The sequence below is a fragment of the Dipodomys merriami genome, unplaced genomic scaffold (genome assembly GCF_024711535.1).
Source record: "Dipodomys merriami isolate MVZ:Mamm:240054 unplaced genomic scaffold, mDipMer1.0.p SCAF_3, whole genome shotgun sequence".
Taxonomy (NCBI): Eukaryota; Metazoa; Chordata; class Mammalia; order Rodentia; family Heteromyidae; genus Dipodomys; species Dipodomys merriami.
In genome coordinates, this window is record NW_027204492.1 from 38,111,574 (window position 1) to 38,241,533 (window position 129,960).

Sequence of the window (129,960 nt, forward strand, 5' to 3'; positions counted from 1 at the left end):
AGGAAGATTACTTTGATCCTTCAGTTCTGGAAATTCACAGTGAGATGTCAATTCTCTTAGCTGTCACACAAAGCAAGCTCCTAATATGCATGTTAAGAAATCTTCTTAGTCTCTGTTACTCCTCACATTTGTGCCTGAGACCCACCTCCCCTCTATCTATAGGCTCAGCTTCACTGGGACTCCAAGGTCAATACTATTCCTAGGTGGGGGAGTGTGAATACTGTTTTCTGTGCTCTGGCACCTTGCCTGGAGCTTTCCAAATATCACACTACACACTCAAAAACATATTGAAACCTTAGCTGCAAACAATAGCCTCATTTTGACATTTGTCCACGTTACCAATAGTACCACCAAATTTCTCATAGGCCAAATTCTTTTTCCTTTTTATTTTAATCCTCTAGCCTTTGAGCTAGATGGTCTTGGTCTAATCACTTGTTTCAAGTCACTTCTCTAATGGCTACTCCTAAGTACCTTGATTCACTTCATGTTGCATAACCCTGTCTGAGGGCAACAACTCTAAGATATCTAAATGCCAGCCTTCACAGATGGGGATCTTGTAACTCTTCCAGGCTCCTACTATAGATCAGGTGTTTAATAGCAAATCAGTTCACTTGCTTTGGGTCCTGCTTGGACATGCTCTAATGGATATTAGCACTGGGGGATTATTTGTCTTCCTTAATTCCTACTTTGTAGTCTAGTCCTTGAAACTGGCTCTGTAGTTGGGACCAGTATATATTCATTTCTTCTTTTTTTTTTTTTTTCTGTCAGTCGTGGGGCTTGAACTCTGGGCTTGGGCGCTGTCCCTGCGCTCTTCAACTCAAAGTAAACATTGTACCGCTTGAGCCACAGCACCACTTCCGGTTTTCTGAGTGGTTTATTGGAGATAAGAGTCTCATGGACTTTCTTGCCCAGGCTGGCTTTGAACCACCATCCTCAGATCTCAGCCTCCTGAGTAGCTAGGATTACATGCGTGAGCCACTGGTGCCCGGCTATATTCATTTCTTTAAAAATTTATTATATCCTACTCCTTAAGCCTTCATAACTGGATCCTGAGTTAACCATCTCATATATCTTTGTTGCCCAAATTCTTACCCCATTATATAATTAATATTTCCAATTCCAGTAATTCCAGTCTTCCCCCAATCAAATTCCAATGAGAGACAATCAAGATCTCATGAATACATATATATTTATTTAATTCATAATATAGCATTTTGGATAGGCTGGGATATTTAAAGAGGGATGAGACTGTTTAATCCACAGGTGCTCATATTTCTGTCACCAAGAGGGACACTATTGGTCCAGAGCGCCCAGTACCAACAAGCCTGGGGTAAAAGCATTTAATAAAAAATAGTTCAACAATAGTCTAATAAATATTCTAGCCAATAACAATAACACAGCATATGTCTGAAGCTGGCAGACCACACCATGAAAGACAATTTTGTCTAACCTAATGGCAGTAAGTCTGGCCAACTTGAAATACACAGCCAAACACAGCTCATTGGCTCTGAGGCTGCAATTGGCTTCAGGAGCTAGAAATACACATGGGAGTGGTTTGTATCTACCTGCCTCATTTTCCATTCCTTGGAAGAAAAGGGTTCAAATATCTGTTCGAATTTATTCAAAAGACCATCTATGGATTGCTCCATCCAGGTAGTCATATATAAATATGTAAACCAAGGAAGCTAAGAAAACTCCCCTAAAATATTTTAGCTGAATATTTTAGTGATTTTGCCGCTATCTGAATTTCACAATGGGATTACATAATTAAAAACACAGCCAGATGCAGTTTTCTTACTTACAAGTAGCCAGAACCTCACTCAACATAACATTACAGATTTTTTTCCATATTCTCAAAACAGGCTTACATTTTTGTGCTTTCTTCAATAAAACATATAAAAAGTGGAAACAAGCATAAATTGTAGACAGAAAATAATTTTCTAGCAGAAAGAGTTGTGGAAAAGAGTACAACAACATCAAAGGTTATGAAGGCCCCTTCCTTGAAGAGGTTAATTATAGGTCCCATTCCCTGTGTGCAGCTGAGTTCCACCAGAGGTAGTCAGTGACTCCTTTCCAGGTCCTTGGCATTGCCAGGACTGTATGAAAGTCTTCAGTTTATTGAAGTAAATCTCTGGGACTCACCACACCCCTACTAAGTACTTTGTCACTACATTCTAACTTGGAAGTCACTTCTTTAGAGTCAAATGTCATCACTTACCTCAAACCTTGTTTAACTTCCCAGTTTATTCAGGAGGCTTAACTCTGAGTTGTTTTTTCCCTATAATCAAAAATTAAATCTACCTTCAAAAACCAAGTTTGGAAAAAAAAATGAAATGTTATTGAAAAGAATCGTGTCACTAGTTTTGATGATAATCTCCAAGGTAATTGCCAAAAAGTTTTTGAGGAGAACAATGCTCATTTACATGTATGAGCTCTGGTTCATGTGCAAAATGGTATCAATACAGACCAAATGGAGAAGTAACCAATATTTTCTGTCCAATAAGAAATATCACTATGGACATGAGAATACAAGAAAGATTGATTACTCATTTGTTCATTCATACATTCATCCAACAAACATTAGCCAGGCAACTACTCTGTTCCAGACAATATGCTAGGTATTAAAAATACAACAACAATAACAAAAGACAGTCCTTGCCCTCAACATATTCCCTGTGTAATAGGGAAGGTAATTAACATACATCAAACTTCTTTGTGCATCAGAGTAACCTGAGGAGCTTGTCAAAATTATGAAAATTTCCTCCTATGCTCCCAGATGTCCAAATTAAATAGATCTAGATTGGAGTCCAATAATCAATTGTTTTAGCAAATGAATCACCAAAGGTGATTCTAACTGGTGTTCTGAGGATGGAATTTGGAAATCACTGCTATGCAGTGTGATTATTACTGAGAAAAAGCCATGCCTGGAGCACAAGGGGAGCTCCAAAGAGGGACACCTAACTCAGGCTAGAAGCCAGGAGTTGATCCGGTAGAAAAAGGCAAAGGAAGATAGAAGGTAGGACAGGTAACATGCAAAGTTAAGGTGGAGAAATTAACCTAAAAGTTAAACTAAAATAATTCTGTTGACCCCTATTGACTATAGGAAGAGATGAATATTCACAGTAAACTAAATGCCATATTCTGTGCTAGGCAGTTTATCCATGCATCATTTTTTGTATGTATATGTGCTTAGCTTGGGGTTTGAACTTAAGGCCTGAGCACTGTCCCTTAATTTTTCACTCTACTACTTTAGCCACAGCTCCACTTCTGGCTTTTTGGTAGTTAATTGGAAATGAGAGGCTCATTGACTTTCCTGCCTGGGCTGACTTCAAAACACCATTCTCAGATCTTAGCTTTTTGAGTAGCTAGGATTACTAGCTGGTGCTTGGCTGGATGATTTTAATTTCAAGGCTATGACCTTTCTATTACATCAAACTATTTACCAGCACTATAGAATCTTATCTGTGTCTCTCATTTCTTTTATTCTTTTTGCTTTTTTTTTTTGTGCCAGGCCTTGGGGCTTGAACGCAGGGCCTGGGTACTGTCCCTGAGCTTTTTTTTCTTTTTAACTCAAGGCTAGCACTCTACCACTTGAGCCACGGCTCCACTTCCAGCTTTTTTTGAAAGTCAAGTGTAGATAAGAGTGCTCAAGATACTGTATTAATAAACTGCTTTGTTAAATGGTAACACCTCTGTACAACTACTTTAAAAAAAGATTTTTAAAAAAAGAGTCTTCAAGGCTGGCTTTGAACCTCAATCTTCAGATTTCAAGCCTCCTGAGTAGGTAGGATTACAGACATGAGCTACCACAGCCCCTGCTCTCATCTCTTGATTCTTTGTTAAATACACAGTTTTTAAACCCAAAACAACTGACTGCACTACTATGTATGTTTATCTGAGCCTTTCTTTACATCTTTCTTGGGGATAGGGAGGTAGCACAATGGTTAACAACCATATCTAGTGTGCATGAGTCCATGGGTTTGAACGTCAGCACCTGCAACATTTTTTTTCTCCTTTGTATGTCCATCAATGTTACTTTTCATGTTAGGTGAACAAACAATACATAACAGCTATGGGGTAGGATTTATATACTTTTTTCTGCAAAATAGCAAGTTATTTGATAGCAAAAATTGTGCTTTATTAATATGTGCACTCACTGCAGTAGATTGCCTAGCATCTAACAGTTTATTAAACAAATTAATGGAGGAGCATTCACCAAGCTGGTGTAAAGGAAAGTGGGAGAGACTTGACATTGTAACAACCCTTCCCTGGGGGAGGGCTTGCCACACAAGTAATACTTTCACAACTTCCAAGGAGTAGATTCCTTGTAGCAGACTTACCCCCTGGTCGGGAGGAAGCTCTGGCTCTCTGAAATCTCAAATCTCTGCGATGGAACTGATAAAAGCATAGACCAGGAAGGTCAATGCCTTCTACAACCCTGATAAGGGTTAGGATGCAATTTATGTCTGCATTTTCCATGAAGGAGCAAATCAGTTTCACAAACAACATTGTAAAAGAAAAGAATATTTAAGCAAAATACTTAGGAAAACAGATTATATTCAGCATTCTTCAGCACTTCAGAATTGTGTTATCTGAAAGCACAAGTACATTTATATGCAAATAATTGCACCTGAAACAATCCATTATTAAAGATCAAATCAAGCAAGTTTCTAAAGAAACACCATTATGCAATTCTTTGTAGCATAATTCTAGTAACTGATGTACTTGAGATTAATAATATTATATTTCTTCAAAACATCCTGTGACAGAATTATTTGTCTCAGTACTGCGGTTTAAATTCAAGACCTGAGCACTGTCACTCTCCCTTTTCATGCACTCTACCACTTAAGCCACAGCTTTTTGGTGGTTAATTGGAGATAAGAGTCTCATGGAGGGGCTGGGAAGGTGGCTCAGTGGTAGAGCACTTGCCTTGCATGCATGAGGCCCTGGGTTCGATTCCTCAGTACCACATAAGCAAAAAGAAAAAAGCCGGAAGTGGCACTGTGGTTCAAGTGGTAGAGCACTAGCCTTGAGCTGAAGAGCTGAGGGACAGCGCCCAGGCCCAGAGTTCAGGCCCCACCACTGAAGCCCCCCCAAAAAATTAAAAAGGGGGAGCGGGGGGAGGATGGGATGGGATGGGAAGGGGAAACAAAGGAGGAGGCTACAATGCTTGATAAGAAATGTACTCATTATGTTGCCCATGTAATTGTAATCCCTCTGTACTGTATTTTCACAATAAAAATTTAAATTAAAAAAAAAAGAGTCTCATGGATTTTTTTCCTAACTGGTTTGGCTTCAAACTGTGATCTTCAGATCTCAGCCTCCTGAGTAGCTAGGATTAAAGGGGTGAGCCACCAGCAACCAGCTATGCCAGAATTTTTCTTAAATTTTAATTTAAAAATTTTATTATCTTTAAATAGTTGTATAAGAGGGTTTCTATTTAACATGTGCATTTGTGTGTATAATGAATCTTAATCAGATGCATTCATTCCATCATTCTCCCTCTACCATCTATCTCATCCCCATCCTTCTTCTCAAGTTTCTTAGTTCCATTTTCACATATGTACATTGGGTATTACACTGTATTTGCACACTAGTCCTCTTTCCATTCAGCTGCCCCCTTCTTATAGCTCCCAGACTCCCTCAGTAAAGACATGTTTTAGTTTCTTGGTATTGATTTTGCTAAACTGTTCATTGGTCAAATGTTACACCATAGAATCTCACTCCTGCATATACCATATTTTAGTCAGTTTGACCCTATATATGCATGCATATGACTCTGTCTTTACATATACGTTTATATTTTAGGTCTACCATCCACATATGAGAGAAAACATGTTCTCTTTGTCTTTCTGAGCCTGACTTATTTCACTCAACATTTCTTTTTCCAGGACAATACATGTTCCTGCAATGATGTAATTTCATTCTTCCTGATGGATGACTAGCATTCTATTGTGTGTGTATTTGTGTGTATCTATATGAATAGATACTTATATATAAATATACATTTATCATATTTTCTTGGTCCATTCATTAGTTGTAGTGAATCTGGGCTAGTTCCCTAACTTGGCTATTGTGAATAGTGCAGCAAAGAGCAAGGGTGTGAAGGTGTGTGACAGAATTTTAAACAGATTGATGCACTCCTTGCCCTTAAATAGCATTAAGCAGCCTCAGTGAAATTGCTACACTTCTACTTGGAGCAAATTTCTATCTACCAATAGTATTCCATATGCAACTTCTTCCCAATTCTCTCTTAATCTAACCAAGAGCTCTTCCCACTGTTCATGTCCTGTTTATGTCTTGACAAGAGATAGAAAAGAAGGGATGGATGGAGGGGGGGGATATTTGTTTTGATATTTCTTTTAGGAGATCAAAATGAATGGTGTAATTTCTACCCAAATGAACAAATCAAGAAATTTATTGTGCATATATAATATATAAATGACAGATTTACATATTATATATGCACAAGAATTATTTCCTTACAATAACTCCTTGCTTGTAAGTTTTTTCCTTAAAAGTACAATACAATATGCAAAATAATTTGATAAAATTTAAAATTCTATGTGGCCTCATAGGCCAGTACTAGAAAGGCTGACCACCATCCCCACTTTTGGCTAGCTAGCTCCTTGTTCAGAGTATCTTTCTATATTATTTACCTAGAGTTATTCTAATTCCTTCTAATATTTTTTGCACTCTGAAATCATTGGGAATTTCTAATTCTCCAGTGACAATGGAGGCATTGTCTAAGTTTCTTCTCCAGTGCCTGAAACCCAGACTACTCAGATAAATTTGCTCTGAGAAACTCCATATATTAATTCAAATACAAGCTTTTGCGCACAAAAATTAAATCTACAATAACTAGCTCTTTTGGATGCTTCAAATAAACTTTACTTTTTGTCTCATATTATTGAGCACTAACCGAAGTTTAAGAGGGAAAGGACTGCTGAACTGGAGAGCCAGTGAATTCTCTGCTCTCTTGAAACTTAGTGACAAGCTTTCATCCCAGACACATAGGGAGATTCTTGAGGCCTGCAGTTGCACTCCTGACGCTCTGGAAAATCAATAAAATCGGGGGCAGGCAAGCCAGAAAGGATCATTAAGGATTTGTTCCAGATTGTGAATGTTGGACAAACTGGAAGGATAAAGGTCACATCAAAGGTATGAAGATGAAGAGAGTTAGCTGGGTCATAGAAAGACAGCATGTTGTTGTCATAATCCAGGAGGACACCGAGGCGCTTAAGCTGTGGGGGCACATCCACCAGCATTTCCTTATTGTTGTGTCTCACCACGAAGTTACTATTACATCGAGAAAAGACCCAGGAGGATGCATTCTTGCCAATCCATTCATTCTTTGGAGCTGACTTATAGGCAATACCAATTGCATACCTGTGAGAAGTGGGAAGGACAGAGACATAAACATTTATTAATAATCTGTATTGTGCTAAACATCATAGAGGATATATGAGAAATGTAACACATGCTTCTTCCTAAAGTAGTTCACACATATCTTTTTTTTTTTTTTGTCAGTCATGGGGCTTGAACTCTGGGCCTGGGCACTGTCCCTCAGGTCTTCAGTTCAAGATTAGCACTCTACCACTTGAGCCACAGCGCCACTTCCAGCTTTTTTCTGTTTATGTGGTGCTGAGGAATCGAACCCAGGGCTTCATGCATGTGAGGCAAGCACTCTACCACTGTGCCACCTTCCCAGCTCCATTTCACACATATCTTATATTGCTATAACTCTTCTCTCCTTCTATCCTTTCCTTTTTTTTTTTTTTTTGGCAGTACTGGAGTTGAAACTCAGGGCCTCACACTTACTACCCAGGGAGGTGTGATACCAGTCTCTCTCTCTCTCTCTCTCTCTCTCTCTCTCTCTCTCTCTCTCTCTCTCTCTCTCTCTCTCTCTCTCTCTCTGTCTCTCTCTCTCTCTCTCTCTCTCTCTCTCTCTCTCTCTCTCTCTCTCTCTCTCTCTCTCTCTCACTTTCTCTCTCTCTCTTTCTCTCTCACACACACTACTACTACTACTACTACTACGTCCAGTTTCCTTCCATGGAAATAGAATCTCACAGATACGTGCCCTGTCCTGGAATTGTGATCTTCCCAGTCTCAGTCTCCCACACAGTTTAGAATTATAGAGGCATATTACTGTTCCCAGCTTTGGGTTAAGAAGGCATCTTGCCAACTTTTACTATCCAGGAGTGTCTTGAACTGCAATGTTCCCATGCTCAGCATCACAAATAGCTAGTATTACAGGTGTGAGCCATGGGAATCCAGCCTATCTTTATTTTATTAAAAAGCTGGCAAGCTGGGTGGCTCATGCTTATAATCCTAGCTACTCAGGAGGCTGACATCTTAGGATTCAGGTTCAAATCCAGCCCCTTCCAGGAAAGTCCATGACATTCTTATCTCCAATTAACCACCAGAAAACCAGAAGTGGCACTATGGCTCAAGTGATAGCACTCACCTTGAACTGAAGAGCTCAGAGACAGTGCTCAGGCCCAGGTTCAAGCCCCATGACCGACAAAAAAAAAAAAACTGACAAATTCTTTCCCTTCTTCTTTTTGGTGGAGTAGGACTGGGACTTGAACTAAAGGCCTTGCTCTTGCTAGGCAGATGTTATACCACTTGAGCTACACCTTCAGCCCTTTTTTGCTTTAGTTACTTTTCACATAAGGGTCTTATTTTAGCCTGAGCTGACCTCAGTTTCAATTGTCCTGGGCCAGCTTCAGACCACGATCCTCCTAGAGTCTCTCCCATAACTAGAATTACAAGTGTGAACTGCTGTAACTGCCTTGTTATTGATATAAAGTCTCACTAACATTTTTCCCAGGTTGCCTTCAAACTATGATCCTCCTAATCCCTGTCTTCCTAGTAGCTAATGTTATAGGCATGAACCACAATGCCTAGCAGGCAAACTTTTCTAGACTGTTTTTCATCATACACATTTTAACTTTGACTTATGTTGGTGCTAGGGTTGTGCTATAGAATCCAATCTCTGGGAAAACTAACAACAGAGAAGATAAGAGAAAAGAAAACTGAAATCCACTTACCATGTTGAGGAACCCATGACCACCTCCCAGTAGTGGCAGCCACTGTCAATGAATATATTTCCTGCTGCCCCATAGCACCCTGTGCCACTAAACCTCTCTGGGGTATGGCTTTTCTTCAGAGAGCTTTCATCCTTCTCCATCTGCAGTCCATCATTGGAGATCTTCAACTTCTTGTGAGTCATTTTGGGATCCAATTTAAAGGGCTGGCCTGAGGAAGGTAGAAAAAGGAGGAAATTTGATGATGCACTGAAGAAATGGAATTTTATCCTCCAGAAACAGCAGTAGCGGGGATCCTCAAGAGGAAAAATCACTTTGGAATCAGAGAAAGCTGGCTTCTGTTTAGATTATATAAAAGAAAAAGGCCAGGAGACATAGTGTGTAAGAAAGTAAGGACAGAACTCATTCACCAATAACATAACTTCCATGGAATATTTCTTTTTTCACTATGGGAAAAAGGTGGGTTGCATACAAGAGTTGCCCTCTACAATATTTTATTAAACTAAATGAGATATATCATGTTCTCAAATATGATTTGTATTTTATTCCATTAGGTGCGTTTTGATATTGAGTAGATTTTGGGGTGCTTTTTATTAGAATCAATTAGTTGTATGAGAGAGGGTTTCATTTTGACATCTATATATGCATATAATGTACCTTGATTATACTTGCCTCCTTCATCATTCTCCCTCATCCCTGCTCCTTTGAGTAGATTCTAAGGAGTGTTAGAATGCTTGAAGTGGGAGAAAGTGAGAGTCACTGTTGAAGTTATCACTACTTGGTGGTAGAGCAAAAAAACTTGAGGAATCAAGTAACAGACTTTTTTGCCTTCTTAAAATTGGAATACAAAGCCTGGCGCCAGTGGCTCATGCCTGTAATCCTAGCTACTCAGGAGGCTGAGATCTGAGGATCACGGTTCAAAGCCAGCCCAGGCAGGAAAGTCCGTGAAACTCTTATCTCCAATAAACCACCAGAAAACTGGAAGTGGCGCTGTAGCTCAAGTGGTAGAGCACTATCCTTGAGCTGAAGAGCTGAGGGACAGCGCTCAGGCCCAGGGTTCAAGCCCCATGACTGACAAAAAAAAAAATTGGAATACAAACAATATATAATTAGGCAAGCTTATAGCAGTGACTATTGTATCATCAATGTAGGTTCATTCACAATAAAGAGACTTATACAATCAAGTATTGTTCCCTGATAGGCACCGGGGGCTCAAACCTATAGAAGAGGTTCATAGTTCAAAGCCAACCAAAGCAGTAAAGTCTGTGAAACTTCTATCTCAAATTAATCAGCAAAGAGCAAGAAAAGAAGCTGTGGTTCAAATGATGGAGCACCAGTCTTGCATTCACAAAAAAGCTCAGGCCCAATGCCTAGGCCCTAATTTCAAGCCCCAGTACCGGCATGCAAAAAAGTATTCCCTTAGGTCAGATGTTGGAGAAGGCAAGATTTGCATATTAAGGTAAATGCTTCTGTGACAAGCATTATTGGCTAACCTAATGTCTTTCTATAATTTATCTCTCTCATTCAATTTCTTACCCTCTCTTCCTTATAGGGTAAGCTAATAAAATAAACCAGAAATCAGAGTAGCAGAAATTTATGGAAAGTTTCTGTTTTTCTGATAAAAGGAATACCAACTGTGTCTTCCTTCATATCTTAAAAAGCAACGTGACATGTGGAGGTTATAGTGGCTATCTTGTGGCCATGTGGCAACAAGCAATGCACAAAGGGAGATGGAAATTGTCTCTTTTCTGCCATCACAAAGCTGCTTCACCAGTCCTCACTGCCTGCCTTCAAACTTCCTTCTACATGAGACCAAGAAGAAAAGCCACTATTCCTTTAAGTGACTAGTAAGTATCATTTGTGAAGTTATGTTAGTGACACTTTCTGTGGTTGACTGTTGCTAGATTATCACAAATAATGTTCTTTCATTCAATTGTCTGCTAAACTTGGTGGTAAAAATCAGAGAAAGCCTCATCACTAATATCCTCCCATGCTATTCTGGGTTTTAGTATTGTACATACAACCCCCACCCCCCACCCATGGACACCAACAAACCCCCCAGCTAAAGTACAAACCACAGCAGCAATTCTCCTCTGCCCAGTGCCACTGCCATCATGCACTGATGGGGTGCCATCTCAGGCTAAGGATCTCCCTGGTGTGGAGCTGAAAATGGGTCTTTCTTGCTGGAATCACCACCACCTACTGTTTGTTTTTAGTCGGGTGGGTTCACTGTTCCGGCTGCCTGCTTGGTTTATGGCTTTAACAATGAAGATGTAGCGTGTCCCACTCTGGAGTCCATGTACTGTATAATGGTTCTGTTTAATGTTGGGCACAATCATCCAGCTATCCACTGAATTATACAGGCCTGTAAAGTAGGCAAAGACAAGGATATCAATCAACAAAAAGAAACTGAAGAAAAACACACTAAAAATGCAATCACAGGCTTCCCTCCCAAAGCACATTTATTTTGCTTTGTTTTGAGTCTGAGAAGTTATAATGAAATGAACCAGAGATTGTGAATCCATTATTTATTTTGTCCTACAGAGCTAGGCTTTTGTCTGTCTTCTTGCTTCTAGCAAGTGAATGCAAATACTAGCAAAAGTTACATCATATCATCTTTGTGTCATATAATAAAGAAATAGCCACTACATCAAATCATAGAATCATCACTCTTATGGAGTCTTTGCATCATTACTCCAATGTCCACTCCTCTGTGAGCCAAATCTGGCCTTGTATGAGTGGAACAGTCCTGTACAGAGCATGGAAAAATGGAAATTCAGAGCAGAAAGGATACCTACATATCAAATATCCCTCATCTTACAAGAGAGAACACTGGTATCTTTTAATCCTAGGCCAGTATTCTCTGCATGGCATCACAATTCATGGGGTGACTAGAAATGTTCCTTTGTCGCTCTATAAAGTAATAAGGACTTAAAATTCTACTCCTCTACCTCAATGTCATCCTGAATTCACAAATGTTCTGGAATCTAAGTGAAGTAAAAGAGATGGCATAATGTTGTACATTTTTACCCCTTCCTAGCTCTGATTCCCATTCCCCTCTGGAGTCAGGTGGTTCAGTAACACATTGTCAACTTCAACAATTTTCCCTCTCAAGCAGGGAAAGGGATCAGATGTCTAGGCTTCTGTTTTAGACTGCAAACATTGGCTTAAAACAGGAGAAGATATACATAACCAAAAACATATATTTGGGCAGTTTTCAGTAAAAGAGAAATCAACATATTATACTGGATTATCTAGACAAATCTCTTGTTATTTGGAGTTTTTTCCCCCATACTTCTACTGGAGGGTGGAAAGGGAAAGGCAAAAAAAAAATGAGCAGTGGATTTTGTCACTTCCATGCATCTCTAATAGAAGACTAAGTGAAGGTGAAAATTAAAAATAATGATGAGTGTTTTTCAAGAGATCTAATCTGAAGGGTTTAGTGATTAATTTGAAGGAGGTGGGATAAAAACCTAAATGAAAACTAGAAAAAAAGACCATAATGGGTGGGGTATTATAGAAAGAATAAGAAACAGTGGATATCTCAATTATTTTTTTTTGAAAAAGTAAGGATAAGGGCTAGGAACAGTGTTTGAGATACTACCTATCTATGTATCTATATACAGTATAAATCACAAATTACACATGAAATTTTAATACAAAGGGGGAAGTGCATGGTCTTCAAAATGTCCTTCAAACAATACAAAGACAAATAAATACAAATGAAGTTCACAATGAAGTAACTATGCAATATGAGAAAAGAGGAGAACAATCTCTATGAGCTAATATGGAATGATTTCCAAGAGAAAATAGTTGAAAAAAAGCTAATTGCATGACAGCATATATCAAATGCTATTATTTTGAGAGAAAGAAAATGCAAAGTAAACTGTATTTGCTTAGATTAACAAAACAAAGAAAAGATAACCCAGAAAAGAAGGAGGTTTGTTACCTACAAGGGATTAGAATGGACATAAAGGATTAAAAGCATTTGGGAGATGTCTGGGAATATGGGTTAGTGGTAGAGTGCTTGCCTAGCATGCATAAAGCCCTGTGTTCAATTCCTCAGTATCACATACACAGAAAAAGCTGGAAGGGGTGCTGTGGCTCAAGTGGTAGAGTGCTAGCCTTGAGCAAAAAGAAGTTCAGGGACAGTGCCCAGGCTCTAAGTTCAAGCCTCAGAATGGCCAAAAAAAAAAAAAAACATTTGGGAGGACTGGGGCACAGCTCGGGGGCAGAGCACTTGTCTTACTACCTACACTTCAAAAACAAAACAAAAGAACAAAAAGATATGGGAGGGAAGGATGCTTTCTTTAGTATACTTTTTGCAAACTTTTCCCTTTAGGAACCATGCTATATCCTAAAAAATTAAACTTAAGCCAGGCATGTCACACACACACACACACACACACACACACACACACACACACATATGTAATCCTGACCACACAGGAAGCAGAGGCAAGAGGATCTTGAGTTCTAGGTCAGCCTAGATAAAATCATTGAGACCTTATCCTAGAAACAAAACATAAAAATGCTGGGTATAGCTCAAGAGCTAAAGTGCTTACCTAGCATAAAAAATTAACTAAAAAAAGAAACGAAATCAACATATTCAAAATTCAAATTTAAAAAAAATAAAATGAAATAAACAAAGATCTGAAGGTTTGAGTCTCTAATATTCTCCTACTAAAGAAAATGTCAGGGGTTGGGAAGGTGGCTCAGTGGTAGAGCGCTTGCCTTGCATGCCTGAGGCCCTGGGTTCAATTCCTCAGTACCACATAAGTAAAAAGAAAAAAGCAGGAAGTGGCGCTGTGGCTCAAGTGGTAGAGTGCTAGCCTTGAGCTGAAGAGCTGAGGGACAGAGCCCAGGCCCAGAGTTCAGGCCCTGCGACCGGACCCCCCCCCAAAAAAAAGAAAAGAAAAAAAGAAAATGTCAGAGCCAGGCGAGGGTAGCTCACGCCTATAATCCTAGCTACTCAGGAGGCTGAGATCTGAGGATCTCAGTTCAAAGCCAGCCTGGGCAAGAAAGTCCGTGAAACTCTTATCTCCAATAAAAACCACCAGAAAACTGGAAGTGGAGCTGTAGCTCAAGTGGTAGAAGTGCTAGTCTTGAGCTGAATTGCTGAGGGACAGTGCTAAGGCCCAGAGTTCAAGCCCCACAACCGACAAAAAAAAAGAAAAGAAAAGAAATGAAAAATGTCAGATTCCAGGTTAGGACAGGATAAGGTCAAAATGAGCCTAGTACATTTTGTTATGCTAGAAAGTGAGTGCTCATGATGATGAGAGCTATTTTGAAAGACTCCCACCGACTAAATCGGGATGGTTTATGCACAAAAATGAATAAAGGCAGTAAAGAATTATAAACCATTGATAAAAGGGAATTGGAGAATTCATACTGATAAACAAATAGAAAACATGGAGCAGGTTCTTCCTTACAGTAGAATGTTTACTGTCAACATATAAATGTGAAAGGGAGTACTCAGGTAGACAACCACTTTATAATCAGAGTAAAGACTGGTAGGATAAGAACATCAGTAATGCTAAAACAGAGGTAGGGATGGGGTGAGATAGGTTTAATGAAGAAGCAGGATATTTTCATGACCTTAAAGGATCACCAAACATATTGTTTATTAGTAGCAAAAGAAAAATAGGAAATACACTATGAAGAAATCAGACAATATTTTGACAAGGTGATCAAAATTAGCACTAACAATGAAGGACAAGTGGACATCATGTAACTACAGATATGACACACTAAGGACAAATTGATCTGAGTCTTCAAAAATATTTATCGCCAGTAAAAGTATGCTTCAGGTCTCTGTTTTTTGTGTGCATGCATGTGTATATGTATGCGTGCGTGCGTGCATGCGTGCGTGCGTGCGTGTGTGTGCGCGCGCGTGTGTGTGTGTGTGTGTGTGTGTGTGTGTGTGTGTGTGTGTGTGTGTGTGTGTTTGTACTGGGGCTGGAGTTCAGGACCAGGTTGCTGTTTCTTAGTTTTTTTCACTTTAGGCTATGCTCTACCACTAGAGCCACAGTTCTGCTCCCAACTTTCTGGTAGTTAATTGGAGATAAAGGTCTCATTGTCCCTTCTGTCCAGGCTGACTTCAAATGAGTATTCTAAGATTCCCAGCCTGCTGAGTAGTTAGGATTACAGGCATGGGCCACCAGTGCTCAGCTCAGGGCTCTGTTTTTGTTCCCGTCCTATTGGACTTTCCTAACAATGACTGGAAGACAACATAGAAGTCAGGCTGGAAGGGAAAACAAATGTTCTGGAAGGTAAAATCTGGATCCCAAAGACTCATGGCATGCTAGAAAAAGGGGTCCAGAGCTAATCCAGTAAAATGTAGTGAGTATAAATTCAAGGTGCAGTTCAAATTTACTCAATTTTATAGAAAGTGCAGCTGGAATACATGGGATGTCAGCTGACTTTATGTTAAGTAAACAGTAGTCAGTATGGCTGGCCCAGTAAAAAGATGTAGGGCAAAGCCGGGCGCCGGTGGCTCACGCCTGTAATCCTAGCTACTCAGGAGGCTGAGATCTGAGGATCTCGGTTCAAAGCCAGCTGGGGCAGGAAAGTCTGTGAAACTCTTATCTCCAATAAACCACTAGAAAACCTGAAGTGGTGCTGTGGCTCAAGTGGTAGAGCGCTCGCCTTGAGCTGAAGAGCTGAGGGACAGTGCTCAGGTCCAGAGTTCAAGCCCCACAACCAAAAAAAAAAAAAAAAAAGGCAGCAACTTGTGTACAAAAGAAATAATCCATCTACCTCTGTAGCACCCAGACCACTTTTGGGTGTTTTCACTGTTTTGTTTTCTTTTGTTTTGATTTTTGGTCGGTCATGGGGCTTGAACTCAGGGTCTGGGTGTTGACTGAGCTTGGATAGCACTCTCCCACCCTGAGCCAAAGTTTCACTTGCATTTTTTTTGTTGCTAGTCGTGGGGCTTTAACTCTGGACCTGGGCACTGTCCCTGAGCTCTTCAGCTCAAGACAAGTGCTCTATCACTGGAGCCACAGAGCCACTTCCGGTTTTCTGGTGGTTAACTGGAGATAAGAGTATCACAGACTTTCCTGCCTGGGCTGGCTTTAAACCATGATCCTCAGATCTCAGCCTCCTGAGTAGCTAGGATTACAGGTGTGAGCCACCAACACCCAGCTTTATTCACTTTTTTTTAAAATTACACTTTAGGAAGCATTTTGGCAAATAGAAATGTGTCCATAAAAAGGATATCAGATGGTTAAAAAAAAAAAAACACCTATCTGAAAACTGTATTTTATGAAGACCAGTTAAAATAATGAGATGTCTGGCAAGCAAAAAGAAAATTTAGAAGGAACAGAGGAATTATCTAAACTATCTAGAATACTATCATGTGAAAGGTGGATTAATGAAGCAAAGAAAGCCAGACCTAGAAATAACTAGTAGCTGGTGCATTAAGCTTGAAGTCTGATGGGCTAGGGATTCTAATCTCCATCATTTTGTAGCTCTGTGACCCTGGGCAACTCACTAAACTTGAAATTCAGTGTCTTCATTTATAAGATAGAATAAATATCATCTATGTCATAAATCTCAGCAAGTATTTGTGAGGTCTAAATGAAATAATGTGTTTATAAATGGTGATACATTACCATATTTGAATTATTGGTAGTATTTACTAAGAGAAAGAAGCCTCTTATAATGAAGCACTGGCAATTATTAGTAGTATATAATCACCAATGGGCTGCTTTATTAATTAATTAATTTTTTTGTCAGTCATGATGCTGGAACTCTGTGCCTGGGCGCTGTCCCTCAGCTCTTTGCTCAAGAGCTAGTGCTCTACCACTTGAGCCACAGTGCCACTTCTGGCTTTTTCTGTTAATGTAGTGCTGAGGAAGTGAACCCAAGGCCTCATGCATGTGAGGCAAGCACTCTACCACTAAGCCACCTTCCCAGCCCCTGGGCTGCTTTATTAAAACTGAGCATCACATCACTGGCAATGTTCAAGCAGAGACAAGACCATCATTTACTGAATGTCTGGCAGAAGAGATTACACTAGATGATTCCTATGGTCCAGTCCAACTCTAAGATGCTAAGATTTTTTATCACTATTAGTCACACTTTGGGATTTTCTTTTTTTTTTTCTTTTTTTCTTTTTTTTTGGTCAGTCATGGGGCTTGAACTCTGGGCCTGGGCGCTGTCCCTCAGCTCTTCAGCTCAAGGCTAGCGGTCTATCACTTGAGCCACAGCGCCACTTCCGGCTTTTTTTTTCTTTTTGCTTATGTGGTACTGAGGAATCGAACCCAGGGCCTCATGCATGCAAGGCAAGCGCTCTACCACTGAGCCACCTTCCCAGCCCTTTGGGATTTTCTTTACATTATGACTATATAACTTTGAAAACTGAAGTGACAACCTTTTGATCTTTGTCACTTCTCGGACTTGTTCTAAGTTGCTAAGACACAACTGTCTTCCTAACAACAGGAAGAAGCACAGATGCTGGCTCTAGGACTTGCCAGAACTTACACTGAAAAGTATGTGAATGAGGCTATCGAGGTTGTGACTTTTTGCTTGGAAAAAAAAAAAAACACTCAGGAACATTGCTACATAGGCCAAGTGGCTTAGGTTGGAGCTGCAAGAGGCAAGTGTTTTTTTAATGCTTGACTTTTCAACATCTTCTCATCTCCCCTCCCTATTATTGTCACAAACCAGAATTCTTCCCTTGTTATCATAAAAAAGGAAAGTTTATAAGGAGGATTTAGTTGGGAAACTGTTTTTCATGTTAGCCTGTGAAGTCGGACATAAATGCAAAGTGCAAAGGTAAAACAGTATTAATTTGCACCTATGCAGATATAACTATAAGGTAGGAATCAGTCTCAATCTTGAACTCAGCTTGTGTCCTGAGGCATGAACTTAGGGCCTGGGTGCTGTCCTTGAGCTTTTTTTGCTCAAGGATAGTGTTCTGATACTGGAGCCATACCTCTACTTTCAGGTTTTTGGTGGTTAATTGGAGATAAGAGTCTCATGGACTGTCCTGCCTGGGCTGGCTTTAAACTGTGATCCCCAAGATGTCAGCCTTCTGAGTAGCTAGGATTATAGGTATCAGCCAGTTGCACATGGTTATTGAATTTAGCCTTAATTATGATTGCATCCCCACTGCTTTGAAGGAAACTTTCACTGCTTTTCAACTGGTGATCAACAAGTTAAATTTCTACATTGCCTTTTCCTGCTCCATTTCACAGGAAGTTAAAGTCTTCTTAACACGTGAGCTAAACAACTGCTTTTCTAAACATCTTTAATTTGGTGGCTTGTCAATATTTTTTGAATTTGGTGTTTTTATTGTTATGTTGTTTTTTTGAGACAAGGTCTTGCTATGTAGCCCAGACTGGCCTTGAACTTGTGATTCACCTGGCTCAGCCTTCCAAGTGCTGGGATTTTAGGTATGCACCACTAGGCCTGGCTCTAACACATTTTTTTCATTTACTATAGTTCTTTGTGGAAAGAGGGAAAGGAGTAAAGAGAAGAGTGACAGAGGCAGAAGGCTTGTCACCATATTCATTGATGCAAATAGGAATGGTAAAGGAAGAAATACTCTTGGAACGTAATATATTGTATCATGATAATGAAGTGAAGGAAGAGTCAGGGAGCAAGATGTTCACACACATGGGGCGAGAAATGATGGTGGCTTAGCTATCTAGGAACAAATACTGAGCAGTGCTCTCCTTGGGACAGTGGAGTGACAAACAAATGGGAATGACCTCAGGGAATGACCTGTCCAGCAGGGAAATGCACAAGTTGCTTGTCACCCAGCAGGAAGAGCTTCACAATGCCCCGGGGAGCTTACACTGTCTATGAAAGACTATACTAAACAACCTAACATGTCTTACAAACACTTGCCTCGTGGCGCCCCGGCCAATCTTGAGCAGCTTACTGCTTCCTTACATTTCCTTATCTCTGGCCACAGGCCCCAACTACACCATGACTTACTGATGAAGTTAGCCTGGCCAGTGAATATGGTGTACTGAAGCTCATAGGAGCTGATGCTGAACTCATCATCCGAGATCCAGTGGACTGTAATGGTGTCATGGGAGGCTGTACAGAGTTCCTCTCGGATAGATGGTGGGTTTGGGGCTGTAAGAAAAAGTAGGGGGAAAAGAAAGGTAAGAAACATTCACTGTTTGGAATTTTACAATCCTTATTCTTCCTGTCTAACTCAACATCTCTAGGAAAGGAAGAGTCATTTGTTTGTTTCTTTATTTTACTCAATACTGAGGTTTAAACCCAGACTATCACACATACTTGACAAGCATTCTATTAAGATATATTTCCAGTTCTGGAAAAGTCTTAGGGGAGAAATTTTAGATTGCAAGACACATGCAACCTGAAACACAACCACTTGTTTCAACAATGAAGATATTTTAGGCTTAGCTATTGTGATGAGTTCTCCCATTGTCCAATTGGCCCTACATAAACACATATGTATACTTTATAGCTAAATAGCTACATATTTTACTTATATAACATGGACTTCAGTCTACTTCATTCTATTTCTTTGTCAGTTATAGGGCTTGAAATCAGGGCCTGGGTGCTGCCCCTGACTCTTTTGTTCAAGGCCAATGCTCTATCAATTTGACCCAGAGCTCCACTTCCCATTTTCTGGTGGTCATTTGGATATAGGCATCTCAAGGACTTTGGTGCCTGGTCTGGCTTTGAACTGTGATCCTCAGATCTCAACCTCTTGAGTAGATATTATTATAAACATGAGCCACCACCAGAACCTAGCTACTTTATTCTATTTCAAAATAACTTTTATTATATATATTTGACAATAAAGTTCAAATTAATACTAGTTCTCCCATCTGTAAAATGGGAATGATAATTACTGTATTAATTTGCTCTGAGGATTAATGATATAAAATTCATGTAAAGTATCTGGCATAAATAAACGATAGTTATGCTAAGATATTAACAAAATAGCTACAAGCATAAAGTTATATTTATACATGTACTTTTCTCATAAAATAATCATTCAATAATCTTTAAGGTTGCTAGCAATTATTTTATTTTATTTTTATTTTTATTTTTTTGTCAGTTGTGGGGTTTGAACTCTGGGCCTGAGTGCTGTCCCTCAGTTCTTCAGCTCAAGGTGAACACTCTACCACTTGAGCTACAGCACCACTTACGGTTTTCTGGTGGTTTTTATTGGAGATAAAAGTTTCACAGACTTTCCTGCCCCAGCTGGCTTTGAACCATGATCCTCAGATCTCAGCCTCCTGAGTAGTTAGGATTACAGGCGTGAGCCACAGGCACCTGGCTAGTAGTCAACAATTTTAACAGTCTGGTTGCATCTTGTATTTTATTTTTTTTGGTAGAAATTTATTTATTTATTTTTATTTTTGTCAGTCCCAGGGCTTGAACACTTGGCTTGGGCACTATCCTTGAGCTCCTCTTTACTCAAGGCTAGTACTCCACCGTTTGGGCTACAGTGCCACTTCTGTTTTTTTTCTATGATTAATTGGAGGTAAGAGTCTCACAGGCTTTCTTGGGCTGGCTTCAAACTATGATCTTCAGATCTGAGCGTGAGCCACTGGCATACAGACTTTTGTAGAAATTTATTAGGCTTTATTTTAGACATTTTAACAATTGTACACTCACTCTTGATTTTGTTGTTGTTGGTGGTGGTGGTGGTGGTGGTTGTGAAGCTTGTACTCTGGGCATGGGCACTGTCCCTCAGCTCTTCAGCTCAAGGTTAGCACTCTACCACTTGAGCCACAGTACCACTTCCAGTTTTCTGGTGGTTAATTGGAGATGTGTCTCATGGGCATTCCTGCCTGGGCTGGCTTTGAACTGTGATCCTCAGATCTCAGCCTCCAGAGAAGTTAGGATTACAGGCGTGAGCCACCAGCACCAAGCTTGATAGCTGTTTGTAAGCACCTTCTCAAATATTTTTAGGTTACATATTATTACTGATAAGTCTTTGTTGAGAGCATCCTTTGGAAAGGTGTTTTGGCTCAAAAGAAAATCACCTGCAGCCAGGCTCTGGTGCTGGTGGCTCACACCTGTAATCCCAGCTACTCAGGAGGCTGAGATCTGAGGATCATGGTTTGAAGCCAGCCCAGGCAAGAAAGTATGTGAGACTCATCTCCATTTATTCACCCTAAAACCCAAAGTGGAGCTGTGGCTCAAAGTGGTAGAGTGCTAACCTTAAGCACAAAAGCTTAGGGACAGTGCTCAGGCCTTGAGTTTAAGCCCCACCACCGACAAAACAAACAAAAAAACAAAATAACTGCCATAATGGTCACTTCCAATGCAGGCCCATGGGGAGTAGTACTTCAGTTAAACAGAAGGTTGAATTTTTTTCTCCCTTTTTTTCATGCTAATCAACAAACCAACAAATTGGGCTAATGTCTTCCTCCTTAATATTGTGCATAATTTGACTATACCATGATTAGCACAAACATGAGGAAACTGTTGTGATTGGTGAATATACCCTTATCCTCTCTGGCATCTGTTTCTTACAAGCAGTCTGTCTTGAAAACTAATGCTGAGTGCTAATATCTCTGACACTTCATATGAAACTTTAGAAGCATTAAATATTTGATGGAATCATCTTTCTTTTCTATTACAATGGGGGTGAACTAAAAGACATTTTACCTAAAGATACATCTATCACATCTAAGTTTAGAAAAAATCATTTTAAATAATGTCCCTTTCAGATTACATTCAACTGAAAATTCACCCAAATAAAAAAAATTAAACAAGCAGGAAAAGTGCAATATTTTCACACCTGTTAAGTAGTCTAGCCCCTCCAACAGTTTCTTTTCTCTAGAAAAATCTAAAGCAAAGTTTTCAAAGGCATCATTAAAATTGATGTCTGGAATCAGAACTTGAGAAGATGCAGTTGCCATAGCGACCCTGAAAAAAAAAAGTACATCAATATACATCAAAATAAGCTTGCAATCTCATCCAGTGTTTGATTTCTGGCTTAACAACAGGAAAACAAATGACTTGCAAGGGAAAAATCGTATCCGTTCTTTTCCAATGAAAATCATTTCAATTTTAATTGTCAGGAACCAATTAAGTGTTATACCATATTTGCTCACATATGTTCACCCCTCAAACACACTCTCCCATCCTGTCTTAATTTTGAGAAGTAAATACAGGATTTTTTCCTCTCTGCATCATTTTCCATCTGGTAGGCAGCCTCAAAACTAGACCTCTGAAGGCTTGGTAAGAGCAATTTAAGAATTTATCCCCTTTTTTTTTTCCATGCTAATCAACAAACCCACAAGCTGGGTTAACATTTTCTTATTACTGCCCATTATTATTAATTTTTGGACCCAGTCCTAGGACTTGAACTCAGGGCTTGTCCCTGAGTTTTTTTGCTCCAGGCTAGCACTCTATCACTTGAGCCACAGCTCCACTTCTGGCTTCTTGGTGGTTAGTTGGAGATAAAAGTCTCACAAATCTTCCTGCCTGGTCTGGCTTTGAACTGCAATCCTCAGATCTCAGTGAGTAGCTAGGATTACAGGCATGAGCCATCAGGCACTCAGGTAGATCTGGTCTTTTATAATATTTACATTTCATTTTTTATTCTCTAATTGAATAATCCTATGATAATTTTAACTCCTTAATTACTTTTAAAGGACTCAAGAATGAGGTTCAGCCGGGGGCCAGTGGCCCCCTGTAATCCAAGCTACTCAGGAGGCTGAGATCTGAGAATCTCAGTTTAAAGCCAGCCCAGTCAGGAAGTCCATGAAACTCTTATCTCCAATAAACCACTAGAAAACCAGAAGTGGCACTGTGGCTCAAGCAGTAGAGTGCTCACCTTGAGCTGAAGAGCTGAGGGACAGTGCCCAAGCCAAGAGTTCAAGCCCCACGACCGACAAAAAAAAAAAAAAAGAATGAGGTTCATGTTTTGTACCTCTTGTATTTTGTGTGGTTCCTAAAACAATGAAAGACATATAATAAATAATAGCAATTGTTAACATTTGTTGAGTGATTAGTTGATACAAGGCATTGTGCATGCAACTTATGCAAATTATCTAATTTATTCATAATCATAACTTTGTTAGATGTTATTTCCATTTTGTAAGTAAAAACGTAAAGAAGTAAATTTCCCAAGATCATACAACTAGTAAAAAGCAAGATATAATTGAATCCATGAACATCTAATTGTAATCTGTACCTATATCCATTTATAGTTTCTTCTCTCTTTTATTTATTTTTTATTTTATTTTTATTTTTTTTTGGGTCCGGTCGTGGGGCCTGAAACTCTGGGCCTGGGCGCTGTCCCTCAGCTCTTCAGCTCAAGGCTAGCGCTCTACCACTTGAGCCACAGCGCCACTTCCGGCTTTTTTTCTTTTTGCTTATGTGGTGCTGAGGAATCGAACCCAGGGCCTCAGGCATGCAAGGCAAGCGCTCTACCACTGAGCCACCTTCCCAGCCCTCTTCTCTCTTTTAATTAAAAAATATACTTTTTATATATTTCAGCAATTCTTTTTCCCCCCTCTTCCTGGGGCTTGATCTCTGTGCCTGGGCACTGCCCCTGGGCTTCTTTTATTCAATGAGTGCACTCTACCACTTACGCCACAGCTCCATTTCTAGGGTATTTTTAAAGTAGTTTATTCAAGATAAGAGTCTGAGGAAATTTCCTGCCTGGGATGACTGTGAACCATGATCCTCAGATCTCAGCTTGAGTATCTAGGATTACAGGTGTGAGCCCCTGGTGATAGGCATATTTCAGCAACATTTAACCATGGTTACACATTAGAATAATTATCTGGGGGAACTTTTATCAAAATATTCTCTTTTTTGTGGGTCATGGGGCTTGAAATCTGGGCATGGGCATTGTCCCTGAGCTCTTCAGCTCAAGGTGAATGTTCTACCACTTGAGCCACAGCACCACTTCTGATTTTCTGGTGGCTAAATTGCTGATAAGGGTCTCATGGTTTTTCCTGCCTGGCCTGGCTTTGAAACACAATCTTCAGATCTCAGCCTCCTGAGTAGCTAGGATTACAGGCATGAGCCACCAGCACTCAGCAAAATATTCATGTTTGAGTCCTGTATCAGACCTTCTGAATCAGAACCAATTAAGGTCTTGCATATGAAAATGCCAAGAAGGAAAGAAACATGAGCTTGGCAACAACATGCAGATTAGAATGGCAAAGGGGGCATGAAGTAGAAGAAGATCAGAAAGGAAACTTTTTATGGTAAAGCAGTTGTAAGGGAATGAAAAACTGAATAAATGCATACACATGAATGTACTCCTTGTTGCACATCTACAAACAGCTCTTGGCAAAATGTGGTATATATATACACAATGGAATTCTATGCCTCCATCAGAAAGAATGACATTGCCCCATTTGTTAGGAAATGGAAAGACTTGGAAAAAACTATATTAAGTGAAGTAAGCCAGGCCCAAAGAAACATAGGTCCCATGGTTTCCCTCATTTGCAATAACTAGTATATGTCTGAGACAAGAAGAAACAGTCTGATAAGTTGATGTTAAGCGAAATGAACCCCAAGATAAGGACTCAAATGGTTTTTCTTTCTTGCTATTGTTTCTAACATATTTATAAGATGATTTTTTTGTTGCTTTGTATGTCCCTCCCCCACGATATAAGCCCTGTTTTCATTGTATTTGATGTTGGTATAATTTGTGGAGGGGAAGAGAAAAAATAAATTGTTTAAATAGGGATACAGGTGGACCCATTGCAATAATGAGATGTATAAGACAGTATGTCGAAAAATGAACTTTACAACTTTGGTGCAGTGGAAGGGAGGATGGCGGGGGTGAGATGGGAAGGGATGGAAAGGGGAAACAAAGAAGGAGGCAACAATGCTTGATAAGAAATGTACTCATTACCTTGCTCATGTAATTGTAACCCCTCTGTACGGTATTTTCACAATAAAAAAAACAGCTCTTGGCTGTATATAAAAATAGAGCTGTTGCAAGAATAAACTGCAGGCTAGTATAAACAAATGCAAGATTTGTCTAAGGGTCTTACATTGAACTATAAGTCTTCTAGGATTAGATGCATAAGCAGACGATAACTTCTTTAGGGTAAAAGTCAAGCTAGATATGGCTTATGAAATTTCTTCCTAGACTCCTCAGTCTTCATTCATTTTTTTCCATCTACCCATCTACCCATCCATTAAGAAAAACTAATTTATTAGTTGCTGGTGGTTCATGCCTATATTCCTAGCTACGTGCAAGGTTGAGATCTACAGATAATGATTTGAGGACAATCTGGGTAGAAAAGTTCATGAAACCACCTTCTCAACCAATAGCTGGGGATGATGCTGTTTACCAATCATCATAGCTGTGTGGAAGGTTGAAATCAAGAGGATCACAGTTCCAGGTTAACTTGGTCAGAAAAGTCTGCAAGATTTTGTTTTGATGAAAGAAGTTGGGTGTGATGGCATATGCCTGATATCATAGCAATAGTATGCAGTGAAAAATAGGAAGATCATCAGGAAGCAAGAGTCTAAAAAATAACTAGTGTAAAAAAGGAGCTGGGGGCTTAGCTCAAGTGGTAGGACACCTACAAGAGTGAGGCCTTGAGTTCAAACCCTAGTATCGCAAAAAACAAAGGAATGAAGTTAGATTGAATTAGGGAGGGAAGAGAGATGACAAAAGAAGAAAAGAAGAGAGGAGAGGAAGGGAGAAAAGGATAAGGGAGGGTAGGGAGAGGGGAGGGGAAGGGAGAGGAGCAAAGGAAAGAAAAACTAATACACTAGGTCCTGTGCTAGATGTTGGAGACACATAGGGAAAATATATCCTTGTAATGATCCTGGCCCTTGCAGTGCTCATAGATCATGAAAAATAGAGACATTAGTTGTTCAATATAAAGAGCATCGAGTATAAACAAGAGACTTGGGAAGTGATGATAAACTCCCTAGCAGAAGTCATTTTGTTGTTACTATAAAGGTGATGTACAGACAGGTTACTATTTCAAAGTCAGTTAATGAGTACATTTCTTTTAGGACAATGTCACCCCTTCATTCTCTACAGTTCAAGCAACAGTCTATATGATGAATAGAAATTAGCTAAATTAGGGCTATATGAATGTGTGTCCTCTTACATCTTATGGCTGCAGTCATTCAGGGTCTCATAAGCTATCCTACAAACCCATGACCCTATCCTAAGAACAATGAGGGCCACTAGAGCATTTTAGACAAAGAAATGTAGTGTTTTAAGAAGATGAGAAGGGGTCAAAATTGGAAGTAGGAGGAAAAGGTTTTCAAGATGTTTAGGAATAAGAAGCAAGTAAAGTAGTAATGGGAATGTAGGCAAAACAGAAAGAACTGATTCAAAAAACATGAAAACAAACCAACAAATATATTTAAAAATCCAATTACATGAGAAATCAAAGGGATATAAATTAAAATGAAATGGCATTTAGATTATAAATAATGTAATATAGGAACTTTCTATGCCTACTTAAATGATGCCTACATGTTTTATTAGGACTGAAATCAACAGACATTTTGAAGGCAATTTAACATTAAGTATCAAAATAGTTTAAAATTATTCTTTGACATCACAGTTCTACTTCATAAAATTCTTCCTAGGGAAATAACAGATGTATGCAAATATAATCACAAGGGCACTCCACATCCCATATGTAAACTAATTGTTTAGCAATAAGACCAAGTTAAGTTTGTATTATACATCAAAAGATGAAACATCATATGACCATTGGAAATTAGATTTTACAAGGCTATGGGGAAATATGTGTGCTAAATTATGTTTCAAATGTAAGATAGAGTAGAGAATAATCTTACTAACCTTATGTTTGTGAAATATGTATGTATGTATGTTTATATGTATACACACATATATACTTAGGAATACATACACATACATACATTTATATGTATATATAATTGTGTATGTATATATTAGAATATAAAAAGATTCTGTGCTCCCAAATGCTAATGTGGCTGGAAGATTAAGAATGAATTAAAAGTGACATTGTAAGGCATATATACACAGCCTCCCTGCATCTGTCTGTATTTGTGTTTATGAAAAACACAAAATTAGTATCTTGTTACAGTCTTTGCTAGGCATGATATGATGAATGTCATTTGTAATGAGAATGAGATATTTTAGTTAAAATTTCATTTTTTCTGAAATCATGGTGCCTTAACACAATACAATGAATAATGGTGGGGAGGAATTCTCAATTCTGGGTGAGACTAGTGAGAAAGATATTTAGGTTAGGTATGTGATTCTCAAGTCACACCTCATAGATAGCCATCCAGTTCATCTCCTTGAATACATGAAAAAAAGATTTTTGTACGGATTTGGAAATTATCACAAGGAAATTGATGGTAATTTGATGGTAAATAATTCCCTAGGAGCTACTAAGTTTGCAAGGAAATTGTGCATAGAGAGGAAACTATCCAAAAGCATTAGCAGTAAGAAAAATAACCTTAAAGAAATAGAGCAATGAAGACTTCATCACAAAAGCAAAAACAATTAGATGGGTAAGAAAGAAACCATGGGGAAGGGGAAAAAAAGGAAGAGGCAACAATGTACTCATTATCTTGCCCATGTAATTGTAACCCCTCTGTATGGTACTTTCACAATAAAAAATAAAATAAAGTAAAAAACAAAGAAACCATGAGTGATCACGGAAGACAAGAGAAGAGAGATTGCCAAGTGAAAATGGTCAATTAGTGCCAGGCACCAGTAGTTCATGCCTGGAATCTTAGCTACTCAGGAGCTTGATATCTGAGTCCAAAGCCAACCCAGGGAAGGAAAGTCTGTGAGATACTTATCTCCTATTAAATACCAAAAAGCTGAAGTGGACCTGTGGCTCAAGTGGTATAGCCCTAGACCTGAGCAAAAATGCTCAGGGATAGGGTGCAGGCCCAGAGATCAAGCCTTATGACTGGCAAACAAAAATGGCGAATCAGGAAAAATACTACTGAGAAGGATGAAGTTAGATGAAAGGGAAAGATGAAACAAAGGAATTTGTTTTGTTTAGAAACAAGGTCTTTATTTGGTGACCTTCAAAAGAACTTTCAAAGAGGTGGGAAAATATTTGAGGATTGAAGATTGAGTGGTAACAATTACAATGGTTTAATTGTATGTTTTAGCTCTGTTTTCATGAAATCCCTCTGAAATGACAAAGAATAAAACGTCATAAACCCCACAAAGGCAAAGAAAATGGAAAAAAGGAGATGCCAGCAATTAAGAGATTGTCAACAAATGTTTGGATGAATGTGTGGTAACCAACAACAGAACAGAGAAAGCTGGACCAGAAAGCCAGCAACATCAAGCTGATTTAATGGCATAAAGTTGAAAGTGTGCATGAAAAATAACTAGACCCCCAGATCCACTAAAAAAAAAATTGTTGTTTTCCACTTTCTGGCAGCAGATGTAAGGATGTGAGATCTACTTTTTGTGAGTTTTGACATTATACTAAAAGCTATCTTAAAATCCTCAGCTCCCTTTTCCTGCTTGACTCCCAGAATGCTGGAAAGCAGGCCTGTAACTCCACCTCTAACCAAGAACTGAAAAAAAAAAAATTAGTGTTCCCCCAGGCGCTAATGGCTCATGCTTGTAATCCTAGCTACTTAGGGGGCTGAGATCTGAAGACTAAAGTTCAAAGCCAGCCCAGGCAGGAAAATCTATGAGACTCTTATCTCCAGTTAACCACTAAAAAAGTAGAAGTGAAGCTGTGGCTCAAATGGTAAAGTACCAGCTTTGAGCAGAAAAAGCTAAAAGACACTGTTCAGAACTGAGTTCAGATCACACACACACACACACACACACACACACACACACACACACACACACACACACACAGAGTGTTCCAACTGTATAATTCTGTACCCATTTTAGTGAGAGCTTTTAGTGATTACAATTTAAAAGGTAGGCTAAAACTAAAACTTACTAGATATAGGGAATGGAAGGACAGAAACTAAAACTTACAGAGGAAACTTAGAGGTAACCAAGACAATGCAGAGTTTTGAAAAAAACTTTTTAAAATAAAAATATTCTCTGGAAAACAAGCAAATAGTTTGTGGCCATGAAACAACAATAAAATGTTAAAAATAAGCAAAGAGCAAAAAAACATATGAGGAAGTGCTCAACATCCCTGGCCATAAAGGAAATGCAAATCAAAACAACTCAGAGATTCCATCTCAACCCAGTCAAGATTGGCCAACATTGTGAATTCAAGCAGCAACAAATGCTAGTTGGGATGTGGGGGAAAGGAACCCTATTGCATTGCTGGTGGGAATGCAAACTAGTACAACCACTCTGGACAGCAGGAGGTTCCTCAAAAAACTAAACATAAACCAACCATATCACTTTTGGGCTTCTACGCAGAACATCACAAGCCAGAATACCATAAAATACTTACACATCCATGTTTAGTACTGCATATACACAAACCAAGTTATGGGAACAGCCCAGATGCCCTACAATAGATGAGTGGATCAAAACAAATGTAGTACCTATACACAATGGAATTTTTAAAAGTTAATTTATTTTATTGTTTTTATAGAGGTGATGTACAGAGGGATTACAATTATGAGACAGGTAAAGTAAGCCAAGTCAGAGAGACAAATGACACATGTTTTCTCTCATACGCAGAAGCTAGATCTAAAATACCCCAAGGCATATTAAATTATGCAGGACTCTAGGCATTCACACACAGTGAGACCAAACGAGGATACTCTTAGGGGAGGAACTCAAAGAAACAATGCTTCTGTGCCTCTGATCATATAAAATAATATTTATCAAAAGAATTCCAGGAAATGAAAACAAGAGGCTTTTTTCCCTTTTTGCCTTATTTGCTCATTTATGTGTATTTGGGGAGGGCAGGTAAGGGGACACAGAAATAGAGGGACTAAAGATGAACAAATGCAGCAGTGGGATTCAGTAGGTACTATGTTGAAAATGAACTATATACAACCTGCGTGTGGGGATGGGTGAGAAAAACTACAAGAGAATGAAGGAAGGGGTGATACTGTCCAAAAAGAAATGTACTCATTAACTGACTTATGAAATGGTAACTCCTTTAAAATAGTAATTGTATTTTATTTAACTAATTGTTTTGGCCAGTTGTGGGACTTGAACTCAGGGCCTGGGTACTGTCCTTGAGCTTTTGTGCCACAGCTTTTTGGTGGTTAATTGGAGATAAGAGTCTCATGGATTTTTTTTCCTGACTGGGTTGGTTTCAAACTATGATCCTCAGATCTCAGCCTCCTGAGTAGCTAGGATTACAGACAACAGCGCCCGGCTATAATAACAATTTTTTAAAAATGAAAAATAACCCAAAGATCCATAAAAGACTTGTAAATAAAAATATAAATGATGAAATTGAGATTCTGCTAGAAAGAGTGGATGAAAAACTTAAAGTATCTTAGATACTTTCTTAAAACAAGAAGACCAAGTTACAGGAAACAAAAGATTTTTAATATTAGAGGAGAAACCTAGGATATTCCATATCTGACTAGAGTTCCAGAGAGGAAGAAGAAAGAATAAAGGAAGAAATATTAATAAATAGTATTAGAAAAAAAATCCAAAACTAGGCTACTAGTCTTCACATTGGAAATGCTTAGACCATCCTACCAAGAGGGATGCAGTAACAATGATGCACAACCCAGGCAAATCTTGGTAAAAATTTATAAAAACTAAGTTTAAGGTAAGATCTTAAAAAGTTATTGATTTTGAAGGATACTATTTAAAAAGATGAAAGATAAGAAATGTTGACAAGGATACAGAGAAATGGAACCCCTTTCCATTATTGGTGAGAATGTAAATTAGTATAACTACTGTAGCAAACTACACAGATTACTCCAAAAAAAGGAAAATATAACTAGCATATGATTTAACAATCTCACTTCCCAGAACATATCTAAAGGACTTGAAATCAATGTCAAAGAGATATGTAAACTCTGATCATCATTACATTATTATTCATAATAGTTAAGACGCATAATCAATCTATATTTCTGTCAATAGATGAATGGATAAATAAAATACAGTGTCCATACAAAATGGAATATTTCAACTTTAAAAAGAAACAAATCCTGTCATTTATGACAGCATGGATGAACCTGGAGGAGGACATCATGCTAAATGAAATATGCCGGGCACAGAAAAACAAATACTATACAACCTCATGTTTAAGAAATGTTAAAAGTCAAGCTCATAGAAGTAGAGAGTAGAACAGTGGTTAGCAGAAGCTTCTGGAAATGGAGATGTGGCTCAAGTGGTACACTGCCGTCCTAGAAGTGAAAGCTTGGGACTCTGAGTTCAAGCCTGAGAATGAACACACACATATAGAAAGATATTCAGTCTTCCTCTAGCTTTTTGAATTTATGGTTAAAATTATAATTGTAGTGATGGGGTTTTTTTTTGGGGTCCGGTCGTGGGGCCTGAACTCTGGGCCTGGGCGCTGTCCCTCAGCTCTAGGTTAGCGCTCTACCACTTGAGCCACAGCGCCACTTCCCGCTTTTTTCTTTATGTGGTGCTGAGGAATCAAACCAAGGGCCTCAGGCATGCAAGGCATGCGCTCTACCACTAAGCCACCTTCCCAGCCCTGTAGTGATGTTTTTGCCTACTAATTCAAATGCTTTTACTACTCATGGGTTGTATTTTCTGGATTCTTTGCACATCTGCTAATTTTTTATTGGATGCTAGGCTCTGTAAATTTTCTTTCATTTTTTGCTATATTTTGAGTTGGAATCTTATCACTGATAAAAGGGCAATGGGCAAAGGAATTGAACAGATTGAAAGGAGAGTTGCTGAAGTGAGAAATTACATACCCCAAATAAGCTAAAAATAAAAAGTGAAGATAGGAGGTAGCAGGTAGGTAGGCAGGACTTACAGGTCTCAATAAAGTTAAAGATGGATGCATTTGAATAAAAATATTTACAAGCATGGAGATTGTTCAAAAGAAGGATGCCTTAGTTTGTGATTTCACTGCAATTCCGAATGATGATACGGGTCTGGATGTAGTTCATTGGAAGTGGGTGGATGAAGTGATGCACAGGTAAGAGTCTCTGGAGGAAAGGATGTCTAGGAGGTTAGATGGCTAGAGCATTATATAAGCCAGCCACGCAGGTGCTGTTGTAGAAGCAATAAGAAAAAGATCTGAGCCTGGATTCCCAAGTCTTCAATGAATGAGAGCGAGCTATAAAAGAGGTCAAATATGGCCTAGTGATCTGGTTTAGTACCCAGAGGCCTTGGTAATTGTAGTGAACAATGCACTTTTAGACCATGAATTCTTTGCCAATGGCTTATGGATGGGCTCCTAAGAATACACAAGTCCTCTGAAGCTTCTGTACAAAATTATCTATTTTCTACCTAACAAATAAGGCTTTTGACTTTCATCAGATTTTCAAAGTAATGAGTGACAAAATAAAAGTCAAAGAATTGCTGTTGTAAAGGATTTATGTAAAGAACTAAATGAGAGAAACAATAACTGCACAAAGGCTTAGGAAAGGCACAATCTATCAATGTCACCATAAGTGTTTTTTCCTACACCATAACCATTTAAAGAGCTCAAGCCCTAAGTAAGCAGCAGGAGTAAAGACCTCATGTTGGGCTATGCACTAAAATAACTGGTAGGCTGAAAAGATGAAGAGAATGGTCCAGAAACCCACAGAGTAATATACCACTTGGGCTCTATAATCACCTAGCTGGTAAAATCATCAGGTGGCAGCTTCTACACACATGCTTGAACAGAATTCTTTCACTTGAAGTCAACCCCTTTCATAAGATCAGGCACTTCCAAAGAATATAGGAAACCTACCTCTCAGCAATATTTTTTGCAGACTGTAGAAACCGTGCCTGGTCATTTTCTTTCAGAATATGTTCGGCTTGGTTGATGAGGACTGTTGACCTCTCAAGACACTGACGACAATTAGCCACCTGCTGTGCCAACTTTCTCAGTTTCATAACCTTAAAGGAATTAGTAAAGGAAAAAAAAAGATAAAAAATACAGTGCTTAATTAAAAACAATAAAACACCATGAAGGAGATCTGCTGCAATGATTCTAAAAAATAAGGCTTCTTAGTATCCCACAGTCCCTGTATTAACCTTTTAACTTCTTTTTTTTTTTTTTTTTTGTCGGTTGTGGGGCTTGAATTCTGGGCTTGGGCACTGTCCCTGCACTCTTCAGCTCAAGGCAAGCACTCTACCACTTGAGCCACAGCACCACTTACGGTTTTCTAGTTGTTTATTGGAGATAAGAGTCTCATGGACTTTCCTGCCCGGGCTGGCTTTGAACCGTGATCTTCAGATCTCAGCCTCTGAGTAGCTAGGATTACAGGCGTGAGCTACCAGCGCCCGGCCCTTTTAACTTCTTGATGTACCCGCTAAGTCTCTCCTGCCAACTTTTCCTTCTCCAACTTATAACTCACTCACTTACATTACATAGTCATATATGCTCAGTTATCTTTGTACTAATAATATTAATTTTGTTATGAAAGCAATATATGTTCACTATTTAGAGCGCTTGCCTTGCATGCCTGAGGCCCTGGGTTAGATTTCTTAGCACCACATAAGTAAAAAGAAAAAAAGCCAGAAGTGGCACTGTGGCTCAAGTGGTAGAGCGCTAGCCTTGAGCTGAAGAGCTGAGGGACAGAGTTCAGGCCCCACGACCGGACCCCCCCCAAAAAAAAGAAAAATTGAAAATAAACAAAATTCTACCCACCAGAGATCACTATTGCTTACATCTTACTGTCCATACATTTAACAAAAAGTACCTTATTTTTCTTTGTGAGTATCTATACCTCCATGTATATATGTTTGTAAGTCTCTTTATTCATAATGCTGTGTTTCCAAATCTGTTTCCTTGGAAATTTCAATTTCTGTGTTAGCTGGAAGTACCCAGCATGGTATAGAGTGCTGTTCATCAAACCAGGTTCTCATAAAGTTTCACACTGTACCCACAGCATGAACTTATAATCACTAACTTTGACCAGCAGGCCAACAAACCTAAAACATTATAGCTGCATGGAGGCTCATATCTGACCTTTTGGATCACAATTCTTCAGCTTTCCAGTTATTAACCTCTATAACCCTGGCCCATATTTAATATCTACCATCATTTTTTTCTTTTTCCTCTTTCTTTCTTTCATTCTTTTGTTCTTTCTTTCTTTTTTTTGTCAGTAGCGGGGCTTAAACTATGGGCCTGGGCACACTTGAGCCACAGTACCACTTCTGGCTTTTTTTCTGTTTATGTGGTGCTGAGGAATTGAACCCAGGGCCTCATGCATGCAAGGCAAGCACTCTACCAATGAGCCACCTTCCCAGCCCTCCCCCCTTTTTTAATGATGGCTAATACAACAGCAAAACATCCAAATTCTAAGTGTACAAATAAAGGAATACTTCCATATTCATCTGTCCATGTAACCAACAACCAGGTCAAAATTTAGAATGTTTCCATTGAATTATCATCATTTTTATTGGGTTCATAACTCTAGGCCAAACTCTGCTTCTTCCCTCCTCCCTACAACTCAATTCTTCTGATTTCATGATCCAAGTTCAAACTGTAATCATCAGGATCAAACTCTGCCATCTGTGAAAAGTTAGCTCTTCCTTGGCCTCACTGAAATGTCATGCTTTACCTTTGTCTCTTTGATTTTCACAGCAATCATTTGCTTCCTTTGCTGGATGATCTCTACCAACTCATCACATTCTTCCATAAGTTTTGCCTCGTGCATAGCAGTATTCACCTGCCAAGAAAGTCCAGAGTATTACACAGTGATTGTTGCCTTTGTCCCCTGCTGACTCTTAAAAGGTTTGGACTGACAGCTAAACATGCACAACTTCTTCCATACCTCCCTCGATAAGATCCACTCCTAGAAGAAGAGTAGAGATGATGATATTAATGATGCAAGGGCATTGAAGCACCACAGATAGGAAGCTCTCCGGACCTCTGGTAGATCATGATGGTTAATGGAAGGCTGGGCAGAAGGACAGATGAGATGGGGGCATGTTATTCCCACTGTGCAATTCCCTTTACTCCAGCACCCTGTCCTGCTGTTCATTTGAAAAGAGGGTAAGGAGATTTACGTATATCAGGAAGAGAGCACCCTCCTCCACAAACACAATAATAATATTGTGACAACATATTTCTAACTGTCCTAACAAAAATGTACTCCATTTTCCTTGTTATTTCCTAATTTTAAATACATGAATGTGCAGATATATTTTCCCACGAGTTATATAAATGTGTAGGTATTTTTTCATGTAGTTGTTTTATTTTACTGGTATTTCCTCACCTGGTATGTCTTTATTGGTATCTTTGTTCAGTGTCTGACTATCTTTCCTATTTTGTAATACTACCTATATAAAATATCTCTACTGCAAAGTCAAAGTAAAAGATTCTATTCATCATTGCTGGTCCATGGACTGATTTCTCCCATATCTCCCTTAGTTATTGATAGTCCATGGTATAGAGGCCCCAGAAAGGGGCTAAAATGAAAGAAACAAATCTTTAGGCTTCCTAAATATAAAGGGGAAAGAAGGCAAGGGCTTAGCATACCAGGCATTTTATAGATACAATTAAATTATCTTTATAGCTTTATGATACAGCAGTCATGTTTTGTTTTGTTGGCACTAGGGTTTAAACTCAGGGCCTTGTACTTTTGCTAGGCTTGCTTGCTCACAGCAGGCAATCTACCACTTGAATCACACTTCCAGTCAGTTTTTCCTGGTTATTCGGAGATAGAGTCTCATAGGTATTTCTGCCCTTTCTGGCCTTGAATTGCAATCCTCCAGGTTTCAGCCTCCTGAGTAGATAGGATTAGTCATGAGCCACTGGCACCTTTATTCTCATTTCAAGGACAGGGAAATTGAGGTTCTGAGAATTTCAGTGCCTTGCTTCAAGTCATATAGCTGGATAAATGGTAAAACTATAATTCAAACTGAGTTGTGTTAGGTGAAACCCCTAGGCTGGCTGAGGAGGCAGATAAGGTTTCAGTTTTATTTCAGCAGCACATAGAGCAGTCACATAGAGAAGCTCGATAATTCCAAGAGTCTATTCAAGGACCACTTGAGCAGAGCTCTAGAAGGCTGAGAAACAGAGAATGGATTGCTTGAACTCATTCAAACTCAAGGGGCTGAATGCGTCATTAGTAGGAGAGGGCTGCATTTTCAGCCACTATCTCTCTTCACAGATGTCCTGTATATATTTTAACTCCAGCAAAACCTCCATCTCTAGACCAAGATAGACGTATTATCATCTCAAGGAATTCTCACTCATCTGAGAATAAAAGAAGTATCTAGTTCTCCCTGGGCCATTGCTTAGAGTACTTGTAAACACAGTTTCTTTTTCAGGTTGCTACTTGTATGTACTACACATGGTATACTACCTTGTTCCCTGTAATTTACTCCTTAGACTAACCTTTACACAGCACTTATTGTATGGTAGTCATTACTCTCATCAATTTATATATTCTAGTTCTCCCAATCCTCAAAACAATCCCTTGAAGAAGGAATCCTTTCTCCCATTTGATAGATAACTTAGACACAGAGATGAAGTAACTTGTTCCAGGCTACACAGCTAGTAGTGATAGAGATGAGATTTGGATCCAGGGAGTCTAACAGGAGGGTCCACATTTTACCAATTACATATACTGCCTCTCTAGAAAATGTACCTGTCTTCCATTTCATCATCTCTTTATTCTGACATCCCTTTACCTTTAGTCAATTCAGTCTGTTGTTTTCCCATAGAACTACATGTCCCATATGTTTGCCTGAGATTATCCTTTTACTCAGTAAGGCATTTGCTCATTTGTTGAACAATCTTTTCCTTACCTTTCAAGGACCTACTCACTAATCATCATGTCTTTAACTTCTCAATCTTCTGTTCCCTTTTTTGTATCTCCAAAGCATCTCCTTTGGAAATAGTGTTTACTATCTTACATCACAATAATATGTTAATCTGTCTTCCTCACTTAAACATAAGTTCTAGAGAACTCTTCCTCTCTCTCTCGCTCTGGAGAAACTGTGTCTTATTTGACTTTGCCTATCCCTTGCATAGTGACTGGAACACAGTATATGTTAAGTAAATATTTTTTGCATACTATTGAATGGTGAAAACATCTTTTACTGCTTCCTAGATATGTCCACTGGGTTAAAGTTCCTATAAATCATTGTACACCATATCTAAAAACAAACTTTATTCTCTTCATATCTGCTCTTCACCTCTGGTTTATTATTTTTTTCAATGCTACTACTATTATTACTACAGTTCCTCAGGTTCAGTATCACTTTGATTGCTTCTCCCTCAGTAGCCAAATAAATTCATGGTAATTCCAAAGTTCTTCCCTTTTCTTTTTTGATCTTAGTAAAGCTCTTCTGGTAATAAAATGAAGATCTAAGCCAGGAAACAACATACTGATGTTCTTACCATACTTTGGACTTATATTATAAAAAGCTTTCCTTTATTCCTCTCCCAAGTTCTAGAATTTTAACTTTGTCATGCATCTGTACAATTCTTCCTTGGCCCAGAAGCCCAGAAAAATGATCATCATCTTCATCAGAATATGTATTAAGCATCTTTGTGTGTGATGCATTATGCTGAGGCCCTGACCTCATCAATTCGCAATCTAGATGGCGAGGAGCTATATACATATGAAACAAGCCAGGCAAGGTAGCATAAATTAAATAGTAATTGAGTCATGTAGACTATAATCACAAAAATTGAAATGAAAGATATTATGGGCAAGCAGAAAATAGATACATGGATGAAATCAGCACTTGTATTGAACTTTAAAGATGTAATACGAGTTAGATTTCAAAGGTAGAAGTGAGAGAAATTTCAAGCCAAGCAATAAAGTTTGAAAAAGATGTCACATGGTCCAACTGTGTATTTGATAGGCATTATGATATCTTTGAAAAACATTTTAGTCTACGGCCATACCACCCTGAACGCGCCCGATCTCGTCTGAAAAACATTTTTTAAAGTTTAGCATATACTGACTGTCTAAAGGTGTTTCAGTGATATTTCCATGCATATATGCCATATATGCAATGTATTTGTGTGTGGGGTGTGTGTGTGTGTGTGTGTGTGTGTGTGTGTGTGTGTGTGTGTGTGTGTGTGTGTGCTGGTAGAAGGGCTTGAACTCAGGACCTGGACACAGTCTCTTAATTTCTTTTCTCAAGTCCGGTGCTCTACCACTTAAGCCATAGCCCCACTTCAGGCTTTTTGCTGGTTAATTGGAGATAAGAGTCTCAAGGAATTTTCTGCCGGAGCTGGCAGATCTCAGCCTCCTGAGTAGCTAAGACTACAGGTATGAGTCACTGGTGTCCAGCTTGCATGTAATGTATTTTAATTTAAAATATTGTTGGGTGGAAAGAAGGTAAGGACAGGGGAAGTTTACCACACAACCTTTTTTAAAGAAGAGGAACTAGGATTGATCTGATATTAGTAAGCTTGAGGACAATTTAGGAGGCTATTGTAATGTGATTCAGAACCTAGACAAAGAAAATAAGAAGAACAAAAAGAAACAGTTAAATAAAGGGAGTCCTCCCTTACTCAAAAATCAACTACACATCAAGCTCCACAAAGAGAAGTGTTCCTCCCACTGAACTGGAAAAGTGCCTTCTACAAAAAGCACTTGTGAAACATTTGCTGATTGACTTGGCACCATAAAATATCAAAATAAGAATGGTAAGCCTAAAAAAAAAAAAGAATGGTAAGCCTTAGAAACTATGCTGTAGTGATGTATTTTATTACTATATTTTTATTATTTGTAAGTACATGTAAAAAGGGGGTTTTATATGCTTCTTGGACAGTACCCGGCCAAGCAATGAAACAAGGACCCACGACTACTTCGCCCCTTTACAGGAGGAAGTAGCTCCAAAAGAAACAACCTCTGCCCATACCCCCGGCCTGGTACTCCCTATTTTTATAAACAACAGAGTGGGGAATGTTAGTATTATGCTCACCTTTGGTCCTCAGCTCCACCCAGACCTGAGACCCTCTCATCCCTGGAGTTCCTGGCATACAGCTGGCCTCTCTCTGCCCAGACCCACCTAAAATCCTATTTACCTCACTTCCTTCCCTCAGACCCTCCTGCTACCTGGATGGTGAAGGATGCCATGTGCTCCCTCTTGGGGGAAATGTGGCTCCTCTAATAAACCTTATAATAATCTTTTTAAAAAAAGGGGGGGTTATGACTACAACACATTTGGATCAATGTCACCTCTTTAATCATTCTCCCCCATTCCTCTCCAACCTACCCAACCCCTCTGTAGTGATGTAGAGAAAATACAGGTTGAAATGTGGGAGCCAGAGTGGGAAGGGGGTTGCAGACAGTCATATCTGGGGAGATAAAACAACCAGGTAGAACAAGTAGAGCGGAAAGTTGGCTGAAGAGGTAAAAATCCCTAGCTAAAGGTAAAACAGTGACATTAAAATCTTTCCATGTCAAGAAGCATCCTGAAAGAATAGAGTCTTGAAGTGTTTTGTGAATAAGAAATACTTCAGGGGAAAACTGTCTTCATGATGTAAGTAAAACAACTCAAATTGCTTGGAAGGTACTTGAAGGCCCTGGTGTTTTGTTTGCAGTTTTGTTTGAAAATGCGGTAAGATATTTTACATGTATTTTAACCCTTACCTGGAAACAACTGGAGTTATCATGTTAGTTGGTTTGTGAAAGACCCTTGCTCCTTATTTAACCTCTGCTCTTGATTTGAATTAATGGATTTAACTAAATCTCTAATAAGTGACTTAATGTTTATAGAAAAATAGATCCTCTTTTCAAAAATCATTAGGTCAATCTTGTCAATTTATTTGTGTAAACCTATCCACCTCAAAAGGACCTTGGGAAAGGCAGGTTTTAATGTTTTAAGATTAAGTAACCCAGGCCCAGGCAAAGTGACACATGTCTGAAATCCCAGCTATTTGACAGGCTAGGCCAGGCAAAAGTTAAATTCTATCTAAAAATAAGAGAGGTGCCATGCACCACACTTTGAATCAGGTAGTTAGGAGTTGGAGGTAGAAGGACGGCTGTCCAAGCCCTGCCCTGGAAAAAGTACAAAAGTCTCTCTGCAAAATAAACTAATGGTAAAACTACTGAGAACATGGCTGAATTGGTAGAGAGCTTTCCTAGCAACTGCAAGATTCTGAGTTCAATTGCTAGTATTGCCAAAAACAAATACAAAGATCCCAGGTCCAAATCCTCCAAGGCCTAGGTATTCAGGACTTCCCAACAAGTCCTAAGACCTTTTTCCTATTCTTTTCTGTTACTTTTTTTCTAAAAAATAGCAAAAAACTGACATCTTCCACATTTTTTTTTTGGTCAGTCGTGGGGCATAAACTCTGGGCTTGGGTGCTGTCCCTGTGCTCTTCAGCTCAAGGCGAGCACTCTACTGCTTGAGCCACAGTGCCACTTCTGGTTTTCTAGTGGTTTAATGGAGATTAGAGTCTCACGGACTTTCCTGCCCGGGCTGGCTTTGAACCATGATCCTCAGATCTCAGCCTCCTGAGTAGCTATGATTACAGGTATGAGCCACTGGCACCCAGCTCCACATTTCTTTTCAACTACTCATCTTATCTTATTTCCCAAAGTTCTTTTCTATCTCTTGGCCCAAAGATTGATGGCAAAAGTAAAATGTAGTCTTCCCAAATTTTCCCTAATACAAAAACACAAGCAGAAGGACTTTACTGTTGGTCACTACAGAAATAAATACGTGGGTTTGCAAAAGCCACATTTTTTTGCCAGGTACTGGAAAGTAAACATACATTAAAGGAGTCTTCAGGAGCCAAGTGCTGGTTACATGCTTGCAATCCTAGCTACACAGAAGGCTGAGATTTGAGAATTGTGGTTTGAAGTCAGCCAAGCAGGAAAATCCATGATTATCTCTAATTAACCATAAAAAAAAAAAGCCAGAAGTGAAGCTATGGCTCAAGTGATAGAGAATGAACTTTAACCAAAGAAGTTCAGGGACACAAACACACACACACACACACACACACACACACAATTTTTTAAGTTCAAAGATGTATTACAGATATGTATACTGTCATTTTGAGTCTCTAGGGTTCACAGATATCATGGGCAGAAGTTCAGGATGCACTGGGGAAAATATCAAGATCACGGCACTGTATTAACACGTGAAGCATTGTTAAGAACAAGGTGGAAAGAGAAAGCAGGCACAGTACTCAAAGACATAGAGGAGCCACACCAATTTCTCACTTCCTGTTATAACACTAGAAGAAAGGCTGAGTGGGACTTTATTCAACATGAAGTTATTTCTGCGCAAGAGAGATGAGAAAGAAAAGTGAGAGGTAAATTGGATATCTGATGAATTATTGAGAAGTTGTTATGAACAGCTTTATCATCTTACAAAGCTGCAAAAAGTTCATTACTTTTTTACAATGATGCCTTAAAATGCAATGCTTATGAAGCAGACATAGCAGTCACCATGGCTGCATCAAAGCTAAAGTGTTAACCTAGATTGCACAGGGATGTGTGCATGAATGCACACAGGCCAGCAGCAGGAGGAAGGCTCAAATGAATTAAAAGAAATGAAAAACAAAGATTTTTTTTTCAATACACCACAGCATTTCAAAGACAGAACTGCCAACTTTAAATAAAATAACAAAAGGGAGCAAGAATTTCTTTAAATGGTCTGATCCATTCTTTTAGATTTGGGAGAGATAGCCCTTTAATGGACTAAGGAATTTGTGAGACTATTAATAGAATTTTCAGATTCATGTAACTAACTCCTGGATAACTATAGCCTAGAAGGCAATACCAGCAAGAAAAACAACCAAGGAATAGTTAAGCAAACTTTGGTGTTAATATCTAAACTACAATGGGAGATAAGGAAGAAAGAAGTAGGTGATGAATGGGCTATGGAAGTTAAAACACTCAGTGAGGAAGAAGTGGCAACTAAGCCAGTCTTAAGCCATATCCAGCAGAGTAAGAATGGCCTCAGGCTGTGGAAGGTCTCCAGACACTAAGAAAGTTTCTAATCAGCTTACAGCACAAATGGCTAACACTTTTCTTGTGTGTACCATGTACTAGACACTGTTCTCATTGCTTTGTATTTTTTGTATGTACTGGAACTGAGGCCTGAATTCAGAGCCTTGTGCTCTCACTTGGCATTTTTACTCAAGACTGGCACTCTACCACTTGGGCCAAACCTCCACTTCCTCTGCACTATTCTTATCCATTCTTGTTCTATGGAAGAACCCAAAAATCACAGAGGTCAAACCACACTGTTCAACTAGGCAGTCTGGTTCATGTCTATGATTTTTGTGTGTGTCTGTGCCAGTCCTGGGGATTGAACTCAGGGCCTCAGCGCTGTCCCTGAGTTTTTGTGCTAAAAGCGAACAATCTACCATTTTGAGCCAAAGTTCTATTTCCAGGTTTTTGGCAGTTAATTGCAGATAAGAGTCTCATGGACTTTCCTGCCCAGGCTGGCTTTGAATCATGATCCTCAGATCTCAACCTACTGAGCAGCTAGGATTATAGGCACCATCCACTAGCACCCAGAAGATGTCTATGATTTTAAATTCTTCTTTCTCTATGTGTTTGAGAGAGAAAAAATTAGACAAAATCTATATTCATATATGTTTCTCTCTTTTTTTGGCCAATCCTGGAGCTTGAACTCAGGGCCTGGGCACTGTCCCTGAGCTTCTTTTTGCTCAAGGTTAGCACTCTACCACTTGAGCCACAATACCAATTCTGACTTTTTCTGTTTATGTGATACTGAGGAATAGAACCCAGGGCTTCATGAATGCCAGGCAAGCACTGTACCACTAAGCCACATTCCCAGCCCATGTTTCTCTTTCTTTTAGATTTATATCTCAATGTGAATACATTCCCTAGAATTAGCCATTGCAAATGTTTTCTATATTTTCTTCCTGACTTAACATATACTAAAATACATAGAACATATTTAGAAAGCGTAAAAATGTGCATACATGTATGCATAAACATGTATTCCATATTTGCCTTACACTAGTCACACTAGTGAAAATACTGGAGATATAGTGCAAAGTTATTTGTTGCACATACCTGCCTTAGGAATATTTTTTGCCAAATGGAAATTCTATGTTGATTTTGGAGTACTTTCTCTCCAGAGATTAAAGCAAACCTTCATAGCCTTAGTTAGGGTTAGTTGCTCTCTTCCCCATATTCTATTGCATGAAAGAAAAAGTGGGAAAATATGATCTAGATTTTATATCTGGTATTTTATATACATAGATATAAATTCCTTATAAAATAAAGCAGAGATAACTTTTATATCTCTTTGGAATCATATGCTGGCTAGCTCTACAAAAGACTGAACAAAATCATAGAATTCCATATTGACTTTACAACTAGAAATACAAGGTCTGGACAGGGAAGAGTTTAACCAACTCATATTATTGATAAGTCTATAGTCAGATCTTTTTTTGTCAGTCATAGGGCTTGAACATTGGGTCTGGGCACTGTTCCTCATCTCTTCAGTTCAAGGCTAGCACTCTATTACTTAAGCCACAGTGCCACTTCTGGCTTTTTCTGCTTATGTGGTGCTGAGGAATCAAACCCATGGCCTCATGCATGCAAGGTAAGCACTCTACCACTGAGCCACCTTCCCAGCCCTTGATCTTTTGACTCCCCAATCTAGTGTTTTTTTTCCACTCTACTGCTCACCTTGTGAAGCACAACACTTGTTTATAATCATTTGTAAGATATAAAAGTCTCAGTCTCTCACCTCCATGCATTTACATTAAAAATATGACCATTGGGTCTGGGAAGTTGGCTCAGTAGTAGAGTGTTTGCTTTACACCCATGAAGCCCTGGGTTCGATTCCTCAGCACCACATAAGCAGACAAAAGGTGGAAGTGGCACTGTGGCTCAAGTGGTAGAGCGCTAGCCTTGAGCTGAAGAGCTGAGGGGCAGGGCCAAGGCCCAGAGTTCAGCCACCATGACCAACAACAACAACAAAAAAGAAATATGACCATTTATATCCATATACAAAAACTTATACAGTGATTATAGCTGTTATTTGTTATTAGGCCCAAATTGGAAAATATTGACATGCTCTTTACTGGGGCAAGGATAAACACGCGTTCATATAATGAAATACTAGTCAGCAATTAAAAAAATCATAAACTGGCTTTGAAGGTGACTCAATGGCAGAGTGCTTGCCTTGCATGCATGAAGCCCTGGGTTCGATTCCTCAGCACCACATAAGTAGAAAAAGCTGGAAGTGGTGCTATGGCTCAAGTGGTAGAGCCTTAGCCTTGAGTTCAAGAGCTGAGGGACAGCATCTAGGCTCAGAGTTCAGGCCCTATGACTCACGAAAACAATCATAAACAATGTTGTTATACAAGAGTTGAATGGCTCTCAGAGGAATTATGTTGAGTAGCATAGAAAATCACAGCATGTATGGAAATTCTACAATGAAGCACCTCATATTATAAATGCATGTTGACTCAAAAATAAAATTTTAGTGAGAATGTTGATCAAGATATATTGTATTGTATTCATAAACTGCTTTTTAAATGGCAACTCCTTAAAGGCAATAATTATATATATATATATATATATATATATATATATATATTTTTTTTTTTTTTTTTTGTCGGTCGTGGGGCTTGAACTCTGGGCCTGGGTGCTGTCCTTCAGCTCTTCAGCTCAAGGCAAGCGCTCTACCACTTGAGCTACAGCGCCACTTCCGGTTTTCTGGTGGTTTATTGGAGATAGGAGTCTCACAGTCTCTCCTGCCCGGGCTGGCTTTGAACCGCGATCCTCAGATCTCAGTCTCCTGAGTAGCTAGGATTACAGGTGTGAGCCACCAGCGCCCGGCTATATATTATTTTAAATCATAACATGACTCCATTTACATGACATTATTTTTGAGGTTTTCATCTTTTCTTACAGTACTGGAATCTCACACTTGGTAGGCTAACCCCCAGACCTCATTTACATGACATGCTAGAAAAAAAAAATTATAATGATGAGATACAGTTTATCAGTTTCAAGGAAGGCAGTTTTGAATACAAAGAGGTAACACAAATGAGAGTATTTAGGGAGGGAGAAAGAAATTATGGTGTCTGAAATATGATGTTGAGTAAATAAATATATATGATAACATTAAAATACATATACGAAGTGATGTGAAGGGTAAACAAAGGAGGAGGCTGCAGTGCTTGGTAAGAAATGTACGCATTATCCTGCCCATGCAATTGTAACCCCTCTGTACAGTATGTTCACAAATAAAATAAAATTAAATTAAAAAAAATAAAAAAATAAAATACATATATGCCCTAAAACGTTGAATGCATGTGAAAGTGGTGATACAGTATTCGGCCAATGAGGTTCTTGGTTCTGATAATTATATGGTTATGCAAGACAGTGCCAGGGGAACTTAGGTAAATGGTATGTGGGAATTCTATATTATTTTAGTAACTTCCCTGTGACATAACCCTTCAGAATAAAAATCTTTTTTGTTTTTTTTGTTGGTCATGGGGCTTGAACTCTGGGTCTGGGTGCTGTCTCTCATCTCTTCAGCTCAAGGCCATTACCCTATCACTTGAGCCACAGCGCCACTTCCAGTTTTCTGAGTAGTATATTGGGAATAAGTCTCACGGACTTTTCTGCCCGGGCTGGCTTTGAACCATGGTCCTCAGATCTCAGCCTCCTGAGTAGCTAGGATTACAGTTGTGACACACTGACACCTGGCCAGAAAAATATCTTAAAGAAGAAAAAAAAATTCAGTGAGCCAAAGGCCCAACCAATAAAGATTCTTATATTCATAAACTACTTCGTTGAATGGTAACCCATTTGTACAACTACTTCTACATAATAATAAAAAAGAAGTCCAGGATTGATGGTTCATGCATGTAATCCTAGCTACTGAAGAGGCTGAAATCTGAAGATCACAGTTCAAAGCCATCCAGGGCAGGAAAGTCCAGAGACTCTTATCATCAATAGTGATGTGTGGCTCAAAGTAGTAGAGAGTGCTAGCTTTGAGTGCAAAATGCTCAGGGACAGTGCCCAGGGCCTTGAGTTCAAGCCTTATGACCGACAAAGTGTAGAGTGGTAGAGTATCAGCTTTGAGGCCTTTAGGATAATAGCTAAGCAAAACACCCCAAGTTGAAGCCCAAGTCTGGATACAAAGAAAAATTTTATATATCTGATAAAGGTCTCTGTCTCTCCTCTCTTACTTTCACATACATACACCCTAGTCTATTTTTAGCCCACTTATAATCCTTAATAAGAATACATATTTGTTATCTATTCTGTCTCCCCACTCCACAACTAAGCACTTTAAGATTAAAGATATTGTTCTTTTCTATTGCATCTTCGACACAGAATAGTACCTGGCAGACTGTAGGTGCTCTATAAACTTTTGCTAGCTGGATGGCTGGCTAGCTGGATGGACAGATGGATATGCATATCTTAGTCTTGAAATAAAAGCATAATGAAAAGTTTAGCCAGGCGCTGGTGGCTCATGCCTGTAATCCTAGCTACTCAGGAGGCTTAGTTCTGAGGATTACGGTTCTAAGCAAGCCGGGGCTGGAAAGGCCGTGAGACACTTATCTCCAATAAACCATTCAGAAAACTGGAAGTGGCTCTGTGGATCAAGTGGTAGAGTGCTAGCCTTAAGCTGAAGAGCTGAGGGACAGACAGCAACCAGGCCCAGAGGTCAAGCCCCAAGACTGACAAAAAAAGAAAGAAAAGAAAAGTTTATACAGTTAGTCCTCCATATCCATGAATTCCATATTTAGATTTAGGCAAACTCAGAAAAATATATGGAAAATAGTTCACCTGTACTAAACAGGTAAATAATTTTGTCATTATTCAATAAAATGTAATATGGCAACTATTTATATAGTGCATATATTGCATTATGCCTTATAAACAATTAAGAGATAAAGTATACAGGAAGACATAGGTAGGTTATATGCAAATACTGCACCATTTTGTATCAGGGACTTGTGGGTTTTAGTGTCTAGAAAGAATTCTGGAGCCAAATTCCCCACAGAAACTGTAATGATTATACCACGTTAGATTTCTTCACTAATATGACCATTTTCCCTTCCACTTGCTTCTTACACAATTATTCAAAATGGTTTCTCTCATCTGTTGTGTCATCTCATAATTGTTTGATGAAGTGTGAAGAATTTGGAGAGATGTTGTAACAACCTAGGTGCAAGAAGACCACATATTTTTTGGGGGGTGGGGTCCAGTCATGGGCCTGAACTCTGGGCCTAAGCGCTATCCCTCAGCTCTTCAGCTCAAGGCTAGCACTCTACCACTTGAACCACAGTGCCACTTCCGGCTTTTTTTTCTGCTTATGTGGTGCTGAGGAATCAAACCCAGGGCCTCATGCATGCAAGGCAAGTGCTCTACCACTGAGCCACCTTCCCAGCCCCGACCACATATTTTAAAATGTTTCCTTTCTTAATGTCAAAAGAAAATTCCCTTTGGATGTATAAAATATTGTACTTACAAAAACCAGTCACCAGAGGGTACTGTTTATGCAATTATCATTTCTCAGTATAAACTGTGTATCAAGCCATGTGCTGGGTATAAAAACAAAATGTAGAGGACATAGCATCTACGCTCAGAGTTTACTCTGGTAGAGAGAAAAATCAGTGCATAGAAGTTCTATGAAGATGCATTATACTCATAAACTGACATGTTTAATTGGAAAAAAGAAAAATGCTATGATACAGAGACAACAAATACCAGAGACTAGGAAGTAGATACATCAGGAATGGAGAAACATGGAGCATGATTTCCTGCAGGAGGCAACACCTGAATTGATCCTTATAGGGCAGTAGTTGTCAGCCAGAAGAAAAGAGTTTGTGAATTTTATGAGGACAAGTTTGTTTTTCCAGTGTCTGATCCAAGTCAGAAATATGATTTGTACCTATTTACAAAGCTAATAAAGAAGTTATAAAGTACAGGAGGTAAAAGAACATGCTGGAAATCAAAACAACATTGAGATTCCACCTCACCCCAGTACAATGGCTATAATCAAGAAATCTAGTAACAATAGATGCTGGAGGGGGCTGTGGCCAAAAGGGAACCCTGTTGCATTGTTGGTGGGAGTATAAACTTGTTCAACCACTTTGGAAAGCAGTATGGAGGTTCCTCAAAAGACTCTGCATAGAGTTCCCCTATAATCCAGCAAACCCACTTTTGGGCATTTACCCAAAGGATCACAAACAAGGTCATACTGAAGCTACCAGCACAACTGTGTTTATCGCAGCATTATTTACCATAGCTAAGATATGGAAACAACCCAGATGCCCCCTCAGTAGATGAATGGATCAAGAAAATGTGATATATATATATATATACATACATATATATGTATGTATATATATATATATATATATATATACACACACACACACACACACACACACACACACACACACAATGGAATTCTATGCCTCCATCAGAAAGAATGACATTGCCCCATTTGTTAGAATATGGAAAGACTTGGAAAAAATTATATTAAGTGAAGTAAGCCAGGCCCAAAGAAACATAGGTCGCATGGTTTCCCTTTATTGCAATGACTAGTACATGTCTAGGACAAGCAGAGGTCAAAGGCTATGTATATATGACCACATAAGATGATGTTAAGCAAAATGTACCCCAAGGCAGGGACACAAGTAGTTTTTTCTTTCTTGCTATTACTTTTAATATACTTATAATGCACTATGTGATTCTTTTGTTTCTTTTGTATGTTTTTTCCCCACAGTATAAACCGTTTTCACTGTATTTGATTCTGGAGTTCTGCATATTGTATATACATTTTTGTAATTTGGGGAGGGGAAGGGAAATAGCAGAATGCTTAAATGGGGGTGCAGGTTGACCCATTGTGATGATGAGATGTATAGGACACTATATTGAAACCAACTTTACAATGTGGGGGGGGGAGGAGTTGGAGAGGTGGAGAGGGATGGAATGATAGGGGAAAAACAAAGGAGAAGGTAACAATGCTCTATAGCAAATGTACTCATTACCCTACTCATGTAACTGTAACCCTTCTGTACAGTATTTTTACAATAAAATATATATATTTAAAAAAGAACATGCTGGAGTGCTAAGCAATATCATTATGAGTCTTACAAAAATTTATTTCTAAGACGATGGAGAAGCATTGAAGGGTTTGAGGAAGAGGAATGACATGATCATGAGTCTTGTAATTTTCAAAATTCAGTCCCACAGCTTGTAGAAAATGGATGATGGAGGTGACAGAATGGGTCAGAAAGAACATTTAGGAACTATGGCTTCCAAAAAGAATGTGGCATGTCTATGGCTACTGCCTTCAAGGAAGTTATAGTCCAAAGAAAAAATGAACATGCAATCAAGAATTTTCAATGCAACAGAGTAACACAAATGTGCACAGGTTGCTCTGCCTCAATTCAGGCACTTAGTAGGTAGCAAAGGTAGCAGAACCCAGGCTCCTAATTCCTAGCTCAGAGTGCTTTCCATAACTGCCCTTTTCATTGCCCTCCATAACCACAGAATAATGAGAATTATAGAACAAGAGGAGAAGTAAGGCAAGAGGTCACAGCTTATGTTTTCCTTAGTCTCTAATGGGACTGCAGAAAAAAATATAGCTTCTTTTCATATCCAAGTTTGACATAAGCATAGTCCTCAAGATATTTGTTTCTAGGAGATGGATTTGGCATCCTGTTACAATCCATACAAATAACGTACTCTCTCAAGGAGAGCATTATTCTGAGAAAGAAAACATTGTCTTTGAAGCAGGATTTTAGATAACTGAAGAAAAAATTACCTGAGCTACATTAGTGAAGTATTAAGGGGAAGGTGGCAGGGAGAGAAGTACCAAGAAATAACCCATGGACAAAGAATTGAGGCATTCTGTTTGAGAGCATCAATAGGAAGGAAAGCCTCAGAATAATCTCCAGATCTGTGATTAGGTAACAAGAAAACTTGAGGATATATTTCCACAGGTCTCAACTACCTCATATGTTAGGAAAAAGATTAAGGAGAGCTAAGGAATTTTTGTGAGGAAAAAGTTCCACATATGAGGGGATCCCAATGATCTTGGGTAGAGTATCTTGGTTGAGCATGGATTAGGAAAGAGGAGAGGGAAGAGAAGAAAGTGGAGAGGACAGAGCAGGGACTATAAGTGTAAATTCCCTGAGGAAAGTGTCAAGGCCAAAAGGCCCAGGGAGTACTGAGGTGAGGATGTATCTTTACCAAACAAAAAATCAAAATTAAATTAAAGTTGGAAATAGTTGAAAGAACAGGATCTGAAGCCAAACATTTGTCTTGCGTTAGCCTTTTGGTACCATTACTTACTAACTGCTTACCCAAGTTTGGGGTAAGTGGTCTCTGGTTCCCCTCTTCCATAAAGAGGATAATGCAAATAGCTATTTCATACACATTGACTAAATTAGATGACACAAGTTTCATACATACTGATTAAATTAGATAACACAAGTAAAGTATTTTTTGGATGCATGATAGGTGTCAAATAACTGTCATTTGATTTGATTTTTCTTTACTACTTCCACTACCATGACAATGATGATAACTATGACTTCTATCAATATAGTCACTGGGATTTTTTTTTTATTCCTGGAGACTGAACTCAGGGCCTGGACACTGTCCCTGAGCTTCTGTTTTGCTCAAGGCTATCCCTCTACTACTTGAGCCACAGGGCCACTTCCAGGCTTTTCTGTGTATATGGTGCTGAGGAATCGAACCCAGGAACTCATGCATGCAAGACAAGCACTCTACCACTGAGCCACCTTCCCAGCCTTACTGGGATTATTTTTTTTGGGGGGGGGGTTCTGGTCGTGGGGCCTGAACTCTGGGCCTGGGCGCTGTCCCTCAGCTCTTCAGCTCAAGGCTAGTGCTCTACCACTTGAGCCACAGCACCACTTCTGGCTTTTTTTCTTTTTGCTTATGTGGTGCTGGGGAATCAAACCCAGGGCCTCATGCATGCAAGGCAAGCGCTCTATCACTGAGCCACCTTCCCAGTCCCCTCACTGGGGTTTTTGAAAGAACCAATAAGCAAGTATTTTTTATCATCAGGATTTTTTTTCATTTTTTGAATATAGCTTACTTTGCTTTCTGTAATTGGGATCATGGATTTGTTTTTCCTTGGGATTTCCTTGCCCCTTCTCTTATTCTTCCTTCCATATCTAAGCATCTAGTCCTCATTTCCCTTTGCTGGACAGAGTTAGCCTTGCTTGTAAATGAAAGATGGATGCTCATTCCTATCAGGAGCCACATCATCATCACCTATTCTCTTCACTCAAGAGTAGAAGGTCAATGTCAAAAGGGAGGTTACCTGCTGATTTCTTACAAAACACAGATTACATTTCATGTGGTTGCTTGGGAAGGAATTTGACCGGCCTGAGCTTGTTTTCTTGCTCGGAGTTCCCCATAATTAACACTGTCTCTCAGGCTCAGAGCCCAAAAGGTATTAGCTTCAGTCTAGAAGAAATAGGTGTGAAAGCAAGAAAGATATCTAACACCACAATTCCTCATTTTAAAATCTATAATACCATAATTACATTCAGTTCTAGTCTCCTCTATAGTGCTCCCTTAGGAAGCGAATTCCGTACTCTGAGCTCCAAGCACAGTACATCTCTGTACACTGGAGGCTCATTAAAGCACTTGTTAATGTATTAATGAATATGCATCTTCCCCATCCAATATGTGTTCTGTGTAGGAAGGTATCCACCTATTAGCCTGGTTGTGGTTGGGGGTGGAGGGAGTGACAGTTGTGAAAAAAAGTGAACAGAAATTTGGTACTATGAAAGTATCACTTGAAGCAGTGGGTTATACAGGCTCCACCAGGGACCCTGATGGATGCTGCCTGATGCTGACAAGTGCTAGGCTTACCTACATGTGTCTGAGTACTTGAATAGGCATAATCCTACAATTTACAACCCCCTTTCCCATCACTAGGGAATAACAAGTCTGTGCTCCCCTACCCCTAAAGCTACCCTTGGGAGATCTTTTTTCCAAGACAAATCTTTTCTTAATGTTACCTCTAAACAGATTCAGTTATATCTAACCGCTGACAGCATGGGGACAAAAGCTATCTTTGGGGCCTTTAGTTTCTGCTTAGGGTTCCCCACTCTGGAAAGCCCAATAGATTCTAGAGAAAATATAATGATATGCAAAAGAATCCCAATCTACTCAGATTCCAAAGATACAATAATATAACCACATCATTATATTGCTATCATGGAGCTTGAACTCAGGGTTTGGTTGCTGTCCCTTAGCTTTATTTTTTGCTCAAGGCTAGCGTTCTACCACTTTGAGCCACAGTTGCACTTCCAGTTTCCTGGTAGCTAATTGGACATAAGAGTCTCACAGACTTTACTGCCTGGGGCTGGCTTCGAACCATGATCCTCTCAGGCTGAGTAACTAGGATTACAGGAGTGAGCTACTGTTGCCTGACCTCTCCCTCTTCCTCTCCCTCTCCCTCTCCCTCTCCCTCTCCCTCTCCCTCTCCCTCTCCCTCTCCCTCTCCCTCTCCCTCTCCCTTTCCCTATCACTCTCCCTCTCCCTCTCCTTCTCCTTCTCCTTCTCCTTCTCCCTCTCCCCCTCCCTCCCTCCTTCCCTTCCAATCTCTTTATCTCTATCTCTCTCCTTTATCTCTAGCTCTCTCCTTTCTTTCTTCTCTCCCATCCTCCCTTCCTTCTTTCCTTTCCCCTTTCCCCTCCTATCTCCTCCCCTCCTCTCCACTCCCCTCTCCTTCCCTACCCTCTTCGCTTGTCACTGTTTGGTTGTTGTTATTGTTGTTATTGTTTTTCAACAAAACAAAGCTAAGCATAGAGGCACATGCCTGTAATCAGGAGGCTGAGACAGAAGAGTCCTGAGATTCAGGCCTACCTGGACTACATAGTAAGTTCTTGTCTCAGAAAAAAATTAGATGTGTAATTATTATAGCTGTCTAATTGTTATAGTTTAGCCCTGAGAGTGCTTTCAGGGCCTGAGCACAGGCTAGCCCTCTATCATGTAAGCCACAGCTCCTTTTCCAACTTTTTGGTAGTTTATTTGAGACAAGAGTCTCAGGAATTTTCCTGCCTGGGCTGCATTGGAACAGCTATCCTTAGATCTCAGCCTCCTGAGTAGTTAGGATTACAGATGTGAGCCACCAGTGCCTAGTGCTTTCACATATATTTGATTCATTTGATCTTCTCAACAACCCTTTGAGGTAGGGTAAGCATGACTGTCAGAATTTTTTGTATAAGGTAAATGGGATCCAGAGGTAAAGTGACTTGCCAAAGTCATAAGCTAGCAAGTGTCAGAGTCACAGCCCAAAGTGGACTGCCTGACTCCTGCAGTTGATCCATGTTCCATTCAAACCACCAAAGTAACCCTGCCATTTGATCGCTCTCTTTGTAGCAAAAGCTATTTCGAGGAAAACTGTTTTCTCTTTCTTTTGAGGATTTTCATGTTCTGAGTTTCCATTTCTTATCATCATTTTTGTCTCCAAGGAGGCAACAGAAGACAGTGGAAAGAGCTCTGAATTTGAAGTCAAGCAGGCTTGAGTATTATTCCAGCCTTGACACAATCTGGATAACTTTGGACAAGTAATTTAGCATCTCAGAACCTATGTTTAAGAGCAGTTAAACCTCTTAGAAGAGGTTGTGAAAAGTAAATGAGTTAATGGAGATAAATATTTTACACTATCTGGAGCATAGTAAGAATTGAATAAAAATGTTTCCTTTCCCATTCTCCCCACTTCAACTTACTATGCTGGTCTGAAAGCAATCAATACTTGTTTCCCAGAAAGCAAAAATTCAGATGTTCATTTATATGTTTATTCACATTTCTTACTATACCATAGGATGGCTGGCATTTGAACTCCTTTTTTTTGGTCCGAGTCCTGGGGCTTAAAGTTAGGGCCTGGGTACTGTCTTTGAGCTTTTGTGCTCAATGCTAGCACTCTACCACTTTAGCCACAGATCCACTTCCATCTTTTTGGTGGCTTAATTGGTGATAAGAGTCTCACTGACTTTCCTGCCTAGGCTGGTTTTGAACTGTAATTCTTATATCTCAGCCTCCTGAGTAGCTAGGATTATAAGCATGAGCTACCAGCACCTGGTCCTTTTCAACTCTTGTTCCATCCCAAAGGATACTGCCACTATCTCTTGTTGGTTATTTGAGATAGGTTAGGACTTACACCTAGCATACATCTAGGTATATGTGAATTTGTTTCTAAAAAAATTAAATTGCTGTGCATTAGTAAAGCAACTCAGGAGGTAGAGGTAGGATCTGCAGTTCAAGGCCAGCCTGAACTACAGAAGGAAGATAGGAAGGAAGGAAGGAAGGAAGGAAGGAAGGAAGGAAGGAAGGAAGGAAGGAAGGAAGGAAGGAAGGAAGGAAGGGAGGGAGGGAAGGAGGGAGGGAGGGAGGGAGGGAGGGAAGGAGGGAGGGAGGGAGGGAGGGAGGGAATGGAAGGGAAGGAGGGAGGGAGGGAAAAAAGGAGTGAGGGAGCAAGTTGAGGATGGAGAGACATAAGTAAATCTTATTTAAAAATGGTTTCCATCCTAAAAATCAGGTATATTTTTCTTCTTAATTTAACTAGAACCCAAAAGGCTGAGTTGTCCTTATTTGCAGAGTGAGCTAACATATTCAGTTACTTTGATTAGAATAAATGGTAGCACTTCAGGGCTACCCAGTTCAGATGTCACTTCCTCAACATCAGATCCAAAATTCATTTTCTAACAAAAGACACATCTACTAGCAGCCAGCTTCCCATGGGCTGAATTTAGACAGTCACATGATTTAGCTTACACCTGGATCTTTCCCTGATGTCACATTCTCCTCACTGAGGAGCTTCAAACAATATGTCAAAAAGGAAGATGAATTGGACATGGGAGAAAACTGGGCTAGTCCTAGGAATGAGGATATAAGACTGATAAAAATGTATTTGGTAGACAAAAAAATAAGCTAGGCTGAAGATTTTGACTGAAGAGAGGGTGGAGAAAGATTTAAAATGCTTGCTTTATACATTTGACATTTTTACTGGTTACCATGAGAATACATTATTATTACCATCTTAAACATTTTTATTATGAAATTGTCTAAGTATATTTAACACTAAAGAATATGATGAGGGGCTGGGAAGGTGGCTCAGTGGTAGAGCCTTGCATGCCTGAGGCCGTGGGTTCAATTCCTCAGCACCACATAAGCAAAAAGAAAAAAGCCGGAAGTGGCGCTGTGGCTCAAGTAGTAGAGCGCTAGCCTTGAGCTGAAGAGCTGAGGGACAGCACCCAGGCCCAGAGTTCAGGCCCTACGACCGGACCCCTCCTCCCCCAAAAGAATATAATGAAACCCCATGTGTCTAACATCAGCTTTAAAAACCATAAACAGTTCTCTTTATGTATTTGATCTTATTCCCTCCTGTTTCCACTAGTTTTAGAAAGCAAATCCAAGAGATTGTGCTATTTTATCCCTACGATTGCAGTTTTCATCTTAAAAGCAAAAGGAAATTAGTTGTATAATCCCAGGTTTTTGTGTGTGCTGGTCCTGGGGCTTGAACTCAGAGCCTGGGCACTGTCCCTTAGCTTTTTCACTCAAGATTAGTGCGTTATCAAAAAAAAAAAAAAAAAAAAAAGATTAGTGCTCTGCCACTTGAACCACAGCTCCACTTCTGGCTTTTGTTTTTTGCCAGTCCTGGGGCTTGAACTCAGGGCCTGGGCACTGTCCCTGAGTTCTTTTTTTTTGGGGGGGGAGTCTGGTCGTGGAGCCTGAACTCTGGGCCTGGGTGCTGTCCCTCAGCTCTTCAGCTCAAGGCTAGCGCTCTACCACTAGAGCCACAGCACCACTTCTGGCTTTTTTCTTTTTGCTCATGTGGTGCTGAGGAATCAAACCCAGGGCCTCATGCATGCAAGGCAAGTGCTCTACCACTGAGCCACCTTCTCAGCCCCTGTCCCTGAGTTCTTGTGCTCAGGGCTAGTGCTTTACCACTTGAGACACAGAGCCACTTCTGGTTTATGTGGTACTGAGGAATAGAACTAAGGACCTCAGGCATGCTAGGCAAGCACTCTACCACTAAGTCACATTCCCAATCCCACTTCTGGCTTTGGGTGGTTAATTGGAAAGCATCTCATTGACTTTCCTACCTGGGCTGGCTTTGAACTATAGTCCTCAGATCTTAGCCTTCTGAACAGCTAGGATTACAGGCATGAGCTACTAGTGCCTGGCTCACAATTATTAATAATTCCTTAATAATCATTCATCTAATGTTTATTCCATATTTGAGTCTCCTAATTATATAAAGAAAATACATTTACTGTTGATTTATCTTAAGTACTTCATGAAAAGGAATTTGATTCTGACATTTCAACGGCAATGTATATTTCTAATGAATTATTACTGTTGTAACACAGTGAAGAAACAGAAAGCCTCATCAGTTGTATGCACCTCTTTTACCCTAATTATTGACACAAAATTCAACCTTCAAGAATGCTTGCCCTTCATGAAAATGCAGACTCCTATACAATGTTTTTTATTCACTTACACAGCATCACAAATGACAGTATCTCAAAAAAAGTTGTGAAGGAGATAATGGGGAGAAGAAAAAGCCATTACTGGGTAGAACAGAGAGGGAGAAACTCTGGGATTGCAAAGATGTCAGAAATTGTGGAGGGAAATTCTTTAGTATAACATAGAGTTATCATTCCACTGTTTAATAAAAAATGGCTTCTGGCTGGTAATGGTGGCACACACTTGCAGAACTAGTTACTAAGCAGGTAGACATTGGGAGGATCACAGTTCAAAGCTGATCTAGGCAAAAAGTTAGTGAAACTCTACCTCAATCAATAAGCCAGACATGGTGGTGAAATAGGGGCACTGGATTTAGCCAGTGCCATCTTGACTAAGTGGTGGATGATAGGATATTGGGTTAACTGCCTCCATCTTCATAGGACTCCAGGGAAGTCCCACCTCACAGGTGATGAGCATGCCTCAATTCCTAGAGGCAGGGTGGGGACTTGGAGAATAGGTTACTTGACCTGTCAGTCCCATGCCTTGTACCTGAGTTTCTTGTGACCCTGCCCCCTAACCCTTACACTATGTAGACCCAGACCAGCTCAGGCGCCAGGACACTATGCCTTGTATCCTGTATCTCCTGGCTCCTGACTCTCCTCTGGTCACCATGGTGTCCCACTTCAGCTCTCCATTGGAGTTGATCTGGTTTGTTGGTATTGTTTCTCTGCCCTTTCTTTCCTCTACTGCTCTCATGGCTCAGTTTTCTCACAGTGTAGTCCAGGGACTGCAGATTGGAGTTCACCTGCAGTCACCGGCTTTCCAATAAAGACTCCCTATTCCACCTGTCAAAATTGGCTTCTTTGGTTTTTTTTTTTGTGACCAAGTTCCTTTATAACATTGGCATATATCTGTGGTCCTAGCTATGAAGCAGACTATAGGCAGGAGAATCCTGGTCTGAGATAGGCCAGGACAAACAACAAGATACTACCTAAAGAATAGTTAAAACAAAAAAGGCATGGCTCATATGGTAGAGGCCCTGGGTTCAAACCCCAGTATTACCAAAACCAAACAAAAACATGAAGTATCTGGTTTTGTTCCATCTTGTTCAATTAAATTGTGATTTTTTTTATTTTTTTTTATTTTTTTTTAAATTTAATTTTATTTTATTTGAGAACATACTGTACAGAGGGGCTACAATTACATGGGCAGGATAATGCATACATTTCTCTTTTTTTTTTTTTTTTTTTTTTGGGTCCGGTTGTGGGGCCTGAACTCTGGGCCTGCGCGCTGTCCCTCAGCTCTTCAGCTCAAGGCTAGCACTCTACCACTTGAGCCATAGCGCCACTTCCGGCTTTTTCCTTTTTGCTTATGTGGTGCTGGGGAATCGAACCCAGGGCGTCAGGCATGCAAGGCAAGCGCTCTACCACTGAGCCACCTTCCCAGCCCATTGCATACATTTCTTACCAAGCATTGCAGCCTCCTCCTTTGTTTACCCTTCACCTCCCTTCCCAGCCTCCCCCCTCCCCCCACCCAATTATACCCCCCTCCCCCCCCCCCACACCGACATTGTAAAGCTGGTTTTGACATGATGTTTTGTACTTCTCATTGTTGCAACAGGTCCACCTGAATCCTTAAACGACTTGTTTGTCCCCATCTCCTCCACATGTTATACTGACATCAAATATAGTGAAAGCGGGGGTTACACTGTGGGGGAGGGACATACAAAGCAACAAAGAAATAATCTTATAAATGCGTTAGAAACACATGCATGAAAGAAACGAAAACATTAAAATACATATTTAAGGGTTCATTTTCCTAACATCACATTATCTGACCTTTTGTGATTTTTTTTATTATAAAGGCGATAAACAAGTTGGGTGCCGGTGACTCACGCCTCTAATCCTAGCTACTCAGGAGGCTGAGATCTGAGGATGGAGGTTCAAAGCCAGCCCGGGCAAGAAAGTCCGTGAGACTCTTATCTCCAATAAACCACTCAGAAAACAGGAAGTGGTGCTGTGGCTCAAGTGGTAGAATGCTAGTCTTGAGCTGAAGAGCTGAGAGACAGTGCCTAAGCCCAGAGCTCAAGTCCCACGTCTGACAAAATTAAAGGTGATACACAGAGAGGTTACGTTCAATTAGGTAAAGAGTACATTTCTTTTTGGACAATGTTGTTCTTTCCCTGCACTGTCCCAGTTTTTCCACATGCTACTACTGGGGCTTGAACTCAGGGCATGGGAAGTATCCCTTAGCTTTTTGTTTAAGGCTGACACTCTACCACTTGTGATACAGCTCCATGTCTAGCCTTTTGTTGGTTGAAGATGAGTCTTACAGACTTCCCTGCCCAGGTTGGCTTTGAACCATGATCCTCAGATCTCAGTCTCCTAAGTAGCTAGGATTATAGTTATGAGCTACCAGAGCCTGACTTTGGCTTTGAGTTTTTCAAATGCCACATGTATTTCTAATAAATAATTACTGCTGTAACCAAATGGAAGTACCAGATCTCAAGTAGAGCCACATGAAAGATGATTATGTTAGAGGTGACCAAAGGTGTACTTAACTAATTCAGCAGCATTTTGTAATTGAATTGTAAAGTAAAACATAAAAGCAAGCCTCATCTCCTCCCTAGTACATTTATGGTGTGGGAGTATAAATTGCTTCAGTAAACAGAGATTGTTGGCAATACATATCAATAACTTTCAATCGGTAATTTCACTTGTAATAAACAGGAAGCAAATATTCTTAAAAATAGAAGGAGAAAGGCTGTGGGTGTAGCTCAGAGGAGAATACTGGCCTACCTGGTTAAGGCCATGGGTTCCATTCCAACATCACCAAAAAAAGGAGCAATGATAAGTAAAAAGATACAGTCATAGAATAAAAGAGATTAAGTAAAAAATAAAAAAGCATACAAAAAGATTTGAATACAACTATTGGTAACTCAATGCAATAGTTATGTATAGAACTTTGTACCTCCTGGAAAATATGCATATTTCTCTTATATTCACAGAACACTTACAATTTGTACATATAGTATTCAGCCATAAAGAATACATTTCAAAAAATAGATTATAATTTACTATCTCTGATCAGTATCCAGTAAAAGAAGAATAAAATTATAAAAATGACCTTCAAATCTTTAGCCACTAGAAAATTAAGAAACATGCTCTTAAGGAAACTTGGACTCAAAGACTAAAATGAGAATTGAAATTCTTAACTAAATAAATAAAAATAAAATGATATACTCAATACCAAAATCTATGGAATTCAGTCAAAACACTAAGAAGATTGTAAAAAATGTGATATATATACACAATAAAATTTTACTCATCCATTAGCAAGATGGACACTGTACCATTTGTAAAGCAATGGAAAGACTTAGAAAAAAATTGTGTGACTTAGAAAAAAATTGTGTTAAGTGAAGTAAGTCAGGCCTAAAGAAACAAAGGCTGCATGTTTTCCTTCATGTGTGGGAGGTAGAATTAGTTTACAAACTATTAAGTAAATGCATTATGTAGTATGCAAGTGTATACAAATGTAATAACTGAAAGATAGTAGATTCGAGAGAATTCAAATAATAATTCCTTAGAAAGCAAGGTCAAAGTTCAACAAAATAAACAACAAGAAACAGGTACTTAAAAAGAAGGTGGGGTCATGGGGAGAGGGGCAGACCAATAAAAAGGAGAAGGGGATAAGAATGTGATCAAGAATTCAATGTATATCCTACAAAATTAAGAAAAGTGAAGGAAGGGGTGGGTTGGAAGGGATGGATAAGAATGTTGAAAGGAGTGATACTGATCAAGAGTCATCGATTGGGGGAGGAGAGATGGGAAGGGATGGGAAAGGGAAACAAAGGAGGAGGCAACAATGCTTGATAAGGAATGTACTCATTACCTTGCCCAGCCCATGTAATTGTAACCCCTCTGTATGGTATTTTCACAATAAAAAAAGATTCATTGTATGTATTTATACACAGTGTTATAAAACAACCACTTAAAGATAATAAAATATTAAAAAGAACATGTGTAAAGACTGAAAATAAATGAATTAATCATTTCATTTAAGAAACTGAAGGGGGCTGGGAAGGTGGCTCAGTAGTAGAGCGCTTGCCTTGCATGCATGAGGCCCTGGGTTCAATTCCTCAGCACCACATAAGCAGAAAAAAAAGCCGGAAGTGGCACTGTGGCTCAAGTGGTAGAGCGCTAGCCTTGAGCTGAAGAGCTGAGGGACAGCGCCCAGGCCCAGAGTTCAGGCCCCATGACCAGACCCCACCCTCCCCCAAAAAAAGAAACTGGGGACAATAAACTATACTAAATTAATTAGGACGATGGAATGTTTATAAAAAGCTTAATGAAATAAAAAATTATCACATAAAGGATAGTTAAAATCAAACCTGTTTTTTGAAAGTCCTGATTAAGGCAAAAAATAAAGAAAGTAGGAAAAAATACAATATTTTGAATGGAAAAAGTGCTACACATGTAGGCATAGACAGTTGTGTATGGATAACACTTAATAATCAGCCACAATTTGTAGTACTTACTGTCCATGGTGTTGAGTTCCCTTATGGTAGACTTGAAGATACCAGTATAGTTTAAATCCAAGATAGGAAGAAATGCACACAGTTGGCAAGCTATCTCCAGTACTTTGACAGATACATACTAATTATAAGGGAATATAGTTTTATGATATATAAATCTATGACATGAAAAATCTTAAAAACTACCTAATTTTATGCAAGAAGAAGTAACCAAATATCAAGAGTCATGTTCCGGTAGATCACACTTACAATCCTAGCTACTCTTTCTAAGGAATTACATCACTTAAGTCTTCTCCTGACTCTATCATATTCTAGTTTTCTATAAATTTTGTTATCAATATGAAAAGATTATTATATATAAAAAGAAACATGCAATCAAAAATTTTCTGCATATGCTTTTAGAAAATGTAAATAGAAAAGTAACTTATTCCCAATGGGTACAAAACTAAAAAAAAATACCTAGGAATCAACTTAATGAATAAAAGGTACTGTATCTATTTGAATAAAAATAATAGGACTGGGAAGGTGGCTCAGTGGTAGAGCGCTTGCCTTGCATGCATGAGGCCCTGGGTTTGATTCCTCAGCACCACATAAGCAGAAAAAGCCAGAAGTGGCGCTGTGGCTCAAGTGGTAGAATGCTAGCCTTGAGCTGAAGAGCTGAGGGACAGCACCCAGGGCCAGAGCTCAGAGCCCCATGACTGGCAAAAAAATAAAAAATAATAATAATATTAAAGGGTCTCAAAAAGATAAAATGGAAAAAATACTGATATGCTACCATGATCTAACATCACAAAATATAATTTTCCAAAATTAACATATAACTGTGATAAAATGCAATTACTACTCAAGTTGAGTGTGTTTTATAACCTGATAAAATTACTTTAAGCTTCATAGGGAAAAATCCAAATGCCTAATATCAAGGCAGTTATTAAAAAGAGATCAGATATTACCAAATGTTCAACCTACCATAAAGTCACTATAACCAAAGCAAAGAATTGCAATAGAAAATAGACAATTAAACAGAATGGAGTCTAGAATAAAAGTAAATACACATGAAAAACTGATGTATGGCAAAAGTAGTATATCAATTGAATAAGGGGAAAGACTATAATTTTAATAAATGACCTTGGCATAGTAGCTATCTCCCTGGAAGAAAACAAACTACATGTCCTGACATATCTCAAAAAACTTCGAATTTGGACCCAAATATCTAACTGCTTTTTGGGCTTTCCCACTTGCATAACCACAGGCACCACAAACTCCTTGCCTTCTTACATGTTTTCCCCAAATCTGAGTCTTCTCTAATGTTTTCTCAATGAATGAAAGACATGACTGGCTACTCAGAAACACCAAGTATCATTATTAACTCCCTCTCTTTCTTACTCCTACATTCTGTAAATTATCACATGCCATATGTTTTACCTAATAAGTGTAATTCAAATCAATTCTTTTACAATTACTTCATTAGATCTGTCCACCAAAACCTCTTTCTTAAATGAATTGGCCTATTGGATAACTATGTTGAGTGTCTGCTATGAGCTCAACACTGTGCTATGGCATTCCCTCTTGAGTGCCTCAATGTTCAGTGTTGTATCTTTCTGTGGCATTCTTCATCTAGCAGTCAGGCAGCATAATCTTTTTTAAAAACATGCTACTCAAATGCTTATGCTAAATTTCAGTTGGCTTCACTCTGTTGTGAATGGAAATTCCAAACTCCTTAACTCGCTCATACAATCCTTTGAGATCAGGCTCCGCACAGACTTCTAATCCTATCTCTTGGGATAAGCCCCTTATCTCAACTGAGTTTCCACCTCTGAGAAATGCGGACAGTGCCTATTTTCAAGAAGGTAGTGGAGAGGATTAAATAAGATAACGCTTGTAAAGTCCTAAGTATAGTACCTGGTGTATACTAAGTGTCAAATGAGTGTTAACTACTGAAGGTGATGGTAATTTTAGCCTTCTTCAATCCCATATAAGGATATCTCCTATTTACATAGCTTGCTGTCCCTTTGTAGTATAAATTATGATAACCACAATCTAAAATTCCTGAAGACAAGACTAGCTGATGATATATCTCTTGCAGCACTTAGCACAATGCTAAATACAAAATGGAGCTTAAAGACCACATTTTTGTGTGTGCCAATCATGGGGCTTGAACTCCACCTGGGTACTGTCCCTGAGCTTCTTTGCTCAAGGCTAGTACTCTACCACTTGAGCCACAGCTGCACCTAGCTTTTTGCTAGTAAATTGGAGGTAAATGTGTAAAGGACTTCTTTGCCCTGGCTGGCTTCAAACCATGGTCCTCAGATCTCAGCCTGCTGAGTAGGATTATAGGCACGAGCCACCAGCACCAGGCAAGGATAAGTTGTTGTTTTTTAAGACCATAAATAATAAATTCCAAAACCCTGGGAACATCATTTGCTTTCACCTTCTCACTTAATGACATATCACTGTGTTAGCATGGGACTTGGCAGTACTCACTGTAGGTCAGTGGGATTTTTTTCAGGTGGTTCCCTGCCAATATCCTGGTTCTGATAGAAATGGAATGCAAAAGCATGAAGGTGTTTAATTCTGCTCTACAGCATGCAGACCATATACAATTTGCCTACTCATCTGTGATATCAGATTTTTGCTTCTTTTTTTTTTAATTGTGAAAATACCATTCAGAGGGGTTACAATTACATGGGCAAGATAGTGAGTACATTTCTTATCAAGGAAGATTTTTGCTTCTTAAATATCATTTCCTCTCTGAGCTATCAAATAATACGTTTTTTTTTTTCAAGAGGAAGCCAATGGAATCCTCCTAAAATGCTTTAGAGTTCCTGGCTGAAGACCAGGTGGCAATCAGAAACTCAGAACAGTCCCAAGGGATCTGAAGATTCACATCTCCTAAAAGATTAGCACATCCCACAGATTTTGCAAGTATTTCATAGTATGTGCAATAGAGTAAACTAGTGTCCTGGGCTTGGTTCCCTTTCCTTTTTTGTGTGCTAGTAATGGGGCTTGAACTCAGGACCTCATGCTCTTGCTTGGCTGTTTTGCTTAGGCTGGTGCCCTATCAATTGAGCCACAGCTCCACTCCAACTTTTTTGCTGGGTAACGGGAGATAAATCTCATAGACCTTCCTGCCAGGGCTGATTTCAAACCTTAATCCTCAGATCTCCACCTCCTGAGTAGCTAGGATTACAGATGTGAACAACAGTACCTGGCTTCCCTTTTCGTATACTCTCTCCCTTTATCAATGCTATCCTCCTCTGCCTAGTTCTTTCATGTCCTGGGCTTTCCTGTGCACTTGAAATTTTTCTAATAACACATCTTTTGGCAATTGAGTGCCTGCTATTCTGTGTCACTGAATAGATACTCAGTTATAGATTGCAGTGGAGGACCTAAGGGTGAAACTGGTTCTATTTGACATAGACTCCTATTGGTACAGTATAATCTTTGAGCTAACATTTTATTTTAGACCTCATTCCAAAACCAACGGTTATTTGGAGCCTTTGATGTCACTAAGTAGAAGCTGAAGTGGACTCAAGAATATGGAAGGGAAGTCAGGAGCTGATGATTCATGCCTGTAATCCTAGCTACTCAGAAGGCTGATCAGAGAATCTTGGTTCAAAGCTAGCCTGAACAGTAAAGTTCCTGATACTCTTATCTGCAATTAACCATAAAAAAAGACAGAATTGGAGCTATAGGTCAAGTGGTAGAGTCCTAGCCTTGAATAAAAAAGCTCAAGGTGGGCCCCTATGACCCAGCAATCTCACTTTTGGGCATTTACCCAAATGTTTACAAACAAGACCACACTAAAGCTACCAGCACAACAATGTTTATTGCAGCATTATTTACCATAGCTAAGATATGGAACCAACCCAGATGCCCCTCAGTAGATGAATGGATCAAGAAAATGTGGTATATATACACAATGGAATTCTATGCCTCCATCAGAAAGAATGACATTTCCCCATTTGTTAGGAAATGGAAAAACTTGGAAAAAATTATATTAAGTGAAGTAAGCCAGGCCCAAAGAAACATAGGTCCCATGGTTTCCCTTATTTGTAATATCTAGTATATGCATGAGTCAAGCGGAAAAGGTCAGATAATGTGATGTCAGGAAAATGAACCCTTAGATATGTATTTTAATGTTTTTTTTCTTTCATGCATGTGTTTCTAACGCATTTATAAGATTATCTCTTTGTTGCTTTGTATGTCCCTCCCCCACAGTATAACCCCTGCTTTCACTATATTTGATGTCAGTATAACTTGAGGAGGAGATGGGGAAAAACCAGTTGTTTAAGGATACAGGTGGACCTGTTGCAACAATGAGAAGTACAAGTTGTCATGTCCAAAACGACCTTTACAACGTTGGTGCGGGGGGGGGGATGGGGGGGAAGGAGAAGGATTGGGATTGGGGGGGAGGGGGGAGGCTGGGAAGGGACGTGAAGGGTAAACAAAAGGAGGAGGCTGCAATGCTTGGTAAGAAATGTACGCATTATCCTGCCCATGTAATGGTAACCCCTCTGTACAGTATGTTCACAAATTAAAAAAAAAAAAAAAAAGCTCAAGGTGGGAGGGAAAGTGGGAGAAATCAAGGGAGGGGGTAGCAATATTCAACAAGAAGTATGTAACTGTAAACCCCTCTATACATTACGTTGACAATAAAATTAAATTTAAAAAAAAGCTCAGAGACACTGCCCAGACCCTGAGCTCAAGCTGTAGTACTAGCATAAATAAAAAGAATATGGAAGAGAAAGGGAAAAGTCAGCTCTGCTTTGTGTGTGGGGGTCGGGTGGGGAGAGTACTGGGGAGCACTTCTTCCCATAAACAGGGGATTGAACCGACTCTCTCTTTTGAATTAAATTCCCATTAGGAAAAGTCAGCTCTGTGTCTGTGAAACAGAAAAGGAGAAGTTTTCAATCAGAAGAACCAAAAAGCCAAGTCCTCCAGTTGTGTCCCATTTTTATCCCTTACTTGGAGAAAACAGTAAACTCTTGGAAACTGTTAAACCATATCTGCTTTACCTGCGCCACAGCCTTAGGAATTTCAACAAAGGAGGACAGGTCCCATAGAAAACAGACTTTAACTAGAGACAGTGCTGCTACCTGGAGCTGCCTATCCCATTTTCACCACCCACACAGTCTAAAAATAATCTGAGCAAGTAAATGCTTGATCATGAGCATTGCAACTTCCTTCTGCCAAATCTCGCAGTTCTCCTTCTTCTTACCCCAAGAAGGGCTGTTAGGATGTGGAGACCTGCTCTGGGCTGTTAAAGATAGGCTAAAGACAGGAGTTAGAGGCTTACCATGGATTTACAAGTCTCATGTCCCTAAATAAACCATCTGTTCTTTTGGAGGTAGAGCTATTTAATGGAGAAAAACAGTAGGTGTCTCAGAGCTGTTTCCTTAAATGAGGCAGTGGTCAGAATCAACATTTTATCCTCTAGGTTGCAGAGTCCAGTCCAGAGAACATGGGCTTTGAAGCTGGAGAATTGGAGAACTCAACCCCAGCTTAGTCTCTATGTATGACTTTCAGAAACACATCTAATCACTCTCATTCTTAGGTTCCTCGATTGTAAAATGGGAATACACCAACTGTATCAGGGATGTCATAAATACTAAGTGAGATTTGAAACAAGAATGCCTCTAGCACAATGCCCAGAATAAATTATTCAAATATGATTTTCTCCCCTCCCAGTCCCTGCTAATTATATCCATATCCTTCATAGAGTTGGAATCCACTCCAATGACAGAGATAGAAAGGATGTCAAAACAAATGTGTTTGTGTGTGTGTGTGTGTGTGTGTGTATGTGTGTGTATGTGTGTGTGTGTGTGTGTGTGCATTCATGTGCATTGTGGTAATGGTTGTTTTAATTTGAAGTTTGAAGCTTTTTGGTTCTACTTTGTTATTTGTTTTTGATTGGGTTGGCAGTAGGGGAGATTAAAGGTACAAGAGGAATTAAAAGCATTCCAAGGTACAAGATGAGTTTGATAGGCCTGGAACTGAATTACTTAGATTCCATTAACTTCCCAAGAGAACATTGGGAATGGAGAGCCTGGACAGACTGTGGTAGAGTGGAGCCAGCAGGAGAGAGCAAAATTAGACAAATGTTCTGGTCACTTAGTAGAACATGAGAATTGAACATGGAGTAATGGGGAATGGAGGAGGAAGGCAGCCAAGGGGAAATATTGTTGCATCAAAGGAATGTGTAAAAACAGACTGAGGTTGCATATCTATATGTACTGTTGAGGCTAAGAAGACATGACTATACCTGAAAGCTCATCTGTCCTGTACATATGGGGGAGGATGGGAAGGAAAACACATGAATCTTAGCTTATTTTATTCTTAAAACCTATCCTGTATCTATACCTTGTAAATATTTTCACTGCAACATTTAATGTCCTCAAAAATGTTATTTTGTAGCATGTCAGAATTGTCACAGAGTATTTTTGAAAAAAGATTGAACCATACTAGGTGACTGAAAAGTTACCAAGTGTTTTCTTCTCCAGTATAAAAATAGGGTATGCCCACACTTCATATTGCACAATTGCTTGAGGTTTTCCATCTACATTAAATGTCAATTGCTATATACTTAATAAGATTGAATGCAATTGTGTGAATTAGTCATTACTGCAGTATAAATGAATAGACTAGGTCAATATGCACTTATTTTTCATTGTTCATGAAAACCATTTCCACCTACAATTCCACAGTGGTTTCCAAATAGGTATTCCATTCTCACAAGGTGCTTGGTAGCTCAGATCCTTCTCCAGAACTATTGAGTGCATTTTATTTACTCTTCCATCTCTCACAAAATACTCACAGAACATTTTGGCCAATAAACATTTAAAAATCTACAAAAATTCCACTTTAAGCTACTGGAGAATAAAGCATATGTTCCTCCCTAATACTTTCTGCTTTTGCTTAGAAGCAGTAATCCAAAGGAATCTGGGCAATATAATAGGCAAGTCTACCTGAGTTTCAATGCAAAAAACCCCTTAGATATTTCTGCAGAAGGGCAATAAACTTTTCCTTACTAAATAAAACTTAAATTAAAAACTAGCAGTGCATTGAACATAAAACCTTTATAGTTTATCACCTTTGCAGAAGTAACTGGTAAATTGTTAAAAGGGCCATGGGACTGAGATTCCCAATTTTGCAAGGAAAGTTCTAATTCATACATGTAAAATTTGAAGTTGATTGGGACCATTTGAGAATGACTATCTTCCTTTCCCCTAAAAAATAATAAGAGAAGTAACTGGAAGTCCAGAGGTCAGAGATAGGAATCTTTGACAAAAAGATGTGGTACCCATAAGTACTAACATTGCAAGTACTCTTAGAGCTACCAGCAACGATCCCTACCTATGACTTATCCTTCTCTTCCCCATTCTCTTCCTTCTCCATCTTTCTCTCCTCTTTCTCCTCTTCTCACCAACAGTTACTGAGCTTTGACTAGACAACAGGCATTCTCTCTCTCTTCTTCTTTTTCTTCCTCTCTCCCTATATATACCTATATAATTTTTTATTACAGTACTTAAGGTCAAACTCATGGCCTTGAGCATACAGGGTAAACACTCTAGCAACTGACTCATAAGCCTACCCCTGTTTTTTGCTTGTTTATACTTTTGGCAAAGCATCTTGCTGCTACCTTTGTCTACACTGGCCTTGAAATCATGGTCTGCCTGCTTCTGTCTCTCAAGTAACTTGAATTATGTATGTATACCACTACATCTGTATTTTGAGGTTTTGTTGTTGTTGTTGCTATTGTTGTTGCAATACTGGGGTTTGAGGGGCTGGGAAGGTGGCTCAGTGGTAGAGTGCTTGCCTAGCATGCATGAGGCCCTGGGTTTGATGTCTCAGCACCACATAAGCAGAAAAAGCCGGAAGTGGTGCTATGGCTCAAGTGGTAGAGCACTAGCTTTCAGCTGAAGACCCTGAGGGACAGTGCCCAGGCCCAGAGTTCAGGCCCCATGACTGACAAAAAAAGAAAAGAAAAAAAAATATTGGCATTTGAACTCAGAGCCTTGCACTTGCCAGGCAAACGTTCAACTGCTTGGGCTACTCCCCAGCCTTTTAGATTTTCTTATTTTTCAAATAGGGTCTTTCTTTTTGCCATGGCTAGACTAGATCATATTCTTTTTTTTGGGGGGGGGGGTGTCCGGTCATGGGGCCTGAACTCTGGGCCTGGGCGCTGTCCCTCTGCTCTTCAGCTCAAGGCTAGCGCTCTACCACTTGAGCCACAGCGCCACTTCCGGCTTTTTTCTTTTTGCTTATAAGTGGTGTTGAGGAATCAAACCCAGGGCCTCAAGCATGCAAGGCAAGCACTCTACCAATGAGCCACCTTCCCAGCCCCTAGATCATATTCTTCTATTTACTTTTCTCATGTACCTGGGACGTGTGTATCATTACATCCATCTTATTTGTTGAGATGGGATGTCTTGCTAGCATTTTGCCTGGGCTGTCTTTGTACTACAATCTTCTTGGTTCAGCCTGAGTAGCTAGGATTACTGACATGAGCCACCAAACCCATCTGTTTTTATTCTTCCCAAGTATAGCTAAAAAATGGGCAGGAAGCACCATCAATGAACAAGAGACAATCAGTGCATTCTTTCCTTATAAAAGGAAGGTAATAGAGTTGTTAGGGACACAGGCTCTGGTTAGGAGCTAAAGTATTTAGATCCAGTTCCCTATTATGTTCATGACTAGAAGCATGACCTTGGAAAATTGTTAAATCTTTCTGTATCTGTTTCTTTATCTGCAAAGCAGGAATAATAACAGTGTCTATATCACAGAGTGAGGATTAAATGGGTTAACACCTTACCTGGAACAAGAGAAAACCTCATTGTCACATTGTTACTTTTATAATCTTTACAGCAGTAATATCTAACCTTTAATTAATCCCACAAATGAATAATTTACTTCTTATATTTAATTCTTAAAATATACACCTCACTCATAATCTTATCAAAAGCACAACAATCTTTTATTTTTGGAAGGTTATTTTGAGACAAACAAAAAACTGGAGATCTGTCCTAGCCCCTCTTCTCTTTCAGAATATTCCCTGTGGCTTGGTGTGTCACTTAGATGCTGATGACTTCCATGTCTATGAGTTTTCCTAACCTCTCTCCTGACCTCTAGATCTAGTCAGTTGGCTACCTATTAGATATCACCTACCTGACCTTGATCCATGTACAACAAACCTCACATGTCTAAAAACAAATACTTCTGTGTTTCTTAAAGGCAGCACCAAAGGAAGAAATCTACAGGTCATTCTAGTAGTCTTCTTCATTCACCTTTTGCATCTAGTAATTTTAATTCTATATCTAGAAATGTTTTAAATATATTCTCTCCTTCCTAATCCCACAGTCACTGCTTCGGGTTGGATTTTCATATCTCTCAGTAAAAGTCTTACCCTTCACTCTAACTCTTGCTCCATCCTTCATTCTATAGCTTTAGCAAAATTCTGCTCATATTTCAAGATAAATCCATCTTTATTTCCATTCTTCAGCCTTTCCTAAATCCCCCCAGCAGATGTGGATGTTTCTTTCTCCATGCTAGCTTATATCTTGCATTTATCTTCATTAAAACAGCTATCACTTCACATTTCATTTGCCATTTTGCCTAACAGATTTTCAATCTAGCTGTATGTTCCTTGAAGGCAGCAACCATTTTCTATACGTAGTTCTTTTTTTTTTTTTTTTAATCAGTCATGGGGCCTGAACTCTGTCCCTCAGCTCTTCAGCTCAAGGCTAGCATTCTACTCCTTGAGCCACACCGCCATGTCCAGCTTTTTCTGCTTATGTGGTGCTGAGGAATCGAACCCAGGGCCTCAGGCATGCAAGGCAAGCACTCTACCACTGAGCCACCTTCCCAGCCCCTATACGTAGTTCTTAAGGTACCATTTTCCCCATATAACATGTTATTTCCACCTTCATTAATACCTCTGCTGTCTGCCTCAACAGAAGGAGTAATTAATTCCTCTTCCTGTGATGTTTGGCTAACATGCATTTTCTCCATTACAATTCCCATGATTGTACCCACTTCACTGTAATCACTTCTTCATTTTATCATGCTTCTAGAGGTCTCTTCCACAAATACATTTTTGCTTGAATCATTTATATTATGCCCTTTCTAGCTAGACACTCTATTTTTTCTAGCTAGCATACTAAAAACACTTAAGCATCACATACTAAAATCATCACAGGAACACTTTATTAAAAGCTTCTTAGCTGGGTTCTAGTGGCTCACACCTTTAATTCTAGCAACTCAGGAGGCTACACTTGGAGGATTGAGGTTTGAAGTCAACACCAGACAGAAATTCTGGACTAGAGGTGTGACTCAAGCAGTAGAGAGCAACCTCAGCAAACATGTCAAACAAGCTTGAGAGACTCTATTTCAAACCCTATTACTGAGAAAAATAACTTATTTAATTTATTTATTTATTTTACTTTTCCAAGCTTAAATATTTCATGTAAATTTTGACTGTTATCTAAGATTTTGTAACTTTTTTTGTGCTAGTCCTAGGGCTTAAACTCAGCATCTGGGCACTGTCCCTGAGCTTCTTTTTGCTCAAGGCTCTATCACTTGAGCCAAAGCTCCACTTCTGGCTTTTTTTATTCGTTTATTGGAGATAAGAGTCTCATGGTTTTTTCTACCCAGGCAATCCTCAGATCTTAACCTCCTCAACAGTGAGGATTACAGGAGTGAATCACCAGTGCCAAGCCTTTATAACTTATTTTAAAGTCATATATATATTTGCAGTTGGAGAAGTAGTCAGACATCTGTTACATAGACTCAAAAATTCTTGCCTTCCCAAACCAAATACCCTTCTAGTGAGCAATAGGAATAGAAAGAAAGATTATACAGCCACCTAAAGATTGAAGTCTATTCTCAGAAGAAGAGATAAGAATGGCAAAGAAGCATATGAGGAAATGCTCAACATCCCTGGCCATAGAGGAAATGCAAATCAAAACAACTTGGAGATTGTACCTCAACCCAGTTACATTGGCCAACATTGTGAAATCGAACAATAACAAAATATTGGTGGTGATGTAGGGGAAAAGAACCCAACTGTACTGCTGGTGGGAATGTAAACTAGTACAACCACTCTGGACAGCAGTCTGAAGGTTCCTCAAAAAAAGTAAACATAGGGGCTGGGAAGGTGGCTCAGTGGTAGAGCGCTTGCCTTGCATGCCTGAGGCCCTGGATTCGATTCCTCAGCACCACATAAGCAAAAAGAAAAAAGCCGGAAGTGGCGCTGTGGCTCAAGTGGTAGAGCGCTAGCCTTGAGCTGAAGAGCTGAGGGATAGCGCCCAGGCCCAGACTTCAAGCCCCACAACGGGAACCCCCCCCCAAAAAAAAAAAAAACTAAACATAGATCTTCCCTATGACCCAGCCATACCACTCCTGGGCATCTACCCAAAACATCACAAGCTAAGACACCATAAAGACATTTACACATCCATGTTTTGCTGCACTATTCACAATAGCCAAGTTGTGGAAACAGATCAGATGCCCTATAATAGATGGCTAGATCTGAAAAAATGTAGTACCTATACACAATAGAATTTTATACAGCCATTAGAAAGAATAATATTACTGTAAGGTTCACCAAAAGGAAACCACCAAATGGTTCAGGCAGAAAAGAGTTTATTGGGGGGAAAGCAAACTGCTGTCCTACCCCTACAGTGGAAGGTCCATGGAAAACAGGCTTAATGTACCTAGAACAAATCATGTGAAGTAAGCCAAGCTCCACATACTTTCTGTCAAACATGGAAGCTAGATCTAAAATGAACTGGGACATGAGAGATTATCTGGTATTCTAGGCATTTACACAGTTAAACGGAAGGAGGATACTCCTAGGAAGGGAACACAAAAGTGCAATGTGCATGTGATTATACAAAATAATATTTATCAAAATGAACTCCAGGAAATGGAAACACGCTGCTTTTGTTTTCTTTTCTTTTTGTCTTGTTTGTTCCCTTATGTATATTTGGGAGAGTTGAAGTATCCCAACTTCCCAGGGCCAGTGGGACTCGAACCCATGATTGGCAAAAGAAGTCACCAACACTCAGTCAATCAGGCTAGGAATCTTTATTAGCCTCAGCGACTGCCCCTCACTATACCAAGACAGTGAAGAACAGCAGTAAAATAAAAAAGCTCAGGATATTTAAAGGCAAGATCCATATTAGGGGAAGAGCACTTGCAGGTGGACAGTGGTAGTTGCGCAATCCGCAAAGAAGCAAGTTACAGAAGCAGGGCTAGCAGTTAGTGATTACAGATGGCCATTACAATTCCTGTCATTCCAATAACCAAGTCAGTAAGTCACAAGGCAAAGGTATAACCAAGGCAATAAGTCACAAGGCAAAATCTTATCCTGATTCTTCCCATCAAAGAAACAAGTTAGTGAAATAGCAATTACACTCTAAATAAGCAAAGCAATAAGCCCTCAAAGCAAAAACCACATTCCAAATTTCTTGTCACACCCTAAAATCAAACCACCTTCCAAGTTTTCTGGCTCTTTCTGAGTTTCACTGTTATTTACCCAATTCCTGTAACCTGGTGTTTAACCCTTTACTTCAAGCCTTTTATCTTTGGAATGACTAGCCTGGAGTTTTTCTCTACATGGAGATGGTGCCTTTCAAGTTTGGCCTTATTCTTAGTAATTAATAATTTTTTGTTTCTAATTTCACATTTTATATTCTTTTGGGGGGGATCATCACAGGTAAGGGGGGCACAAAATGGAGGGACAAAGAGTGAACAAATGCATTAGTTATACTTACTGGACAGTATGTTGAAAATGAACTATTCAGCTTGTGAGTGTGGATAGGAGGGAAAAACTGGGAGAGAGCAAGGGAAGGGGTGACATTGTCCAAAAAGAAATGTACTCTGTACCAGACTTAAGTAACTGTAACCCCTCTGTACATCACCTTTATAATTAAAAAAATTAAAATTTAAAAATATTCATAAAAAGATTGAAATCTACAAAAAATTTTAAAAATGACAAGATAATAAGCCTTAGTGGAAAGACAGAAAAAGTACATTTCCCAAACCAAAGGAAGCTACTTTTCTAATTTCAATCTATCTCCTCTCTCTTTTCTCTTCTCTCCCCTCTCCTTTTTCCCTCCTCCTTTCTTTTTCCCATCTCCCCACCTTCCCATTGTCATAATGCTGAAGACCAGTTCCAGCTCCTTAAAAAGCTTCAGAAAAGCCAGAAAGATATTGACCTGCCCAGGGAGATTTGGGGATAGATTAATCATTGTATTGCAGCAGTTCTGGGGAGGAGAAAATGAAGGCATATACCAGATATTCAGAATGTCATGTCAAAACCAGCTTTACAATGTCGGTGTGGGGGGGGAGGGGGGTATGATTGGGTGGGGAGGAGGGGGGAGGCTGGGAAGGGAGGTGAAGGGTAAACAAAGGAGGAGGCTGCAATGCTTGGTAAGAAATGTATGCATTATCCTGCCCATGTAATTGTAACCCCTCTGTACAGTATGTTCTCAAATAAAATAAAATTAAATTAAAAAAAAAAAGACTCAAAAAGCTAAGAACAAAAACTGTAAGGTCTGCACAGGGACACCTCCATACCTCTTGGCTAAGTTTCCGCCCAGTATCTGTTACTTAGGTAACTGGCAGACCTGGAAGTAGTCACCTTCCCCACCTGCTAGGTCACATCTTGGGCCACCTCTGGTCACATACCTCCCATCTGACCTTAGGAGGGTCCCAGACCCTGAGGTCATGTCCCAATCCAGTGTGGCCACACCTTTCCCCCACCTGGCCACACCTCTTCCTGTCCCTGACCTAGATAAGTCCTGGCCCAGGGGTGGGTCATCCTTTCCTTTTCAGCCATACCTCTCCACCATGCACGTTGGGGCAGCAGTTTGGTAAATAAACTTCTTCTCCTGCCTGAATAGCGCATGGTGTTCTTTTCATTGGCTACCTAATGAAACCTACCTATTTAATGTACCTTACAAAAACTAAATGAGAAAAATTGAAAGGGCTACATTCCATTCATTAGTAATCCCTATTCTGCATGCTGCTTTATAAACACTCTTCTTTCTCCCAAGAAGCAGTGCTGTCCCTAAATAGACCATTAGGCTTCTAGATACCATGAACCACATGATTCTTTTGTAGATTTAAAATTGTACAACATACTGGGTACATACTATATGCTCCAGAAATATTGTTGACCAACTGATTACTAAGTATTTAACTATTTTCCCCCTGGCAAATTTTCAGGAATGCTTAGTATTCACAAAACCATGGAATCTTGGAAACCAAAAGGAAGTATCCATCTATTGGTATACATTTTCCCTTAGATATGCATTATACAGAGATTTCCTTTGGAAATATAAACAAAGGATGCCTGATGAACCAGGACAAAGAACTATATATAGAGATCAAGTGGCCAGAATAGCAAGGTCGAAGTTTGCCCTTCCTTAACCAGATTAAAGGGAATCTTGGGCCTGCCTCTTACCTCCTTCCCATGCTCTCCAGCCACAAAAGAAATTATTTCCAACCATCTATTTACTGAACCCTGAAAGTGGAGCAGCAACTATAATAAGTTACAATTCAGCTAATAAATCTATGGCGATTTTAATCTCTGTTTCTGTAATAATAGGAAGACTGCAGCTTTGTTTACTTTCTGAGGAGAATAGAGAACAGGGGGAAAGAACTAAAATGGGGAGGCAGTGTTCATGACTTCTTTATGAAATGTCAACCTGTGACAAAAACATTCGCAGACAATAAGTAAGGAAGAGGAACAGGTTTGGCAGGAAAGTAGCCTATTCCAGTTTTCTCAGAAGTGCCTTAGCTGGTATCCTTCATCCCCACCCAAAGTGAAATTCCTGGTTTACACTGTGAATATAGCCATTCTCTAAACACTTAAACCTGCATTAGAGAAAAAAAATCCAAATAATCATTCAGTATCAGGCTCTGATGATTAACAGTATCCTACTATTGATTTCATTTTATAAAATATTTGTCAGCATTTATGAAATGTTAAGCATCTTCTTAAATGGCATTTATAATTCTAGGCTCGTCCTGAAGCCTTTGGACACATAGGCTCTATGTTGAATGACTATAATAAGCAGGCTGGATTCACCCTATTATTAAGGGGAAGTTAAGGGAAGGCACATCTCTTACCTTTCAGAAAGGAAGATGTCATAAAGGAGAGCCATAGTCTTTTTATTTTATTTATTTATTTATTTATTTATTTATTTAGTCAGTAGTGGACCAGAACTCTGGGCCTGGGCACTGTCCCTCAAGCTCTTCAGCTCAAGGCTAGCACTCTACCACTTGAGCCACAGCGCCACTTCTGGCTCTTTCTGCTTATATGATGCTGAAGAATTGAACCCAGGGCCTCATGCATGCAAGGCAAGCACTCTAGCATTGAGCCACCTTCCCAGCCCCAGCCATGGTTTTTCCCATAAACTATCTTGAAGAGTCCCTGTCAAGGACACAATCCTAAACTATATACACTTCTATGAAGATAACTCCCAAAATACACACTTGTGATCACTATTCTTTTTTTAAGTTCTCATTTCATAATTTATTCCATTGTCTTCATTTCCTACATAAATATATCTACATTGCGGTGAATTTTTTCATTGTGTAAGCCCTCAAAGAGTAGATACTGTGCTCATGCCTTAAAAAAAAATTCTGGCATAATGCCATGCATAAAGAGGTATTAATAAACACTGATCTTTTGTGTAGCCAGAGAAGACAGTGGCTTTCATGATAGGATTTAACAAGCAATTCTAAGGGTGCTTCTACTTTGTTGGCTCTCATGAGACTATTCTTTCTTCTTATTTTCTTGCATGTGACAGCACTGGTGTCACCTCCTTAAGGCCCAGGAAGGAAGGCTACCTTCAGAAAGGCACTGTTAAAACATCACCTGATGAGTTGTCTTATGAGAATAATTTCTGCCACATGAACAGAACATAAAGGATTGGGTGCTAGGATGGTCTCAGAAAGGTTGGAACAGAGCTATGTTAATGTGAGGCTGGACAGGGCTGTAAGCTTCCCAGAAGTGGGGAAAAGAGACTTTAATATTAATGAATAATAGAATCAATGTGTTAAATTTGCTATTTGACTCTAGCTTGCTCTGTACTTAATAGTCTTTTTGATTAGAATGAGGAAGGTGAGTGTTAATTTTCTAGCCATATTTTATTCACTTTTAGCTGTTACTTTACCTTCAATCATGCAAATTCTAAACCTAGGGATCCCTTATCTAGTCTCCTGCTTACAATACTCTCTTGTCCCTTTACTAGTGTGGATTACTTATACTGTAATCTAACAGTCTAATCAGAATCTTTGATAGAATAGAACATGAGAGATTCTGATGAGCTGAAAACCACTTAGAAATACTTTCTATTTTGTTCCTTCTCTTTTGGAAAGGATTAGACAGACAATGGAGAAAAAGAACAGAATGCAGAAAATACCAATTCACAGAATTGTGACCCATAAAATCTGGAAAGTCATGAAGGTCAAAAAGTGAGTCTAACTCCTCATTTTATAGGTAAGGATATTGAAGCTAAGAAGCCAAATGACATACATTCATATAACCAGTTAATAGACAGAGCAGGCCAAGAACCCAGTTTTCCAGCTTACATACTAATATTCTTCCTTTCCATTCCTTATGCTTCTTCCCAACCCCTACCCACCCTGCCAACTGACACAGACATTAGTACTTTATGTACTCTATGTAGAGAACCAATTTGTTTGGCAAATGTAGTGTACAATCAGGGATTATATTGCTAAGATATGTTCATCATATAAGTATGTATACTCTACTGGAAGAAACATAGACTTTAACAAATCCAAATAAGGGCTGGGTATGAAGAATCATGACTATAATCCCAGCCACTTAGGAGACAATGATAGGAGGATCCTGGTTCCAGGCCATGATAAGTTAGCAAGGACCCTACATCAACAGAAAAGCTGGGTGTAGTGGTACACATCTATAATCTACTAGGGAAGTAGAGGGAAAGGGATTGAAGCCTGGGCAGAAATGCAAGACCCTATCTGAAAAAGACCCTATCTGAAAACCAAACTAAAGCAAAAAGGTTTAAGCTGTGGCTCAAGTAGTAGAGCACTTGTCTAGTATGCTCAAGGCCTTTAAACCCTTTAAACAGCAGGAAGGAAGGAAGGAAGGAAGGAAGGAAGGAAGGAAGGAAGGAAGGAAGGAAGGAAGGAAGGAAGGAAGGAAGGAAGGAAGGGAGGGAGGGAGGGAGGGAGGGAGGGAGGGAGGGAGGAAGGAAGGAAGGAAGGAAGGAAGGAAGGAAGGAAGGAAGGAAGGAAGGAAGGAAGGAGAAAGAGAAGGTAGGAGGGAGGGCGAGAGCAAGTAAGGGAGGGAAGAGTATAGAATTAATTCATAGAAGACTCTACACAGTCCTTTAATAATAGGAATCACCAACTGGGATTACAATAAATTTATTTTACTGTTTAAAACAAAATCAAGCCAAGGGCTGAAAGTATGGCTCAAGTTGTAGAGTGCTTGCCTTGAAAGGTTAGGGTCTTGAATTCTAGGCCCAGTTAAATAAATAAATACAAATTTAAAAGAAAAGTGAAATAAGCAAAATAAACTCAAAGTGTTACATTTATTTGTCACCCAAGTAATATTGGAACTAGACTATCAGGCTCCAAATAGAATTAGAAATTTTTTATCCAATCCAAGTCCATTAGAAATAAATGTGTTCTCTAATCCTATTTAGACTTTAGATCTTACCATTAGTTCTTCCATGAAATCACACAAAACTAAAAAGATAGAGCTAATGTTTCATGCATGTTCTTGAGAAAAAGGAATAACATCTTTATTTTATTATGCCCAGAGACAGAGTTCACTCCTCATCTAATCTCTACTCTAAATTCAATATTGGTAACAATTTCTTGAAAGCCTTTCACTTGTACAGCAGTTTATAATTCAGAGCCAACTTTAACAGGTATGACTTGTTGATGGCAAGAATAAGTGGAAAGGTGGTAAGCATCAGGTAAGGAGCATGATCTAGCTAGGACCAGGATGAAGAGGAGGAGGAGGAGGAAAGAGGAGGCTAGAAAGAGAAAAGGCAGTCCTGATTATATTGTTACTGAAATAATATTACCCTGAATGAACCTTAACCTATCCCAAGGACACAGGATTTACAACTTGCTTATGACACACCAGTAATCTCTTTAAGGAGAGATCATTTCTAATTTGAGGAAGGAAGAATCACACATCCTTTCTGATTCTCTTACTGCCTGTAATTTGGAAAGAAGGGTGTGTCCTTAGGACTGTTGTCTCTCAAATCCATCAAGACTGCATTGTTTGTTTGTTTTGTCAGTTGTGGGGCTTGAACTCTGAGCCTGGGCACTGTCCCTAAGCTCTTCAGCTCAAGGCAAGCGCTCTACCACTCCAGCCACAGTGCCACTTCCGGTTTTCTGGTGGTTAATTGGAGGGAAAGTGTAATGGACTTTCCTGCCCGGGATGGCTTTGAACTGTGATCCTCAGATCTTAGCCTCCTGAGTAGCTAGGATTACAGGTGTGAGCCACCGGTACCCAGCAAAACTGTAGTTTTTAAAAAATTATAAATATTTGTTCCTTTTCTTAGAATAAGCATCATACAGAAATGAGACTTTGTAGAGCTACCCATCACTCCAAATGATTATAAACTACATTCTGACTAAACCCAAGCTCCCCCAAAAGATCATCCAATCCATCTCCTCTGAAAGAATTGGGAAGGTTCCTGTTACATACCTCAACTTGCTGGCAGATCTGTATTAGTTTGGCCATTTGATTTTCTAGTTCACTGTTGCGCTTAACCAGGTTGGTGAGGTTCATCTCCAGAGTTTGCTGTCATCATAGAAGGTGTGAAGCCAGCAGGAAAAACAGAGGGAAAAAAGGACAAAAATAATGAGCTTGAGAGCCAATGTGATGATCAGTCAGTAAATAATTTGTTTTTCAGTGATAGGTATAGATCCTAGAGAATTACATGTGTTAGGGAAGTGCTCTAACACTAACCCATCCCAACCCATTAGACAAATATTACAAAGACTCACTAAACACCCATTATGCACCAAGCTCTATTCTAGGTACTAGTTAATCAGATGTACCTCTGTTCCAGACTGTCATTACTGAAGGAAAGATGACATTCATGACTTTGTAGGTGGATATAAGAATTTATTGACATTAAAGCAACCTAATGTTTTCAGAATATTTTATTCATTTTGACTTTCTAAAGTTATTTCATTGTCAATATCTTTTTTCTCCTTCATGCAATCCTTTAGTATATAAAAACAGTCATCATCATCTCTTTTACAGGTGAGTAGATTATGAAAAGTATGATTTATTGGATGATTAGTTTGCCAGACACTCTGGCATGGTAGTTCTATACATACTATTTAATAATTCTAATCATGTCATGAAAAAAAGATTAGCATTTTACTGATGAGAGAACTGAACTTCAGAGTGAAGTGTATATGGTACTGAGGAATCGAATCCCAGGCTTCATGCATGCTAGGCAAGCACTCTACCACTAGGCCACACTCCCAGCCCCAGAGTGAAGTTTAAGTGATTTATAGTCACATAACTAAGTTGCAGCAAAGCTAGGATTGGAGTCCATGTATCCAGTCCCCTATTTTAACTTGGTTATTCTGGTGAGATTTTTTTTGCCTTTTTTTTGTGGATATATTTATTAGTAGGCTGCTTCAATAATTTTTCTCACTCATCATCCCAACACCTTACAAAGTTTGTTTCAAATGAATTATACCAACATCCTGGACCTTCAAGCATTACTTCTCTTCATTGCTTCATTACTATCTCCATAGTTCCTCTAATTTGTAGTTGTTCAAAGTACATACATTTGGAAGAGAGGATGGGAAAGTTTGTGGGGAGTAAGGGGGTATGAGAAAAGAAAGGAGACTCATGTTCTTTGCTCTTTTCTGTCTTCTAAGTATCTGTAGCTTCCTAATAACTTTGGTACTGTTCCCACGATTACATCCCGGGGGATCTATTCACATTCACATAGACATATATATTTCTAGATGGACTAATCTGATTTCACTTGTTCTTAAACTGGATTCTGAGGACCAGCTATACTCTTACTTCATTTCTTGCCAGACCTCTCTTTGTTTCTTTGGCTTGATTCCCACTGGAGTAATTTTTCACCATTTATTTCCTTTTTCTCAGCTTGAGAGTATCTCTGATTTCTTTATCTTATGCATTTGCTTTTGTGCAGATGTACAAGGACATGAACTCAGGGCCTGGGAGTTGTCCCTTAGGTTTTTCAATCAAGGCTGGCATTTCTACCACATGAGACATAATTGCACTTCCAGCTTTTTACTGTTTAACTGGAGATAAGAGAATCACAGAATCTCCTGCATAGGCTGGCTTTGAACTGTGCGCCTCAGATCTCAGCCTTCTAGGTAGCTAAGAATTACAGACATGAGCCACTGATTTCTAGCTTTCTGATTTCTTTAATCCTATTCCATTTCAATCTGGGGTTTCCCTAGCAAATAAAATGGTAGGGAGGGAAAAAGGAAAGACAGTAATAATTTCAGTTTCATCTCTAAGATAAACTGATGTCAGAGAAGAAAGGAATTGGAAGCATAGAGATTTAATGCAACAAAATTTTTAATGAGCAACTACTTTGTTCAGGGTGCAGTAGTGACTTCACATAGAAGAGATGGAATTTTAATAGGCAATGATGGAAGATGTCAAGGTATTCCAAGCCACAGGGACTAGCTCACCTGTAGTCCTGGCTACTTGGAAGACAAATGTAGGAGAATTGCTTATGCCCATAAATTTGAAGCCAGCCTTAGTAATACAGCAAGACTCTGTCTCAAAAATATTAATAAAATATCAAGCATGTTCAAGGAATGGTAGTTTAGCTCAGCTTGAAGGGAGTATTAGTACTGGTGGGGACAGGCTGGAAATGTGGATCAAAGCTCTGTTATGAAGACTTTGGATATGCACCTTTTTTAATGGGGGGCATATCAAAAGCTGTAAACATGGCAATGACATAATTACACATGCATTTAGGGCAATACCCTAGCTGCAGCATGTGTGGCAAACTGAAACAAGAAGCCTGAAGACCGAGATTCTGAAAAAAATGGAGGCTGCTATACTCAAGGTAGTTGCTAATATAGTCTGAACCAATCTAAGAGGATGATGGAGAAACATATTTCAAGAAAGGATTTGTCACTGTGAAATATGCAGAGAAGATAAGAATAGTGAGTGGAGATAAAAGGCATCTGCATTTGGTAATTGGAGGGCACAAATAATCTTTGAAAAAGGAATTTCAGGATGGTTTTGGAAACAGATGCCCAATCATACGGGGTTTAAAAGGATGTCAGGAGTGGAAAAAGCGGCTCCTCTCCATAGATGAGTATGACAGAATTCAGTTTGATCAAGCTGAATTATTTGATCAAATAATCTTGTTTACATTAGAGAATAAGAATGAGATTTAGTAATAGACCCAATTGGTCAATAATTTCCTCTAGCAGAGTAATTCAAATTCCCAGGTAAATTAAATTCTATGTATCACAAAATGACTATATTGACATATTAGGTAAATAGAATGTAGATTGATGAATTCAGAGCTGAAACAATATTGAAAATCCATGTTTCCAAGTGTAATGTGTTTCCATTCAAATGTGAGAGTCCACAGGGAGGATGTTCTTAACAAGTACATGTGACCTGTTGCAACACTAGTCCTGAAATTGATATTTCATGAATTATTCATGTGCATAGCAGGACTCAGATCCCTGTTGTGTGATCCTCATGTATGGCTTTGATCTGAGGTTCATGGTTTTTATAAATCTACTGAATACAAAAATTAGAGCTGAACACATAATTTGGGGTCTGGTTAGACTATGGGCTTTGGGTTACCATCACAAAATTATGGCAAATGGTTAGTGTGCTATGGCCTCCTAGCAATTTTCAGATTGCCAGCACGTTTTAACAACTAGAACTGACAAGATGACTCTAATTTCAACCTTGCTTCATTAATATGAAAATGCTTTGAAAAATAGATCTTTGGCTAATGAAAACACCATCTGTTGATGGCTTTTTGCCACTGTTTTCTTACATTATGAGACATAATTTGAAGAAAACACTGAACATTTACTTACTCACTTCCTATTCATTTACAAGGAATTAAAGTCTTGTCTCAAACTGGAATTGATTCTCAATAGAGAACATATGCAAAGGGAAGCAGAATTGAAGCGATTATGCAGTCTATTTCCCCACTCATTCCTTATCATGCCTAGCACTGACAAATCATTTGGTACTAAAATTTCTGGGCCACTCTAGGTTTCAATGACTTGATTGATTTAGTCAAGTAATTATCTAGTCTATACAGCGGCTGAGTAAACATAGAGGATTTGTGTGTGTGTGTGTGTGTGTGTGTGTGTGTGTGTGTGTGTGTGTGTGTGTGTGTGTGTATCTGTGTAAAATCTTTTATAACAAAATAAACATGTTATTCAGTTTTAAGGAATTTGTTATTTCGCCCCCTTCTTGTACAGTCTAGTTAATGACTGGGCTAGGTTCCCTCTGCCCAAACCTGGTGAGTACAACTTTTATCAAAACAGCTAAACTGTGACAGCAAGTTAGCCAAAGTGGCAGAGAGATTGGAACGGAGATATCTGCTGGGAGGAAATGAGGACAAGAGATTGGCAGGGTAAGCAGGATGAAGCTCCATTTCCTGCTGCAGGAGGTAATCTCTGGGTCCTTCTCTGCTTCCCTTTTTGTGAGGGCTAGAGAAGCCATTTTAGCTTATGACACTGTGAGAACCTGTTCACCTTCAGATGGCACCATTCTAGCAAACACACCAAATGTGCATGTGTCTAAACAGCACAAAATGAGGGGAAGATTTGGCCATCTTTTCGTATTTGAGATATTAGAAGGCCTGCATTAACTAAATTGGCAGTCTACACTGATTCCATTTTCACCAAGTTCCATTTCATCTATGTCATATAGATTCAGACCTTTGTGCTCTGTAGTTATCTTTCTAAGGGATGAACATATTTTGCTATCTGAGAAGTCAGGAACAGGCCATTCTTCTTCCAGACAGCATCCTATTTAAAAAATAAATGGCCTCTCTAACCCTCTCAAATAATTGCTGCTTTTTTCCCCTTCTCTAGACCCAGGTTATTTCTGGTAACATTTCTCAATGGCTCTCTTAAAAAACCTAGCTGTATGTAAAAATATCAGCTCTTCATTATTCTTATGGCACAAGCTGGACTCTAATCTCCACTTTGCATGTTCTGGGAAGGCACATGTATTCCCACACGTTTGCACACTTACACACACACTGACCTGACACTGTAAGTCTTAAAGCTGAAAACGGGATGTAGCCTTTCTGTTTGTTTTATTGAAACATCTAGTATTGTTATGAAATGCCTGTAAGCTCTCCTGCTTTCCAAAAAGTACAAGGGGAACATTATCTAAACCTGGGCAAGATTCAATCTTGGAGTTTTAATGTGGGAATTGAACCTTGGGTAGAGAGGGTAGGAGAGAAACATGAAGAAGGAAAGAAAAACTCATTCATGAGTCATCCCAATTGATAGAAGATAACTTTGTCTTTAAAAACAATCTGAGCCAGTGACTCCATTTCCTCTTCTTTGGTATCTTCTTTATGAGCATACACTGACATCCTCCCATCTTCCAAAAACTACAAGTCAGAATTTTGGGGTGGGGGTGGTCACATTCTACCTTCTTTCTTAGCTGCCTGTCTTAAAATACTTACTTTGCTTTTGCTTCAGTCTGTCACTTTATGTATCAATTACATATGGCCTTTCAACAACAGAACACACCATCTGGTTAACAAACTGAAGCCCACACCCTTATGCCAGAGTTTATTCATTCCCAAAACATTTATTTGCTGTTGTATAGACACAGGCTACATCCCAGAATGAGATGCGGGTGATACACTGGATGTATATCACATAGGTCTACTCTAGTTGAGGCTTGTAAGAGAATCGCTATTCAGGCAAAATAAAACAAGTTGTTATCTCCTACATTTCAGAAGACTCTACAACCTTTGAGCAAAGATCCAACCTTCCTATTTCCAGAGTACTATCAAAACCATACCACATCCCCTCACCTTCACTTTAGATGCATATGTCACAATTAAACCTCCAGCTTAACTTGGTAAGTTATTATTTGGACCTCAAGAAAGAAAATCTAAATCCAGTGTTTATTTTGATTATACCCACTCAGAATAGTGAGACAAAGCCAACTCAATTTTCCTGGAGGCATTGGGTTATATTCTACTTGCACTATTCAGTGCCATCTTTTCATGTACATTCTCTTCTTTGTTGTTCATATGCTCTCCCTTCACATCTAATTTCTAATACATGGTGTTCTGCAAGGCTCGATCTACTGAGTTGACCTCACCTCAGCTCATTACTGCACTGCTTTGTCTTAGCACTGTAGACATTGAAATTCATTTCTATAGCCCTGATTTTGGTGCCCTGGAAAGGCCTGATTTCAGTTCCTCCTAGAGCACTTATACTTTCAGTATTAGAGTACTCTGTGCTGTGCTTCCCCTCTTCTACATGTTTGAACACAATTTCTCTCCTGTTTAGAACCCTCCCCCCTCTATGACTCCACTGACATCCCCTAGCTGGGGTTTGCACAAACTCACCAAAAGTCTCTTCTACCATCCCTCTTATGCTTTCTTACAATTCTCTGTGCTTATTCTGTCCTTAGTTTTCTCTCCCCTGATACCAAGCTGAAAACTCTATCAGATCTGAGACTATGCTGTGCTTTATCACAGTAACCCAAACACCTCTCTTGGCATGTAATAGATATTCAATGAATGATGAATTAATGAATGAATGACCCATAATCACAATTATCTCAAATGTAAAGTTAAAGCATCATCTATAATCACTTGCTCATTCTCAAGTCCTGCCAATTCTTTCTCTATTGACTCTCTAATTGACACTTCTCCAAGAAGTTCATCTATGATGTTTTGGTTTTGAGCTTGATGATGCCGTTTGCCTCTGTGCTTCAGAGCATTCTATGCAAATTTCTGTCATAGTGCTTACCATACTAATTCTGTAATTGCCTTTTAAGTCAAAATGCATCATGGCAAAGACTATGGTTTCCTGTGGCCCCTGCTCCTACCACAGTGTCCAAAATAAACTGTAAACAAGGTGTTTACTGTTTCTTCAATGAATTAATGGATGAATCCTTCAACTAAATTTTTGATGTTACAGCTAAACTTATTGGCTGTTCTAGCTTCAGAGTAGACAGGGAATATGGCATTGCTTAATATAACCTTCCATGCGCATGATAGCCATTATCACATTTCCCCCTTAAACTTCACTGTTTTGAGTTCAATAATTCTCATTTCCATAATCTTTCCTCACCTATATTATATTTTTGTATTATGTTTCTTTGCCCAATAATAACAGACAGGATTTTCATCAATCAAGCAACAACGTGAGTCAATATTTTGCACACTGTTCTGAAATGATCTTTACCACTTTCAGATGTTGATGAGAAGACTTGGGACAAAACAACCTACATCCATAAAGATATGAGCACATATAATAAGAATATCTGCTGGGCGCCAGTGGCTCAGGCTTGTAATCCTAGCTGAGATCTGAGGATCATGGTTCAAAACTAGCCTGGGCAAGAAAGTCCATGAGACTCTAATCTCCAATAAACCACTAGAAAACCGGAAGTGGTGCTGTGGCTCAAGCAGTAGAGCACTCGCCTTAAGCTGAAGAGCACAGGGACAGTGCCCCAGCCCAGAGTTCAAGCCCCAGAACCGACCGCCCGCCCCCCCCCCCCAAAAAAGAATATCTACTTGTTAAACTTTCTCTCAAACCAAAGTAGCAACAGAAGACAGAAAACATCTTTCAACACAGGGTTCTATTACTACTAAGTACAGAACCAGAAAAATCAATAGAAATCCTGGAAAATGGCATACTGATATACAGCCACAGAGTCCTTCTTGGCCACTGATTCATGCAAGAATATACATGCTTGTATATGATACATATGTATGCAAATATATCCTTTTGAAACCCTGTCTCTCATAAAAACTCTCTTTCCCTCCCTCCCCCCTTCTCTTGGACACCAGTCAAGATGTCACTAACTCTTTCTCTCCCCCTCCCTCCCTCCCTCCCTCCCTCCCTCCCTCCCTCCTTCCCTCTCTCTCTCTCTCTCTCTCTCTCTCTCTCTCTCTCTCTCTCTCTCTCTCTCTTTCTCTCTCTCTCAGACACCAGTCAAGATGTCACTAAACAGCTCAGGCTAGGCTCAGCCTCAGTTTCCTTAGTGCTGGAATTACAAGTGTGAACCATCAAGCCCTGACCCTAAAGATGTTTCCTTACTCTTTGTTTTTAATGGGGGGGGGCAGTGCTGAGGATTGAGCTCAAAGTACTCAATAAGCTCTCAACCTCTGGTGTCACATGTCCAGTCATTTGTTTTCATATTTTGCTTCTGAGATAGGGTCCTATGGACTTTTCCTAGGTGGTATAAATTCATGACACTCTTATCTCTGTTTCCCAAGCAACTAGGACTTTCTTCTTTCATATTCCTATTGGTTTAGAAATAGTCAAATGCTCACTGGCACATAATTAAGAGGGTACCTGTCTTAGCCAACAGAAGTGGGTGTCAAGTGGGTGAATAGACAAATGACTAGGAGAAGGTGGCATCTGAGTGAGAATGGAAGAATGGATGACAGAATGACTGAGTAGGAAGGACAAGTAATCAACTGTGATAAGATTCTAGAATATCATATTTTCAAACCTTTAACTCTAATCAAAACTTTCCTTTGAACATTCTCCAAGTCCCATATCTCTTGTTTCCTTGTCTGTCAACCTTTAGCTCTCTGTGTCTCAGTCTCTCTTCATGTGTATGTGTGTGTGTGTGTTTGTGCACATACATGCACCCACATGCTTGTGAATATGCATGCACACATGTATTTTGCTTTCCCATGGCAAAAGGCACTCTAATTCCAGGTAATTTTACAGAACAAAGTCCTTGTATGTAAATGTAACTTCATTTAACAACTATTGTAGTAATGAATTTGTGGAAATGTAATGAGAAAAAGAAAATGTACTTGTTTATTCCTTTCAGGAAATTCCTGTATTCCCACTGATTTTCATCAGCTATATTTTTGGCAGGCTATGGGCATGGAAATGTGAGGACATCACTCTCAAATAGAATTGTAATAATCACATCTGATTTATACAGATGTCACCAAAGGGTTAGAGAGTTGGAAAATCCAGCAATCAGAATGAATAGGCATTTAAAATTAAAGACATGCCATACTTTTTCTAACATTCTGATTTTTAAAATTGTCAGTAGTTCACAGGAGGCATTTTTCAGACTTCTAAAGTATTCATAATGGCAAGTCTGATTTATATTTGCTAAAACGAGAACCAAAGCAAGCTACAGACACTAATGTACCTCCTAGAAAAATATAACAAAGCTAGGTGTGGTGGTTTAGGCCTGTAACCCCAACAAGCAGAAGATGAAAGCAGGAGGATCTTGAGTTTGAGGGCAGCATGGGCTCCATAGTGAATTCCAGGAAAGCCTGAACTAAAAAGTAAAACTCTACCTCAAAAAACCAGCCTAGAGCCAAGAGCCAGTGGCTCATACCTGTAATTCTAGCTACTCAGGAGACTAAGACCTGAGGATCACAGTTCATAGCCAGCCCAGGCAGGAAAGTCTGTGACACTCTTTTTTTTGGGGGGGGGGGTCCAGTCGTGGGGCCTGAACTCTGGGCCTGGGCGCTGTCCCTCAGCTCTTCAGCTCAAGGCTAGCGCTCTACCACTTGAGCCACAGCGCCACTTCCGGCTTTTTTCTTTTTGCTTATGTGGTGCTGAGGAATCGAACCCAGGGCCTCAGGCATGCAAGGCAAGCGCTCTACCACTGAGCCACCTTCCCAGCCCCATCTGTGACACTCTTATCTCCAATTAACCACCAGAAAACCAGAAGTGGCACTGTAGCTCAAGTGGTAGAGCACTCTCCTTGAGCTGAAGAGCTCAGGGACAGCGTCCAGGCCCAGAGTTCAAGCCCCACAACCAACAGCCTATATGGTAGTGTACACTTATAATCTCAGCTATGTGGGAGGTACAAAGAGGAGGATCAAATTCTGAAGCTCACCCAAGCAAAAAGCACAAGACCCTGTCTGCAAAAGCAAAAGGTCTAAGAGCATGGTTGAGTACTTACCTCTAAACCACAAGGCTGTGAGTTCAAACCTCAGTAGCACCAGGGAAAAAAAAAGAATTTCCACAACCATGACAGCTTAATTTATTTAGATTTTTATTAAATATACACGAGGTGTGCTAGAGCTCAGGAAGATAGATAGATAGATAGATAGATAGATAGATAGATAGATAGATAGATAGATAGATAGATAGATAGATAGATAGATACACACATAGAAGAAAAACGGGGAGGGGAGGGGAAAGAAAGAGTAGGGAATGTTTAGTCTCTAGGACATGCATTATACTTATGGTGTGTTGAAATGGACTTGTAGAATTTGAATTGAGCATTAAAGAATAGGTAGAATTTCTAAGTAGATCAAATTGAAAAGCAAAAGTGAAAGTTAAACATGAAAGCTGGGCACCAACGGCTCACAACTGTACTCTTGTCTACTAAGGAGGCTGAGATCTGGTTCAAAGCTGGCCTGGGAAGAAAAGTCTATGAGATTTTTATCTCCTATTAACCAGCAAGAAACCAGAAGTGGAGCTGTGGCTCAAGTGGTAGAGCACTAGCCTTGAACAAAAAAGGTTAGGGACAGTGCTCAGACCCTGAGTTCAAGCCCCAGGACCAGAACAAAATCCTAAGAACAAAAAGTGAATGGAATGTTTAGTGAACAGGAGATTCATTGGGGTAGATGAAGGTAGCATATTCGAGATTAGTAAGGGAAAACAAAAATGAACATCACAGAAATTAAGTTGTACAGATTTAGAATATTAAGTTGAGTCTGTCAGCAATGGAGAGCCTCAGAAAGTTGATCTGTTTATGAAGCCAGTATTTATTAATACAATAACATCAATCTTTGAGAAGAGGAAAAATTTATGTGATGCTGAAAATTCCGAAATGTGAAGCAGTTATAGAAATGTGGCATACACTGTGACTATATATACATACAAACTGAGAGTGTAATAATAGAACAAATAATTACTCTGGTAGGCCTTATGGTACAGGAACACCAGTATTCTTTTTTTTTTTTGATCGGTTGTGGGGCCTTGAACTCTGGCTTGGGTGCTGTCCCTGAACTCTTCAGCTCAAGGCCAACACTCTACCACTTGAGCCACAGTGTCACTTCCAGCTTTTTCTGCTTATGTGGTGCTGAGGAATTGAACCCAGGGCCTCATGCATGCAAGGCAAGCGCTCTACCACTGAGCCACCTTCCCAGCCCCACCAGTATTCTTTTAAATAAAATAATTAATTGACCAGTAGTAGTCTTCTGAAGGATGTGTTTCTTACAGCTGAATTCTATATAGGTAAGCTTAAAAAATTAAATAAGAAGTAAATACCCTAAAAACTCTCACCTCTTTTGAGTATGTATTAAGGAGACAAGATAACTTCCAGTTATTCTGACATTCCCCCTATAACATAATTTGCTTACTTTGTTGAACATATAAATATTAGAGACTACTAATTCTAATCACAGAGGTTAGTACCGAAAAGGCAACTCTAACTAGATACTATATTGGAAATGAACTTTACAGGAGGGGGCAGGAGAGGAGTTAGGGCAGGAGGAGGGGAAGAATGGGAGGAAATTAGAGGGTAAATTCATTACCTTACTTATGTAATTGTAACTCCTCTGTACTTTACCTTTATAAAATTTTTTAACAAGTGAAATTCCAGAGTCAAAAAACAAACAAATAAATAAAAAGAAGCACTACCTCACATACAGACCAAAGAGTTAACACCCTTGATATAAATATTTAGATATATTGCTTAGAGGTACACACACACACACACACACACACACACACACACACACACACACACACACACACACACACACACACACACACACACACACACACACACCATACAAACACACTAACAGCTTCTGCAACTCAGCAGTCTCCTTTCTCCTTAGAAAAGACTCAAGCATGGGCTGGGAAGGTGGTTCAGTGGTAGAGTACTTGCCTTGCATGCATGAGGCCCTGGGGATTCCTCAGCACCATATAAGCAAAAAGAAAAAAGCCGGAAGTGGCGCTGTGGCTCAAGTGGTAGAGCGCTAGCCTTCAGCTGAAGAGCTGAGGGACAGCTCCCAGGCCCAGAGTTCAGGTCCCACAAGCAGACCCCCCCCCAAAAAGAGAAAAGACTCAAGCATATCAAGAGACCCTTAAAGGCTTTTTTAATTTAAAATTAATACAAAGAACTAAGTATAAGTGACACTAAAAGTCAGACTTCCTTTCTGGTTAATGTGCAGAATTAATATCCTTTATATCCTTTCATACTTGGCAGCACACCAAAGTGACCCCTCCTTCACACATGGGAATACATGCACACGCACAGGCACACATACACACAGAACCTCCTTCTCCTCTCTGATGTTCAAGATATTCCAGACTATATAACAAAATACACATTTGGAAGTGATTCATATGTTTCCACTCTCCATCTGAATATAAGTGAAAAATAGTTTCCATTTAATTTATAATCAGAATTTTCTGCACATTTCCTTAAAAATTAAAGGGAACGTATTTAAAAATCTGGCCTTTTTCCTCCAAAAATTACTGCTTAGCTGCAGACTAAAGTATCTTTTGATAAAATACTTTTCTGTTCCTTCCATCTCTGGAGATGATGGCTATAACTGCATGATGCCAAATGTCTATTCAATCATCCAGTGTTTTCATGTTTTCAAATAGCTGGTATTCTGTAGATACAGGCTTACTCTATCCAGTGTTTTTACAGTACATATGGATGCAGAGATTTCTGTTTGGAATATTTCTCAAGGCCAGTGCCTTATTATAGTCCTAACACCTGCAAATATTTGGCAGATTGTTCCATCCTGTCCATATCCCTTACTCTTCCTGCAACCCCACCCTCATCTTTTGCCAATGTAGCTGTAAATATATATATAATATTTCCTTTTCTTGATGTTGCTGGTCATTTAACTACAACCAATAAAATATGCAGTTGCTGAAGCAGAAAGAAAAGTTTTAAATTGCATTTCATGGGAAAAACTTAGGTCCAAAACAAAGTGATAGCAGGCTATAGTAGAAAGGATAGTCAACATTGTCAGGCACCAGTGGCCCTGTAATCCTAGCTACTCAGGAGCCTGAGATCTGAGGATTTTGGTTCAAAGCCAGCCCAGGCAGTAAAGTCCGTGAGACTCTTATCTCCAATAAACCACTAGAAAACTGGAAGTGGTGCTGTGGTTCAAGTGGTAGAGCGCTAGCCTTGAGCGGAAGAGCGCAGGTACAGCACCCAAGCCCAGAGTTCAAGCCCCACGACCGACCAAAAAAAAAAAAGAAAGAAAGAAAGAAAGAAAGGATAGTCATCTAGAGTCTGAATTTCAGTTACAGTTCACTCCAAGCAATTCTGTGACTTTTAACAAAATAACCTATCAAAGCCCATTTGACTAGACCAGATCCAAGGCCTAACATATTTGATTCTAAGAATTGAGGTCAATGAAATTATTCTCCTCTTCAGCCTTAATAAAAATGAGCAGGTCACCTTGAGTGAAATCAAAAGATAAACACTGACTTTTATCTACTTTACATATTAATAGTTATCAAAAGAATCACAAACCATTGTTAGTGTGGCTATTCTCAATAATATCTACAGTAAATTACAGAAGAAAAATTCATCCTATTCTGAGTACTCACCACCAACATTTTTACATAAGTTCAAATAAATTTTTCAGATCTGGGAGAAAGAAAATCTCCACTCCTGGGGCTGGGAAAGTAGCTTAGTGGTAGAGTGCCTGCCTCGCATGCATGAGGCCCTCGGTTCAACTCCTTGGTACCACATAAAACAAAAAATAAAAGAAAATCTCCACTCCCTTTTTTTACCTCTCTTTCCATACTGTCTGTATCTTCTAGCTTGGCCTAGGTCCACAGATCCTATTTGGGAGTACTAATCTCAGTATTAATTTCAACTCTTTTTTTTGTCTAGAATCTTTGTTAAATGGCTTCCATCTTAAGGGAAATTATGCCACATAGCAGGTAGGTAACGAGAATAAAACATTTAGGTAGATCTGACATTTGTTAACATCCATGTGAGGTAGGGAGACTTTAAAACTAGTCATTTGACTTGAACATAAGTATTATATGGTACAACATATAGAAATATCACAATAAAGCCCCTTTGTACAATTAACATGTCAAAAAAGAATAGAAGGAATATTATATGCCGTAACAACTTTAGAAAGCTGCCCAATGAAAATAAATGAAAGATTTGGACTTTAGGTGAGGATTGTAGACAAGTTCTTCAGCCTGTAATCCAACAATAGTCAACTTGAGCACAAAATTTGATACTGGATGAATTTATTATCTTCAGGTAAATTTTTTTAAATTTTATTTTCTTGTAAAGATGCTGTACAGAGAGGTTACAGTTATATCAGTAAGGTGATGAGTACATTTCTTGTTGGGCATTGTTAGCTGGGTATTTAACCATAACTCCTAATATTGCAATACACTGAAGTTTCTTTTTTAAGCAAGGCTTGGATTAGCCCTGGGTTCAGTGCTTAATAACAAACTGTAATGACCAATGACAAACTTTTGTTTCTTTACTGTACTGAGTATGCAAATATAAACATACACTAATGTCTTCCACCAAAATCTGTCATCTGCAAAAATACACTCAGACATGTCCACCCACACCTACACAGTGACACACCCAAGCATATGCAAATGATCACCTATGCTAATTGCAGTACACCTACACAGGTATTCACATACTTAAAAGAAGAGGTAAAATGATAATAGAAAAGATAATGTATAATATGTCACTGACAGGAGAAAGGCTGTTGCTTCCCTGAATGGACTTCTAGTGGATCTGGTCATTTGCCAACACCTCCACAACTCTCCAGAAGTGTATAAATAAAAGCAAATCCTAGCAAGAGCTTCCGGTGAGTAGATTATGCCTCAACTTGAAGTTAGCTCACTCATGACTTATTTTATTAGGGAACTTGCTAACTACGTAACTACATACTACATTGAGTCAGTTATGTGAGGGATATTCCCCAGAATTCTTACCTTGAGTTTCTCAAATCGATCATTCAGGGAGGCGACCTGATGGTCTCGGTGACGACCCACCAGTTTGCATAAGGCACAGATCAATTGGTCATCAGATACACAGTACATGTTCACTTTCTCATTCTCATGGTCCAGACAGGTGATCCCTCGGAGATGTGTGTCTGGCACTGGTTCCACCAGGCGATGGCTGGTGAAAGGTTTCTTGTTGGGGTGAGTGGCCCGAAGGCAACGGTCACAATAGGAGACCTCACAGGTGATGCATGTTTTCACAGCATCCCTTGGTGGGTCCTGCTCACAGAACTGGCAAGCAATTCGCTCACTAGACATGGCGGAGCTGGGCCTGTAAGTCCTCTCCCGGCGGCTCTCACTTGGGGAATTAGGCCCACTAACTGAAGCCTTCTGGAAGCGATCAATAATGTTCTGTAGGGTCACATTCCTCTTGAGGCCATCCAGGCCCCGGTGGTTCAACGAGATAACATACCGGCACGTAGGGCACTGGAAAGCAGTAATAGGTTCAATGGATTCACCAGAGCTACAGCTTGAGACCAAGATGCGATGGGCACAGCTGAAGCACAGGCTATGAGCACAAGGAAGCAGAAGGGGGTCTTCAAACAACTCAAGGCAGATTGGACAGGTCAATTCAGACTCCAGTGTTTCCATCTTTAGTGAAAATAATCCTGCTGAGGCATTAAGAACCACAGAGGCTGGGCTTTCACCTGCAAGGAATACAAAGCAAGCATCATTAAGCATTTTCAAAGGGAAAGTAGATATAGCATCAATTGTACTCTAACCAATGGAAGCCATATATGCTGGACTCCCTAGGGATGCTTGAGCAATACAAAAGAGATTTGGGTATTAATCAGGAAGCCTTTCTTCCCCTTTCAAGCATTGTTTTTGACAAATGCTTGAGTTTATTTTCCTGCACTAATAAATAGAACTGAGTGGCCATCTCTGAATCCTAGTTTCCTGATTAACACTACCATTGCAGCTCATGGCATTGGTATGGACCATTCTTCCACATATTCTCTACTGACATCCTTTCTCCTGGATTGTGATGAGATGGAGGCCCTGCAAAAATCTCAATTTCCATTGTCCAACACCGTTCTCTATTTCACGTCAAGACAAGATATAAGGGCTGCTCCTGTTTCACATACAGTAGAAGGAAAACAAGGCTATATTTCAAACTAACTCACTACTTCCTGAAATGATTCCATTCTGAGTCTGCATAAAAGAGAGAGAGAGCTTAGAAAAATGCAGTTCTCTGTGCAAGATAATAAGTTCTTCTTCAGAGTGTGAACTTAAATTACTTCCTATTACCACGTGGAAATTTCTGTTCTATCTCATTTCTAGTAAACTGAGTTACTAGAGACAAAAGATGATCGTTTTCACCTTCACTTTCTTTCCTCACCTTCAGAAAACTTCTCATTTCAATGAGCTGAATGGGGAATACTTTCAACTTTTTTACTTATTCAGCAATACTTGGTGATCAATGATGAAGTCATATTACCTTGTGGCTTCGGTTTGGTGTCATTATTAAATGCCTGCTGAACTATCACAAGCCTGATAAGTTATGTTTCTTTTCATACTTTCTAAGGTACAACATAACACAAGTCAAGTTCTACATAGAGTTTAGCAGGGCAAGAGGCTAGAACTTTACTGATCTGGTAACATAAATTTTAGTGTGCATCAGAAAGTAAAAGAAGTCACTAAGTGATAAGAAACTAACCACTCAGTCAACCAATCTGTTCACCCATGAGAATTTTCTATAATGCATGTATTATATATTTTATTGTTTTTGTAATGATGATATACAGAGGGGTTACAGTTACATAAATCAAGTAATGAGAACACTTCTTTTTAAACAGCATCACTCCTTCCCTAATTCTCTCCCAGTTTTTCCTTCCTGTACCCACTCACAACGTAGTGTTTTGTGAGTACCACTGCTTTATTTGTTCACCCTTTATCCCTTTATCCCATCTGTGCCCCTATTTACCCTCCCAAAACAGACAAACTTAGAAACAAGATTGAGCTGAACATACAGATACTTATTACCATGAGCTGTCCATTCATTAAAATCTATCACATAAATATTGTAAGTTAGACTTAGCTAAGAAAAATATAAAAAATATTGTTGGAGAATGTTCATCCTATTTATAGAAATGGGAAAGGAATCTTTTGAGTCTGACTAGTTTTTATTCATCATCTCATTGGCATTAGGAACCCTCATCAGTGCTTGAATTCTGGACTGTAGTGTTGATATTTGTTCAGATATTAACATTTATCAGTGAGAGTTGCATAGCCTTTTTATGGGATGCATAAAGATGGAGTACAATTATACTCAATGCAAAGTACAATGGATGCACAATCTAAAAGCTGCTTCTAAATCAAATATTTTACATGCACTGAACTATTTAATGAAATCTACAGGAAATTTGTCTGTAATAGGGAAGGATCTTACTGTAAAACCACAACTCTCAGTTTAGTATTTTCAAGGGTTAATGTATAGCCTAATGTAACACCTATCAGCATTCACCTGCACAAGTGAAAACTTTATATAAAGTGTATCTTATGGAATCTTAGAATTGGAAGGGAAGATTTGGGGGGGAGGCGGTTTGAGCCACAGCACCACTTCTGGCTTTTTCTGTTTGTTTGTTTGTTTGTTTTGTCTTTTTCTGTTTATGTGGTGCTGAGGAATTGAGGAATCAAACCCAGGGCCTCATGCATGCAAGGCAAGCACTCTACCACTGAGCCACCTTCTCAGCCCTGGGAAGAGTTTTTAAAGAGGAAAAATTACAGCTTTCATTGAAGGCAGGAATTTTGCCTTCAAGTTATTTCTCTCTGTGTTCAAATTCAACATGTCCATAAGTGAACTTTTTTTTTTGTCTGTGGTGGGTCTTGAACTCTGGGCCTGGGTGCTGTCCCTCAGCTCTTCAGCTCAAGGCTAGCACTCTATCACTTGAGCCACTGAACCACTTCCAGTTTTCTGAGCGATTTATTGGAGATAAGAAAGTCATCGAGGGCTCGGAAGGTGGCTCAGTGGTAGAGTGCTTGCCTTGCACGCATGAGGCCCTGGGTTCGATTCATCAGCACCACATAAGCAAAAACAAAAAAGCCAGAAGTGGCGCTGTGGCTCAAGAGCTAGAGTGTTAGCCTTGAGCTGAAGAGCTGAGGGACAGTGCCCAGGCCCAGAGTTCAGGCCCCACAACCGGACCACCTCCCCCCCCCAAAAAAATGTCATCAAGTTTCCTGTCCAGGCTGGCTTTGAACCACTATCCTCAGATCTTATTCTCTTGAGTAGTTAGGATTACAGGTGTGAGCTATTGGTGCCCAGCTTCATAAATGAACTTATATACCACCACTACTGCCATAAAAATAAGTCTACCACACTTTCAACTTTCCCTTCTTGGTGAATATTACCAACCAAGCTTAGAAACTTAGGAGCTCTCTCACTTATCATTTCAACCACCAGTGACTTATAAAACATTATGCTTTAATTTATATGTGTGTGTGTGCATGTGTGTGTGTGTATATATATATACACATATATATGTATATACATATATATGTATATATACACATATATGTGTATATATATGTATATATACACACATATAGATGTATCTACATACATCTATATATGTGTATATATATACGTATATGTGTATATATATATACATATATATATATATATATATATATATATATATATATATAACTGTAACTGTAGCTAATTCTGCTCTTCATGGGCATCAGCAATATTTCTGGTGCCAATCCTGGGCATTGAACTCAGGGGCTAGGTGATATTGCTGAGCCAGTTCGCTCAAGAGTAGTACTCTCCCACTTGTGCCACAGCTCCATTTCTGGCTCTTTGGTGTTGATTGTAGTCCCACATATAGATGTTTTTGCTCAAGCTGAGTTTGAACCATGATCCTGAGATCTCAGCCTCCTGAGTAGCTAGGGCTGTAGATGTGAGGCATAGGCACCCAGCTAACAATTTTTTTTAATTTTCTTTTTTTTTTTTTTTTTTTTTTTTTTTTTTTTTTTTGTCGGCCGTGGGGCTTGAACTCTGGGCCTGGGCGCTGTCCCTCAGCTCTTCAGCTCAAGGCGAGCGCTCTACCACTTGAGCTACAGCGTCACTTCCGGTTTTCTGGTGGTTTATTGGAGATAGGAGTCTCACGGTCTCTCCTGCCCGGGCTGGCTTTGAACCGCGATCCTCAGATCTCAGCCTCCTGAGTAGCTAGGATTACAGGCGTGAGCCACCAGCGCCCGGCAATTTTTTTAAATTTTCAATCACAGTATGACACCTCCCCCTAAATAGGTTTTCAATAATTATTAGTTATTGATTACTTAGACCACAAGTAAGAAGCACTCATTTCCTAGGTTCTGAGTACTGTGATTAAAAAAAAAACTTTACACATTTCATTAAATACTTTCAGAAAGCCTGTGAAACAGGTATCATTGCTGTATTCATTGTATAGTTAGGAAAGTGGAGTTCATAGCCAATAAATAAATCAACTAGGTACATACATACCCAGAGAACAGGTCAGTCTAGTTCTAGTGTCTGTCCTCTTTCCTCTACACCTTATTTCAATCATATCACCTACTTCACTGAAGTTTATCTTGACAATTTACCAGAGGGTTTCTAAGTGGCATGTTTCCGCTTCTATTTTTGTCTGAATGTGCCTACCTCATTCTGAGCCACTCCAGAATCATATCTGTTCCCTATAGGCCCATCTCCACTTTACATTGCACATCTATTTATTACTATCTGTTCCAGAGCTACATGTCTGTATTCTTCAATGTCTGTGGTGGAAGCTACCTGAGTTGTCAGAAGCATTGGGGAAAGGCATGTCTATGTGTTGAAAACTATACAAAATCAAGAAGAGTGCCACAGATCTACTGCTCCAGGAGGGTGTTATATACATTCTTTTATACAGAAAAATAAATCTACAATTCTGCCTGAAGCCTAAAAAATTTTCCCCAAATCAGTGTGATCCTTGAACTTCACTATAAAATTAAGCATGAGAAAACAAGCTATGGATCAGAATTGCCTTAGGTAAGGTCAAAATAAAGTCTTTAACCAGGGATTTCTGAACCTACTAGAAATGTTCATGTAATATGGTATGAATGTTGTATGTGTTCACTATAGCTTTCTCAAAAGTCTTTGACAAAAAAGTAAGTACCAGTGTTGTAAAATAACCCATTCAACTGAGTTCAGCTCCATACAGAATAATACGACTTCAGTCTGTTGTTTATTGTAATTTTTCTGTACTGTTTCTACTCTATTCTATTTTGTTAACATACAGTAACTACTTAGCCAATTTGGGGGAGGTGAATACTTTTTTCCAACTTTTAACAGTTGTTTACTCATCTCTCAGTTATAAGGTCTCCTTGTTCTGATTACTCCTGATGGTTCATCATCTTTTTAACCATACTCTGTTTTCTCTATTTCCATGATTATCTAATCACCTTTACAATACTGTCATTAAAAATATTGTAAAGATGATCTACAGAGGGGCAGTTATATAAGTCAGGTCATGAGTACATTTCTTTTTGAATGGTGTCACCCTTCTCTCATTTTCTCCCAGTTTTTTTCCCTCCTGACTCTCCTCCCCCCAAGTTGTATAGTTCATTTCCAATAAAGTGTCTAGTGAGTATCACTGCTGAATTAACTCACCTTTTGTCTAATTTTCAAAAAAGTAGATGCAAAATTTTCAGGTAATGTCTTGCTGTGTAGCCTAGGCTGGTAGGTACCAGCATGACCAAAGGTAACTTATTCACATTTGTTTGTGAGTAAGCAAAGCTAATATTAAAATTTAAACCTCCAGAAATAAACTTGCATATTTATGGTCAGCATACTTTTGACAAGGAATTCAAGATCATTCAATGGAGAAAGAATAATCACAACAAATACTGTGTACAATTTCATCCACATCCAAAATATGTAAAAATTAATTCAATTCAGGCATAGTGGTTCATGCGTATAATCCCAGCACTTGAGAAGTTGATACAGGAGAACTGAGAATTCAATGGCACCCTTGACTATAAAGCAAGATGGTTGCACAGTGAGACCTTTCTCAAAATATCAATTCCAAATGGATCAATTACCTAAACATAAGGGCTGTAACTATAAAATGCCTGCAAAGAAAAAAGTGTGAATGTTCATAAACTTAAATTAGGCACAGTTTCTTAGATGGTACCAAAAACACATAAGCAACTACCCCAACAAAATAAGTACCAGAAAATGGGTACTTAGAAAGAGAGTAGGATGGGGCCAAGAGAAGAGTAGAAGAATGAAGTGGGGAAGAAGGGGAAAGTGCAGGCAAGAATTCATTATAAACACCATAGAATTGAGAAATACAAGGGAAGCGGTGAGTTAAAGGGAATGAAGATGTTGAAGTAATGATACACTTCAATATGCATTATAAACATAAACTGCTTTGCTAAAAGGCAAAATATTTCAATACATAACCTAAAATTAGGATAAGTAAGAGAAGCAGAGGTTTGGTAAGAATGCTGAAAAGGGCAACATTGATAATGATGCACTGTATTCATAAACTGATTTGTTGAATGAAAACTCCTTTGTACAACTACTGAAGGATAATAAAATATTCAAAAGAAAGAAGAAATAGAATTTCATCAAACATAACCTTTAGCGCTACAAACAGTACTATCAACAAAAGACAACTCACAGTGTGAAAGAAAAGATTTGTAATTCTTGACAAAGATCTGAGCAGCCAGAAATGTGCAGAACTCTTACAGGTTAACAGTAAAAAGACCAATAATCCAATTAAAAATGGGCAAAAGTAGCAAGGTATGACAATTCATACCTATAATCCCAGCATTTGTGAGGATGAGACAAGAGAATCACAAATCTGAGGCTAGCCAGGGTTACATAGCAACACCTTGTCTAAAGAAAAAAAATTCTGATGTTAAACTGAAATGCCTTTGTATAATTACTTAAAGATAATTTTTAAGGCCGGGCGCTGGTGGCTCACGCCTGTAATCCTAGCTACTCAGGAGGCTGAGATCTGAGGACCGCGGTTCAAAGCCAGCCTGGGCAGGAGAGACTGTGAGACTCCTATCTCCAATAAACCATCAGAAAACCAGAAGTGGCGCTGTAGCTCAAGTGGTAGAGCACTCGCCTTGAGCTGAAGAGCTGAAGGACAGTGCCCAGGCCCAGAGTTCAAGCCCCACGACCGACAAAAAAAAAAAAAAGATAATTTTAAATTTTTTTAAATAAAAAAGACAAATTATTTCAGTAGACATTTCTCCAAAAAAAGATATTCCAATATCCTTAAGCCCAAAATGGGCCAGGCATCAGTGGCTCATGCCTGTAAATCCTGGCTACTCATGAGGCTGAGAAGTAAGGATCAGTTTGAAGCCAGCTCAGGCAGAAAAGTCTGAGACTTGTATCTCCAATTAACCACCAGAAAACAAAAAAATGGGGGGGAGCTGTATCTCAAATAGTAGAATGCCTGCCTTGAGCAAAAAAGCAAAGAGGCAGCGCCCAGGTCCAGAGTTCAAGCACCAGGATCAGCACAATACACACACGCACACACACACACACACACACACACACACATGCACACGCACACATACACACACACACACACGTACACGCACACATACACACACACACACACACACACACACACACACACACACACACACTGATCATTAGCCATACTGCTTCAATATAGATAGCTTTAATACAACAAAACAAAGTGAACTAACAAAAACAAGAAAATAGCACATATTAGCCAAAATGTGGAGAAATTAGAACTCTCATCCAAGGTTGGTAAAATGAATGTAAAATGATGTAGCTGCTTCAGGAAATAGTTGGCACTTCCTCAAAATGGTAAATGTGGAATTACCATATGACGAAGAAACTCCACTCCAAAAGAACTGAAAAATGTGCTCATTCAAAAACTTGCACATAATGTTCATAGCAGCAGTCTTAGTAGCTGCCAAAAGGGAAACAACCCAAGTTCATAAACTGATAAATGGATAAACAAAATGTGGTTTGTCTATACAAAAGAATATTATTTGGCTGTTAAAAAAATGAAAAATGGGGGAGGGAGCACGATAGAAGATGTGAGGTTGATCAAGTTGCACTGTACTCATAATCTGAATTGTGGAATTGTAATCTCTATGTACAACAATTATAACAATTTTTTGCCAGTCCTGGGGTTTGAACTCAGGGCCTGGGCACTGTCCCTGAGCTTCTTTTGTTCAAGGCTAGCACGTAGAGCCACAGTGCCACTACCAGCTTCTTATGTTTATATGGTACTGAAGAACTGAACACAGAGCTTCATGAATGCTAGGCAAGCACTCTACCTCTAAGCCATATTCCCAGCCCCTAATAATTTTTTTTTGTCGGTCATGGGACTTGAAAACTGGGCCTGGGTGTTGTCCCTGAGCTCTTCAGCTCAAGGCAAGTGCTCTACTACTTGAGCCACAGCACCTCTTCTGGTTTTCTGGTGGTTTATTGGAGATAAGATTCCCACAGACTTTCCTGCCCAGGCTGGCTTTGAACCGAGATCCTCAGATCTCAGCCTCTTGAATAGCTAGGATTACAAGCTTGAGCCACTGGCACCTGACTTCCTAACAAAAATTTTAAAATATATAAAAAATAAAAGGAGCCAGGGAGCTGGTGGCTCATGCCCATAATTCTAGCTACTCTGGAGGCTAAGATCTGAGGATCTCTATTCAAAGCAAGCCCAGGCAGGAAAGTCCATGAGACTCTTACCTCAATAAACCACCAAAAAGCCAGGAGTAGAGCTGTGGCTTATGTAGTAGAGCATGAGGCCCTGAGTTCAAGCCCCAGAACAAGGTCAAAAAAGTAAAAGGAATTAAATACTAACCCATATACAGCATGGATGATCCCTGAAAACTTTATAATAAGTGAAAGAAGCCAGTCATGAAAGGTTAACTTGCTTTATAAATATGCCCAGAATAGGTATACCATAGGAATAGAAAGTAGATTAACTGTTTCCAAGGATGGGGGGGGGGGGGGAAACTGGAAGGAGAATGGCAAAATGTTGTGGAATTCAATAGCAGTAATATAGTTGCACAATTTTTAATATATCACTGAATTGTATACTTTAATATACTGAATAGAATGATATGTGAATTATATCTCAATTTTATTCAACATATAAGTTAATGAGCAAAATACATTTCAATTAGAAAAGTGATTCAAGGGACTGGGAAGGCTCGGTGGTAGAGTGCTTGCCTCGCCTGCATGAAGCCCTGGGTTTGATTCTTCAGCACCCATAAACAGAAAAAGTTGGAAGTGGCACTGTGGCTCAAGTGGTAGAACGGTAACCTTGAGATGAAGAGCTAAGGTACAGCACCCAGGCCCAGAGTTCAAGGCCCACAACTGACAAAAAATAATGAAAAGAGATTCAAACTCAGGTCTGTCTGATTCCAGAGTGTACATAGTTAACCACTATTCTATATTCCCAAGTATGTAATTACATAGTATTTATAAACTCTATTGGAGGAAGAGGTGCTGTGGCTCAAGCGGTAGAGTGCTCGCCTTGAGCTGAAGACCACAGGGACAGCGGCTAGGCCCAGAGTTCAAGCCCCACAACTGACCGAAAAAAACAAAAACAAAAAAAACCCTGTTGGATTGCTTACTACTTTATATTGTTTTCCTCAGTCAGGTTTTGCAATGCTTTGAAATACCTATAATGATCAACAAGTATCAGAAAATTCTCAATTTGCCTATTTTACTTACTTAAAATTGTTGAAGTGACTCCTGAAAATCATTTGACTGCTATCATCACAAATACTTTCATCAGAAATAAGTGGTACATCAAAAATTAAACAATGAGACAGTGGTAACTTCACAAACATTTTTTTTTTGGTCGGTCATGGATCTTGAACTCTGGGCCTGGGTGCAGTCCATGAGCTCTTCAGCTCAAGGCTAGCACTCTACCACTTGAGCCACAGTGCCACTTCTAGTTTTCTGGTAGTTAATTGGAGATAAGAGCCTCAAGGACATTCCTTGACCGGGCATTCTACTCTTATGAGGCAAGACTGATTCCAGCATTGCTCGCCAAATCCAGAATTAGCTAACGCTGATCAAGAGAGAAATCGTGATCTGCATTTGGCAGAATCTATTATTTCAAATGCTATTCGGACATAATTAAATGTCCACTTATTTCAATAGCTGATATTCTATCTTGTTTTCCTCTTCTAGGTTTGCTGAATGTAATGCAGGGCATTCACTATCTCCCGAAGTAGCTATAGTCTCCCTTTCTTCCTAGAAAAATCCATGCATGTGAAAGCAAGCCTAGCTTTTAGACGATAGACTGAGAATTGAATGGAGCAAATTCTATGCCTCCATCAGAAAGAATGGAGTTTCATTTTTTAATTAATATAAAATAAATATTTTTGAGTATATTAACATTGCTCTCCCATGAGATATTCCTAAGATAGTACAAACTCTCTCCCTGCCTTGAGGGATGAGCAAACAAGCCTTAGCTTAGCATAATGTTTTTTCAAATGTAAACATTTTTCAAGTTAGACTATGATCACTGGATCTCTTTAAGATGCCATCTAGATCTGACATCCTATTAATATAGCTCTCTTGCTATTTATTGCCACATATGATTTTTGTAAACTAGCTCCTAAAAACTCAAATCTCATTTATTAGTGTAGGTAAGAAAGTTACCAAGTGATGGGCATCATCACCAAAGGAGCTCAACATAAGCAAAATGTACAGCTTTCCCTTGGCCGAGTCAAGGTGCTAAAGTACAGTGGATCGTTTTACTTGCTGTGCCTCAAAGAAGATACAATGAATGTTCCAGGGGAGGCCCCTATAATTATAAACTAATGAGAATACTGTTTGGAACTGAAAAAGAAGACAATCAAATCTCAGAATACTATAGTTACCAAAGGGCCTTGTGAAGTTCAAAAATCATTACAATAGTATTCTCACCCTGTATGATAAGGATTGGAAATAGAAACTCAGGAAAAGGGGTTCAGTGGCCAATAATCTTAATGAATATTGATAATTACCTTAGATATGTGTAGTATTTTTTTTACAAATGGTATTAGAGCCATTATCTGTCTTTATTTTCAAAATAGAAACTGATCTAAACTAAATTAGCTAAGCAGTTTTGGAAAGACATTTAAAGTTTTGAAGTCTCAGCTTACTCATCAATCAGATTAAAAATACCTGCCCCACATATCTCATAGGCTCTTGTGGAAATCAGATGAGGATAAACCAAAATTATTAATCTGTTTTACAAATACATTTGGAACCTAAGGGAGTTAGCAAAGTATCATTTTAACAGGATTTGTATCCTGTTTCACAATACAAAGATGATCAACATGAAACAGTTTTGTTTTTTTTAATCCGAAAAATCTGGAAATTTACTTCAAACACATGGCTGGCATAATAGAGGACAATCATACTTTTCCACAAGATTTCTGGAAGACCTTGGATCTGACCATGATATTTAAAAAATTTTTTTCGTTAGTTTATTTAAGAGTCTCCGGCTTCCCTCAAATGTTAGCTTCCTAGTGCTAGAATTATAGGTATGCACCACTATGACCAGCTTGACTGTGTCATTTTCTATGCTCATATATCTTCTCTAGTTCTTTCTACGGAAAGAACTATCCCTTAACTCTTAAGCTTTCATCACACACTGGGAGGGCTCAGTAATCACTGGAGGTTGATTGCTGACTGGCAGAGAAAACCAGAGCCACTTCCTGCCTAATCAGTTACTAAAGCCTACTTAATATTTTATATTACATGAAGATATTTTCCTTTCAATATTTATCACCTAAATCCAACCCTTTGGGGTATTGTTATACAATGTAGTAATCATAAAGATTAAAGTTAGTATCAAAATAAAAGAACCTACTACAATGCTAAAAATTAAGTAACCAAGAAACAGACTTGCCATGGTAAAATCATTGACAAGAATCCTAAGTACCATTTATAACAACTTCATCTTAATTCACATTATGCTGGAAAGGTTGTAAGGTTGGGCAACAAATGGAGAACAAAAACTGTTACCAATTCAGCATTTTGTTTTGTTTTATGTTGATCCTGGAACTTAAACTTGGGGCCTGAGTGCTGTCCCTGAGCTATTTTGTTCAAAGGTAGCACTCTACCATTTGAGCCATAGCTCCTCTTTCAGCTTTTTACTGGTTAATTTGAATATAAAAGTCTCACAGACTTTCCTGCCAGGGCTGGCTTTGAACCATGATCTGAGGATCTTGGCCTCCTGAATAGTTAGGTTTCCAGGCATGAGCCCACTGACACCAAGCTCCAATTCAGTTTTTCATCTATTCTAGCTTGAACTACTTTTCCCAACCTCTGTTTCCCAATGAAATTATCTATGAATTTTTAAGTGTTCAGTGGTCTAGCTGGCTGGACAGTCATCTCTACTTCTACAGATTAAAACTGCCAATGTATGTGTATATAGAGCATGCTTCTAAATATTAGGCTGAGAAGACCCCAAGTTCAAGTCAGAAAACAATGGACAGAGAACAGAGGCCTATTTGAAATCAAGCCTCTACTCTCAAGGGAACTACATGGATCCTAGCAACATTGAACAAAGGGACTATAGACAAAGTGATCGAGGATTCTCAACCTTAAACTATTTTTATATCTCTGAACCGTATATATTCACACTCTTTGGGGTCCCAAATTAGCATTATCTGTCATGCCTATACACTATGCTTCTATCAGAGTAAATTCTAAATACTGGGATTTTATATTTTAGAAGGATTTTACATTATATAATGGATTTGTTATCAGATCATCTGGTCTTGGTAAGAATATGATTGAGAGCCTAGGGATACTATTCATGAACCAGAGGAATCTGACTTGCAGAAGAGAGGCTGAGACAAAGCCTGAGGTCAGGCAGTCAGAGTCAACATTCTAGTGTATATTCAGGTGAATCTCACATGCAGAAAGGAACAATGGGATGTTGACATATTACTCAAAATCCCACTACTGAGTATACTGTCAAATATATTCTACTATGTAAGAGTCTTACCAGCTTGTAGGATTCTAAGGAAAAATGAAGGATCTGGGAGAGTATCAAAAATGTTATATGCCTATGGTTAGTAAGAAGGAGAAGATGAGCAAAGTACAGATCAGAGACTTGTATAGCCTACAGAAAACTCTTAGGAGAATTTTGACAAATCAAAATTCTTGGATGGGAGAGGGAAGAAAAGTTGACTAGCAGGCTGCATCAGGGTGGGGAAGGGGTAACTGAAGTTGGAATTTTATGTATCAGCATTATTCATCTGATCTGCTTACTTGACAGTGTGAACTAACACATTAATTGAAAAACATTTTGCTAGTCTTTTCTATACACTGCTCAGTGATTAACACATTGGTGTTTTTTTAATATTGCTATTGTTGTTTTGACAGATCTAAAAAACAAACATTAGCACAATACTGTCTTGGTACCAAAGTTTCATTTACTAAAATGTGAATAATTTTAAACCCTCCTGAACTATGGTACATCAAGTACAAACATGTCACATCTCAAGTTTTGATGATGCTCCAAGTCAAGACATCCAACTTCAATAAGAAGGAGCCTCACAAACACAAACTCACATTTTCTTTTTTACATAAAAAAAAAACAAACATAGCTAAAAGGAAATGGAGCAACCCTGGGCAACCTATAGTAGCTGAATTCCAGTGCCTAATACCTAGGAATTTACCAAAATCTATGACAGACACACAAGGCCAAACAGGTACCTCCAGGAAGAGTCATTTGAGATATATGGTGAGTGGAAGCCCTGCCTTCACCTTTTTGGGGTTCTATGTTCTTATTGAGAAAGAAAAAATTCCAAGAGGAAAATAAAGAAAACAGCACTCTCTCATCTTCACCAAGCTAATGAGGTTTGCTGATAGACATACTCCTGTAGTTTCTTTCTCAGTTGTGGTGTCAGCAGGTTTTATGGGAGGAGGAATGAAGGAATCAACAGGCTTGTTACCCAGTGCAATATTTGGAAGCAATTATGAGACGCCACTGGCACTACTTTAACATCTGCAAGTTAGAGCGCGTTGCTCTGTTCTGAGACGGAGAGATTAAGTAAACCAATTTATCTAAATCAATTTGCACTGTTCATATGATATGTTTGTGAAGCAACCAAGTCTCTCTGGTTTATAGCAGTACTTCCCTGGGGTGGCCTTGCAAGGTACAACATGCTAGATGAGAATTCTAGTAGTCATGAAAGTAAATTGGAGGGACCAAACCAGCCCTTCAAGTCTTTAGCCTCTATTTCTGCCCCATACAGAAACTCCTGTGCTAGTCCTGGAGTTGCAGGTAGGGAGTCTGTCCTTGAACAAGCCTAAAGCCAAAAAACTGGGCCAAGTCTAGGGCCTCACCCCCGCCAGCAAAAGACTCTGTACATTATAGGTGCTTACAGACTCACTGCTACTAGATAAGATGTTCATCATGCTGATATAGCTAGGCCTAAAATTATCTATTCCACTTTTCATTAGAAATCAAGTAACTGCCCCCACACAAGCTAAAAAATGGGTGAGGTTATGTATTCAAATGAGCCTGACTCAGATCGTTAGGTACAATAGACATAATTCAAAACTTAAAATCATCACCATTGTTCTCTGTCTACTTGTATATACATTTTCATTCAGTGGCACTTACTTGGGGACAAAACAGACTTAAGAACTAAATACAATGATCGATCTGGATCCCAGAGGGACCAATAATGGCAAATTAAGGTTTTCATAAACCTACTTACACCCAGTCAATCCATCACCCAATAAAAGGTAAATGAACTGCTTTCTTTGAAAAAAAATGCTAAGGGTTTATAGAATTCTTTCATCTTCAAAGGACCAAGCCAATAGTCACAATACTCAGTACACAATATTAAGCCTTTTATACAAGTTCACCAACTATGAAAGGAAGGTCATTGGGATGTCCTAATGTCGTAAAACCAATGTAGCATCAGATTTGGGATGAACTCTCTGATCTTCTTGGTTCCTAAACCTGTATATCAACCACATAAATCAAATTGTGAGGAACAATCAGGAGAAATCTAATTTCCATTAAATATCTGCATTAAGTTAATTGATTGGGCAAGAATACATTAAAAGGTTCCTTCTCCCTCGGGGCTGTGAATGAAGAGAACGTAGAAAGAAGGATGAGTTAGGGATAATCATCTAGGGTAGAGCTAAAGCTCCCCAAACAGAAGAAAAGTAAAGGAGAACTCCCTATTTGGCAACCCCCTTATATTGGAATATTGCCGGGGAACTGACTCAAGAACTGGGAGGGAACACAATGGGGTTAAAGGCAGCCTTTCTGGCCCAACTTGAGAATCAGATGAGTTAACATCTCCCGTCTCCGTATTTGTCTACAGTTTCCAACATGTTCCTTCCTAAGTACTCCTTCCCAGAGACACACAACATTCACCATTCACTAGCCCCACACTCAAAAATCTTCAAAAAGGCAACGTGGCTGAGAAGCCAGAAGCTGCGTAGCTCCAAGTACACAGGTTGATGGGGGATCGGCTGGGACCGAGGGGATTTGACGGATTTGACGGGAGATTTGGGTGGGCAAGAACATGTTACGAGGCAGGCAGGAATAAGGGGAATGGTGGTGAAGGCAGGTAGAGGAGTGTGGAATTGCGAGACAGAGAGAAGGAGAGGGAGAGACAGAGAGAGACAGAGAGAGAGTGAGAGAGAGACAGAGACAGAGATAGAGAAAGTGATGAGCCCAACCACCCCAGGATCCCAATTTCCTGCTCTAAGAAGAAATAAATGCCTCCAAAAATGTGTTGCACACGAATTGCAAAGTAACCTAAAGCCGATCATCACCCGTATTACTAAAAATCTGCTCCGCTGTTATTTACTTAATTGTTACGAGTAAGAAATGAAAAAAAAACCCACCTTTCACTGATTCCGTCGCAGTGTGTTCTGTGGACATCTGTAAGTTTTCCCTCTCCCCCACAGAGCTGCTTTCGCAGCTAGGCCAGAAATAAGGAACCACCCAGACAGAGACTTAAAGATTGCTCCCCCAGCGAAAAAAGCATTAAGTTTCGCCGGGCCTCCCCACCGGCAGGGTGTCCGCCGCATCGCCCGCTGCTGCCTACTGCGCCAGCTCTGCCACCACCGGGCAGACGGCCGATTGAGGGGCGCCGCCCGGGCGGAGGACGCTGCTGCTCGCGGGAGCGTGGGAAGGTGGCAGTGCCCTTTCCCAGACTTGTGCCCCAGCGACAGGAGAGCTGTTCTACTGCCCGCGCCAGGCTTGGCCCGGCTGTACTGGAGGCCTTGGGCCGCCCCAGCCCAGCACCCGCCAGTGCAAACTCCGTCCCAGGAGGGCAGCGGCAGGAGCCCGGGCCCCAACGGCGTGACCGGGAGCCAGGGCCCGACTGGAATTCCTACTGCCTCCTCCTTGAGCCTGGCATTTCCCGTCACCCCTTCCCGCCGAGCCCGGGTGCCCTGATCCAAAGCCGGCCCCAGCGGCACCTGAAGAGCAGCTGGAGCCGGGGCCGAGCCTTGCGGGCGGCAACGCTCGAGCCCCAGGGCCGCGGCGAGGGGGCGCATTTTACCCATAGCATTCCCGGGTGCCAGCCATCTCCTACGCGCGCCTGGGAGCGCAGGGCGCTCGCCGGCCTCCGCAGCAAGCTGGCTGGGGCTCCAGAGCCAGCTCTCGGGCCGCCGTCACTGCCGCCGCCGCCACCAACACTCTAGGCCGCCGCCTGCCTTCGCCGCCGCCGCTGCCGCTGCCGCCTTCACCGCCGCCGCCGCTCAGCAACCAGGATCCGCGCGCCCCGCAGGGGACAGCACGGTGACTGCGACGCTACCACCTCTGGGTCTCTCAGGCTAAACTTAAAGAGTTTTCGCCCCTCCGTCCAGAGGCAGCACCATGACACCACGGCAGCACCACACTGTCATTTCCGCCGCCGCAGAGAAAAAAAAGGCAATCCCTTCCAAAGCGGGGGAGAGGGGGAGGTGTGGAGTAGGGGCAAACAGGGGCTGAGGCTGACACCCTGAGGGAGCACTGGGAGGGGCCCCGGCAGAAGGGGCGCTGGGCCACCTTCCCGGGCTCACCTTCCGCCGCCCCCGCCCCTCCCAGCTCCCCCAGCCCCTCCTCTGAAGGCGCGTTTACACGATTTCTCCCCTGGCAGGAGTGACCGGTGAAACCTGAGCAAGCAGAGGCAATGGGTGGGTGGGGTTCGGGTTACTACTGTACCTACCAGCTGATTCCAGCAGCCTTTTCTCCAGCGCCCTGTCATCTTGAGCGAGACACACCGCGAGCAAGCGGGCGTGTGTGTGTGTGTGTGTGTGTGTGTGTGTGTGTGTGTGTGTGTGCGCGCGCGCGCGCGCGCGCGTGTGTATGTGTGTGAGAGAGTGTGTGTAAGAGAGAGCACACAGGATGTGTGTGAAATACAGAAGGAAGACAGACTAGAGCCAAACTCTTCTCCCACAGCCACTGTTACCCCCGTGGCCCTCCAAGCCCCTAGATTAGAAAAAGGAAAAGGTCATTGCAGCTGCCAACGAGAAGAGTGTGCCTGGTTCCTCTGCACAGGTCCTCTTGACGTAGCCACTCTATGTAAAGTTAACTACAGAGTACAACAAAAATAGTAGAGGAGACAGAAAAAGGCAGACAATTGAAGGAAACCCAACCCCTCTTTCTTTTGACAAAGGGAGAATGGTTAAGCTCTACTGGGCCTTGGACAGAAGTTGTGTGGATGGATTAAAGCTATCAAAGGGTTTTGGTGGGGTTGGTTTTTTTGTTGTTATTTTGTTTTTCGACTTCAGGTCCTTGACTGGCAAAACAAGAGGGTCATTACTAAGAGGACAATGGGCAGAGGCTAGCTAGCTATCCAGGTATTCAATGTCCCTAATAAGCTGATTGGTCCATTTGGAACTCAAGAACCTCCCATTGGTTTGAAGTCAGCCTTCCTGCTGGCCTGTCATTGGCTCAGACACCACTGCCTGACTCACAAGGTGGATGAGAGAAGGAAAAGGAAGCCCCAGAAGAGACTTTGTCTCTAACACTAAGCAAAAGGGGAGAAGAAAGAAACCAGAAAGCAATCCCTCTCTTAGGCTTTCAGTTACTGTGCATGGGAACAAATCCAGAAAAATAAAGGTAGCTCTGGGTGTATACTGTCAGGGAACCAATAGCAATCAGCCAACACCCGTTTTAAACAATGTGCTGGAGAGTACTGAGGTGGAAAATGAAGGCAAAAATCACAACCAAGCTATCCTGATGAAAGTCCAACCTTAACTGAAAGTTAATGCATCACATCAAAAGCACAGTCAGCAAAAGCAAAAGTGAAAAAATGGGACTGTACAAAACTTAAAAATCTGCACAGGAAAAGATAAGCAATAGTATAAAAAGGCAACCTACAGAATGGGAGAAAATATTTGCAAACCATATATCTGATAAAGAATTAACATTTAAAGGGTAAACAAAGCGCTCAGTGGTAGAGCGCTTGCCTTGCATGCTCGAGGCCCTGGGTTCGATTCCTCAGTACCACATAAGCAAAAAGAAAAAAGCCGGAAGTGGCGCTGTGGCTCAAGTGGTAGAGTCCTAGCCTTGAGCTGAAGAGCTGAGGGACAGCGCCCAGGCCCAGAGTTCAGGCCACACAACTGGACCACCCCCCCCAAAAAAAAAAGAAATGAAAACCATCTAAGTGCCCTTCCACTAAATACTAGATTATAACAATTTATCCACATGTGATTGAATACTATATTCAGCCTTTAAAAAAGAAATCTTGTCATGTTACTACACTGATGAACTTAAGTATAAGAAATCAGTCACAAAGGGAAAAATACTGCATTATTGTACACATGTGAGGAATGTAAAATAATCAAATTCATAGACAAAGAGACTACAATGATAGTTGGGGCTGGGGAGAAGGGAGGGAATAAGTGTTTGATAAGTGTAGAGTTTCAGTCATTCAAGATAGATGGGGATTCTGAAGATTTGTTGTACAATGTGTACATAGTTGACATTATTATTCTATAACTCTTGGAATTTCTTGGGAGGGTAAATTTTATGTCATATGGCTTTTGCCACAATAAAAACTTTTGTTCTTTTTTGAAGTTACTGAGTCAGAAGTCTGCTGACCCCAATATAACAGAGTGGACAAATAGTTGTCCCAATATACCATTCAAAACCACATCTACTTTCTTCAGCTAAGTTCTGCCTTCCAATAACCCTCTGATGAGGTTGGAGATATCATGATCCAATCACTTTCCAAAGGGCCTAACTCCATTACATGAGCTTTTGGGGGCCATTTCAGATAGCAGAGAAATACTGTATTTGTTGTTTTGCATTGTTCAAACTTTTTTTTGTTGTTGTTAGTGTGGGGCTTGAACCCTGGGCCAGGGCGCTTTCCCTGAGCTCTTCAGCTCAAGGCTAGTGTTGTACCACTTGAGCCACAGCGCCACTTCCAGCTTTTTCTGTTTATATGGTGCTGAGGAATCGAACCCAGGGCCTCATGTATGCAAGGCAAGCATTCTACCACTGAGCCACCTTCCCAGCCCTGTTTGAACTTTTAAATAATGTTTACATATGAACTTTTTCCAAAATTTAAAAGAGCAAGGAGCATAGAGATAGAAAGCAAATGGCTTACCACATAAAATGATTACTATGGGCTAAGGAGAGGGGAAATGAAGAGTTGTTTAAAACATACAGACTTTCAATCTGGGATGATAAAAAATTTCTGAAAGTAATGTTATGTAGCACTGTGAATGTGCATAGTGCCATTGTATTGTACACGGAAAACTGATTAAAATAGTAAATAGTATGTTAGACATTTATCACAATAAAATGAAGAAAAAGAAAAAGGAAGAGGCAGACAGAATACAGATGGCTGTATTTAAGAAGAAAAATATATGCACCTATTAATATATAAATATGTAATATAATACAATAGTATCTAACATAGATGCCAGTAATGCATAGATAAGTTCCTGAGAGCATATCATTAACATGCAGGCCTGGTACTGAGGTTGATGTTTGAGATCTTTTAGGTTTGATTCTATTTATTTCATAACTGGATACTCTGCAATGAGCATGTCATTTGTAGCTTAAAAGAAATTTTAAGGGGGGCTGGGAATGTGGCTCAGTGGTAGAATGCTTGCATGAGACTCTGGGTTCGATTCTTCAGCACCACATAAGCAGAAAAAGCTGGGGGTGGGGCTGAGGCTCAAGTGGTAGAGGGCTAGTCTACAGCTGAAGAGCTGAGGGACAGTGCCCAGGTCCAGAGTCGACCGACAAAAAAAAAAAAAAGAAAAAAAAGAGAAAATTTTAAGATAGATATCCAAAAATAATAAAAACAAAACATGATGTTGAACCCGAAAGTGAGTCAGAAAGTCAACATATCCCAGAGAATTCTTCAGTTTCATCTGGTATAATCTCAGAGAGAGCTAAAGGATTTTCTTTTTATGCTGATACTGGGGCTTGAACTCAGGGCCTCACACTCTTGCTTGACTTTTTCTCTCAAGGCTGGTACTCTACTACTGGAGCTGTAGCTACTTTTCCAGCCTTTTAGATAGTTAATTGAAAATAAGACTCTCATATACTTTTCTGCCTGGGTTGGCTTTGAACCTCCATTCTCAGATCTCAGCCTTCTAAGTAGCTAGGATCGCAGGTTTAATCCACTGGCACCTCACTAAGAATTTTTTTTTCCACTAAGAATTTTCTAAAGTGTAAAGAAGTGATTATTTAATCAAGGACATACTGGGACAATATTATCTATCTCTTGGAAGACTAACAGGAAAGGAGATTCACTTTCCATGGCCTTTCTCATCCTTTACTATCACATCCTTCACCTTCTAACAATCTCCCCTCTACCTAAATTTCCAGTACTTTTGAATTAATCCCTGATTTACATAGCTCGCTAACACTATCATCCCTCCCCAGACAGCAGCAGCCCAGTTCTAGACTATTTTTTATCCCCCAAACTTAAATTCTTCTGGTACTTTTCACAAAGGATTTTGCTAAATGATTAAGGAATTCAATCAACTAATTCGAGCTAAATGTTAATAGCTTCATTTGTCTCTCTATTAGTAGATAATATTTTAATTTTAACAGGAGCCTTCAATGTATTAATTCAAAGGAATGACTAATATGTTGTGTGGGTGGGAATGGGGGATGGGGAGATTTTGCTAATCACATCACATAAGCAGCTGCTTTGAAAATATTCCCACTTTCAATGGTTTTATGCAAATTACTCCCTGTAAATTATTAAAGTACATGTTTTGTATCTGGCAGGACATGCAAAATTGGCTGGGAGTATGTGATGAAATATTTGTTTATAATTATTTAATGGTTACCTTTGTATATAACATATGTTGATTCTATTAGCAAAATAAATCTCCCCATTAAAAAATGTTTGACAGAATCAGCTTGAGGTGTTTAATTGAATTAATCTAAGGCAGACTCACCACACCACAGGCACACACTATGAAAGGGACAGCTCATGAACTAGTTTTTCCAGCTAAGAATGTAGGAGGGGGGAGAATGGCTCCAGATACTTTCTACAGAAAGAAGCACAGAGCCCAGTCTGTTCCAGAAGAAAAAAAAATCAAATCACAGAAGGTTGATTTTGTTGTGCAAGAGAATCGTTGCTTCTGCAGAAGGGGACCTTCATACTACTCTGAAAAGAAGCAGCTAGTTGTCTGAAATCCAGAGGTTGACCAAAGGCTTTTCTAACTAAGGGGCTCTTAACAGGATGGTGAGAAGAATAGCACTTTTGGCATGAGCTCATCAATAGGACATTGTTCTAAAATACAAGTTGTGAATGGGCCCTGAAGGCTGCTTAAGAGAGAGTGGCTGAAAATAAATACACTCCCTGCATGGAGAAACAGCATGCTGGGGTACTTTATTCTCCTCTGATTTATATACTTCTATTGCTTTTATTAATTTTCTGAATTAAGTTTGTTATGATAAACATATATGATTTTTATCTACATTACATTGGTAAATATTTTCTGGAGTATTAATGTGTCATCAGGTCCAAGCTTAAAACTTACTACTGGCCATTTCTTCCTAAACAGCAGTGTCATTTCATTTTTGCAGCTTCCATGACACATGTTCCTGGTTTTCCTCTCATCTCTCTCCCTGTTCTTCAGAGTCTGTTTTTTCCTATTCATCTTACTTTGCTACCAGTAAAGGTTGGCAAGCCCTAGAACTCAGGTCTTGGTATCCTTCTCTATCAACACTGACTCACTGGAGGGTGAAAGGTGGGGAGGAAATATCTTCTAGTACAATCCATAAACTGATGGACCTCCATTTTATCTTTCCAGCTCAGATTATCTTTTATCTTTCCTAGCTCCACACTTGTCTATTCACTTATTATTTGACATCTCCATTTGACTGACTCACAGACAGTGCTAACAAAGAGAACTCTTGTTGGGCACTGGTGTCTCATGCCTCCTGTAATTCCTAGCTTCTCAGAAGGTTGAGATTGGAGAATTGAAGTTCAAAGCCAGGCAGGGCAGGAAAGTCTGTGAGACTAATATCATCAATTAAAATCCACAGAAGTCAAAAGTGGAGCTGTGGTTCAAATAATAGAGTGCTGCCATGAGCAAAAAAAAGCTAAGGACAATGCCCAGACCCTGAGTTCACTAATTGCTCACTCTGCATTATTCTTTAATATAGTACCATATTCTTTTTTATATGTATCTATTATATGCCCTGTGTGCATCTGGGCATGCACACACACAATTATGTATCCTGTAAGAGCAAAAGCTTTTATATCCCTATCACAGGTATATCTTGAACACCTAGAACAGTACTGGATCATAGTAGATGCTAATGTTTGCTGGATAGATGACAGTAAATACAGGAAACAGTATGATCCAGAAATAACCTTTGCCATTGTAACAACTTCACCACAAACTTCAATCTGTAATGAGAATATCACACATGGAGAATCTCTTGGCAGAACTAATACATTCAAAACAGGCTCATACTAAAAGGCCAGACACATTACTCAGAGCTTCAACTTCCTCTATTCCAGCAAGGATTCTCAAGCTGTCTCTAAAACACTAGTGTCCCTGAGGATATAAACTGCTTTTCTGAGGAAAAAGGATTGGATCAAATGTGTGTAGGAAATGCTGCAGACTGAATCTCTCTCAGAGACTCAAGAGTACCCATTAGCATACTAAAGCTCTAAGACCTGTAGAAATAAAATCTACTGAAAGGTCACTTAGCATTTCCCAAATATGTTTGTACTGGCACATTTACATTATATTTACTAATTAATATCTCAGTGAGCACAAGTGTCTCTCAAAACATAGTTTTAGAACCACTGTCATACATATACAGAGATAAGCCAGGTCCCAGTGGCTGATGCTTGTAATCCTAGCTACTCAGGAGGCTGAGATCTGAGGACTGCAGTTCAAAGCCAGCCCGGGCAGGAAAGTCCATGAGACTCTTATTTACAATTAACCACCAGAAAAACAGAAGTGGCGCTGTGGCTCAAGTGGTAGAGCACTTGCCTTGAGCTGAAGAGCTCAAGAGCACCTAGGCCTGGAGTTCAAGCCCCACAACCGACAAAAAAAAATACATGTATACACACACACACACACACACACACACACACACACACACATATACACAGAGATAATGGGAGATGTACATGTATACACATGTGTGTGTGAGATTATACCATGGATATTACTCAGACTTAATTTAAGACTCATGGCAACAAACTGGGTGTGGTAGTACATGCCTGTAAATCTCACTCAGGAGGTGGAACAATAGCATCATAAGTTGGAGGCCAGCCCTATCCAAACACAAAATAAAAACAAAGGAGCTGAAGGCATAGCTCAAATTATAGAGAAGTTGCCTGGCAATCTAAAGGCCCTGAGTTCAATCTCCAGATGCCCCCAAATAGGCAGATGATTGATAGACCGACAGACAGAGGATAGCTAGCTAGCTAGCTAGCTAGATGCCACAAGAATAAATTCCAACTCAAATATTCACCTGAGAGAAGAGTAGAATGCAAGTTTAAAATAAGGCTATGACTCTGTCTCCTGAATAAGTAGCAATACTACTCAGGAGGCTGATATCTGAGATTGAGGCTAGAAGCCAGCCTAGGAAGAAAAGTCTACGAGACTTATCTCCAAATAACCAAGAAGAGGTCAGAAATGGAGATAAGGCTCAAATGGTAGAAAATGATCCTTAATCAAAAAAGCCAAGTGAGAACACAAGGCTCTAAGTTCAAGCTCCAGGACCGACAATAAATAAATAATTAAGTAATAAAGCTAAGATTGGAGACAGCACATCCTACTAATACTGACCTGTTAGGAGAAAACTGGTCTACACTGGGTGAAAAGTGCTGCCCTAAATCATCTCAAGTATTCTGGCTTCAATGACTTATCCTTAGGCTACTGAGAACCTGGTTATAAGATCGATGAAAGCACTGTCAGTGATCCTTGGGAAAACATACAAATAGAAGGATCAATATCAGATTCAAAGGCTGGAGATGAGCAGCTTTCAATGGAGGAAAGGTGGACTTTGCAAAGGAAGATTAGTGGACTTAAAGTTGAAAGCAGTATTGAAAGCAACATTCTTACCAGTTTTGTTCTCATCCATTTCAGTACCTCTTTCACTTGAGTTATCTGTGCTCATTTATGCCTTGTGACCTTTGTTGTTCTCTCTTCCTAGAGCAGAGATTGGCCAACTCTTTCTGTAGTAAGTCAGTGCTATGTATTTTAGGAATTATGGGCCATATTATCTCACTTGCAACTATTCAGTTCTATTGTTAATGCAAAAGGAGCCATAAACAATATAAACAATAAAAGTTTATTCTCAAAAACAGATCATGAACCAATTCTGGCCTAAGGGCCATAGTGGTTAATCCTCTTTGTTCAGAATTCAATTCAAATATTGTAGTCTCAGACTATAGGACCTCATTTAAAGCAGCTACACACTTACTTGTTTTAGTGGCTTTAAAACTATCTATTTTAATCATCTCCATTGTAGCTATCACCTACCCAACACACACATATACAAACATACCACATTGGAATAAAACTATTTATTAAGCTCTTTTTGTATGTTTGGTACTGTACTAAGTACCTTGCATGCATTGAATCTTTAAATAATAACCTCCTGAAGGTAATACTTAATCTCTTCATTTTATAGCTCAGGAAATGAAGGCTGCGAGATCAAGTTTGTTTATTCATGGTCACATAGTTTAGCTGATGGTGATTCTAGAACTTAGACCCAGGTTCATAAGCATTGTGCTCCATAGAACAGGGATTGTTTTTTGTGAATAAAAAATTAATTTTAATTCTCATTCAGCCTTCTGAGCAAGATTACGTAGGTCTAGGAATTTTAGATTAAAACTATATTGTTAGATCAGGGATCGTATGTGTCTTATTTACTGATGATCCTACAACAAAGCTTGGCATGGAATAAATGATTAATCAAGACTTGTTAACTTAATAAAATGCTGACACTTTATTGAAGGGAAACAGTATTCACTATGCATAAATCACATTAACCTGATTCCTTCTTTGATGAGACTACATACAGTAGTGTATAATTTTAATTTCTTTGAATTTTAACGAAGAATTAAACAAGATTAAGAAAAATTACTAGATATTTCCATGCTATTTAATGCTGCTGTTGTTTACATACTTTTGGTTTCCATGACATTTTTTTTGGTTTCCTAGTTCCCAGTACACTTTCCCATTGTTACTTTGTCCCTTATGTGATCCTCCTCCTACATCAGCCCCTATACTCTGGGTGTTGACCAGTTCCATCCAAATGCTTTTAAGGTGGTCCTTTTCATTGTCATGGTTTACATTCCATTTTTACCTTCATGCTGAAAACATCCTCATTAATATCATCCCTGAAAACTCACAAAAACAAACCAAACTCACTATCGCTTCCCCAAATCTACTCCTTGTTTTATATCCCAAGCCTTGACTAGTACCATCACTCTTCTACTTTACAGGAGTACTTCTTAATTGGTCTCTCCTCCTCTAGTTCTGTCTCTATGAAGTCACCAGAATTTACCGCTCATGTAACACCCCAGTTCCTACAAATGGAGTCGAGCTACATGGATACCACACAATTCTCCTCCAACTTGCCAGCTACTGTGTAGTCACAGTTAATGTTTCAGCAAGTCCTAATTACTTGTGACCTTGTAATTCTCCACTTGCTATCTATTTTACATAATCTCTGTTTTGATACCGATCTGTTCCTCCCTTGTTGCTTAAATGATGTCTTGTCATACTTTCAGACTCAGCCTAAACATCATATGCCCAAACAAGGCTTCCCCTTACAAGTTGAATTTTGGTCTGTGGTTACATGTCCTTTTGTGCTTTCAAGGCAACCTGAACTTGCCTCTATCACAGTGTCAGCCCAGCTATATTTTCTTGTCTGTTCATATACCTGTGTCCTTCATTAGATCATGAACTCCTTGAAGGCAGAGACTATGTCATATCTAAATTTGTATTCAGAGTGCTATATACAGTGCCTGGCATATATAGTCTAAATTCAATGGTTGCGTGATGATTCAGATATTTTATGCTACAATGCATTGTTGGCTCAATGAGTTGACTCATAGCATCCTTAATTCTTTTTTACACAATTATTTCATCGTGTGGTAACTGCAATGATAAAAGAAAAACAAAAGAACCAAAGAGGGACACCTAATAACCTAAGGTGAGAGAGAGAAAGAGAAGGGGAAATAAAGAAAATGTGCCAACTCAACTTTGACTTTGGAAATAAAACTATACTATGTGCACCCAGAGAGGAGATAGTTTGGATCTAATCTGTGTCAGCAAACTACACCCCAACAAGAGTACATTCCGTCATTCAATGATTGTCAATGATTTGGAAGAAAATAAAGCCAATCTTCAGAAATGATTGAAGGAATAGGGAATGTCTTGCCAGTATAAGAGAAAAATGTGAATAATTTTCTGATGTCCTTCAAATTCTTGAAGAGCTATTTTATAGGTTGAATAATTGAAGCCCAAACCTCCTGGAAACCTCAGAATGTGGCATTATTTTAAATGGAGGTCCTTGCAGGTGTGATTAGTTAAGATGAGTCATATTGATTAGGGTCAACCCTTGCTCCAGGTTAATTTGGCACAGATATTAAAGGAAAATGGTCATGAACATGAAGATGGAGGCAGATTGGAACTATACTGCCACAGACCAAGGAAAAATGACTATCATAAAGTAGAAGACACAAGAGAAGATTCCCCTCTAGAGCCTTCAGAAGGAACAGAGTCCTGTCAACGACTTTTTTTGGACTTCTAACTCCCAGAACTGTGAGAAAATAATTTTTGTGTCAGTCCTGGGGCTTGAACTCAGGGTCTGGATGTTATCCCTGAGCTTTTTTGGTCAAGGCTAGTCTTCTTCCAGTTGAGCCACAGCTCTACTTCTAGTAGTTTGGTGGTTAATTGGAGATAAGAATGTGGACTTTCCAGCCAAGCCTGGATTTGAACTGCCACACTCAGATCTCAGCCTTCTGAGTAGCCAGGATTACAAGTGTGAGCCATTGATGCTAGGTTTTAAAAAGTGATGTTGTTTTAAGTCACACAACTTTTTGTACTTATGGCAGTCACAGGAAATTAATACAAGCTCATGGAACCCAGGGAGCAATTTTTTGTGTGTAAAACTCAATGTATATGAGGTAGAGAAATAGAAATAGATTATATTGAATGGAAACCTCATAATACTGGTATCCAAAGATTAAAATGAGCTGCAATGAGCCAGCAAGCTCCTCAGCACTTGAGATTCATGTATATAGTAGAGATGTGCTTGGCAGAGATTGTAAGGATAGTTTTAGTAATACTGTTACAACCCTTAACAATACTACCTTAATAGTACTTAATAATAACACCTTAATAATAATACCACCCTTAACCTGATTTGAACAAGCCAACTTCAAAAAGTTTTTTTTTTGTTTGTTTTTGGTCGGTCGTGGGGCTTGAACTCTGGGCCTGGGCGCTGTCCCTCAGTTCTTCAGTTTAAGGCGAGCGCTCTACCACTTGAGCTACAGCACCACTTCTGGTTTTCTGGTGGTTTATTGGAGATAGGAGTCTCACGGTCTCTCCTGCCCGAGCTGGCTTTGAACCGCGATCCTCAGATCTCAGCCTCCTGAGTAGCTAGGATTACAGGCGTGAGCCACCAGCACCCGGCTAACTTCAAAAAGTTTATGACACAACTGAGGATTTTTGAACGCTGGCTGGATATTTGTTTATACTAAGGTTTAGATGAAAGCAATAGTAAAAGGACTAGAAAATGAGAAACAAAGAGAAAAGAGACACTTTATTCTTTTGATATATACACTGCAGTGTTCATGGAGGAAATTATATAGATTCCAGGAATTGCTTTCAAATAATTCAGAGGATGAAGAGGTGGGTTGGTATACAGATGAAACTATATTGGCTACATGTTGGTAGTTTTTGAAGGAGGATGATGAATTCAGAGGAGTTCATTTATATTATCCTCTCTTGTGTTTGACCTTTTCCAAAACCAAATATTAGAAAACAAAAACAAAAAAACAAGACTCTAGCTGGGCTTCAGTGGCTCATTCCTATAGTCCTACCTCTTCAGCAGGTTTTGATCTGAGGATCATGGTTCAAAACAGCCAAGACAGGAAATTCTATGAAACTTTTAAAAATACGTTTTTTAATTGTTGTTGTAAAGGTGATGTGGTTGCAGTTATATGTCAAGTAATGAGTTCATTTCTTTTTGAACAGTGTTATCCCTTCCCCCCACCCCCTCCCAGTTTTTCCCACTCATCCCCATTCACAAGTTGTATAGTTCATTATCTCCAATTAATCATCAAAAAGCCAGACATGAAGGTGTATTCAACTAGTTGGGCGCTAGCTTTGAGCAAAAAGCTCAAGGACAGAGCCCAGGTCCTGAGTTCAAGCCCCAGGACAGGCACACACACACACACACACAAACCCATTCTCCTTAATAGCAAAGCAAATCACTAGCACATCCTTTTTTGCCCCTTATTATACATCTTTTAGAAATTGAGAATGTAAGAATGAGACAAGTGAAGGAAAAAGGTGCATATTTGGGGCTGGGAAGGTGGGTCAGTGGTAGAGTGCTTGCCTTGCATGCATGAGGCCTGGGTTCGATTCCTCAGCACCACATAAGCAGAAAAAGCTGGAAGTAGTGCTGTGGCTCAAGTGATAGAGTGCTAGCCTTGAGTTCAGGCCCCATGATCGACCAAAAAAAAAAAAAAAGATACACATTCACTAAGTTGTAGAAGTAGAATTCTAACCCAGTTTTCTCCATTTTTGTGTAATTCAAATGTCCTTGCTATCCAAAACGAGGTCCAAGGATCAGCAGCATCATGTTGCAGGAAACTTTCCCAGAAATGCAAAATCTCAGACTCCTACCCAGATTGCTATGAAAATCTGCATTAAAGTTAGAAAATAATTATGTATGTTATACCTCTATTCAGGATAATTAAGGCCTGAAAGAATAACTAAAGTAGATTAAGCATCCTAAAAATGAGTTATTAGCTGGGCATGTAATCCCAGTACTCAGTAGACAGTAAAAGGAAGATTATGGTCTGAGGCTAGACTGAGCAAAATGCAAGACCTTATCTAGAAAACAAACTAAAGCCAGGTGCCTGTGACTCACACCTGTAATCCGAGCTACTCAGGAGGCTGAGATCTGAAGATCATGGTTCAAAGCCAGCCCCGGCAGGAAAGTCCATGAGACTCTTATCTCCAGTTAACCACTAGAAAAGCGGAAGTGGTGCTGTGGCTCAAGGTAGAGTGCTCACCTTGAGGTGAAGAGCTCAGGGACAGAACTCAGGCCCAGAGTTCAAGCCCCACAACCAACTGACAAACAAACAAACAAAAAAACCCCAAAAAACTAAAAGTAAAATGAATTCAAAAGTGTTATATTACTTGCCCAGAAAGCTTGAATCCAATCCATAATACCAAAGAAAGGAAGGAAAGAAAAGAATGAGAGAAAAAGAAAAAGAAAGAAAAAAAGAAAGAGAGAGAGAAAGAAAAAAGAAAAAAAGGTTTCAAGGCAAAGCCTGCATTACATGTGATTAATCTAAATTTACTGAGGAAATTTTTAAAAATATTCATCTCAGGTTGTACTGCATTGTGCTTCTGGTGTCTGAACTGAGAAGCCCTGTGAGTCTAATTTTGAAACATTTCCAGGAAAGGATGAAAAACTCCGTTATATGCAACTATAGAAAATTACCTACCCACTCACTGAACACAGTCATTTAGAAAGGACTTTAAGTTTCCTTCTAAGAAAAATATGTTTCAAAGAGTGAAAATGGAGTCCAAATGGACAAAATGAAAATATTAGAAAATATATGATAACAATATATCAATCTGTTATTTCAAAGAATTTTCAAAGTATACATATATAATAAAAATAAGATACAACTCTGAGACTACAAAAACAACCATCAAAAAGCCAGAAGTGGAGGTATGGCTCAAGTAGTAGAGCACCAACCTTGAGCAAAAAAATCCAAGCAAGAGTGAGAAGCCCTGAGTTCAAGCCCCAGCACTGGTGCACACCCACACATGCACACAGCCACACATGCACCCTCCCTACATGCACAAAGAGGGTAATCAGAAAAGGATGATTCTGGAAATCAGTGTATCCAGAGGACAAAGGACATTTCAGAAAGATATGTCGACCCAATAACGCAGAGATTAAAAAAAAAAAGAATGAAGTAGCCAGGCCCTGGTGGCTCATGCCTGTAATCCTAGCTACCCAGGAGGCTGAGATCTGAGGATCTCTGTTCAAAGCCAGCCGGGGCAGGAAAGTCTGTGAAACGCTTATCACCAATAAACCACTAGAAAACTGGAAGTGGCACTGTGGCTCAAGTGGTAGAGAGCTTGCCTTAAGCTGAAGAGGAAGACAGTGCCCAAGCCCCGAGTTCAAGCCCCACGAATGACCAAAAAGAAAAAAAAAAGAATGGAGTATCTTCAGTAAAGTAATAATATTTTAGGTACATAGACATAGACTGAATGTGGACCACAATGAAGAGACACTGATGAGAATAACCACAGGATAGATCACACAAGCTCTATAAGAAGTTCCAAAGACTTTGGACATTATTCAAATCTTTGAATTGTTTTAAATAGGGGAGGGGCATGATGAAATTTGCATTTTAGAAAACTTCCTGGGATACTGAAGGAAGGATATATTCACAGGGGTAAGAATGAAGCAAGAGAGCTGGTGGAAAACAATTGCATTATGTTAAGCAAAAAAATGAAGATAACATATTTGAATAGAGCTAAGAGATGAAACACATGAAAGAGAAGTGAAGAGTTGGGTTTCTAGCTGCGTTTATGAGAGGGTGGTACCATGAACTTCTAGGGAATGCAGGAGGAGCAGACTTTCAGGGGAAACTGGAATAGGGAAATGTGGGGGAAGAATAATGAGATCATTTGGGGACTTGTTGAGTTTAAGGAGTCTATGGAGTAACTAGATAGAAATGCTGAGTAGACAAATGAAGATGTAGGTGAATTGCTCAGGAGAGAGTTAAGGACTGAAAGACACAGATTTGGTTATCCCGAACAAGTACAGTGGAATTGTGAGAGGAGATAAGTGTACCCAGGTAGGGGCTGCAGATTGAAATGAGAGAAGAGCTGAGGATCATCAATGTTTAAGGAATGGCAGAGGAAGAGGATTTCTGGAAGTAGGTAAAGAAGCAGCAGGCAGAAAGACAGAAAAGCAGGACAGTGGAGTATCAGGAGAGCTAGCTGTATTAGATTCCTAGTGCTGTTCTACCAAATTACAAATTTAATGGTTAAAAACAACTGAATTTTATTGTCCTGCTGAAGATCAGGAACCCAAAATCAGTATCGCTGAGTTAAAGTCAAGGTCTCAACAGAGCTGGTTCCTTCTGGAGTCTGTAGGAAAAAAATTCATATCCATGTCTTTTGGGGGGGGGCTGGTACTTGGGCTTGAACTCAGAGCTTTGGGTGCTGTCCTTTAGCATTTTTTGCTCAATACTGGTACTATACCACTTGAGTCACAGATCTACTTTGGCTTTCTGATGATTAATTGGAGATAAGAGTCTCATGGACTTTCCTGTCTCAGCTGGTTTTGAACCGTGATCCTCAGATCTCCGCCTTCTGAGTAGCTGAGATTACAGGCATGAACCATTAGTGCTCATCTTCAAATTCATGTATTTATCAGGTTCTGGAGACAGATGGTATTTCCTGGTCATGGGCCCTTCTTGTCTCTTCAGGGCCAGACATGTAGTGCTGTCGTATCTCCATAATCTCTGTTTCTGTCATAAGATCATCTCTGACTGCTCTCTTTCCTCCCTCTTAGACCCTTAGAATTATACCAGGCTCACTCAGATACTCCAGAATAACTTTTCTATTTCAACATCTCATCTTACTTAACTCAATCATAAAAGGTGCATCCTTTTATATAAAGCAAAACATTCACAAATTCCAGTGATGAGAGCACAGACATATTTGGAGGGGCATTGTTCTGGTGACTGCACTAAAGAAGTGAAGACTTTCGGGCTGGTAATGTGGCTTAGTGGTAGAATGCTTGACTAGTATTCCTGAAACCCTGGGTTCCATTCTTCAGTACCACATAAACACAAAAAGCTGGAAGTAGCTAGCACTGCGGCTCAAGTGGTTGAGTGTCCTTGAGCAAAAGAAGCTCAAGGACAGTGCCCAGGCCCTGAGTTCAGTCCCTAACACTGACAAAAAAAAAGAAGTAGAGACTTTCAAGGAGGAATGAACACGTGGGGAGAAGTCAAGGAAGATCAGGACTAGATGGTAGTCTTTGGATTTAGTTCCTACAAACAATTGTAGCTTCAGAAATACTAATTTTTATGAATTGGCAGAGTTGAAGCCAAAGTATTATAGGTTAAGAAGTGAATATGTACATAAAAATCACATAAAAATTCAACTATATTACTTGAGTGTAGGAATGGGAGGAGGGAAAAATAGGCAAGAACAATGGAAGGAGTGACAGTGATCAGGAAGTATTGTACTCAGGTTATTGACATGGAATTATAACCTCTTGATACAACTACTTAATAATAAAAATTTAAAAACAAATTTTCACAAAAGAAATGAATGTGACAGTATTGATAGTAAATACCTTTAATCCAAGCCAATGGAGAGGCAGAGATCTGCAATATCACAGTGGTGTACATCTGTCATCAAAACTACATGGGAGATTGAGATCCAGAGGATTGTGTTAGACACACAACCAGCCCCAGGCCTTTACAGAAAAAGCTGGGTGCAGTGACATGTGCTTGTCATCCCAGATACAGTGTGAAACAAATAGAAGAATTAATGACCAGGGCAGCCTGGGATAAAGCAAGACTCTATTTCAAAATAACCAGAGCAAAAAGGGCTGGAAGTGTGACTCAAGCGGTAGAACACCTGCAGAGCAATCACATAGTGCTGAATTCAAATCTCAGAACCACATACACACAAAAAATGAATATGAAAGTTTGTGAATAAGGGAGTCAGATTTCTCCTTGTTAATGAATCTCAGGTGTTGAATTGGAATTAGAGGATTAACATGAACTCACTGCTGCTTTTTTTTCTTTCTAGTACTGAAGATTGAACCCAAGGCCTTGCACATGTTAATTAAGTATTCTACCATTTGAGTTACATTCCCACTCCTTTTCAGTACTGCAGCTTTAACTCAAGCCCTCTGGCTCTTGCTTAGCTTTATCCACTCAAGGTTAGCACCCTCACTTGAGTCACACCTCCACTTCTGGCTTTTTATTGGTAAATCTGGATTTGTCTGCCAAGGTTGGATTCACATCTCAGTCCTCAGTGGTTCACAACTGTAATCCTAGCGACTCAGGAGGCTGAGATCTGAGGATCATGGTTCAAAGCCAGCCCAGGCAGGAAAGTACATGAAACTCTTATCTCTCAATTCACCACCAAGAAGCTGAAAGTGGAGCTGTAGCTCAATTGGTAGACTGCCAGCCGTGAACAAAAATGCTTGAGAACAGCACATAGCTCCAGAGTTCAAGCCTCAGGACACACACACACACACACACACACACACACACATGAAATGAGAAAGGATATTACAGAAGGGATATTGTTGGTGTTAGGCACATTGGAAGAAGGAGAATGGATAGATTCTTCATTTAAAAGAAAAAAAGCAAGGAAGTTTGCCTGTGTAGGTAAGTGTCTATGTAGGCAAGGATTGGTAGGAAAGACTTCCCTTGTGATGGCCTACTTATGGAATAGGAGACAAGGTCAGCTAAGAACTATAAGGAGAGGGGTGGGGACATGTCCTATTTAGAAAGTAGTATACAATGAAAATAACTGTTCTAAGGAATGGGCAAAGAAACTAATTGGGCAGAGGCTGAATTATCTAATATTGTTTAGTGTCCTGCCAATGTTCATGGTAGTTAAAAATGCAAATGCAAAAGCCTGCTTGTTTGCAAAAGAGCAAACACATTAATTGACTCACCTCTATAATGGCTCTGCATCCTACTCCACAAAGTTACTGCTTCATTTTTTAACATAGAAGAACTCCTGTACTCGGCTCCTTGACCTGTTTGTCTCCCACAATCTTTTTGCTCAACTCCATTTTAGCTACCTGTTCCCTTCCCATGGTAACACTGCGAACCTTGTCATCACAAAATTCTATCCCCTCTGCCATTTTTTTTGTAGGTAGTGGGGCTTGAACTCTGGGCCTGGGCACTGTCCCTCAGCTCTTCAGCTCAAGGCAAGCACTCTAACATTTGAGCCACAGCGCCACTTCTAACCTCTGTCATTTTTATTTGACTATCATATTCTCCTATCACTCATTGACACCCACTACACATGCACAGTTCCTCACACACATAGCCTCTGAATACCCCAAATCGACTGCCTATTACTCTTGTCATCATTAACCTGCCTCCTGACCATTCCTTAAGCATTCCTGAATGCAGGTCTCATCCTCGCAGATATATTCTGCTCCTGTGCTCATTGTACCTTTTGTTTTTTGTACTAGTAAAACTCCAACCCTGGATGAACTCTGCCATCTGCATCCATAGAGCTTGCACATAAGTTGCTGAATGGCCCAGAACATCACATAACCCAGCTGATCTGACGCACTTGAAGGTCATGAACTGCTGGGCACCAGTGGCTTACAACTATAATACTTAGTTTACTCAGGAAGCTAAGATCTGAGGGTTGAGGGCCTAAGTAAATTGGAGAAACTCTTATCTCCAATTAAGCAGCAAAAAATACAGAAGTGGAGGTATGGTCTAAGTGGTCAAATGAAAAGACAAAATGAGAACATGAAACACTAAGTTTAAGCCCTAGTGCACACACATACACACACAATCATGAACTCAGGCCTTCTACTGGACTCTGAATCCCATTCCTGTATTCTCTTTTTGAAAAATCTGTTCCTTTAGTTATCTTATTTCTCTTTGACAACATCTATTTCTTCCTCTCCTTTGGAGCATTTCCATCAGACTTTTAGCAAACCCTAGTGTAATGGCCCAGAAACTAGTATTCCTTTGGTAAATCCCATGCTATGAGAGAACACGCTGCCTACCTGCAGAGCCCTAGGTCAAGAGAGAGACTACCACCATGTGTACATGGCCTGCCTTTTGTTTCAACTTTTCTAAAATTTGTAACAAACGATGTTAAGACACAGAATTTCTCTCCTCAGTTCTAATATTTCTATTTTTTCTCTGTCTCTCTCTCTCTGTCTCTCTCTGTCTCTGTCTCTGTCTCTCTCTCTCTCTCTCTCTCTCTCTCTCTCTCTCTCTCTCTCTCTCTCTCTCTCTCTCTCTCTCTCATACACATTCACTCACTCTCAGTGGATCATGCTTGCTAGGCAAGGCTTCTACTACTTGAGCAAAGTTCCCAATCTTTTTCTGTTTAGG

The 129,960-nt window shown here is 39.6% G+C and overlaps 1 protein-coding gene across 6 annotated transcripts; it reads right to left on the reverse strand.

Moving 5' to 3' along the window:
* Positions 1 to 1,170: 1,170 nt before the first annotated feature.
* Mid2 (midline 2) lies at positions 1,171 to 111,410 on the reverse strand. 6 transcript variants are annotated; one of them, XM_070039953.1, is made up of 10 exons: positions 111,349 to 111,410; positions 94,144 to 94,859; positions 79,709 to 79,804; positions 34,614 to 34,721; positions 32,795 to 32,943; positions 21,799 to 21,926; positions 18,999 to 19,142; positions 11,254 to 11,415; positions 9,054 to 9,261; positions 1,171 to 7,389 (listed from the first exon to the last, which is right to left on the reverse strand). In XM_070039953.1, the coding sequence occupies exons 2-10, from the start codon at positions 94,801 to 94,803 to the stop codon at positions 6,987 to 6,989; spliced, it is 2,058 nt and encodes a 685-aa protein (XP_069896054.1). In that variant the 5' UTR covers positions 94,804 to 94,859; positions 111,349 to 111,410; the 3' UTR covers positions 1,171 to 6,986. The 6 variants fall into 6 exon arrangements, with proteins under 6 accessions (XP_069896054.1, XP_069896052.1, XP_069896050.1 ...); XM_070039951.1 differs by having other exon boundaries at positions 18,909 to 19,142; XM_070039949.1 differs by lacking the exon at positions 111,349 to 111,410 and adding an exon at positions 110,701 to 111,127 and having other exon boundaries at positions 18,909 to 19,142.
* Positions 111,411 to 129,960: the final 18,550 nt, after the last annotated feature.

What these genes read in the sequence shown, in the direction of transcription:
- Mid2 (XM_070039947.1), bottom strand. Translation starts at nt 110,075, where the DNA reads ATGTCCACAGAACACACTGCGACGGAATCAGTGAAAG. An exon ending in ATCGATTTGAGAAACTCAAG is followed by an intron (nt 79,805 to 94,143) that starts GTAAGAATTCTG and finishes CTATGATGACAG; the next exon opens with CAAACTCTGGAGATGAACCT. An exon ending in GCAAAAAATATTGCTGAGAG is followed by an intron (nt 21,927 to 32,794) that starts GTAGGTTTCCTA and finishes TTTTTTTTTCAG; the next exon opens with GGTCGCTATGGCAACTGCAT.